General features: G+C 33.9%; 10 protein-coding genes, 1 long non-coding RNA gene and 1 other non-coding gene across 13 annotated transcripts in view; 7 read left to right on the forward strand and 5 right to left on the reverse strand.

The window, feature by feature from the left end:
* Nucleotides 1–2,499: 2,499 nt before the first annotated feature.
* LOC133181767 (protein dispatched homolog 1-like) lies at nucleotides 2,500–33,912 on the reverse strand. 2 transcript variants are annotated; one of them, XM_061316355.1, is made up of 6 exons: nucleotides 33,887–33,912; nucleotides 17,680–17,799; nucleotides 17,168–17,314; nucleotides 8,476–8,599; nucleotides 6,349–6,619; nucleotides 2,500–6,259 (listed from the first exon to the last, which is right to left on the reverse strand). In XM_061316355.1, the coding sequence occupies exons 3-6, from the start codon at nucleotides 17,170–17,172 to the stop codon at nucleotides 3,297–3,299; spliced, it is 3,363 nt and encodes a 1,120-aa protein (XP_061172339.1). In that variant the 5' UTR covers nucleotides 17,173–17,314; nucleotides 17,680–17,799; nucleotides 33,887–33,912; the 3' UTR covers nucleotides 2,500–3,296. The 2 variants fall into 2 exon arrangements, with proteins under 2 accessions (XP_061172339.1, XP_061172338.1); XM_061316354.1 differs by lacking the exons at nucleotides 17,168–17,314; nucleotides 17,680–17,799; nucleotides 33,887–33,912 and adding an exon at nucleotides 13,839–14,219.
* Nucleotides 33,913–34,164: 252 nt separating this feature from the next.
* On the forward strand, nucleotides 34,165–34,246 carry Trnas-gcu (transfer RNA serine (anticodon GCU)). Its single transcript has one exon. It is a non-coding gene; the product is annotated as a tRNA-Ser (tRNA).
* Nucleotides 34,247–36,526: 2,280 nt separating this feature from the next.
* LOC133183299 (protein cornichon homolog 1-like) lies at nucleotides 36,527–52,283 on the forward strand. Its single transcript, XM_061318260.1, has 5 exons — nucleotides 36,527–36,629; nucleotides 36,946–37,014; nucleotides 37,249–37,361; nucleotides 48,471–48,614; nucleotides 50,612–52,283. The coding sequence occupies exons 1-5, from the start codon at nucleotides 36,549–36,551 to the stop codon at nucleotides 50,637–50,639; spliced, it is 435 nt and encodes a 144-aa protein (XP_061174244.1). The 5' UTR covers nucleotides 36,527–36,548; the 3' UTR covers nucleotides 50,640–52,283.
* LOC133183300 (uncharacterized) lies at nucleotides 40,962–41,522 on the reverse strand. Its single transcript, XR_009720621.1, has 2 exons — nucleotides 41,423–41,522; nucleotides 40,962–41,279 (listed from the first exon to the last, which is right to left on the reverse strand). It is a non-coding gene; the product is annotated as an uncharacterized LOC133183300 (long non-coding RNA).
* Nucleotides 51,220–61,098, forward strand: LOC133182430 (toll-like receptor 4). The gene is made up of 4 exons (XM_061317278.1): nucleotides 51,220–51,305; nucleotides 58,165–58,216; nucleotides 58,579–60,248; nucleotides 60,378–61,098. The coding sequence occupies exons 1-4, from the start codon at nucleotides 51,220–51,222 to the stop codon at nucleotides 61,096–61,098; spliced, it is 2,529 nt and encodes an 842-aa protein (XP_061173262.1).
* Nucleotides 61,099–69,623: 8,525 nt separating this feature from the next.
* On the reverse strand, nucleotides 69,624–78,616 carry LOC133183301 (flap endonuclease GEN homolog 1-like). Its single transcript, XM_061318261.1, is given in 11 exon segments — nucleotides 69,624–70,558; nucleotides 71,317–71,466; nucleotides 71,660–71,721; nucleotides 71,818–72,011; nucleotides 72,282–72,460; nucleotides 74,936–75,027; nucleotides 75,183–75,373; nucleotides 75,574–75,660; nucleotides 77,090–77,179; nucleotides 77,481–77,649; nucleotides 78,456–78,616. Coding segments are annotated over 11 exon segments (1,482 nt in total). The 5' UTR covers nucleotides 78,608–78,616; the 3' UTR covers nucleotides 69,624–70,442.
* A 2,118-nt stretch (nucleotides 78,617–80,734) lies between these two features.
* Nucleotides 80,735–95,352, forward strand: LOC133181769 (mediator of RNA polymerase II transcription subunit 27-like). Its single transcript, XM_061316357.1, has 8 exons — nucleotides 80,735–80,947; nucleotides 82,856–83,006; nucleotides 83,113–83,246; nucleotides 84,633–84,726; nucleotides 89,538–89,645; nucleotides 90,093–90,134; nucleotides 91,416–91,493; nucleotides 94,708–95,352. Exons 1-8 carry the CDS (start codon nucleotides 80,757–80,759, stop codon nucleotides 94,840–94,842), a joined length of 933 nt encoding a protein of 310 aa, XP_061172341.1. The 5' UTR covers nucleotides 80,735–80,756; the 3' UTR covers nucleotides 94,843–95,352.
* Nucleotides 95,353–105,473: 10,121 nt separating this feature from the next.
* Nucleotides 105,474–108,711, forward strand: LOC133183302 (uncharacterized). Its single transcript, XM_061318262.1, has one exon. The coding sequence runs from the start codon at nucleotides 105,503–105,505 to the stop codon at nucleotides 106,712–106,714; it is 1,212 nt and encodes a 403-aa protein (XP_061174246.1). The 5' UTR covers nucleotides 105,474–105,502; the 3' UTR covers nucleotides 106,715–108,711.
* A 1,905-nt stretch (nucleotides 108,712–110,616) lies between these two features.
* LOC133183303 (uncharacterized) lies at nucleotides 110,617–112,277 on the reverse strand. The gene has a single exon (XM_061318263.1). The coding sequence runs from the start codon at nucleotides 112,270–112,272 to the stop codon at nucleotides 110,617–110,619; it is 1,656 nt and encodes a 551-aa protein (XP_061174247.1). The 5' UTR covers nucleotides 112,273–112,277.
* Nucleotides 112,278–118,457: 6,180 nt separating this feature from the next.
* Nucleotides 118,458–125,158, reverse strand: LOC133181774 (uncharacterized). The gene is made up of 4 exons (XM_061316362.1): nucleotides 124,291–125,158; nucleotides 122,347–122,557; nucleotides 121,357–121,530; nucleotides 118,458–119,412 (listed from the first exon to the last, which is right to left on the reverse strand). Exons 1-4 carry the CDS (start codon nucleotides 125,152–125,154, stop codon nucleotides 119,012–119,014), a joined length of 1,650 nt encoding a protein of 549 aa, XP_061172346.1. The 5' UTR covers nucleotides 125,155–125,158; the 3' UTR covers nucleotides 118,458–119,011.
* Nucleotides 125,159–125,375: 217 nt separating this feature from the next.
* On the forward strand, nucleotides 125,376–137,490 carry LOC133183304 (N-acetylgalactosamine kinase-like). Its single transcript, XM_061318264.1, has 9 exons — nucleotides 125,376–125,437; nucleotides 128,834–128,922; nucleotides 129,486–129,612; nucleotides 132,080–132,320; nucleotides 132,648–132,746; nucleotides 134,414–134,566; nucleotides 134,977–135,187; nucleotides 136,405–136,606; nucleotides 136,996–137,490. The coding sequence occupies exons 1-9, from the start codon at nucleotides 125,376–125,378 to the stop codon at nucleotides 137,210–137,212; spliced, it is 1,401 nt and encodes a 466-aa protein (XP_061174248.1). The 3' UTR covers nucleotides 137,213–137,490.
* Nucleotides 137,491–140,108: 2,618 nt separating this feature from the next.
* Nucleotides 140,109–144,179, forward strand: part of LOC133182431 (long-chain fatty acid transport protein 2-like) — a 26,798-nt gene continuing 22,727 nt past the window's right edge. Inside the window, exons 1-5 of the mRNA XM_061317279.1 lie at nucleotides 140,109–140,384; nucleotides 141,762–141,955; nucleotides 142,311–142,434; nucleotides 142,592–142,660; nucleotides 144,065–144,179. The exon at nucleotides 144,065–144,179 is cut by the window's right edge and continues 126 nt beyond it. Of these exons, the coding sequence (XP_061173263.1) occupies nucleotides 140,159–140,384; nucleotides 141,762–141,955; nucleotides 142,311–142,434; nucleotides 142,592–142,660; nucleotides 144,065–144,179 (728 nt within the window). The 5' untranslated portion in view covers nucleotides 140,109–140,158. The remainder of the gene's footprint in view (nucleotides 140,385–141,761; nucleotides 141,956–142,310; nucleotides 142,435–142,591; nucleotides 142,661–144,064) is intronic.

The raw sequence follows: 144,179 nt of genomic DNA on the forward strand, positions 1-144,179 counted from the left end.
AGACACGTAGCTAGATTTTTGGATAAGTTGAACCATTTTTGCCATCTCCAGTGATTTTTTTGAAAATGTCGGGTGAAAATTGATCAGATTTTGACTCTAAAAGATGCCACAACTTACTGAAATTCTATAAGATCTAGTTATTGCCTTGTTAATACAAAGATACCATCAGAATAAAATTGCAGAGCAATTTAATGTGTCCCAATCCACTGTATCACGACTAGAAGGAAGCCTAATGTTAACAGGAAGCGTTAAAGACCGTCCAAGAAACGGACGTCTTCAGGGGCAACGGGACTTCCGGTCAGAGAGACTGTTATAAATCTACCGACGGAACAGATTTCCAACTGCAGGTGAAACTGTAAGTAACATCTCTGAACACCACAATGCCAGAATTTGAGGGAAAAAAATACGGAAAAGTCTCGTAGAGGCAGGCCTCAAATCATGCTGGCCATCCTTTTATACAACCACATGTTTCCATATGAAAAGTTCCTACCGAGATTTCCTTACAACGTACGGGCGACTCAGAATGGTCTTTATTTAGTCCCAAACCAGAAGTCTCTGAGGAGACTGTAGCTCTACTGGTTTGTACTTAAAACAAAGGAAAAGTAGCAGCTTGAAACTATGTGACAGCAATAAATAGAGTATTGATCCTTGGTTTAGTTATTTTTTGTAACGGGATTTATTGCAATCAGCCTAAATTTGTAGGGGGGGGGGGTAGCCTTTTGCAAGAATTTTTTCAGAAATTTCTATTTTTTAATAACAATGACAACACTGTTCATCAAAGTAAAAAAAACATAAAGAGAATTATGTATCTCAGTATAGTTTACTTGTGTGCCAAGTTATATTGCAATCAGACTAAAACTGTAGAAGTAGCCTTTTGTACGAATTTTACAGAAATTTCTATTTTTTGTAACCATGGCTACATCGTATAGTGAAATCAAAAAAATGACAAACAGGATTATGTATCTCAGTGAAGTCTACTTGTCTGCAAAGTTATACTGAAATCATGCAAAAACTATAGGAGGAGTAACATTTTAAAACTATTTCACAGAAATTTCTATTTTAGTAACCATGGCAACATCCTTCATCGAAATCAAAAAAAAATTGATAAACAGAATCATGTACTTTAGTGTAGTTTACTTGTGTGCAAAGTTATATTGAAATCAGACCAAAACTGTATGAGGAGTAGCAGTTTGAAAAAATAGTTTACAGACAGACGGACGACGGACACCTTACTATTTCATAAGCTCTTCTTGTCACTGACCAGTAGAGCTAAAAAGCAATAATGGGACGACGTGGATCGACAAATTTGATTTCGAAATCCGATTTCAAACACCACCAATGAGCTCCAGCAAGCTCTTATCGCGGAGTGAAATCTCATCCCTATTTGAAGAATCAACCATCTGATCAATTCTATGCTCAAATGATACCAGCTGCTGTAAATACGGGATTACGACATATTCGATACCGACTTTCAAAATTTTGAATTTTAAAAAGTCAGACCCCTGCTCCCTGCAGTCAATAACTACGGTGCTAATGTCGTTTGACTGGATATTATGCCTTTATTTAAGACAAATATAAATAAAATTGTATTTCGCTTTCATTGTATCGCATAGTAATAAAAGCGAACCTTATATATTTAGGTACGCATTTCTTTTTCCTTTCAGCATGTTTTTTTTTTATTTTTATGCCCCGTATTCGTAGACCTAGGGTATATAATTTTTGGTCTGTTTGTCCGCAAAAACTTAAACCGTGTCCATCACTATACTATTGATTGATATGAGCTAGGGCTTCCATATCTCACTTGTGTAATACTAGTGAAAAGACATTTTTTGGGTACCAACATGCTTGACATTGTCCTGAAGAGTTTGGCCAACTTCTGCAAAATTTTACCAAACTTTTACCTTGCCTATAATTTTGAAACAGATGGTGCAAGAGCGTTAATGTTTCAAATATGCTTTCCTTGTGACAAAGACTTTCCTTGGATTCCAACATTTGTGACTTTTGGCCTTGGAGTTGACCTTCTTTCGAAAACCTTTAACCTTAGCCATAACTTTTGAATGGTTTGTGCTATGGTTTTCATATTTGATATAAGTATTCCTTGAGACAAGATCTTCTATTAGATACCCACATCTGTGACCTCTTGACTTTCACCTTCTAAGAATTTTTAGGCATCAGTGTTCCGCAAGCAAGTCTTCTTTCCAAAAGAAATGAGAAGGTAAAGAAAACACTTTGAGGAAAATGAAAACTAGGAACGATATGGACCATATTGCCGTAAACAAGAAAACACTCAGGATGATACGAAATGACCAGACTGTTGGGCATTCATCATTTATCTGCTTTTTAAAGCAGTAAGATAAATATGCCGTCACTAACCCAGTTTTCAAAACTTCTCCATGTGCACATATTGTGTTTGTGTATGAGGATATAATAGTAATTTTATGAGGTAGAAACTTTATTTTTGTTTCAGTTTCTTAAAAATCTATAAATGAAACAATCAATCACTTTGTATATAACTAGAACTAGACTGATGGCGCTAAACAAATTTCCCGGCAAGATAGGACAACAAAACAAAATAATGATTTTATAAAACGGTAAACAATAACAAATAATATAACATGTGTAATCTTGCGTTATAAAATAAACATATTTTAAGTTAGCATTACAATGCAGAAACTGTTTAATGAATTAGTAAAGCTAATCAATGCGCGATATTAATGACAGGATAAAAATAAATAAGTATCTAAACATATCGTTTTTCTGACATACTTTCTACTTTAAAGTAGTCATAATGCAGATTTTTATTGATAAATAGAAAATATGTCAGAAAGACAATGTACAGACTCAGTATCCACTTACGTATTCAACAAACAAAAAAACAACTAAAAGTACCTGTTTTAAACCTACAATCCGTATAAAAATACTAAAAGGTCAATCAAGTATTCTAGGGTCTGTATACTTCAGTAATAAAAATATTACGTCAGATCTCCAAAAGAGTAACAAAAACCTCCAGTACATAAAAATAAATCCAAAGGCATCAATCCCACTCTGTAATGTTACCAATCAGCTATTTCAACCTCATGGGTATTTTGGAAATGTAGAGAATTTTAATATCCATACTAAATTAATAATTAATTATAGCATTGGCTAAATTCTATTCAACAGTGTCATTCAAGTAACATACTGCAGTTTGAATAAAGAAAAAAAACTAACTAAAATTTAGGCTAATGTAAAAGGAATGTACAACTCTTTGTAACCAGAGTAATTATAATGGTAATATCACATCTATATCGCGAACATCAAGTCAAACTTTCTCTGAAATGAATTTCGATCGGAATCGGTTTGAAAGACTGGCTACAACCTTCTACCTCGTTATCCGCTCTCGATTCCTTAAACACAGAATCATCAGTCCGTGACGTTCTTTTGTCATCTATTATCTCAGGAGAAGAATTTGCTATTTCACAGCTTTCTGAGAATTTAACCTGACTCTCCTTTCTTTCTGAATTATTGGACTCAGGACTGTCACTTCGTGTGTGCGCTTTCATATAATGCCCCCGGGAGCGGGACCGTCGGTGTTGGAACAATGAAGGTTTCGGAGTGTTCGAAATGATTTCTATGTCTTGCGACGGCTCGCTGAAGCTGCTCGACGGTGGGTAACAACCAGACGAGGACTCGGTAGTCAAATACACTGTCTTGTCTACATGTTTTCTGTCGGTTCTGTGGCAGAATTTTGCCGAGGGCCAGTGGAATTGTCCAAACCCTCCATGAGGTCCTAATACACATAAGAGAGACTGGAAGAAAAACACTGCGTAGGTCCAGCTGATAGAAATAATGATCATCAAAAAGGTGCCAAATTTTTGGTATGCCAAAACGGTTGACGGCATCATCAGCGCCCCCGCTAGGAATGTAGTTGTAGCTGCCATTGTAACGACTCCACCGAGTTTACTAGTAGTGGACGCTACACGGAGTTCGCTACTGAGATCAGGCGAGTTTCGAAAAGATACTCCAACGTGTAATGTCAAGTCTATGGAAAGTCCCACTGCTACTGTGATTACAACAGACTCCAGAATGTTCAGCTCCCAGCCCAACAATGTCAGCGCTGCAATGGTGACAAACATTACAAAAGCGATGCTCACAATGGCAAAAACACTAATCAGAACATTTAGTGTTGTCAGAAAAGTCACAACAGTAACGATGAAGAGAGAGATTCCCAAAGCCACAGGAGTCTCTTCACTAAGACTTTTCTGGAGACTGAAAAAGTCAAGTTCACTTACAAACCAGCCATGTTTGACCTCGGGTGGGGCTGATTTTAATTTCTCTTGAAAGAACTGTTCCACTTTGTTGTAAAAATTAGACATATCGTGAAAGGATGTAGTAAAATGAAAGTTGCTGTAGAACTCAATGATCAAGGCACTGAATCTGCCATTTGTAAATCTTGGACCAGAAGTAAAAGAGTTATAGATAACACTTGGAGAGTTTATCAAAGACGGAATGTAAACTGGAACACACTGCATTATGTCATGGGGCTTTATTAGACTTGTAGTGTAATTACAACAGGGTCTCTGATTGTGAAAGTCTAGGGAACATGGCTGCTGCATAAAAAGACTAAAGAATTCGAAGAAACAATTTGTCTGCTCAAAACCACCGACGTTTTGATAGAAATCTGTTTGACGCAAATCCTGACAAAAATTGAGCATCCATAATTGAGCCTCCTGGGTCGTAGGATCAAAATGCTCATCAAAGACGATGTCTCCTTTATCAGTGGGGTCCAGACAAGACCCGGTATCAGTCGCTTTGACCCCCCACACGAACCGTAACGGAAGAATCTCTTGCTTTCGTTGTTGTCTTTCAAACCAGAACTGATCATTCAAAACGAAGTCATATTTCTCCATTAAGTGATTTGAAGAAAATACTTGGAATTTCTCTGAAGTGGGAAGTTTTAGTTTAGGGTAAAAAAATATAACAACTATACCGAGAATTCCTAACAAACTAAAAATCACTAACCATATAAATCTAGCGCGAATTACAAGAAACGGAAGGAGTTTTTCAAACAGGATCCTGCTGCACTCTGAGAATTTATGATATGCTTGCTGTGGTAGTTTACAAATATAAAAGCACACATTTTTTCTTGAAGATAGTTCGGGATTATAAAGTTTTTCACAGTTGCACCATTTTTCATAAATAACAATGGACGCCGGCATCCACGTAACAACAAGAATAAAGTTACACAAAACAGCAGTTCCCGCATAGATACTGAAACATTTAATGGAAGTAATGGAACTGAATGCATTACAATACAGGGCAGCGGCTGTGGTCAGGCTCGTCACAAACATCGATACACTTCCGTTACGTAAAGTGTCCGATACAATTTTTTCAAGGTTACCATTATTACGCACAGACTTGGCCAGTCTCCACACCCTGCAATAAATAAAGACGTCGTCTGCTCCAATGGCAAGAATTATAATAACAGCAACGAGATTCATATACGGAAAGAAACCAATACGAAAGACCAGCATGTATAAAATATAGGCTATCTCCAGAGACCAAAACATCATAAAGAAAGTCATAACTGTAATGAAAATAGATAAACTATACAACCATATCACCAAAAAAATAATAATGCCAGATACCAGCAGCCACATGCTATCTGCAATCAAATGCTGACTAAATAATGTACCCTTAATTCCAAAATTAGCACCAGTGACACGAACTTCATTGCCAAAGTCTTTTGGCCATGATTCGATGTGTTGAAATAGCTTTACTGAGTCAACTCCGCCCACCAGGGGCAAGTACATTATAGCATATGTTAAAAACAATTTTTGGTTTTCTTTGTCTGGATGGATAAAGTTCACATCTGCTATATGGTGAAGAATATTGTATACTGACTGGAATTCTACACACTCCTTGGGAATACCTGAGCAATAATAGCGGGATCCTTGGTCTGTGTCACAAGTGGGATTCAGAGTCTTGTTGTAGTAGTGTCCAGCACAAAATCTCAACAATTCTTCAACTTTTCTAACATCCTGGTCAGTGATGGAAGAACAGTTACTCTTGCCTGACAACATAGCAACATAGTTACCGAGAGACCAGCTTAGGCAACATTGTTTATTACTCTGTGTCTGACAATTTGCTGTGAAAGTGGAATGTGTTCGAATATGGTGGTCTTCAATATGGCACATCTCTTTCAGCTTGGAAGCAGTAAACAAGTTACTGCCATCAGCACTACTGAAGACAATCCGTGCAAAGAATGAAAAGTAGCTGGCTGAAAAAAAAAAAATTGATGAAACAAAAATATTGTAATTATTTTTTCTTTCTCAAAGAAAAGCAAATCAGGCTAATAAGTTGATATACCTTCAATATTGCAGAAATAAGACTGTTTTTGGTGATGAGTACTTCTGTCCTCAATATCATGCCTATCTGCTTGCTCTGTTAGCCTCCTTTCTGACCTTGTGATTCTCTGTCTAGTCTGGTTTTTTGTGATATAATGTATGGTATCAGGTTCACTCCTATGATGGCCCCACTTAGGTCCTGGTTTGATTGAAATCTTTCCATTTCGATTTTCCACCAGGTTGTTATATGCAATAATTCTGTTTGCAATATCAGTTCCTCTTGGTTCAAATCCCTGTTATAATGGTAAATTCCACAAATGAAAGATTGAAAAAAAATTCTTTACTACTTTAAGCTCTATGGAATTGACATGTAGAACAATTTTATAACAACTCCCCTCCCTAAACCTGACTTATCCTCACTCTGACATTAAGATCATAATTTGAATGAACCTGACTTTATTCTCTACATGTACGTAAAAGCATATTAATTTGATGCTTTATGGCTATGTAATTCAAAAGAAGACTTTTTAGCTCACCTGAGCCAAAGGCTCAAGTGAGCTTTTTTGATCAAAATTTGTCTGTTGTCTGTCATCATTAAATTTTCATAATTTCATCATTTTCTCGTGAACATTGGGTCAATTACAACCAAACTTAGTTCACAGCATCCTTCAGGGCAGGATATTCAAATTTTCAATTTTTTTTTTTCAAATGAATGGTCACACCCTTTTTCAAGGGGAGATAATTAAGAATTAGTGAAAATTTAATGGTATCTTCAAAAAATCTTCACCTCCAGAATCATTAGGCCACAAAAGATAAAACTTAAAAAGCTTAAAAGCTTCACTACATAGTGTAGATTAAGTTTGTACAAATCATGTACCTTCGGGTTACAGTGGGGCCACAACAGGGGATCAAAATTACACATAAGAATATATAAGGAAAAAATCTTTCAAAATCTTCTCAAGAACAGCAATGCCCTGATTAGTAATATGAATGCAGAAGCATCCATAGGTAGTGTACATTCAAATTTGTTCAAATCATGACCCCCCAGGGTAGGTTGAGGCCACATTAAGCAATCAAAGTTTTACATGGGAATATACAGGAAAACATCTTCAGAAATTATAAATACATGTGAATATGGATGCATCCTCGTGTAATGAGGATCAAGTTTGTTCACATCATGGTCCCTGGGGGAGAGTGGAGCCATAACAGGGGATCAAAGTTTTACATGGGAATTTATAGGAAAAAATCTTTACAAATCTTCTCTTTAGAATATGAGCATACAGAGCCATGATTAGTCATATTTATTGAGGCATGCTCAGGTAGTGTAGATTTAAGTTTATTCAAATCATGGTCCCTGGGGAGAGGGCAAGGTCACAATAAGAGATCAAAGTTATTTTTAGTCCCATCCTAAAGTAATTAGATTCAAGTTTGTTCAGATTACGGCCCTCTGGAGTAGGTTGAGGCTTCAATACTAGGGGATCACAGTTTTAAATGAGAGTATTTGTGGCAAGATCACACTATATTATATTATAAAAGCAAAAATACCCAAGTTAAATGTGGATAATTTTATTTTTAAATTATGAGTCAATATGGGGTTAGGGTTGGATGAAATCAACAATCCAAATTTTAATCAATGCATTATACAGGAAAAAATCTTCAATGAAACAGCAGAGCTATATTGATCATATTCAGATACTGAGTCATCCAAATGTTGTTTGGATTCAACTTCCATTAAATCAAAGCTCTCTTTGGGTTAAATTTTGGTCCACAATACAGAGTCAAAATTAAGGAGGGATTTTTTTTTTAAATCTGCTGATTTCAAGAACAGCCGGGCCAAAGTGGCTTGGGTGAGCATTGTGGCCCATGGGCCTCTTTTTTTTATCTTCTATATTATTCCTATATCCATTGTTGGAGCCATTCTGGGCCCCTTTGGTCCTCAACTGCAACTGAATTTAGGAACATTTTGAGTCTGAACTACAGTTTCTAATAAAAAATTCTATTTAACGTGTTTAAAGCAAGTTGAGAATGGTTTATGGGTCTTGAGGGGAGAGCTCGTGTAGGTTTTTAACATATTATTCATACATGTTGATGCTGAAAAACAAACATGGATGATAATGGTTACTTGCAGTGAGCAAATGTTGGCACTTACTGCTCTAGGATCCTGGAAGTTTGGTAGTTCCACCACTGTCACACACAGCACCAGGCAAACAACAGCCAAACAAAGGATGCTCACAATGATCACATAGGGGTAGTGGGCAATTAACCGAGCATATCTGTAATATAATTACAGTTATTAGGGGTAATGGGCAATTAACCGAGCATATCTGTAATATAATTACAGTTATTAGGGGTAGTGTGCAGTAAGCTAGGCATACCTGTAAAATAATAACAATTACATGAGGATATATTAAGGGATGCACATTAAGCAGAGCATATCTGTGAAGTAATTTCAATGATTACATAGAGGTACATGTACACGTATATACTTGTATAAACTCGTACATAATGACAAAAAAATTGTCCCAAAGAAGCATCTGCAAATGTATATTAATATCATAATAATTATTTTTTCCTAATTTTTTTTAACCAAATGAATATAACTCAGTATGGACATTAAGTATACAAAATAATCTTTAAAACTTGCTATCCATCAAGTTCTGTTTCTCAGAACTGACAGAGTAATTGTTTAATTTAAGAAATACATCCATAGGACATTAATGTTCTGCCAAATTGTACTCTTGTTTTCTTCAGTCTGAGCTATGGTAAAATATGGTTCAATTAAGAAAAAATGATTTTCCATATACATAGTGTACAACCCTGATAGCTTTAGTAGAGTTGTCTCTTATAGCATGGTATGTAATAAGTGTTGATTTGTCATATCTATATAATAGCTAAATGATGTCTCAATAATTCATGGTTCATTCTCTCTAAATGTACCGGTAGTATATGTTTTGTTTGTTTGTTTATTGTTTAACGTCCCTCTTGATAATTTTTCACTCATATGGAAATGCCACCATTTCCCAGTAAAGGGCTGCAAACTTTGACCTATACTCGGCACTCAGGGCCATTGAATATGAGGGATCTTTTTCGTGCCAGCACCTACTGCGACACAGAACCTTGGTTTCTTTGGTCTTATCCAAAGGACCGGTCTTCACGTTCCACAGTGGATTCCAACCCGCGATGTAAGGACTAACTCCTTACACCGCAACTCAAGAGGAAACACTCTAACCAATGCGCTATGCGGGAAAAAAATAAAGTATTTGAAATATGAATATAACGAACAGTAATCAAGCTCAAAAGTCCATTGGAACAAAATATATTGGAAGAGCAAACATAGGCCTCTAAAAACATCAGAAGTGGGATCAGGTGCCATGGAGGAGTAAACATTCCCTGTTGACCAGTCACAGCCACTGTGTGCTCCTATTCATGATCAGGAAAACCAAAATATCTATAGACAATTCAGTGAAAATGATGGCCTAACAATTTGTATGAAAAACGTCAGTTTACATTCAATTTGAAGACAAATTGTATTTGCTGACAAGGTCACTGTATCAACCATAGAACTTGTGAAATGTTGATTTTAAACGAGACAGTTGTTATCCTTGTACTATCAGCTTTTTTCTCAATAGCTTACCTCATTTTAGAAATTGTTTATACATAAGAGTATGTTCTTGCATATCGAATCAAATGGGAGACTTTAACTCTATATGCAGGTGATAATGGTATATTGCTAAAATAAGGGAAGTTGACGATTGAAAAGTTGAAGACACCATGATTGTTAGGGATACATGGAATCAACGTTGGAATGATAATCAATATTGTTAATTGACAAAACATTACCGGTATATAAATGTTGAATTGAAGGCCACAGCAAGAGACTTCTTCTTTTCATGTAGAAGTTTTTGAATTCTGCTTTGTATGAATACAAAAATAAGTCTGCTAATAACTGGGCACAATTAGCATCCATGAGAATTCCAACAGCTTACATAGATATTGTCAATCAGAAACTCAAGCATCTTTTTAATATCAACTTTGGAGTACTTGTGTGTACAATCAGAATGTTTTTTAACAAAATAATTTTGTAAATGACCAATAACAAGGTACTGAGTAAATTAATGAGTTCCTTACTGAAAAAGCAGCTGTCTATGATGTCAAAATGCCTCGACTTTATTTTTATCATGAGGAAAGGTTGAATTAAGTGTTGAAAAGTCATACATTTTGATGTTACATTTGTATTGATTTGGTAAAATTTCGTGATACATGTATCAATTTTTCTAAAAGTTCCTGGAGTTTTTAAGCATCCATATCTGATTAACATCACTTCTCATATTGTTGTGTACAGTACTCCTGAAGTTCCTCCTTCACCATGTTCACTGATGATAATATTTTAGTGAGGAGTAAAGAAAGAGTCTTGGTAAAACATTTACTGGAACCTGCTTTGTATCTTTCTTTATAAGAATTTTTATGTAGTTTAGGAATCTATATTTAACCTCTTAAGTAGGTATGGTTGAAATACTTGTAGGTCAAAGTCTTAGGGATGGGCAAAGTCAGAAAATAAGATACAGATTAGAAATTGCTTTCACCAATATATATCTTTGTACACTAAAAATATTTTTAAAAGTATCTTTGAGACTAAGCTAAATCAAAAGTAAGATGGACAGATAGAAGAATGTGCAAGTGATTTAAGGCTAGGTATAGGCGTTTCTATGCAAATGAGCTAATAAAAATGCAAATAAGGTATATTTATTATACAGGGAAAGCTAAAATTCATTTTCTTATACATACTTAGTTCCCAAGGCATGTTATAGCTAATGCACATTATGACGTCATATTATGACGTCATTGTTCTTTAGAACTCAACTTAATAAAACACATCAACAAACGGCTTTGGCGCAAGGGCATACCCTATTTAATTTTAAGTAAATAATGTATAATACAGCGAAGAATATTCTAAAGATTAATAAAAGTGCTGCACAAATCCTATGCACTTTCTTGTTAGATAAAAATTTGAGGAAACTTACGCTGGACTGTGAATTTTTATCCCGTTTCAACTCAAAACTTTACAAATAGTAACTAAACTATTGATCTGTCGACATTTGTGCAGCAATATCACAAATCCTTGGAATATTCTGCTTCTAATTAGAGCCTGTTTCTGTAAAAATAAATAGGGTATGCCCTTGCGCCGAAGCTTTTTTGATGATGTTCTTTATAACTTTGTGTAGTAGAGAGCAATGACGTCATAATATGACGTCATAATATGTACTGGCTATCACTTGTCGCAGGTACCAAGTTTGCATTAGAAAATAAGTTTTAACCTTTTCTGTATAATAAGTATAGCCCTTATGCGTTTTAATTAGTTCAGTTTCATAGAAACGTCTATACTTAGCCTTAACTCGCTTGCGTGGAAGACTGGTATGACAAATACTATAGCCCTATACAAGTTCCTATAAAAGCTAGACTCTTGTTTGCAGACCTAAGTGACCAAAATGGTTATTGTGGTTATAGATACTTATATTTAATCTTAAGAAGTATTGTTTTAAAATTAAGATCATAGCTCATAGATAGATCACAGATTATGTTTTTTACACTTCTGAGTTAATCCCTTTATTTTTTCATGATAAGCTTCAAATAGGAATGAGTCAGATGTTCATGTTCAGATCATCTCTCTATTTATAGTTCACCTTCTGCACATTACCCTATTGTTTATATGTAAATTACTGACACCAAACCTTTAAACATTTTCAGTTCACAAGCCCCTCAAAAACTTTATATAACTCACACAACAATATAACAATTTAAGTCCTTCCAAAAGCTCAAACTAGATCATAATCATAATCCCTTCAAAAACCTCATTCAACTCATACTGCCACGGTAACCTCAAATTAATAGCCCTTAAAACCTTATACAACCCTGACAATTTAAAACTTAATATTAACTAACTAGCCACTGAAACCCAAGATCAATACTGAACTGTCAAGAGTTGAGATCTTTTCTTGCGAAGATCAATGTGGCTTAGTTGTCCTCTACCTTTCTAAATCACATCAAATGATGAAACTCCTTTCCTTTCTTTCAATATCTAAATTCAGCTTGAGTGTTTCTATTCTGGGGAAAAGATGAGGTCATTTAAGTTTGATCTTGTGATAAACACTACACTACATAAATAGATACATGTATCATGTGTGAAAGCTACAAAGCTGCAATATATTTCATAAACATGATTATGAATACAGTCATCAAAATACAGTTTTTAAAATTATATGTTTTTTGGAAATTCCAAAGCAAGGTATTTTTTACCGTAATAGTAAAGAATTTGCAGTACATGAAATTTGCATGCATTAACTCCTTAATTTTACTAATTTCTGTATTTATTTTTGTGTCCATATTGATTGTTAATGATTGTAATGTAAAAGTTGAAGATAACAAACAGTGATGAATCTCACACATCCAGTAAACAAAACAAATAATGGAAACACCAGAGGTGGGATCAGGTGCCTAGGAGGAGTAAGCATCCCCTGTTGACTTGTCACATCCATCGTGAGCCCTATGCATTGATCAGTTAGAAGAAGTACTCTGTATATCAAATTTAGTATAAAAGCAATGACCTAACAATTAATAATATGGAATGTGTCAGACAAAAAACCACCCAATGACGGTTGCATTTACAAACAAGGACATTATCGTGACTGTTAAATTTGCTAAATGGGGTATTTGATTAATCTTTAAAATAATGACTTATATGTCAGTAGCTTGCCTCAATTAAATGAGAAATTAATTGCAAAATCATTTTTTCCTATGTAACTCTCATTCATAAACTCCAAACTAACATATTAATCATATTATGAGATAAATTAGATTGAATATCATTTATCTTACCAAGGATAAACAGACCTGTACATGTAAACTAAATTTTAGTTCTCTTTTTGTGACCAACCAAAAAAAGAACGAAAAAGATAAGATTGTCCCTACTATGAAAAAAATAATCTTGTTGCTTTTGTACAAAACATTTTTTTTACATTTTTTCTTCATCTTAACTCTGGCAGCAAAATAAAATTATTTACCAAGAGTATGTCTTCAAACATATTTAAAGTAAGCAGTTACTTCAATAACCTACCACCTTAATGATTTACTTGTATATAAAACAAGTGTTCAATTGCTTTGAATCAAGGGAAACCAAAAAGGTATTATGCTCTTCTCTTAATTAAATTAAATGAAGTAACAAATTCTTTTATAATTAATCAATTAATTTTGAAGTAAATAAAGATTTAGAGTATTCCAATGACAAAAAGAATTTGTTTATGTGAATCACATTCCATAAACTTATATGAATAATACAATGTAACTATATATATTAATTTATTCTTAATAAAAATTAGACAAGTGCTTGTTAACTTGATGATGGAGTCCCTCTGTTGCCAGTAACCACAAGTCGAGGATTACTCATAGGCCAGCTATAAAGATAATAAAGTTCACTTGAACTTTTTTCCAATATAAAAATCTATAGCATTGTCCTACCTTGTCATTCTGAAGTAAAAATCCAGAGTAAACTCAAAGAGACATGTCTACTGCAATAAACCCATGAGAAACAAAGTCCTTGAATGTTAGCATGATATTTAAATGTTTCACGACCCCTGGCCCGGACAGGAAACTGCCAGCACTTTATGGTTTACATTTAACATATCCTTCCAAATTTTTAAGTATTTGTCAACACTTACAAGGAAAAGTTTTCACCTTGGTATGCAATGGGGAAAAAAGCAGTGTAATGCTAGTACATGTGGATTTCATCAGTCTTAATACTATTCATCTCTGTTCTGCAGAAAATCATAAAGTAATCCGAATTAATGGAGGAGAAAACCATCAATGAATCTGCCATTGTTAATCACTTTACAGTAAGCAATTCATAACTCATATACAAATACTGGAGAGTATAAACCACCGACCATAATTGTCAATAGACAAATGCATCATATAAAGTCAGCTCCACATGAAAAAAAGATAGAATTGGGAATAAATTCCAGAGCATAATCACCTACAAACTTCTGATCTGTCTGAAAGGAATAATCTGATCCAAATTTGCTCCATCCCATAAGGAAGGTGGTCACAGGTAATTGCTGATACTTATAGCTAATTCTATCTCCCCAGGAATCAGAAGGAAGCTGACGTGCTAATTCCCTTAAAGCTGCAAACCTTTCCTCATCACAGAAGCAATGAGCCTGAGTTAAAACCAGGATTAATCATTAACTCTACTCAGCTGCGAGGTTATTCCTGGTAACCATTTCAACCAGCTCACAAGGTGTACAAAATATATCAAAGGGATTCTTTGCCAACACTTCAACAATAGCAAAGGAGTGTTCTTTAAATAGGATACAAAATACATGGAAAGTTTTGATAATATACTATATTTCCAATTGTACTTCAAGTAATGACACCAATTGTGTTGTAATAATAATAATAAAAAAAAAACAAGCAAACACGCACACACATGCACATACACAGGGCTATTAATATAAAATATTAGAAACATGTGGAACTTTTACAAAAATTATAATTTTTTCCATCGAATATTTTGGCCAGTACAATTATGATTTCAGTCGGAAAAATGCACATACACAGGGCTATCAAAATTAAATATTAGAAACATGTGGAACTTTTACAAAAAATATAATTTTTTCCATCAAATATTTTGGCCAGTGCAATTATGATTTCAGTCGGATATTGAAAGGCCGACACACACAAACATGCATGCACAAAGCAAATAGAATCTGAAAAACTAATGTTCCAAGGAAAGCATGTGTCACCTGCTTTTAGCTTCATTAAATATGTAAATAAATCTAAGAGTGGTCAGCTATATAACTACTAACATGATTGTTCCTGTATGCCTTCAGAAAAAAAAGGCTCCGAGACTGCGTTAGAATCTGACAATAAAAGAAAATATGGTTCCCTAACCCTCAAATGAATAATTAAAAAATCAAAATTATTAGAAATAATTATTTATCATTTTATTAATATATTTCCAACAATCCTCCAAAAGTAATTTCAGTCTCTCTTTATTGCAATTGTCAGTCTACACAATCCTTTATGGAATACCGATTCAGATGTATTTTCATAGTATTTAAATATAAGTTTGTGTGGTAACTGAATATCATACAGTTTCAAAGTACAGTATCATGAGCTCATAAGCATGTATAAATGCTAATTATCAAAACCATGCCTCTAAAAAATTCAATAGTCACAAGTTAAATTAAACTGCCCAGAGTATTTTTGGCAAAGTAGGTAAAAGGCCAAGGTCAAGTGGATTGTAATGCTCTTTTTTTTCACAATGTTAAATGACAAATCGTGCACATGCTTAACAGCATAGACTTACCTCTTAAATGTCAAAAATATGCTGTATATCACACAATGAACTATTTTGAAAAGTAAGTCAAAGGTCAAGGTCAAGGGTCACAAGTTCAGTAAAAATGGTAATTTACAAAAACCATAGTGCCAAGCAATATCTGTGTAAAATATCAAATAGTTCTCCAGATATAAGGTATGACAGATGGACAGACAGACAGATGCCGGGTAAAGTGATCCCTATTAAAGTGTCGCTCTGCTCTACAGGTGACACAAAAACAGCATCAACAATGTTGCATGAAACACAAGCATCAAATTTAACACTATCCAGTTAAGACAAGGTATAAGATATAAAAATGATTTAGCCATTTTATGTCATGCTAACACTGACAGGTGACCCCCATTGAGTGGCAATGAAAAAAAAATTACACAGGATTATATTTAGAATCAATTTGTGGCAGTAATTGCTGATTGTCTCTGAGGAGTGCAAATTATCAACTGTGTCTACTATAGACTAATAAACCAACTCACAATCCCTACATAATGGCCAGGCAATATTTACAGTCTACAAATAATGGTCTGGCTTAGAATATACTCCATAGAACAATGGTCAGTTTATTTAGCCCACAAAACAATGGTCAGACTTTATAGCCTACAGAATTCAACAGTAAGGCTATAAAGACCCAACAGAATTTGACAATCATGCTAAAGAGCCCAGAGAATTCAATAGATAGGCTTTATAGCCTACAGAATTCAATGGTCATGCTATAAAGCATAATGATTTTAATGGTCAGGGATAGAGCCCACAAAACTTAAAGGACAGGCTCGAAAGCCCATAGAACTCGATGGGCATGCTATAAAGCCCATAGAACTCAATGGTCATGCTACATGCTACATAGCCCATATTACGTTACAATCAGTCTGTATAGCCTACAGAATTGCATGGTCAAGTAACAATGTCATTGTACTGTATCAAAATTTTTTAAAAATTACTGGCAAAGAATTTACTGTATCGTATACTGGAAAATAAGTGCTTTTGCCCACTTTATATTAATAACAAAATAACATGTTTAAAATGCATTTTATTGTTTTCTTTGAATTTTATTTTGTGAATTATGCAATTAATTTTTCCTGAGCATTAATTAAGCTACCTTTGTTTATGTAGTCAGCTCTCATAAACAACGACAAATTCACAATTTCCTAATATCAACAATATCATTACTTGATAAGGGGTCTAACCCTCCCCCCTTTAGACTCTTTGCGAGTCTTACTTATTGTAAAATGTGTACTAATTATAGGTTATTATTGTATACTGATGGGCTGTATTTCCCAAAGTTATATTCTGAATAAACTATATTAATGAATTGATGAATTTAACCATTTTAATTAAAAGATAATACATGTATATATATGATGTTACAATTAAAACTATGTTGCTTCAGAGACAACTGAAAACCAAGCATTAGGATGTGTTCAATATTAAAAAAGTTCAACAATAAAGTTAATTTTACCTCATGTTGCTCTATGTATAGCAGATGTTTGGTAGATAACTTCAGGCTGGCTGAAGAAATCATCCACATAACGAACCACTCTCAATCTTTTGAAGAGTTCTCTCCAAGGCGTGACATTAAAGATGCACGATTACATGTCAAATTTGTCTATAAAAATAAATTTTTATAATTAAATTACTCAATTTAACAAACAGTATTATCACTCTTGGTATAAATACATGTTCTATAATCTTTTGACGTTCTGTCCACCGCAGGCATTTGCAGATTCTTTGTAAAATCAATTGTAAAGATACAAAAATACCAAGGACACTCTTGATACATACATCAAATTTATGTATTGAACAAGGCCTAGCATTAAACAAAATACATCTTTATCCACTCAAACCTGACCTAGTATGACCTTTAATCACATGTTGAGGTTTCAGAGAGGTATCAAATTTATATCAAAAATGTTTTAATATACATGTATCAGTCTGTACGTTGCTTATCCGAAGCATTAAATCTCTATTTACCTGAAGTTGCTGGTGGGCACAGGAAGTGAATCATCATTTATCCATGAGCGCTATGTGGTTATAACTGATTGTCACCCTTTCATACAGTAATCTGTGAGAGTATGCAACATCAACAGAGCTCTGCAACAGAAATCATATTTGGAACTTTCAATGGCTAAATAAATTCCAGTGACAAAACCAATATTTGCAACATAAGCTTAATAATTAAAAATGTTAAGTCAACTCCAGAAGGCCTGCAACATGCTACTTCAGCTAAATACAGTAAATCAACCAAAACTTTGCTTTCTTGTGATTCTCAATTTATTATTATAACTTGATGAACATTATTGGCCACACGCAAAATAATGTTCTTCTGTTATCACAGAAATAATGACACAAATAATATAAAACTGTGTCCTAATGACACATAAAAAATTATGATCTGCAGGTGCTTCATTATTATCAAGCCTCAATATTGTTAAATGAATCATTCATCTATTGTAATTTTCAGGAGGATTACAAAGACAGAACATCTTCCAAATATTTAAAATAATCACTGTGCTAATTCTTATTCCCCCACCCCACAAAAGAAAAAAACTCACACATAGAACAACTACTGTCACTTACTGCATGTCAAAAACATAACGACTATCATTAGTACGCCAGAATTTGTAGCAAAGTATAATTACAGATAGAGAAAACTGCAGCCTACACTTCAATTTTGATGAGAGCCTTTTGGCGGATTCCTGTCAAAAGTGATTATTAATCTGGATTATCTGCCTTAAAATGATGGGTAATCTGAGTTTAATCATGATAAGTACTTCCCGACCATATCACCTCTAGCTTCGTAAGATGAAGTTTTTCAATAGGATCCAACATCCTGAAAAGATGCACATTATTTTTCCTTAGCCTATCTTTGACAATTCTGAAAATAGGATATCCTCTTTTTACTTGCTCAAAATATCATGCATAATCAACAACTAATGTTTATGTCACTTAGTTCATTCATAACTGCTTTATGGACGTACATGCATATGTATATCTTTGAAATTCTTGATTAACTATATCAATAAATGACAGGCATCATAAATAAGTATTAATTCCCTTCCTGAAAGATAATCTTTGATGTTTACAGTCTAAACATCACAAAATTATGGTGCCCATTTAAAGCTGCTCTTAGCAGGACTTTCATTATAAATATGGCTATAAATCAGTGTATATACCAGTACTTATATACAACTTTATTTATACAAATAACTGCAGAATTAGTACTTAATTGCCGCGATTGTTCAACCTGAATTGATTTGGTTATTCCCTGTGGGTTTCTGTCGGGTATGTGTGGGTGTGTGGAGGCAATTACAATCTGCACTGTGCTGCAGAATAACTGGTCTATGCAAGTTGTAAAACTAACTTCAGGCAAGTCAAGCCTGTGTACTAGACACACCATGAGAATTTATGACAAAGACAGAATTAAAGGTCTGACATATCACTCAATTCCATTTTATAAGACCATTAAATGAAAAAAACAAAGTAAAGTCAGCTCAGTCTCTTCACTCTCTCTGTCACTAACTGTTCATTTAAAAGCCAACTTCTTATTTCTATGCATCCATCAAAACCATAAAAACCAAGCTGCAGAAAAATATTGCCATTGTTTACCATTCTATTTCTCCCTCCTGGCTTTGTGTCTCCCATTTTTCACACAACTAGCTAGCAAAAACAGGTGAATACAGAATTTTTATTAAATTATCTACGAATATTTTATGGTTTGATCGTTGTCTACCGTCTTCAATGAACTTTACGACCTTCTTATTAAAATATATATTTGCATAAAAACTATTCCTAGTTTTTATCATGTGTAAAATTTTAACTTGGGGGGTGGGGGGGGGGGGGGGGGGCTAGGAATAACAACATTTGTAAATGTAAAGACATTTAAATCCTAAACAGTGCAAGCATGCCCCATTCCAGCATGTATACTATCTTTCCAAAGTTCAATGATATATAGCCATTGTTGAAGGGTATACAGTTTTGATGTCTTTTTAGAAGAAAAGAGCACTCCAAGTCCTCTGTCATAACTGTATCATTGTTCATCCTTACATGTCTATATGATACTGAGTCAGCCAGCCATATTTACCCCAGAAGTGCACTCCATGAGAGAATAATTAAATGTAAAGGTTTAAAATATGTAAAATGTAAATAATAAAATGTAAAGGTTTAAATGTAATTGTTAATCACTTACATACTTAAATATCTCTCCAATTTATCAAAATTTAAGTTAAACAAATTTAAGTTATTTAAATTTAAGTTATTTTATCAAAATTTAAGTTAAAGTACTTTTTATTCTAAATGTTTGCTTTTATCTTCTAATTACTAGTATATGTATTACAAAATATATCATAAAAACAGTTTCTTGATCTATTTACTTTTGACTCAAACTTAGTACAAATTATATAAATTCACAGTAAATAATTTCATTAAATGGTGAAAACAATAAAAAAAGAAATATTTTAAATATGCTATAAAATGTAGACCTGACATTGCTCATGGTTTTTAATACACTCTATGCACAGCCAGAATATCTGTACTGTTCTGAAGCACAGCTGCACTGTACATCTTCCAAGCAATTAACCTAAGCATAAAACAGAGAAATAAAAAACAAACTGTCACTGTAAAAAAAATGTTAATACAACTCCCACAGCTTGAAATAAAAGACAAATTATAATCATAAAAGTGAATTGTCTCAAAGATAGGTTTGAGTGACAAAATTGTGAAAGAAAGTAGGAGAGATGGTTTATGGTGCACTTATATACATGTACTATTAAACAAAAATTGTGAATTTGAAATTACAGATGTCAGATCCTTTTTGGTAATATAGGACATACAATTAATCTATCATGCATATTTGGATTTAAATGAGAAACTAAAAAACTATGCACTATTGACTAAGAATATGATAAATACTCAAATTATACATGTCTCAAACTATTATTAAAACTAACAAAACATGATGAGAAAGACTTAAACCACTTGAGATGCACATAATTCCTAAATACCTGCCAGTATCAGAAAAAAAGTATCAAGGTTTTAGCATGGGATGATTGACAGTGGATTTAATAAAGTATGTAATGCATCCTGTATGAAACTGACAAAGGAGAGAACTTAAAACCGGACAATCTGGAATGTTCTTTTCAGACAGGTGGAATTTCTCTGCTTAGCCAACCAAGAGAAATCCCAAGACTCTAATTATAATTAATGATGCAAACAGCTGAATGATTGGAATATATACACCTTTTTCTATTATTCTATTTAGAAAAAAAAAATAAATAAATAAGGCACCTGCATGTACCTTTCAAGTGAATACCTGTGAATCAAGTTAGATGTCAAAAATAGACATTTATAATAAAAGAAAACATTTCTGTGAGACATTTGTTTCTGTGCTGTTTTATGGGGGGCCCTCCATCATTACCCCCACACATAGTGAGACTGGGTTAAATCTAACAGATCACCTGTTAATGTTTGATCTACCAGCTCTTAAATTTCACCTTGTACAGGTGCAAAACACATATCTTAATTATAGACAGATAATTAAATCAGAATGCACTAGAGAGTGTCACAAAAAATAATGATGATCAATTAATTAACATTACCTGCTAATGAATAAAAGTTTATAGTTGGCAGTCCAGGAAAAAAAAATTATGTTCACACAGAAATTCACACAATCAGAGAGAAATTCAGCCACAGACAACTGTAAATTTAATGATGAGAAAAAGCTGTTATGTTACGTTTAAATATTCCCTTAAACCGACATGAATGAGTAGGCGTTGGAAATCAATAGGCAGACTCTAGTTAAATGAGTTGTTTTATAACCACTTGGTAAACCTTCACTATCTTGTCAAGGCTACTTAAATTTCACACTTTTTCACAGCAAGACCAGTGGCCGCAGGCTAAGAAAGCTTAAATCTGATCCAGCATTAACCTTTAGGGGAGAGACACTTTTTAAGAGTAACTAGTTCACTGTAGGGTATGCTTATTCATGTGTGCAATATACAGTGTGACACATGATATACTGATCCCTTGTTTAATCTGATGAGCCATTTGACTTAAAGAATAAATATGATTGAAACTAAAAACTGTGGTCACACCTTGCAAAAGAAGTATCATTCATTATAGATAAGAATCCACAGGAGTAAGTTTGGTAAATGACTTAAGAATATTATATCCCAGTAAGTGCATTATCCCAAGGAAATTATAAGTATTCTTATTGATGTCCTCCATGCACAATTGGTCATTGTAAAACTGGTACTTAGGAATGGAGCTAAATCTTTTTCATTCATCCAGAAATGATGGAAAACTTGCACCAATTGTTTGGTAATATGCATTCCCAAATGCAACTGTAATGGTTTGGGTCGTGGATATCGGCCTGGGTAGCTCAGTGACAGTTGACTAGTGATGCAGGGGTCCTAGGTTCAATTCCCAGTCCAGCCATACATTTTCTCCTTTCCTGTTATAGATTTGGTGCTATTGACCACCCCTGGACTTGCAGGTGAGAGAATAAGAACTTGGGTTGTGTCTTCGAGGAGGAAGACAATTAAAGGAGAGAGGAATGTAATGGTAATAGTGATGCAGGGGTCCCAGGTTCCATTCGCAGTCCATGCAGCCATACATTTTCTCCTTTCCTGTTCCACAACATTTATTACCTGATGTTTAACATAGGTGGCGACTGCTCCTTTGTCATTACAAGTGAAAGTCACTGGCCATTTGGTCCTGTGTCAGAGTAGGCGCTGGCACAATAAAAGCCCCTCTGTTACAGCCTAAACTGCCATGCGTTGGTCAAAATTTGTAGAATTCACCTAAAGATTGGGATGATATCTCCAAATGTACGGAAGCCCATTAGTGCCAAACTGTATATATAAAGGAAAAGCAATATATAAAAGTAAACCTCGATATATAAAGGAAATGCGAAATATATAAACAAAAGCTCGATATATATAAAGGAAATGCGAAATATATAAACAAAACCTCGATATATATATAAAGGAAATGCGAAATATATAAACAGAACCTCGATATATATAAAGGAAAAGCGAAATATATAAACAGAACCTCGATATATATTAAGAGAAATGCGATATATATAAAGAGAAAATTTTTCACTGCGTGACCTGTGTCGCTCAGCTGTCCATCAAGATTATATACAGATTAACTCCTGGCAGGGGAAAATCAGTTTTACAGTACTCTTGTATTACTTTGCCAGAATCACCAGAATGGTGCTATTTAATAGTGTTTGTTTATTTATACATGTATATATTGATGAACTGTAATTGTAGCATTACTTAATATAATGCATTTAATTGAGTAGATGAGCATTTAATTATGTATTCATGAAATAAGTATGTTTATCGTATTTTCTGTGTATTTATTGGCTTTACATGTATTTTTATCAACTTCCTTTTTACAACTACTGTACCTTGTTTACTGTTTTACAAAAAATTAGCCCTATATTACCTTAAGTTTGGTTTCACAACCGAGAATTTATGAAAATAATGTTAAACATGGACTCTTAACAAGTTAAGTTTTTTAAATACCCTAATTCAAATTAATTTAAATCTATTAAAAAAATAATATACTTAGTCTTGTATATCCCCATTGGTTTCAAAGAAAGTGGCTCCCATCAGCAACGTACCTCAAATCACTTGACCTGATGGGAGCAACTTTCTTTGAAACAAATACTGGCACATTCTTAGTAAAGATAAAAACTGCATTTCTCTGAATTGCCTATTGTGTCATATAAACGCAAAAAAAATTTGGGTGATATGATCACCTCCTCACTAATTAAATAATCTGTATAACAGATGTGCAAATAGGCTCCTGATGATGGCGGATTTGCAGCTAAGTACATAAACTGTAAGAAATTAAAAATCATAAACCTCGTATCACACCGCCGAAACACTAAATTAGTGTCGAGTCAAGTGATTTAAGGTACGTGGCTAATGGGAGCCACTTTCTTTGAAACTAATTTCAGTATTAACAACCAAAGAAAGCATTTTATTGTTTAAATAATGATACCACAGACATGCATTTTGCACTGAATTATATTTCAATTGAAAATACCCCAAATTTTTATTGCCATGAAATGAACATATCGAGCAAAAAAGTTTTGATTTTATTCTGCCCCATTTGAAATGTAAGAATAAAGCAGTCTTATTTATAAACTTTAAGCTAATTTAAATCATCATATTAAGACACATAAAGAAATGCAATACACTGAAAACCATCCTGAAACTGAGCCATATCTACCGTTTTCACTCAAACACTAGCTCAGGGAGCCGTTTATCAGATGATGGCGAATCCCTGGTGTAACGAAGGTCAGGCGAAGGAAATTTTTCTTTATATATATTGCATTACCCTTTATATATACCGATGTTTGTTTATATATTTCGCATTTCTCTTTTTATATATCGAGGTTCTGTTTATATATTTTGCATTTCCTTTATATATATCGAGGTTTTGTTTATATATTTCGCATTTCCTTTATATATATCGAGGTTTTGTTTATATATTTCGCATTTCCTTTACATATATCGAGGTTTGTTTATATATATCGCATTTCCTTTGTATATTGAGGTTTGCTTTCATATATTGCGTTTCCTTTATATATACAAGTTGGCACTAATGGGCTTCCGTACAAATGAGTGAAAAATCCTTCAAACAACATGAACAAACAAACAAAACTGTTTTAACTCAGAACACAACTGATATCACCCCAAAAATTTATTTAAATTATGAAGTATATTGGTATACCAATCCTGATTCAAGCCATATATGGCATATTTTTTGTTAAGTTCAGATAACCAAAATTAAAAAGATCTTTCTATTTGTTTTATTACTTTATATAAAGATAGGACTTTTCTGTAAATTACACAATTTAAATCTATCGCATTTCAAAGATATCAAAAATTTAAAACAACAACCGATTTATTTGCAGACTCCACTTTTAAATAACAAATTTAAACTCAGTTTAACCATAGAAACATGAGATTATTCAAGTTCAAAATCAGTGAAAATTTGAATGTAAATAACATATATATCATGTACATCTACACTTAATCTCAAATTAATATTTTTTAGCTCAGATAAGCCATATATAGCTTTAATTTAATGCATTTTTGAAAATTTCAGCTTGAGTAGTAATATACAATTATTGCTGTTTTTTGATGTCAATACGATGATTTAGACACCTGAAGAGTACAATATTCACCGAGCCCGAAGGGCGAGGTGAATATTGTACTTTGAAGGTGTCTAAATCATCGTATTAACATAAAAAAATAACAGCAATAACTGTTTTATTATATGATTATCTATTTTTGGTCCAATGTAGAATAAATAATTCCCTATATTGACCTGGAAATAATTCCTTATATTGACCTGGAAGGTCACATGCAGGTCAATATAACATATTATTTTTTCTAACATTGTTGGATCTCAGCCAATCAGAGAGATGGGAATTGTTCAATCATATAATAAATGTGTATTATACAGTTTGAAGGAACAATGTCATGAGGTCATAAACACGATGCATGAATATGCTCACTTAAGTCTTTGGTTCAGGTGGGTTTAAAACACTTATTAAATGCAATCCTTTTTACCAAAATTAAAGAAGAAATAATATTTTTTTTTTTTTACTTTACACCGGGAGAGGCTTTTTTTCTGAGTATTGAAATGCACTTATTTGGTAGATTGGTTCCTTATTAAGCTTTGAGAGAATTTTAGCCCCTCCTTTTATTCTTCTATCAGATAGGTATAACAAACCAAAAAGCTGATCCCATCCTTACTTTAATCACAGAGCTGAACTTTTATGTCCTTGGATGTATTGCTATTTCCTTCACCCTTTGGTCTTCTCCTCTTACCAATTTCAGCTGATCTTCTACCAGGGGATTCATTGGCAATCTTTCCTTAGATTTGTCACAGGAGAGGAAACTTTAATTAATTCTAATTATTATCCATTGAACACATTACAAGTACAAGGTTCTCATTAGCAACACAAGCCACAAGGAAGAGAAGGATTTCTATACACATCTTCTCAATGGCTCTAAGACATTCTGCCAAGTTCTTTTGTTGCTGATTCTGGTATTTTATTTTTAATACATGTACTGCATTCACAGACACGCTTGACCATCTTCTGGTCTTAAGAGAATTGGAGAAAGCTCAATCTCTGTGCAAAAATCAATAGGATCTCTTGTCCTCGGAAATTAAAATCTGCACTTGATTGCTTCATACATTTCTCCATATTCTAGCTTCTTCAAATGCCTTTAAAAAAATGCAAGAAAAGGCTTTTCTATGATTAAAATGAGATAATAGGATCAGAAAACTAACACCTTATGACTTCTCTAAGTGTGCAGTTAGCAAAGGATGATTTACTGGGAATAACTCTAGATACTATTACTTTTCAGGTTTGTTAGTGACTGTCTACAGAAATATATCAGGTTGACTATCTCATACACATTGATCAATCCGATATATTTCTGTAGACGATCACTTACAAACCTAATCATAAGTGTTGTGTTTTGACATTAGGACCAATAACAGTGTACAATTGAAAAGGAGTGCTACAAATTCAAAATCTACATAAATTCAATTGCAGCATTGACAAATACTTAATGATGTGAATGAGTAACCTTTCTTTTAAAAGTGAAAACTAATGCTAGCATATTTTGTTTTCTCTAAACATGGATAATATAACATCATTTTGTCTGCCACATTCATGATATTGCCATTTATATTTTGTTACTAGCCATCTACAGAAATATAGACAGCAGGCATGTGACAGTCGTTATCCAATGAAAGGGAGTCATTTTAGTTCATTTAGGCACAGCAAACTGAGGGACTAATAAACCGGGATTATAATTCTGAAGTTACTGTCTTAAAAACACTTTTAGGAACTGATAACCAGGAAAAATTTTGAAAAAAAATTGCCATAAACCAGGAATAATTCTCAAGACAGATCAAAAGTATATACACAGAGACTGATAATCCCAGGGAAAGTTCTGAATACACCATCCTAAGTTCAGAAATGGGCACTGAAAAACCAAAAATTATTCTGAATTCACCATTCAAAAAACACATACATGTACATGGACTGATTAACCAGAAATAACTCTGAATTACACAGTCCAAAGTACACATACATAGACTGATAAACCTGGATATTATCAACACACACAAAGGAACACAATTAGTGACAGTTGGCATCTTGAATACAAAGAAGATGGATTGACACTCATAGTTTACCAAAAAAGCTATGAGGGTTCTTAAAGTAAAAATTATGAGTATGGTGTAATGTTTACGAGTGCCCATCAGGTACATTTGCATTAATCAAATAAAGGGTCAGGATACACAAAATAGGCTCACTAATTAGATAGAATGAAGAGTGTTGTGGTACAAACACTGAAAACTAAAAAAGCTACACTTTAAATTGTATGAGTTTGGGGAATTTATTAAATCTTTTGTACCCTAGGGCTTTTTCACCTTTTCTTCCCTATTTAGTATTCTTATATCACATGTTCATCAACTGTATTTCATCTGAAATCCTGTCTCATGAGGAAGATAAATTTTATAATTTATATCCAACAATTAAACAATGAATTTTCTGTATTGGACATCTTTGGGCCATTTTGTCTGTTTTCCCTTTCCTGACCCTGACTGACTATAAGTGACCAGACTCAAGAATTTGTTTAAACCTCCAGGAAATATTATTGTTTTCCATCTTTTTAAAACTCATTCCAGATTTTTTTGATCCCATCAGCAACTGTTATAACTTTATTTATATTCACAAGTGATTGATCAATAATGCTAATCTATACAAGCCCATATTTAAAAAAATCCCCAACCACATCTTTTTTATCCTGAATCAGGAGAGGGTAACGAAGCATTTTTTTTATTGATGGTCTTGCTATATTTTCTTTGGTTCTTCCTTTCTGCCCCTGCCATCTAGCTGTTAACTGTTTTTTGAAACATGGTGGCATGGACTGTAAGAAAATTATTTTAATTCATATGGATACATTCTAAATTTATGTTACAGGAGATTTATTTGTAGACAAAAAAGCCTTGAGGTGCTAGGAGTTTTCACTGGTGTGGGGTAGGAAGTATTAATGGACACTAGCTGTTGAAAAAGCCCTGGATTAAAGTAGGAAGCTTTGAGAAGGATTTTTAAAGATTTTTCCTAATACATGTATCTCAATGCAAACATTCACTCCATATTGCAGCCCTATCCAAACCCCATGAATTGGCAGTCAGACAGGTTCCACCACTGGTGGCTAGATAGCTCAGTTGGTAGAGCACCTGACTGGAGATTCAGGGGACTCGAGTTCAAATCCTGGTCTGGTCCATCATATTTTCTCCTCTCCTGTTACATTTGGTGCTGTGACCATGCCCTGGAAGTGACAGGTGAAAGATCTGCCAGGGAAGAGCCTGGGTTGGTGTCTTTGGGGGCTGAAGACCTTTAAGGAGGACGGGTTTGATCGCCGGTAGCCAGATAGCTCAGTTGGTAGAGCACCTGACTGGAGAATTCAGGGGCCCAGGTTCGAATCTCATTCTGGTCCGTCACATTTTTCTCCTCTCCCATTACATTTGGTGCAAAGACCAGGATTCAAACCTGTAACCATGTTAGTCACCTTCTGGTGAATTTTGGTTTTTCCTGGAAAAAATAGTTGTTGAGAAGAGGAATTTTATATACATGTAACACTTCCCTTTTTCCAGTATATAACACCTTCCTATTTCCAGTTTATAACACCTTCCTATTTCCAGTGTATAACACCTTCCTATTTCCAGTAATGAGTTTATAACGCCTTCCTATTTCCAGTTTATAACACCTTCCTATTTCCAGTTTATAACACCTTCCTATTTCCAGTGTATAACACTTCCTATTTCCAGTACATAACACCTTCCTATTTCCAGTTTATAACACCTTCCTATTTCCAGTATAACACCTTCCTATTTCCAGTGTATAACACCTTCCTATTTCCAGCATAACACCTTCCTATTTCCAGTATATAACACCTTCCTATTTCCAGTGTATAACACCTTCCTATTTCCAGTAATGAGTTTATAACGCCTTCCTATTTCCAGTTTATAACACCTTCCTATTTCCAGTTTATAACACCTTCCTATTTCCAGTGTATAACACTTTCCGATTTCCAGTATATAACACCTTCCTATTTCCAGTTTATAACACCTTCCTATTTCCAGTATATAACACTTCCTATTTCCAGTACATAACACCTTCCTATTTCCAGTTTATAACACCTTCCTATTTCCAGTATAACACCTTCCTATTTCCAGTGTATAACACCTTCCTATTTCCAGCATAACACCTTCCTATTTCCAGTATATAACACCTTCCTATTTCCAGTATATAACACTTTCCTATTTCCAGTTTATAACACCTTCCTATTTCCAGTATAACACCTTCCTATTTCCAGTATATAACACCTTCCTATTTCCAGTATATAACACTTTCCTATTTCCAGTTTATAACACCTTCCTATTTCCAGTATAACACCTTCCTATTTCCAGTATATAACACCTTCCTATTTCCAGTACATAACACCTTCCTATTTCCAGTTTATAACACCTTCCTATTTATAACACCTTCCTATTTCCAGTATAACACCTTCCTATTTCCAGTATATAACACCTTCCTATTTCCAGTGTATAACACCTTCCTATTTCCAGTACATAACACCTTCCTATTTCCAGTGTATAACACCTTCCTATTTCCAGTGTATAACACCTTCCTATTTCCAGTATATAACACCTTCCTATTTCCAGTACATAACACCTTCCTATTACCAGTACATAACACCTTCCTATTTCCAGTATATAACACCTTCCAGTTTCCAGTATGTCTCATCTATTTTTTTTTAATGAAATTAAAATTCCTGTCCTTAATACTCCATTATAATGATTTGTCTGGTTGAAATTGAGTAATAGAGGATCTGAAGAAGATGAAAACATGAAATACACACAGACAAACATACATCACTAAAAGACATTTACCAGATAAATATGTATCTATATAGAAGTTTTATTGGTGGAGTTTGATGGTTCCTCAATTCACAAACATGTACATATTCTTCGACTGGTTAATATTGTGCTTTAGTAGAAATTTATTTGTGAATAATTACGCTATTTTCTAAATTATAACAATCATGTTAGGTTTGGTACAGGCTACGATATTATCTGGTACAAAAATCAATTTTCCTCCTCATAAACTGCTCTAAACAATAGTCCAAGCTGCCCCTTTCTGCTGCCTCATGATAAATGTTGTATGGCTTTAATCCATGACCTATTTTGTCATAATCATCTACCAACAGACAATAGCATGAGCATATCAACATATTTAAAGCTATACACAATCATCACTGATTGACTGGCCTACAATACTGGCTGAGGACAGAGGTCAATTTTAAAAATCTACAACTTCATACACACATGAACAAGGCAAATGATCAATGTAATGTCTTGCTTCAACACTGGAATTGGTCTATCTGCTTTAACCTGATCTTGCCTTCTTACTAGGCCTTCTGTTTCATATGTTATATCATAAAAGATAGCTAAGGAGAAAGAAAGAGAGAGAACTATTTAAATACTCCAGAATAAATACTCCAAAACTTTCTTTGAACTCAAACAACTTTGCAATATTTTTAACCAACAATAGTCTCTGAATATTATCTCATTGAAGAGAGGCACTGCGTCAAAAGAAGTTCCAAACAGAAGACTTGTAAAGAATGACATACATGACCACTCCACATAATAAATAGGTGCTAAAACAGACATACTCTAAAAAGGTGCTAGAACAGACATACTCTAAAAAGGTGCTAGAACAGACATACTCAAAATTTCATTTATCCAGAAAACATAAGTAGCATGCTCCATCAACATCAAATAATAGTATGCAACTTTAAAAACAAATAATCTCCAATTTTTGTCCATCATAAGGATTATAGTTAGGGTTGTCAATGAATAGTCGACTATTTGACTATCAGTCGAATGGACCGACAATCGAATAATGATATGACAATCGAATAAAGAAATGCAATAGAAGAGTGCATGAAAACGAGATGGAATTATCTCAAAATTGAGAAATCTTTTTTTCCTCAAACACAGTCGATAAGATAAGATAATATTTCCTTCACAAAACTGTTGACTTTCCATGTACATGTAGAAAGTACAGTAATTACAGTGTATATAAATGCTTGAGTACCGTGATAATTATTTGTCAAATTACTAATCTGTATTCTTTTTGTGATAAATTATCCAGTCCTTTTCTGGACTATTTTTTTTTAAATTTATTCATTAGACTTAACTGATCTCATACCATTTACCAATTATATTTTGTTATTCTAAGAATATGTTCAAATGCAGGGAACACACTGTAGCCGTGACACACGTTTTGACACTTCAATAATTACAAATTAATACTAAAACAGCTCGCTTACATTGTAAGGACATTTTGGCCGGGACAATCAACAATTGAACAGTGGTTCATTGTTTAACAATATCACTGGCATCTGATGTGTTGATAGTGTGTGTTAACCCCCCTAACCCCCTCCCTGATTTATTTTATAAGCTTTTAAAAAATATTGTGCAGGCAATTTTTTTAATGCTTATTAAAATAAAAACTGATTTATGAATGTGATTGACAGGGAAATCATATGTTTTGGAGAAATTTACGGTCTAAATTTATTTCGCAACGTCATAAGCATTTGATGTTACTTTATGTGTAAATACAGGTACATAGGTTTTTGTTATAAATACTTGAAGTACCCCGAATATTTGACTATCATTTGAACAATGCTATGGAATAGTCGATTAAGAAAAATAACTATTTTGACATTCCTAATTATAGTGCATCTTGACCTGATGAACCTAGTAAACTTATCTTTGATCACTCATCAGGAAAATTCTGGTATATGTTCAAAGGGTTCCACCCTCCACCCATCAAAAACTTTATTGCATATGAATGACCTAAGGAGAACATTTCTACAACAAAATTCTTAAATTTTAGTCCATTGATTTGAAATGAGGATTCTGCTTCTTACAAGGGTTAATAAATTTTAGTCCTGAAACAAGAGGCCTAATTAAATAAAATTAGTTTTGACTTTAAATAGCTTCAATCCAGGGATTGTCACATTGCCACAGGCTTGGCTGTATTTATGCTGCAGCTTTCATACAATAGAGAAATCAAGAAATTGCCAAAAAACCAGGACAGACTTGTAGAAAAGCACATAACAAAATCATGGCTGTGCTTACCACAGCATTCACACTATGGCTTAAAATACATCCTTTATCAACTTAGCTGGAAAAAAGATCGTTAGGCTTTCAAATTTTGTCGGAATAAATTCTTACAGTTACATAGTATAAGCCAGTCTAGTTGAATTCCGAAAACAGAGTAAATGGAAGTATCAAAATCATACCCCCCAAATGGAGTATGAGTGTACAAGGACGCATAAAAATGTGTTTATTTCACACAAAAAGTAAAGGTTTACAAAAAAGGGGTTGGTGCAGAGTACAAGGATTATTTTGCAAATGTTAATAAACCAATAGATCATAGAATAGGGGTGTTTCAGGAGATTGTGTTTTACAAAAATGTAAGTTTATTGTACAAATTCATGATTTTTTCACGAAGTTGGCCATTTTTTCTTCTTTTTTTTCCCTTTTTTTTTTTTTTTTTTTTGATCTTTGACACCCAGGTATTTTAGATAATTATTCTGATTAACAAACAAAATACAATGATGAATATTTAAGAGAAATTATCATTATGGAGTTACCTCACTAGCTAGTGCTAGTCGGAGTGTGGCCTTACTATATACAACACAGCCACTCCAAATTCCTTTTTACTTTTATTGAAATTGATGACAGTTTTAAAAGAAACATTTTTTGTTAAAAATTTGCCCTTTTTAGGCTTTATAAAATGATCCATGTGGAATCACAGTCAAGAACTTCCTAATGTCTTGTTGGATTTGAAGATGGAAGTTAAAAGTGGTATCCAACAATAATTATACGCAACTGTACTCACCCAAACAGTTACACTGTCAATATCTTAGCAGAATTTAAACTTAAGGACAATAATAGCGAGCGCAGCGAGCGGCGCAAAGCGCCGCTCGTCACTGCGAGCTCTAACGACAACGCCTGGGCGAAGAGAAAATTCGGACTACTGCACATTCATTCAATAGAATTTTTTTCCGCAGTAATTCTGACCCACAATGCATCGCTTCTTGTTCTCGCTGCTAACTTCGTTCACGCGGTGACAACAACTAAAATTTCACAAAAAATAAACTCACCTTAATTAATGGCTATTGCATGCAGATAGTAGATGAAACGTTCTTTGTTAAAATATTTGCACTTTTTAAACTTTGTTTATGGAAATGCAGCTAACATACGACGTCATGTGACGTCACAGTGTAGACGTTCCAAATGTCTCGTGCGGTTTGAAGAGGCGGATCTTAAAATGAAGTAAACAATGCGCTCACCCCAACGGTCGCACCGTCAACATATTATTTTTGTTCTTTTTTGTTAAGGGAGATAATATGTAGATGGTTTTGACTGTGATCCGGTTTGACGGTTTGATATGATCCAATTTTATAATAGTAATAGCGGAGGAAGCAATGCAAAGCACCGTTTGCACTACAAGCTCTAACAAGTCTGGGCAAAGAGAAAATTCAAACAATATGATCCAAATGAATTTTTTTCCACAGTAATTAACCTCTGGGCCCAAAATCCGAATTGCATCTCGACGCAAATTACACTCTCACAGTAACAACAAAAGTACACTTTGATTTAATGTATATTGTAGATATAAATGGTAGATTAGTCTAAACGTTCTTTATAATAATTAGCACTGTGTAGGCTTCAGTTTGGATCTAAATTAAAACTGAATAGGTATCTGCGCTCGCCCTAACGGTGGCTTCGTCACATATTATTATTATTTTTACTATATATATATATATATATATATATATATATATATATATATATATATATATATATATAAGTCTGTACTTATATAGATTTTGTCGGGTTTGATGAACCTGAATTAAATGCTTATATTATAAGATTCTGTCTAGACTGTTCTTATGACATGATTATATATAATTATATTCGCAATATCTCTACACTTCATTTTTTAGTTTAAGCTATTTCTTTTTAGATTTCTTATTGCGTCACTACTTACACTAAGAAAGAAGAAACAAAATATACCACTCTACTTTCGTCTTCTCGGTCTTGTCAACAACATTGCAACATGGTTAATGAACAACTTTTACAGAATATTGATCCCGATCGGTTTGCAAATAACCACATTGTCTTTGTTGTTGATTAGCAATTTGCAATAGAAAACATTATCACTATCATTCTTTTCAAAAACAAATAGTTTTGCATGAAAAAATAAACCGTGTTTTACTACGAAATTTTGCTAATTAATTGTTGAACATTTACCATTTGGTTAAACATGACGAGGTGGCCGAGTGGTTAAGGCGATGGACTGCTAATCCATTGGGGTCTCCCCGCGTGGGTTCGAATCCCATCCTCGTCGGAACAAAGTTTTTTTCCGTTTTATCAGGGAGTAGTGTACGTAGTTCCCTGACTATATGGAAAAATATTATTGTTCAAAGCATTAACATGGAAAACGAAAGTTCGGGACGGTATATAGTTATCAGGATAGATCCGTCCGTCCGTTTGTCATGCTTCTTCCCCAAACTACTCTTTTATCTTAAGCAGTAACTAATTTATCTTTTGTAATATGATAAGATGTGCAATAATGTTTCAGAGTTTCCATGTTCCTCCTGGGGATCAATGGGGGTCAAAAACGATGTTTTTCTACAAAAACCTGGTTCCCTCTTACATTTTGCAAAGTAGCCAAATCATCTTTGGGAAGGTGATTACAGAAACCCGGTATTCTATGCATTGTGTTATGAGCATTGAAAATATATTTGGCTAATGGGTAGGGATCTCAATCATTTTAAAGCTATTTACACAATTATAAAATGGTGGGGGTTGGGATGACCCCTGGGCTCTTACCCAAGAGAATATTTCTATACATGTATATGGTTTAGGGGTGGGTATCTTACTGTTTTTGAACTAGAAAAGTTGAAACTTATGCGAAAGTTTTATTATATAGTGTAGATTTAAGTTTATTCAAATTATGACCCCGGCATGGGATGTATGTATGCCATCAAAGCTTTTATAGCGAAATATGTAAGAAAAAAATCCTTAAACGTTTTATTCCTAAGAACCAATAGCTTAGAAAAATTGAAACTTAATTCTGTGAAAGGTCCATTACATAGTATAGATTCAATTTTGTTCAAATCACGACTCCCGGGAGTAGGGTGGGGCCACAATGGGCGATCATGTTTTTACATAGGAATATGTACGGAAGATTAAACCTTTAATTTTTTCTTTATAATAGCAAAGAGTAGACATATAGGGAAGAATCCTCTGATCAGGAAGTGAAGAATCTGGTTTGTTCAAATTACTCAGAACTTTTTTTTTTTTTTTTTTTTTTTTTTTGCACATTTACCAGTATACATATGTATAAGGAACAAGGTCTTTGTAGAAAAACGTCCTTTTCCGAACTCTATTTGGCCCCTAGGTGAAAATCAAAATTTTAAAATGTCAATGCTAGAATTCTCAAATCAGACAATTTTTAAATACTGGTATAAATAAATAAATAAACAACTGCACTACATAGTACTTTATTTACAATCTCTTCTAAATACATTTTTGATCTTGCATTCACTCAATTTTTTTTTCAGCAATATATACCCGTCCGTATAATGGTTGGTTGTTTTGCATTTGTCAATTCTAGTTGACTTTAATTACAAGAAAACTCTATAGGGCTTAGATATTGAACATCTGAAACATAATCCCCCAACGTGATCATGTTCTTCTTCACACTACAACTTTAGTCCTTCTGGTGATGTAAATATAGTTAATAAATGAGGACCTTAAATCACTTATTTTAAAAGGGCCAAAATTTAGGGAACCCCGATCTTTCAACTGGCATCATTATGAATTCTGTGGAAGATTACGCCAGGCGATGGGCCAAACATGAAAAAAGAAAACCTAGACACTTTGTCAGCATGAATTAAATGTATCAGATGGATGTTAAAATCTCGCATTAAGCGATTGAGGGGCAATATGAAAATAATCTATCCTTCTGTCTTCAATAATTCAGAAGTGAAAAAAAGAACTTGATTAGACAGATTTTACTGGTCCCAGCAGACAAAGCACAGGCCCGTAGGAAGCAATTTCAGATGGGGGGGGGGGCGCACAGCCATACATTTTCAGTTTTCAGTTTTCAGTTGGAGGGGCACTATCAACTATCAAAAGTTCCTTGACAAGAAAAGAAGAAAAAAAAGGTCATCAGACGTTTTATTGAGGGGGCACAGGCATGTAGTAGCTATGTCTATATCTCGGCAAAATTATTTGGGAGCATCCCTCCCCGTGCCCCCCCCCGGTTCCTACGGCCATGAATCAGGTAACAACATTGTCCTTGTTTGTAAGACTCATAATTTAATTGTATTTCAGAGAAACAGGGATTTAGTTCTGCAAGTGGTAATCCAATTTATACCTATAGCTCCCTTGCTATGGAGGAAATTCTTCAAAATCATGTCAGTTTAAAATATTTTTTATATTCCCAACAACCAAAATGAATTACCATATTTAACATATACTAAATTGATAAACTTCATAAAAATCCCTACAAACAAGAAAAGAAGGGGATGACCCTCTTTTCCATTTCGGAATTCTTACGGTATTTAATTTAGAAATTACTTTGCGATAGACTTCCGGGTAAACGAACGAGAAGTTGCGGTTGCCGTTTCACGGTTTGGAAAATGGCTTTCACATTTGCTGCATTTTGCTATATTTTAGCTCTTATTTTAACAGCAGTATTGATCTTCTTTGCAATTTTCCACGTAAGATTTGGTTATACTACTCATGAAAAAATATATCTTGTGTAACAATTGCATATTTTAGAGGTCCGTTCGAATTTCCTTCATAATTATTTTGTTGTTTTTTTATTTACATAATTACAAAATACAAGATCAAAATAAAAAAATCCAAATTCTCGAATTTTAACTTTCATACCAAACAATTAAAAACAAGTCTGGTATTTTATTATTTTTATTATAGTTTTTTCATGGTCAAGTTTAATGTCTGTTGTTGCAAAAGTTTTTGTATCTGATTATGTCACACTTATAATAATTGTTTTCTAATTTACCACTTTAACAGATCATTGCATTTGACGAACTTAAAACAGACTACAAAAATCCAATAGATCAATGTGGAAGTTTAAACCCCGTGAGTAATCTTAAGGAGGGGACAAGTTTGTTCTTCATATGTTTCAGTACTTTCATAGATCTTCAAATTGTTTGATTTATCAAAATCTTTCTGTACATTAAAATCTTAAATAACTTTTTTAATTATCTGTACATGAAGTATATAACTTTTAAACAAGTCTTTAATATTATTTGGCAGCTGTACTAATCTATATAATTGTACTGATGTACTGGTTCCTTTGTTCATTATTTTCAGCTTGTGTTGCCTGAGTATTTCATCCACATACTGTTCACATTCCTATTTATCACAGCCATGGAATGGTTTACTGTCATCATCAATATTCCTCTTATCGTCTACCATATAAGAAGGTAACATAGTTTCTATCAATTAATATGTTGAACATAATTTGGTATTATATAGTGATGAAATGATTGTCGCTGACCATAGATTGTGGATCGCTTGGAGCTCTTCGATGCTACTAATCGATTATGAAAGTGAAGTCTCAGACATCGCTGATAAAAATATTAGGGATTAATTTGGGTGTAAACTTCAAATTTTATTACCAAAAAAACATTTGCAGAAAGTAAAAAAAGTTATCCTGAATGTTTAAAAGGTAAAAACCTTCTTCACTTCACTTCAAAGTTTAATCATGGTTGTTGTTGACAATTTTTACCGCCATGATTGAATGTAAGGTCAGGCTATAAAGAGGAATTGGCCAGCGTTATGGGTTCTACTATAATCAGAAATACACAAACAGTACAAACGTTCTATAAATTTAATTAATAACAATTTTTTAAGTCAGAATTGAAATTACACAAAGTAATTCCAAGAAAATGAATACTGGTAATAGAAGGTGTAACTAATATCAGTAATGTTCCCATTTGTATACATGTATTTTTTTAATATATACATTTGTGGTATTTCTCTCTTATATAAACATACAGAGAGCAAATATCTTCATACCTGTATGAAGTTTTTCGAAGGTCATAGGTCATTACGTGACCTAATCACACGGCGCAGTAATATCTACATAAAAAGACTTACTCTACTTAGCAATATAGCATGTTTTTCATGTATAAAAATGTACAAAATACGCAAGTAATATAATAATCATTTTATTAACATTGTAAACGAGTATTTAACACAGTTCTTGATCGATTTTACAAAGAGAATAGAAAACTACCTGTTATAAGTTTCATGTCTGAGCTGCATAATCTCAACGTTTATCCTTATTTTTCTTGTAGACCTCTGAATGCTATAATTTTTTTTCATTAAACTTTACTCACAATAAATTTGAAAATCTGTTGGAAAATATCAATGTAATAGAATCACGCCACAAAAGCTGACAAACACTGCACTTCGGAAGTTCGGTAGACACACCTTCATCATCGAGATCGTTGTCTTTACAATGTAAGCTGTCACCAGTGTCTCCGTGTCAACATCATAATAAATATGCCTTACTGAAATCGTAGATATTATGTTTCTGATCCAATTTTATACTTGATTTCAAGTAAACTAGTCCGGAGAAGTGTCTCCATCCATCCCTTTCCGACCGAAATTCCTCCAACATTTAATTATCAAACATTGGACGTTTTTCTTGTATTTTTTTAACATCGAATATGGGTTCTCATGAATACAAAAATTCCCAGACACAAATATGCTCACTATAATTGATCACAAGTAGCCTTTCTTAGAATAGTCCCTTCAAAACAGAATCCTTTGCCAGATGAATTTGAAGCGTAACCACTTTTCAAGCCGATTTACACCTTGCGTAATTTGTCAAATCTACGACGAACAGTTAGTGCAATATTTATATTCGATTGTCGTCTCAAATGTATATATAAGTAATAAATAACAAGTTTAAAAACTTCACTGGGAAATGAAGTGGGTCGGTACGAGATCAAATCTTCTGAGAAGGCCTTCGGCCTTCACAGGATTTGATCACGTGGCCGACCCACTTCATTTCCCAGAGAAGTTTTTAAACTTGTTATTTATTTGTTAAATGAAGCTTCCTACAGGAATTAAACTCTTATTTTCAATTTTACTGAGAGAAAATAAATAATTAGAATACCTTCTCATAAAACAAATTTACTGAAAAATTATTTTGTTTATTTAAATAAACTGACTTTATTTATACTTGTTAAACTCTGAATAGAACAAAGATACAAATGTTGTTTTTATGATAATTATGATTTAACATGTTAAGGCAGGGTTCTCCACATTTGAAAATTTAACCACGGAGGAAGCTGCGCGAAGGCGCAATGCGACCAAAAACACGAATGCATGTTAGACTTCCTAACCTTCATTAATCGATTGGTTAATTCACAAAACTTAACCACTGCAGCACAAAAAGTTGAAATAACCAATAATTTTTTAGCTAAAAAATTAAAAATAAAAAGGATTATGTATCTTAATTACTCTACAAATGTACCAAAATTGGTCCAAAACTGTAGGAACATTTTGAAGGAATTTCAAAATAATATTTTGAAAGAGTAACCATGGCAACAGTATCCAAAAACTGATATACAGAATTGACGTTGCCTGTTATATAAAAAGTTTTATTTAAATATGACAATAACTGATGAATTGGTAGTACTTTAAAAAAAAGTTAACAGACACACAAACAAACGAAAGCCGACATCCTACTAATGCCTAAGCTTTTTTTAACTGCATGATCTATGAAAACTTACTGGTGGTATACATGGTAAAAGTAACTTAGTACAACCAGGGGCATTAATTTGCATTAATGTAATTTTGCTTTCTCTATTCTGTCTTTCTCTAAACGTTATTTTTTCTACATATTGCATTTTCGCTGAGTTTCCTCCATTGTTTATTCCTCCACGTGCCCGTGCTAAAAATAGTGCCACGCCAAAGTTTCATAAAAACGGGAGGTAACTCTAAAACTAAGACGAGGATTGGCACTTACGTACATTTTATCAGAAAGATAATAAAGTTAATACTTAAAAACAAAGCATGAGGAATTGATTATATACAAAGAATAGGAAATTTTGAAAGGGCTCATTTTTTTTTGGGCATACCTACTGCTCGTTATGATCTTTTATCAAATAGTGAACACGTTGGAATTTCCCGAAATTACATGTTTGTAATTTCTGAGTACTGGCATAATTGCCATACTTTCCAAAACCTTGCATGGACAGTTTTTGTAGACCCATCATTTTTGGCGAAAAATCGCCATATTTTGTGTGTGTGCGCATGCGCGGACTCTATTTTCGGAGTCTTTTTCAGTCTCAATTTCTTACTTCCGGAAACGCTGTTTTTGGAGTTCGTCTAGACTGGTACTACAGGATAATTAATTCTCAAGATATTGATCTTCAGCTGATTGACCCTCCATTGTCACGCTTCCCAGCATAGTCGCCGATCAGCGACCGTGTTTGTTTAGCACACTCCGCTTTCCCTCGAGGCATGCCAGATGCATGGCAGTCGTAGTATAAACACAATTAACTACTCAAGTCATTAAAAAGTAGGTGTAAATACTAAAATGCAACAAAAATTTAACCATGGCGGCCGCCGATTTTAACCATGGCGCAGCTCGTTTAACCATGGCGCTCATAAATTTAACCATGGCGGGCCGCCATGGTAAAACCCCTTATGGAGAACCCTGGTTAAGGAATCTCTTATTTTATTTGAAAGGTAAAAAAATCTTATTATTATACAAATATGGACTCAATGTAGGTCACTATGCATTTATAATGACCCAGGATGACAGATATTGACTGAAGATACATGTAGTATATCGATGGAGGGCGCTAGCCCGAGGTCGATATTCTCCATGTATCCGAGGTCAATATCTGTCATCCTGGGTCATTATAAATGCATATTGACTGTGCATTGAGTCCATATTTATTATATTATATAATTTCCCAAATTTATTAGTTCATAAATATCTTCCTAATGTTTACAGAGATAGTGATATGCTGTTGTTGTAAACCATAAATAAGTTGAATGAAAATGTTTCAGAATTTATTGAATTTTACTTCCAAAACTAACAACCAGAGTTTCCTTTCATTGAGCAACAGTCCTCATAATGTATAACAGAAATCATATTAATAATTAACAATAACAATAATTGTAAATCTATCACAACATGAATAACAAATAAATATATTAAAAATTGATATCACAAATGCTGCAACACCTGAGCCGAGTCAGAGCTTGAAAGGTAGTCATACATTTTTATTAAGTCAGCATCAGATATTGGAGGGTGGTGGTCTATTATTCTAACTATATGGTAGCCTGCCCCTGCCTCTTCAATTTCATTGTCATCCCTATTTCTTGTTAAAAAATAAATAAAATTTTCAATCCTCTAAATATATCTCATAAACAAATACCAAAATGAGTATGCTCAATGACTAGATAATTCATGAAATGAATATAAGCTGAAAATATTTCTGAAAATCGGGAGTCCTACCTTTAAAAAAAACTTGTTTTACTCTCGGAATAGTGGTCCCTTGATAATGTCAACGTCTGGTGGAATACATTGCAAAAATCTCTGTATACCCTGACGATATGGTAAGAGAGTGTTTTGTTTTTTTTTTTGTTTTTTTTTTTTGTACTTTTCCCCTTTGTTATTCCGAAGTTCAACATAAAATCTCAGCAGCAGATGATCAAGTTGTTCACATGTTAGGGAGTGTTGGTAAAATGGGTAGGCAAACCCGGGCCGGGGCAAATTAAAAACCGGGGCTGTTCCATATTTTTCGATTTTCTGTCTTAATACTTCATCAATCAAGTTGAATTTTTCAGAATATGTTTGATATAGGTTTATTTGTATTCGCTGTAAAAATTGCCTTGAAACACTCAGTAGTATAGATTTTATCGGCAGTTGCTGATTTCCAAGTTGGTAAAATGGGTAGGCAGTATCAAGTCAATATTTTAGAGTAATTTGACAAATGTGACAATGAACAAGTAATCTTTTGAATTATTCCGATGTTTAATAATGTGTATTAACTAGAAATAGTTATTTCTTTACTGGGAAATGCTTTTTTTTATGCTTAAATACACATTTTCATAAAAACCGGGTCATTGAAACTGGATCCGATCAACCGGGACAAACCTGAAAATTCCGGAATAATGATATCGCCGTTCCTTGTTTCATAGGGGGCTCTGAGGTTGTAAGCCAACACCTTTGTGGTATTGTCTAGCTCTTGACTCGTTGGTAGTATTTAAGTACATCAACATAATTTCTTTATATCTTCCTCTCCCCAATGAACATAACAAGCCACTTTTATTATCCCAAGCAGCTTAAATTATGTTTGATTAACATGATTAAAGTTTGGCACAAGACTTTGTATTAATATCCATATAATATTTAGGAGTGAAACGGTTCACCGCGGTATCGATTCACCGCGGTATTTTTTCTCGGTTTGATACACGGTGCAAAATCTCTAATTTTCGGTTCGGTTCATTTTTCGGTCGGGATCGTTATTCAGTCGGGTTTGGCATAAGGTAAAACACATTACTCAGTAAAATAAGTATAGAAAACGTAAATTTTTTATGACTGATAGCTTGTAAAATAATTTTTGACCGTCAAATAATTTTAATCAATTTCTTCTAGTCAATTTGCAAATAAAACTCGTAAAATATGTTACTAGATTTAGAAAAAGAAAGCATAAAACAACGTTGAATTTGTTTTCTTCTATCAAAATGTATCGTATCGAAAATAACCGAACCGAGACAAAATTATACAATACGTATCGAACCGTGAAGGAGGTGTATCGTTTCACCCCTAATAATATTATATGTCAAGATTCTTAAAATATTTTCAATATCAATAAAATTTAAATACAAACATCCAACAAATAACTTGAATAGAGTTTTTTTTTTTTCAGGTGACAATAGTAAAAAGTAATAAACAAGTATTTCGGATTTTTCGTAGTTGTCCCGGGTGATCGGATCCAGTTTTAATGACCCGGTTTTTCTAAAAACGTGTTAGTTTACTCAACAGAAACACATTTCAAGGAAGAAATAATTAAAAATAGTTTAGATATACTGTTAAACATTAGAATAATTCATAAGTTTATTAGCTTTTTGTCAAATATGTCCAAAAAATCGTAAAATGTCGGCTTACTGCTGCCTACCCATTTTACCAACTTGGAAATCAACAATCGCCGATAAAATCTGAAATACCGAGTATTTCAAGGTAAATTTTACAACGAATAAAAATAAACATATAACAAACATAATCTGAAAATTTCAGCTTGATTGATAAAGTATTAAGACGGAAAACTGAAAAATCCTGAACAGCCCCGGTTTTTAATTTGCCCCGGCCCGGGTTTGCCTACCCATTTTACCAACACTCCATGTTAGGCCTTCAAATTCTGCACTGATTTGTTTAGAAAGTAAGTATGCCCGAAAAATGAAAATGTTAACAGATATTCTTGTTAATCGTTTCGTATTCTCAGCCTCAGAGTTCTTCACTATATCTTTTAAATCTTCCTCACTACAACTCACAAACTTGCGAGCTTTCGTATCTCTCGACGCCATATTTGATCGAAGCGAAAGTGAAAACGAGACAGCTCGTGCGAGTCAATATTCGCTTTCAGCGGTCATTATCAAAAAATTATGACTTCATATTGACCAATCAGATTACCGGATTTCACAAAGTTATATAATTATGATATAGCCGATTATCAATTGATTATGTGTTTCCGATTGCAACCGATTATCGATTATGATTTTTCTCCGATTATTCATCACTAGTATTATATTACAATGAAACAAGAGGCATTGATTGACTAACAGTGACTAACTCTGTGAAGACAGTAGACACTTTCAAGGGTAGACAAATAGAATTTTGTAGCACTTGCCCTCGGACAGGTTACCATCAAATAATTACTTATAACACAAAATTAAATCATTATCATTAACAATAAATTATTTCTCAACTGAGACTCTATGCAAGAACCAATCTAAACCATATCAAATAGAGGTGGGACAAATATACAGATACACCAATACATACCAATATTTCCTGCTAAGATACAGTTTACGATACAGTAAAACTCGGTTATAGCGAAGTTCTGGGGGCCTGAGAATTTACTTCGCTATATCCATAATTTTATATCCGCATAACAAATTCCTTGAAGTATACATAGCGACTTTGCAATATAGATTTTTTTTCCTTGAAGTAAGACTACCAAATGTATTTAGGGAAGTATAAAATATAAAATTTACCTTGGAGTTCAAAAATTTTCAGATGAATAGTGTTCTAAATATATATACTTACAAAGTTAATGTCAGGTCAATATTTTAAAAACTAGATTCTTTAAAAATTCGCTATAAAAGATGTAAATTTCACTATTTTTAACTTATAGGGGACACAGAATCAGTTCGCTATAACCATAAATTCATCATATTAGAGTTCGTTATATCCATAATATTTTACAAGGAATTGTTAAGAATTTCACCAGGGATTGCAAAAAAACTTCGTGATATCCATAAATTCGTTATAGCCGTGTTCGTACTAAATGAGTTTTACTGTAGAAGCATTGATATATCAGTACAAAATGATGCACATACAACCTATCAAAAAATTGAAAATGAAAGTAGTCTTGGAAAATGGCGACGTGTAATCGAACTTTACAAAGTGAAGAGATGATATTGATATTGAAAATGTGCTTTAGCTCTAATAAGTTGTAGATATGGGGGAACATTTTCACCTTTTAGCATCCTTGGGAGATGAGATTAGAAAAGTTCAGTCTGTAATGCACGTTATATACAGAAAGTATCTTTTCCACAACAGGTGATACACATCTGACCCAAGAACCAAACTGTTTGAATGAGGCCATTAGGCAAACAGTTTAGATCAAGGGGTCGACAAAATGCATTTTGCCCGAGAACATAGTCAATAAATGTTTTGTTATACCTTTTATTTTTATATACCGGTATTCAATTTTTTTTTAAATACATGTATCTTGTGCTGGCTTCCATGATGTAAATTTCCTTTACCCGCACTGCAGTAAAACTTGGTCAATTCTGTCACTGTTGAAAACCATCGAATGCAAATAAGATTTAGCTGATCCCACCCACAGTGTGACGTAAGCAGTCCAATATCTCACCAACAGGTCCAGTATCTTATTCTGGGATCAAACATCGATTTATTTATGACCGCTCAGTAAAACATTGGAAATGTTAGATTTTTTTTAGTATAGATTTATATAGGAACCAATTAAAGGTATAGCAATGTTATTTATTAGTGTCCACTGTGGCACTAAGAGCTTGGAACAAAGTATGGATTCCCTTATTTTCATTAAAAAGAATTAAAAATTTTTCAACAAATTGTGGATTAATTATTTTGTAAACTTAACATGGTTATTGAAATGTACATTTGACGTTTCTGATGAATTTTTAGTCAATAATATTGATGAACTACATACATATATGTATTAGAAAATTCAACTTGTTTATAGACATTTGGCAATACATACATGTAAAATTGTTTTTGTGAATTTTTAGTCAATGATGAAATATAAGTATTGATTCAAAACCACAATCATGTGATTTCAATTGATATAAAATATTTTGTTGGTTTTTGTCAAGACAAATAAAATACTAAGTTTATTATAGTTTTCTAATTTTATCATACTATCGAGATACATGTATCGTATCTTACTATATGTATTGAGATACATATCATATACTAGCATAACTTTTGTATCTTTCCACCCCTAAAATATCTACATTTATAATTTTACTATGAAAAACACTACTGCATGCCAATTGAGCAACTCCATGCAGTTTTCACAAACTGTGTTTGTTCACCATTTAATACCTCCAGTTTTAATATCAATAACACATTTGTATTCATGGCAAGAATTTTTAATTTGACAATAGAAAGGTCTAAAATCCTCTTCAACTTTTTAGGTCACCTGAGTCACTCAGGTGACCTATTGCTATCTCGTCGTGCGGGTGTGCGTCGTGCGTAAACTTTTCACATTTTCGACTTCTTCTCAAGAACCACTGGGCCAATTTTCACCAAACTTGCCACAAACTATCCTTGGGTAAAGATGATTCAAGTTTGTTGAAATGAAGGGCCACGCCTTCTTCCAAGGGGAGATAATTAAGAATTAGTGAAAAATTAATGGTATCTTTTAAAAATCTTCTCCTCAAGAACCACTGGACAAGGTAAGATGAAATTTGTATGGAAACATCCTCAGGTAGTGTAGATTCAAATTTGTTCAAATCATAACCCCCGGGGGTAGGGTGGGGCCACAATAGAGGATCAAAGTTTTACATAGAAATATATAGGAAAAATCTTTAAAAATCTTCTTCTCAAGAACAGCTAAGCCCTGATTGCTCATATTTATGTGGAAGCATCTTCAGGTAGTGTAGATTCGATTTTGTTCAAATCATGACCCCCGGGGGTAGGGTGGGGCCACAATGGATGATGAAAGTTTACATAGAAATATATAGGAAAAATCTTTTAAAATCTTCTTCTCAAGAACAGCAAAGCCATGATGAGTCATATTTATATGGAAGCATTCTCAGGTAGTGTAGATTCAAGTTTGTTCAAATCATGACCCCCGGGGGTAGGGCGGGGCCACAATGGATGATCAAAATTTACATAAAAATATATAGGAAAAATCTTGAAAAATCTTCTTCTCAAAAACAGCAAAGCCCTAATTGGTCATATTTATATGGAAGCATCCTCAGGTAGTGTAGATTCAAGTTTGTTCAAATCATGACCCTCGGGGGTAGGGCGGGGCCACAATGGAGGATCTAAGTTCAACATAGAAATATATAGGAAAAACCTTTAAAAATCTTCTTCTCAAGAACAGCAAAGCCATGATGAGTCATATTTATTTGGAAGCATCCTCAGGTGGTGTAGTTTCAAGTTTGTTCAAATCATGACCTCGGGGGATAGGGAGGGTCCACAATGGAGGATCAAAGTTTTACATAGAAATATATAGGAAAAATCTTTAAAAATCTTCTCAGGAACAGCAAAGCCCTGATTGATCATATTTATGTGGAAGTATCCTCAGGTAGTATAGATTTAAGTTTGTTCAAATCATGACCCCCTGGGGTAGGGCGGGCCACAATGGAGGATCAATTTCTGAAATAGAAATATATAGGAAGGTATCTTCTGATGAAGAACTGCAAAGCCATGATTAGTCATTTTGATATGGAAGCATCTTCAGGTAGTGTAGATTCAAGTTTCACCCCCGGGGATAGGGATGGGCCACAATGGGGGATCAAATTTTTTTTACATAGGAACATATTGGAAAATATCTTCTTCTCAAGAAGTGAAAATCATGTTTAGTCATTTTGATATGGAAGCATCCTCAGGTAGTGTAAATTCATTTTTTTTTTTCAAATGATAACCCCCAGGGGTAGTTTGGGGCCCAATGGGGATCGAAAGTTTTACATAAGAACACATAGAAAAAATATTTCTTCTCAAAAACAGAAAAGCTATGTTTAGTCATATTGATATGGAAGCATCCTCGGGTAGTGTAGATTCAAGTTTGTTCAAATGATGACCTCTGGGATAGGGAGGAGCCACAATGGGGGATCAAAATTTTACAAAGGAATATATGGGAAAAATTTTTTAAAATCTTCTCAAGTACAACAAAGCCATTTTGTTATATTGACATGGAAGCATCATCAGGTAGTTTAAAATTCAACCCCCACCCCCAACCCCCAGTAATCTTTTCAATACTGAACTGATTTGTGTCTAGCTAATGTGCTCAGGTGAGCAATGTGGCACATGGACCTCTTGTTTTTTATATGTCATCAATAGCCCTCATGTTTTACTTCTTGTGTATATTTTAACAACACATGAATGGGTAAATTCTAGAGGAGTATTTGAGGTAGTGATCAACAGCAGTGAAACAGGTGCTCTGCTCTGATTCATCGTAAGTTATTTTAATGGCAGTAACACAAATGATTTTTTTTTTCGGAAAAGCAACTGTCCGAGGGCAGGCACCACTTATCAAAAACTTGTCCGTCAAACAAAATTGGTTGTCCTGGACATTGGGTAACCTATTTGTCTAGCCCTGTTTTTGTTTTGTGTATTGGTCCCCTTTTTCAAGTTATATTAATTCTGTGTGGAAGAGGATGGGTGTTGTAAAAAGCCTCAAATTTTAGCTGTTTTTGCCCCTCGGTTTAAATTGCTTGACACTGTTGGTCATTCCAATTGTTCTTCTTTCTGTCTATAAGCCAATCTGCATTTTAAATGGCTAATTTACTAAGGAAATGTTAAATTTATATATGTTATTTGGCATGAGCCAAATTTATGGACCTTTTTGTTTTGATGCAAAGTAAGTGAGAATGTTTATGAGTAACGGTATTTTTTTGTAAGGAGTCTGATGCTCCTTGTAAACTGCTTTTTCCAAGACAATTTAAATCTCATTAGTTTTGGTACTCAGAACTTTAGAGTTTCTTTTTTTTTAATGTTGATTTACAAATAAATAGTCCTATCTTTAGTGAAGGAAAGAAATAATAACTTGTTGAAAAACTTTCAGGTATATAAACCGACCAGTTATGAGTGGGCCAGGTTTATATGACCCTACTACAATCATGAATGCTGATGAACTGAATAGAGCCCAGAAGGAAGGGTGGATCAAGCTAGCGTTCTATCTCATCTCATTTTTCTATTACCTGTACAGGTAAGAAACATAGTAGGGGGAGGGGTAAGGGTTACAGCTTATAAACCAGTAGCTGTTAGAGTGTTTATCTTAAGGTAACAGAGTAGAGAATGGTAGTTCTTGTTGGGGTGTCAGATTCAGAAATTAACATATTTTGATAGATATTCTTTAATAATGAAGGAGGTATGCTACACCAAATTTTTATTTATTGGATGTTTAAAGCATCTCTTTTTGAAATATGATTTTTTTCACTGAAAATCTGAAATAAGCTATTAATAATAAGCACTTGAAAAATGAGACGGGTTTGTTGTGGGAGGTATATACTGAGGGGGTGTCCATTTGTCCACTACACTTGGGGGCAGTCATCCCTTATCCGCAACACCTACTATACCATTGAGTAAAATTTAATGAAATTTTCCAGAATCTTCATTACGTAGTGCCTTTATGCACCTCCTGTATTTCTTATTTCAATCAGAAATATATTTAGGGTTTCCCAAAACATGCACACTGCATTATTTCTATAATATTGGGGTACCAACCTCCTTTACCACTGATTATGTAATGAGACTTTAAAAGAATCTTTATCACATGGTGCCATCATGCATATCTATTCTGTAATTTGATAAAAGGATATTTGGGGTTTCCAATAGCAAAACTCTAACTTGCTATTCTTTATTTAACACTGAGGGTATCCATCTTTTATCTGCAACTCCTTCTGTACCACTGTATAACATTTAATGAGATTTTCACAGAATCTTTATTCATTGTGCCATTGTGTACCTCCCATGTTATGTTTTGTTCAGACAGATATTTGGGGTTTCCCATAGCAAAACATGGACTTTGCCATTATACTGCATAAAGGGAATCATACCCATTTTGTTGATGTAACTCCTACTTTAACCACTGAATGAAATTCAATGGAACTTTCACAAAATCTTATAATTTATATGTATCTAGTAAGATATGTCAAGAAGACAGTTAACACATTTTACCTATTTCATTAAAAAAAAATATTTATGAATATGAAAGTCATAATTTATTAATATTTTTGAAATTATGTGTAAAATTTTCAGGAAAGATTTTACATTTATAAGGGGATCTTTAAAAAAAATTGTTTATTTGCCCTCTCCTAACTGACTGGCTTGAAATGGCTCAACTCAAAACTTTTTTTTTACCTCCAGGAAACGGTTATTTTTTCTTTTCATTCTGGAATTTTTTCATCCTGTCAACGAGTTTGTTTAATATATTTTGAAAATTCAATATTGATGTTGAAATTTTCTAGGGAAAAAATTTCCCCACCTACCTACTGACCCAGTTTTATCACTATGAGTTGGGAGAGGGCAAAGAAACATTATTTTAAAGAACGTCTAGAAAAATTATGTAATATACAATCATAATTTAAATTGAAACAAAATTGCAAAATTTAAGGAAAATCAATTATTTTCAAATTTGAGCCTATTCTAATCTAAATTAAATTAATCCCGATGGGAATTATACAATTTTGAAATATTTAACAAATTCAAAAAATACCTGATTGCTTGGCTGAATTTGGTTTCAAAATAATTGAACTTTTACTAAATCAAATTGATTCCTCCATGGTAACTGCATCAGTAATTTGTAGAATTTTTATTTTGTGGGATCAGTTTTATTTAGTTTGGGTTAGTGCAAATTGAAAATAAGCAACTTTTCTTAAATTTTTTAAATATCATTTCAATTTCTTTTTAAACATGACTGTCTGATATTTCTTTCTAAGTGTAAATTGTTTCCTGAGGAGTTCATCCATAGATTTAAAAGACATTAAAAAATGAATAAAATCAAATAAAATAAAGAGCTTTAATTGATCTTTCAATTATGAATTCATATTTCAAAAGAGATACTTTAAACATCCATAAATTAAAATTTTGGTGTGGCACACCACCTTAAAAGAAGCTTTATCATTTTTGCTTTAATCCCAGAAAAAATGTATGATAAACTGTTTAACCTGGTTACATTAAAAATAAATTGTTGAATATTTTTAGCATGATCTACACCCTGGTGTCAGGGTAGAGAGGAGCTGATAGCTAAGAAGATAAATACTTTGGAGTTTTGCATGTGTGCATTCAGAACAAGACAAACAGTACAGTAATGTGATTCAAAGAGGATGAAACACACATTGTTTGCCATACTTTTAACCTTGAAATCAAATTTATTGTCCAAAGTTTCTTTTTTTTTATTTGATGTTTCTTGGTGCAATATTGTCTTGTATTTCTCACAGTTTGTGTAACCGTATTTTTTTAACCTTTGTTTAATTTTACCTAATGTATCCAGTCTCCTCACTAAAGTAGGGTATTTAAAAGTACAAAAAGAGCATGTCATCAATTTAGGACAGGGGGAGAAGGGTGTTAAAGTTGCACAAACTTACTTGTGTGCCAATTATGATATGCTTCTATAATAGTCAAATAAGTATCGTTTCAAAATGAATGTATTTTTTTTAAAATAAAAAAATGTATTTTTTTTCATTCTAAATGTTTACATACTAGTATTTGTTAGTTGCTTTTAGGTGAAAAGCAATGTTTAAATTTATTTTTCTTTTTAATACACTATATTGTTTAAACAGTGCAAACGAGTCAAACATAAGTCATAAATGATGAAATATCTAAGTTCCAAGCCACCCCCAAAAAATTGTGTAGGATCAGGGATCGACATTGACGGCTGTCCGATTGCCCGGGACAAGTAAATCCTCATTTCGGGCATGTGAAACTGTCAATGTACTTGTCTGATCGGGCAAGTGAATTTTTCTTATAGAAATGTACATATTTAGTCAGTTTACATTAATTTATGAATAAAACAATAAACTGAATACTTGATTTCCGCCAGATACCTGACTGACATTGATTTACATTAGGAAATCCTTGGTAGCGTTTCTAGAATATACGGACCATTTAAAAATCGGGTTCATTATTCTGTTTTCTTTCGTGATAAATACGCTCTACTTATAACAAATTTGTTAACTTCTAATTGGGAAATTCATTCACAGAATATAAGTAACACGATGTATCCCAATCCAGATATGTATGTTTCATACCAATTGTCTTCCTTTACTGTTGCTTGTTATCTCTGAAAATCACGATTCACAAAAGGATTCTACGGAAATTAATTTTTAAAGATATGAAGTTTATTAAAAGAAAACGGAGGGATAATGCTGAATTGCAGTGTGTTAACATATTAAATTGACAAGGACAGTGATACACATGTACAAACGAAGCATCGAAATTACTTTTTTATGTAGCTCAACTTGCCAAGTTGACAGTAGTGTATTTAGTCACATTTTTTCTTCTCAGTTTACAGTTATAAATAATATTTTTCTTCCCTAATTTTGGGCAACCAAGTTTTGCATTCGGACAAGTCCAAGTCTGAGATCACTTGCCCGAAGGACAAGTGAATCTAAAAGTTAATGTCTATCCCTGAGGATGCCCTGCATCTGAGGCTCCATCTTCTCAATTTTAGTATTTTATCTCATGTATTAAATAAAAAAGTAATCCTCTTTTCAGTATTGAGGGCTAATATGTTACATGTGTCATTGATATATTTTTCTCTTCTTGAATTTGTACTCAGTGTGTACTTAAATCAGGAACAAATATTTTTATGTTTTATAGATGTGTAAAAAGCATATTTACATCAATTTTTTTTTCTATGCTTTAATATGCTCTGTGTTGCATTTGAACAATTTTAATTGAAATAAATGTGATTTTAGTACATGAAATTTTATTGCCTCTTTCGGTTGTAGAGGGTTTGTACACTTAGCTTTGACTTTCTGTATGTTTGTCAATCTACACATAAATCAAGCTGTATTGTATGAATTTCAGTGAAGTTTCCTACAAAAAAAAATCCCCCAAAGAAATATTTTGTAGAAGATTCTATAATGTTAGAAGTATGAATGATTGGATCCCCCTTACCTTTCCTCTCCCTTGTAATTTTGTGGGAAAGGGGGAGGGGGTAATCATCTTGAGACACATTTCAACATGTATATGAAAAAATGATCCAATTTAATCCTGCCCTGAATATGATTTACTTTCATCCTTGTATTACTATTCTCAGGACTCTGCTTATTACTTGAAGACCTAGATGTGTTCCCTGCAGCTGGTATCTGTCTGTTACTTTTTTGTTTTTGTTGTTGTAAGCCTAGATCTAGATGTAGTATATGGTGTCTGTCTCACTCTGTCTGTTTCTTGTAGGCCTAGATGTGATTTATGGTCTCTTGATTATTACTTATAGGCCTATGTGTTGTCCGGTGTTGGATGTCTATTAATTGTAGGCCTGTGTGTTCTCTTGTGTCTATGTGTCTATTAAATGTAGGCCTGTGTGTTCTCTTGTGTCTGTTAATTGTAGGCCTGTGTGTTCTCTTGTGTCTATTAATTATAGGCCTGTGTGTTCTTTTGTGTCTATTAATTGTAGGCCTATGTGTTCTCTGGTGTCTATTAATTGTAGGCCAGTGTGACTGTCTATTAATCGTAGGCCTGTGTGTTCTCTGGTGTCTGTTATAGACGTTCGTGTTCTATGGACTCTGTTAATACTTAGCCGACTTGTAAGGCAGTTACGTTTTCAATAACTTTTGCCTGTTTGGATGATATGATAAAAAGTTGGGGGGGGGGGATAAGAAAAAAAGTTGACGGAAAAAAACTAGATTATTTTCACAATGGCATGCAAAATGCGTGTATACTAATTACCTTTTGTATCTGCATGAACTTGACACCAGTCATGACATGACATATGGTTGTTGTCTAATTGTCAACACCATCCTTCAGTTTTTGTAATGGAAATTTTAATCATACCCGCACTTTCTAAAGGAGGTTCGGGTATATTGTTATCCTGGTTCGTCTGTCACACTTTCTTCTTCCTCAAACTACCGTTACATTTTAAGCAGTAGCCAACTCAACTTTTCAAATGTACTTAGTTGGAGGTGCCTTGAACATTTGCAAAGCAGTTTCTGAAATTTTCATTTTCACCCTGGGGCCAAAAGGGGGTAATAAAAGGTTTTTGATGATAAAAGGTTTTTTCTTCAAAAACCTGGTTCCCTGAATTCCTCTTGAATTTTTTGCAGTAGCCTAGTCATCTTTTGGAATATGGTTAGGATTGTCCTGTAGATGTGCAATATTTCGATTTTTCACCCTGGAGGTGACTGGGGGGCAAAACGACTTTCTTTTACAGAAACCTTTTTCTCTGGACTCCTCTTATATTTTTTTGCAGTAACCAACTCATCTTTTTGAATATGAATGGGAGTGTCCTGAAGATGTGCGATATGTGGCCCCCAGGGTGAAAATGAAATTTCCGAAATCTTAATGCACATATACAGGACGCCATCATTCTAAAGATCATTTGACTACTGTATAAATTGTAAGAGGAGTTTGGGAACCAGGGTTTTTAAAAGAATAAATGTCGTTTTTTCGACCCACGTTTGGCCCCCAGTGTGAAAATGAAAATTCCAAAACCTTATTGCACATATAAAGGACACCAGGAATCATCTTCAAAGGATTATTTAGCTACTGCGTTAAATGAAAGAGAGTTTAGGGACACCCCCCCCCCCCCGAAAAATGTAATTTTCAACTTCTATGTCGCCCCTAGGGTGAAAATGAAAATACTGAAACCTTGTTGCATATCTAAAGGACCCCACAAAACATCTTCTAAAAGATGATTAGGCAACTGCATAAATATAAGAGGAGTTCTGGAAACCAGGTTCTTGTACAAAAAACGTCATTTTTTTTAATCTCCGTTTGGCCAGAAGGGTAAAATTAAAAATTCTTAAACTTTCTTGCACATCTACATGCTGGACACCACTTATCATATTCCAAAAGATTAACTGGTTACTGCTTAAAATAAAAGAGGAGTTCGAGGAAGAAGAAAGTGTGACAGACGGACGGACCAGAGTAACAACAATATACCTTAATTTTCTTTAGAAAGTGTGGGTATAACTAGTGTTGCAGTAAGCAGCATGTCAAATTCTCCTATATACATGTAGATTTTTAAAAACTGTTATTTATATTCCGTTGTAAATAATCACAATATTTAGATAGCGATTAAAGGAGCGACAAGTATCATGAAAACGTCACTGATATCTATATATGGAAAGCTAACGGGTTCAAAATTCCAACTCTGTCATTTTTAAAGCTCTATATGCTGTATTAGTTGGATTTTTTTTTTAAAGAAACGAATGTCTACTTTCTGCAAATAAGTCATTTCCACTTAATCACTTTTAAAAATAATCGATATCAAATTATTTATCCTCCATGTCGGATAATAAACGCCTCTTTTTGAATTATTCAAGATCACGTGACCCTGCAAGCTGAATTTAAAAAGTAGACTAAATAGCTACGCGAAAGCGAAAGCGTGAACGGCCTATTGATGGAAGTTTACGCATTCAATGATTAAAGAAAGAAAAGACAGGGAGACAGGGGACGGAATAGAGAAACATCTTTATTGGCAACCATTTTGAGTGACGGAATTATGTGAAGGGGGAGTTAAACTTCATATTTAACTATGAGCTTGCAGGGTAGTTGGTTGACAGGTCACACACATCAAGCCTTTATAAATATGCATAATAAAATCGTCTTTTTCCCAGACCAGTACTTTATTACTACCGATTAATAACTCGTCGAATTCGCATGAAAGCTCCTTTTTTCAGGTTATCATGCTATAAAATGGGCTTGGTTTCCAGCTGTACAAAAAATTGTGTTTGATACGGCATGTATAACTTTAAAATGTACACATGTAATTTCAAGATTTTAAATCATACATGTAAGTTAAGTTATCAATTGTTCTATCACAGTTTGTTAATTGTAACTATCCAACATAACTTGTCTTGTGTAAAATGTACAAGTTTTGTCAATGCTAATGTAAAATTCTTAGACTTGCTATTTTTTTTAAACTTGTGAAATGTTCATTGTACTTTATAAAGCGAAGTATGACACTTACTTACAAGGTGTCCATATTTCCTAGAGAGGGGGGGGGGGGTCCAAGGTCATTTCTTAGTTGTTGGGTACACAAGTTATTAGAAACAACAAAAATTGTAGGTCTTAGTCGTAAGTTGTTTTTTTTTTAAACGTGACCCTGACCGCTCTTACCCCCTCCCAGGACTGGTATTTAGTGATGTCAACGAATATTCAAGTACACGACTATCGCTCGGTCATACCGAATATCAACTAAATAGTTTTTTTTACTCTGTTACTCGTTAAAAAATATGCAATTGAATGGTAATAATCATTCTAAATTCAAGTTAAAAGGTTTAGAGAATTTTTTCTCTAGCTTGACGATTGATGTAAAAGATTAGACATCCCTCTGATGAGGATCAAGTTATTACATACTTAAGCAAACATATACATATAACTGGAGAAATATGAGTGTGCGTAATTTTATATTTCTCTTGATGTCTATCCACTAGTATATCCATTATAAATCAATGAAATATGGAAATAACGAACAGTAATCAAGCTCAAAAGTTCATTAAAATAATACAAATCGGGAGCAGAGTAAACAATGACCCCTAAATAACAACAGAGTTGGATCAGGTGCCATGGAAGAGTGGGCATCCCCTGTCGACCGGTCACACCCGCCGTGTGTTCATTGTCATGATTCGGCAAACGGAAAAATCCGTAGACAATTCAGTGTTTAAATAATGGCGTAACAATTTGAAAAAAAAAAACGTTAGTCAGCATTCGACTTAATAATAGATTGCATTTATTAACAAGGTCATTGTTTCGACCATAGAACTTGCGAAACGATGGCTTTACACGAGACTGTTGATATTTTGTTTCATAAACTTATTTGTCAGTAGCTTGCCTCGTTTTAGAAATTGTTTGTACCGGAGAATGCTCTTGTTTATTGAATCAACTGGGAGATATAAACCCCATATGCAGGTAATAAGGGTTTATTGCTACATAAGTAAGGGAAGTTGACCATAGAAATGTTGAAGTCATCACGGTTATCATAAAGTTTCGTTGGAGGTATGCCATTAATGTATTTCTCAAGTAAATTATCCAAATGTAACATGGACTGATGTGTCAAAATCTGTAGTGTTTTTATTTAGAATTTAATGGAAGATATTGAATCGATCTAGGAATCGATCTAGGAATGAAAATCAATGTTATTAATTGATGGAACTTCATAGATATATCTAAATTTCGAATTGAAGGCCAAGGCAAGCTACTTCTTTTTTCATGTAGAAGTTTTTGAATAAATTCTGCTTCATATGAGTACAAAAATAGGCCTGCTTATAACGGAGCACAATTAGTACCAAAGATTGCTGGAAAACTTGATCTCTAAAAACTACATAGATATTGTCAATCAGAATTTTAATATTAACGGAGTACTTGTGTGTAAAATCCTTACAGTCAGTAAACCCATATTATTATTTAAACGTCCAATTTTTTTTTTTTCATTTGATGAAAGAAATTTCACTTAAATTTGGCCATGAAATCTGTTTACTTTCTAAAGATGAAATTCCTCAAATCATATTTCAGTATTTAAAACTTTTAACATTTCAGTCAACCAAGGTGAGTTCGATCTACCCTACACATATTGGATTCCTAAACTTCATAAAAATAGAGATACATTGCAGAGTCAAGCAAATGATCTACTAAGCCCCTATCCTTACCTTACAAAAATATGAACTGCTGAATAAACTTAGACGTACTGTGTTACAGCATATTCCTGAAGTGATGTAAATCAGATGTGGATTCTCAAAAACTAAAAAGAAGTTTTAGAAAACTTAAAATCCAAAAAATTTTCAAAAGTCAGTAAAATCAAAACGTATAATCTTTCTACACTTTATACAACCATTCCTCTCGATAAAATTAAAAAAAAAACTAGGCTCTTTGATATCACAGACGACCGCTTCTTCAGTAAAAATGGAGCTTTTCGTATCTTAAAATTGATTATCAACAAAATTACTTTGTGAAAAATCACTCTGATTCTACACACAAGTACTCTAAAGTTGATGTTAAAAGGATGCTGGGGTTCCTTATTGACAACATTTATGTTGTCTTCGGAGACCAAGTCTTCCATCTAACTGTTGGAATTCTGATGGATGCTTCCTGTTTTTTTTAATTCTATGGTCGTTATAATTTTCAGGGGTCCGTGTTCCCTGCCCTCTTTACAAAATTGTTTTGTTTAAAGATTTTTTGAGATCGATTACTGTTCGTTATCTTCAATTTTTTTCATTATAACTTGTTGCAATTAATTGCAATTAAGTAAGTCCAATGGTAATAACTTTACCTTGTAATTACACATGCTGTATTATGTACTATGGCGGAAGCTATATAATATGGATCTAATACCAGTACATGTGAATGGTGAGCCCCTTAAAAAAAGAAACGAATTGATTCTGTACAATGAGGAAGTGATAAAGAAAAAAAATGATTCTCTGAGGAAAGGATAAGGAAGTGATACTTGTCAACTTTTTTCCTCTCAGAGTGAGGAACAGGTAAATATGTAGTGATATTTTGTAAACTTGTGATATCTCCAGAGAATATATTGCATAACGTCAAAAAGTAATTGGTTAACTTTACAATATTAACCATGACTTTTTTTTCTTTTTCAGAACATTATCACAGAATATACTGTTTGCCAGTGAAATGGAATATTACAGCTGGGTGAGTTTCTTTACATATTTAATCCCATCAACTAAGATTCTAAATACGCAACATTATTGCTGTACTGAAAAGATTTTGTATTGTAAACGTATGGTGCACGGAATATTTGTCTCTAATCATTCTCATTTGCTGAATTTGTAGTGAAAATTTTTCATCTAAGCCGACCTTTATGATAAATACTGGTATAAAAGGCATTTTAACGAATATTCTTTATTATATTTTTAAATGAATGCATATAAATGTAAAATTCACTAACAGGAAAACATGAAATCAATGTAATATAACAGTACTTATTTAAATACAATAATTTTCCACCACAAAGAGTATAACGCTAAATATTGAATGACATAATCTCTTGGCAGATGTCCACGCTGTTGTTTGCTACTTTTGTAGCCGTTTTGAGGACTGGAGTTTCCAGTCATTGTACATCCAACCCTAGATGCGACTGTATCCCAACAAGAAACATGACTATTTTAGCAAACTGTTCTCACCTGGGAATCACAGAGGTACCAAAAACCGGACCGGATGTCGTTAGTCTAAATTTAGATCATAATTGTATCACTTTCCTGATGGCACCCTTTAGTCCCACACTTGTCCGTTTGGATCTCTCTTACAACCGAATTCAAAACTTTACAGACGATGTATTCGCAAACTTAACAAAATTAAAAACACTGAGCCTAGAAGGAAATAGATTACAACTGGACGAAAACGTTTACAGGCCACGAATCTTCCGAGACTTAAAGGCATTACAAGTTTTTAACATTAAGAATAATTCAATCCAGGTACAAAATTGCCGATTTCCGTACGGAATGTGGGGATTTCTCTACTCACTGAAGACCCTAAAAATTGATGTTATATCAACTGTAGAATTTGGACCACAGTTCCGCTCATTGACTCAGCTTACGGAATTGGATATATCAGGCCTGACTGGATTTTGCTCAATAGAAGTAATTAGCGACAGTTACTTTGAAAATATGCCTCACTTAGAAATAATGAACATGTCCGCTTGCAAATTGAAACATTTTGAAGCAGGTGCTCTGATAATGCTTAGAAACTTGACAATTTTTGATATTTCAAACAATGAAAGACTTACGTTTGCAAGTTTTCCAAATATATCACGTGATTTACAATTTTCTAATATAAAAGTTTTCAAAGCCATCAAAATTCACTGTACATTTGGAATAGGTACAGTATTACAAATCCGTGACATATTGCATTTTCAAAATACATCTCTTGAAGAAATTTATCTGGACGAAAATAGGTTAGCTCTGATAGAAAGACATGCTTTAAAATACACACCGCCTACCCTTAAACTTGTATCGATTGCCAATAATAAATTAACAATTGGGCCTTATGTACTGGATGTCATCTATTTGACTGGCATGGAAAAGCTGGATTTGTCTTTCCAGTTGGCTTCCAATCCAATGCACGAAATATTTGAGGCTTTTTATTGTGAGAATCCAATACGATCTCATGAAAACACAGAAGAAAGGTTTACCATTGGCCACAAAAATATTTCGTTGTTATGGCGAGTACATGTGCCAAGAAACCTACAGACTCTTATAATGAGAACGAGCAGTATACGTATAGGACTTTTTGGCGTTAATGTGAATCCCGAGAATAAGCTTTTACATATTGACTTGTCGCAAAACGTAATGAAAAGCTTCAATGGCCCACTAAGGGGTTTTAACGTGTTGAAATCTTTGGATTTGTCAGAATGTCTCTGTTCTTATATTTCAAAATTCTTCTTTGATTCTCTTACGCAACTGGAAGTTTTAAAGCTTAACAATAATCTTTTAGGATTTAGTTTGAGAGATGATGAGAATGGAGTAACGTTTAAAAGCCTAGTGAATCTTAAAGAGATGGACCTATCTGACAATCGAATACAGTTCTTGCCTGACAAAATATTCAAAAATCTACGAAATCTGCAGAAACTGAGATTACGATCCAACTATCTAACGGAATGGACAGTTAGAATCAGCCACATACGGAATCTTAGTGTAATTGACCTTTCTGTTAACCAAATAAAACAGCTAAACCACGATGCAACGAAATCACTTTCACAAATTTTAAAAAGGAATAAAGATTTGAAAATTTTATTGGCCAATAATCCCTTTGCGTGTAAATGCAGTTCCAAACATTTCCTACATTGGTCTCTCAGAAATCGCATGTACATTTCGGATTATCGACACATGGAATGCAAGTTAGATAATGGAACAAGTTTCAGTTTCCAGGACATTGAGTCGGTTTTACGAATCCTTGAGGTTCAATGTAAAGATTACCAATTAGTTATATTATCAGTTTCTTCTGCCATTGTGTTTTTCCTTACTATTATAGTTACTGGTTTGGTTTATAGATACCGATGGAAACTACGTTACTTGTTTTACATGACAAAAAACAAATACCGATTATCTAGCCCCATATGTCAAGACACATTTACCTTTGATGCCTTTATATCCCACGCTGATGAAGACAGTGACTTTGCAATATACGAGTCAATTTCCCAGTTAGAGGAAGAAAGAGGACTGCGCCTGTGCCTAAGTAAGAGGGACTTCCTTCCTGGTACAGAGATTGCAGCAAACATTACAGACGCCATTTGCAAGAGCCGCAAAACAATCATAATTCTATCCAACCATTTCCTGAACTCTTACTGGTGTATGTTTGAATTCAATATGGCAAGGATGGAGAGTATTTATACCCGGAATGGAAAAAATGTTCTTTTCATGATTATGTATCGACACGTGTCTGCTAAAACATTACCTTTGTCCCTATTAACCTTGGTAGAAAGTCAGTCCTACATTGAGTATCCTCATGACCCCCAAGGAAACATCGTATTTTGGGACAAAATAGCTGAGACATGTTCTAAGTCACATTCTTCTTGAATGCATGCATCATTTTCCTTATCTAAGCTACACTGCGAGAAAATTTATTCAACATAACAATAACAGTCCTTGTACATATAGGACAAAGGTGAAGATAACAAACAGTGATCGATCTAAAAAAAAAAAACTAAAACAATACAAATCTGTAAACAGGACATAAAACACGGACCCCGGAAATTCCAGAGGTGGAATCAGATACATCCCTCACTGACACCGGTCACTTCCGCCATGAGTCCTTTGTAATGATCAGCATATACATGTATACTGAACTGCTATCAAGAAGATTTGGGGGCAAAATTGAAGGCTGCCAGGGAGAAAACAAGAAATTGATCATTTACAAAGAACTTGGAATCCTTCATGAAAGGTAGGGGAGGGAAAAAAATTATTGGTAAAACAGAACTCTTATCAGAAGGGATGGTGTACATTTGACTGAGGAATGAAATTATATTTTGTCAGACTTCATAGATATTTTGCAAATGTTGTGTTAATTATTTATGTGGTGTAAACATTTTAAAAATTGCATATAATTGTACAGAATATTTTTGGAAGGCAAGATACATTCCATCCTCGACAATTACAAAAAGACCCGCATTCTACAGGAAACTCCAAATGAATAAACAACCCTATTCCATGGACATAGGGCTTTAAACCAAGTCCAATTCAGGAGGAAAGTGTAATGTATGGAGATAACGAACAGTATTCAAGCTCAAAAGTCCATTAAACAATACAAATTTTGGTGCAGAGCAAACACGGACCTCTAAAACATCACAGGTGGGATTAGTTGCCATGGAGAAGTGAGCATCCCCTGCCGAACGGTCACACCCGCCGTGTGCTCCTTGTCATGATCGGGTAATAACGGAAAATCCGTCGACAATTCAGTGGGTAAATAATGGCCTAACAATTAGTGTGAAAAACGTCAGTCAGCATTTGACTTTAGGATAAATTGTATTTGCTGACAAGGTCATTGTATTGACCATAGAACTTACGAAATGGCGACTTTAAACGAGACTGCTAATATTCTTGTTTCATATGTGGCAAACTTGGACTTAAACCCTTTGACTGTGTTCATCAAACGTTTTCTTTTAACAGGCCTTGGGTAATAGCTAGTGCTACAGAGAAACAAGAGACTGCCCCCAAACAATATCAGTTCCGTGATCGAGGACACATTTTTGGATACTCTGGATGTGGTAGAGAATGTCAAGATGGGATGGATTCTGGAAGCACATATGTAACTGTTCTAGGACCAGTGATGATTCCTAAGGAGAGATTCCCGATGAAATGGTCAAAATTACATAATCAGTATGTCTTAGATCTGATTGAAATATTTTTTTTTTAAAGTATTACTACAGTGAATAAGAAACTAGTATTTGGAAATTAGTTCAACTTCTATTAGAGACAAAATGTACAGGGACTCTGTTATCTCGGAAAATATTTTCAAGTCTCCATTAGGAGAATGCAGTATTAGTTTTAAGTTTCATTATTACGAATTACTGATAACACGTTCTATTTTTTTTTCATTTATGCTCACTATCATAATTTTATACCTTGCGATATCTTTGTATGTATCATGTATTCTGAAGTGTCGTATGGCACAATGAAATAAAGAAACTGAACTTGGTTTTACATTGATTATTTAATTAAAAGTCATTTTTCCTCTACTCATTAACGTATTCTGTAATATATTTACATTCATTTATCAAATTTCAATCGCTTGTTCATAATGAATATAAATAGGAGGTTATACATCAATATTTTAATAGTTAATCAAGCATGAAAGATTGTTCAAAACCATAATGTGAAGTGAAACAAGCTAATTCAAGGAATTTATGTCATCTGCTTAAACAAGATAATAACCCTAACTTTGGTCCTTTCTCATCAGAAATAACGGGGGCCATGTTTGAATGGATCCGGACACCATTTTATATCATATATGAACCTTGACCTTTAAACAAGAATTTACTATATGAAATTTCATTGCAAAAGCTTAATATAATCGGGCTTTATGGGATTTGATCACATGACCAACCCGTATTTACATCCTTATAAAAGCTTAAAATGATACTTTATTTCTTATACATGTATTTACATTTGTGACTGATTTATTACGAATAGTTGGGTCCTATTGTTTTAAACCGATAAACTGATTTATTTTTTCACCCCCAACGGTATAAATTGAATGCGTTGAACACGTCGATCACTTATGACGTCACTATGATATTACGTAGATCGATTATGACTAAACAATCAATGTCTGGTCACATGACGAACCTGTTTTTACACAGGTGTAAAAACGCCTTGTTCAAATAGTGTTATATAAGGGAAAACATTTGCAAATGTAAATATATTCATTTATCAAATTTCAATCACTTGTTCATAATAAATGTAAGTAAGAGATTATACAATATTTTAATAGTTAAACAAGCATGGAAGATTGTTCAAAACCATAATGTGAAGTGAAACAAGTTCATTCAAGGAATTCATGTCACTTGCTTAAACAAAATAACCTTAACCTTGGTCCTTTCTCATCAGAAATAACTGGGACCATGTTTGAATGAATCCAGAGACTATTTTATATCATATATGAACATTGACCTTTAACCAAACATTTCATTACAAAGGCTTAATATAATCCCGAAACTACAGTGTGTTATTTCATATATGAATTTGTGGTCTTGATCTCAAAAACAATAGGGATTTTTTAAAGTTATTATATGAAATTTCCTCGCAAAACTTAAGTACTTTCATATATATCACCTTGAAACAAAAGTATTACAGACAGCATGACGAACAGAGAGACAGACAGACAAACAGTTTGGCGAACAAACAGATTGACAATGACGTTTTAATTTAGATAATTAATGTAAAATCAAGTTCAACAGATTGACAGACATGCCCTTTATGAAAATCCCTAGCCTTATGTAAAAGCGGAGGGCAATAAAATACTGTGAAGTATGTGTTTTTAAATAAGATTCGAGAGAACATTGTATACATGTTTTCTGACGAAAGATCTGTATACATCGTACTGCTAAAAAAAAACAACATCAACTGCTGCTACTGGATCTGTATAACACGTCCAGCTTTTGTGTTTTGTCTATATAAAATATCAAATGTAAACTGTGAAGACAAGTTAAATTGATATAAAGCATCAAGTCGGCCTTAAAAATATATTTAGCATTTTAAAGTATTTCCACAAGAAAGAGTCCAAAAAAATTCCAAGTAGAAGAGTACATGTCTATGATATATTTTTAGAGTTGCTTTACTTTCCCGTGTATTTTTTAAGACTTTAATTTACGGTGTTAATATATTATTTCATTCAAAGACAAATGCAACAAATATATAGGACGTACAAAGTTCACGTGCTGCATGATACCCTGGATCTTTGTCACGTGATAATGCTGATCAGTGCTGTGATACATGTAGATATATATCACATTTAATGTGAACTGCAGAAAAAAACAAAAACAAAACATTTTATTGTGTCATTTGCAATTCAATTCTTCTTAAACTTTTTACAATTTTTAATCATTCATATCTGGAAACTCAATACGTTTGTTTTTATGTCTTACGCATGCCCATGCTGAGGAGCAGTTCATGCAACTTTTTATAAAATCATCAATCAATAAATATCTTGTAATGAAATATATGGAGATAACGAACAGTATTCATGCTCAAAAGTCCATTAAACATTACAAAATAGGTGCAGAGCAAACACGGACCTCCAAAACATCAGAGGTGGGATCGGTGCCATGGAGGAGTGAGCATCCCCTGCCGACCGTTCACTCTCGCCGTGTGCTCCTTGTCATGATCGGGAAATAACGGGAAAATCCGTCGACAATTCAGAGTGTAAATAACGGCCTAACAATAAGTATGAAAAACGTCAGTCAGCATTTGACTCAATGATAAATTGTATTTGCTGAACTTACGAAATGATGACTTTAAACGAGACTGCTGATATTCTTGTTTCATCAACTTGTTTGTCAGTAATTTACCTCGTTTTAGAAATTGTACATACGTAGAGCATGCTATTGCGTATCGAATCAACTGAGATATATAAACCCCGTATGCAGGTGATGAAGGTATATTGCTGCATAAGTAAGGGAAGTTGACGATTGAAAAGTTAAAGTCATCACGTTTATCATAAAGCTTGGTTGTTAGATTACCATTAACGTCTTTTTCAAGTAATATATCCAAATATGAAACAGATGTTTCAGACTCTGTAGTATCTTTTATCTCAAGCTCACCGGGATATATCGTATCGACATAAGAATGGAAATAATCATTGTTAATTGACAGTACGTCGTCGATATATCTAAATGTTGAGTTGAAGGCCAAAGCAAGTGTTTTCTTCTTTTCACGTATAAGATTTTGGACAAATTCTGCTTCGTATGAATACAAAAAAAGGTCTGCTAATAACGGGGCGCAATTGGTACCCATGGGAATTCCAATAGATTGTTGGAAGACCTGGTCTCCAAAAACCACATAGATATTGTCAATCAGAAACTCAAGCATCTTTTTAATGTCAACTTTCAACTTCAACTTTAATGTAAGAAATGAAGAACAAATTGAAAGTCAAAATACGCAATAAAAGGTTATATTTTCTATTAACACCATTATAAAGACCATACAATTTACGAAATGCTGACTCTAAAAAAATGCAGTTGAAATCTCTGTAGCATCAACTTATTTGTCAGCAACCTATATTGGTTCAAGAGCCGAAGGGCCTTATCAGTTACCTGAGTTTTAGATAACGCTGTAAAGGATCAACTGAAGTAAGAAATGAAACAAAATTAACAGAGAGATGAAGATGTGTTGTCCCAAAGGAAGAGAAATAGGATAATCAGGGTTCAACAAGATACATGTAGTTAGTGTAGTACTCAATAATAAATCATAAAGTAGATATATTTACTTGCCAGTACCAATATACTCTCATCTGCCACTATCATTATGCAGACTAAACATTTGTAATAGTGCTTGAGATCAATTCTACACATTCATTCACAATTCGGTCTCTCTTGATCTTTGAAAAAAAAAATGTAATGTATAAAGATAACGTATTTTTATCTCATTTTTATTCATTATTTACAAACCTGTCCGACCATTAAAACTATGAAATCTGGTAAAAACACCCTTGGGTATAACAACTTTGTATTCTGTTGGCTTTCTAGATGCCCAAGAGCAGAGAAGATTTTCAAATAATTAATGTTTTTCACTATATAATCAATAGAGCCCGGTCCTAACATCAGAACCCCTAACCCAGGGGCCATGAATTTTATAATTTTGAAAGAGACATCGTCACCATGCATTTAGTTTACCTACCGAAAAGCAGAGAAGATTTTCAAAGAAATAATGCATTTTTACAATATTATCGATAGAGCACCTCCACCCCCCAACATGAGAACCCTTGATCCTGGAGCCATGAATTTCACAATTTCGGAAGAAGCATTTTTGCTCAACGTAACCATGCAATTAGTTTGTTTGCTAAATACCCTGGGGCAGAGAAGTTCTTTTAAAAAAATTATGCACTTTTACTATTTGATCAACAGAGCCCCGCCCTTACACCAAATCCCTTGGCCATGAATTTAACAAATTTAGAAGAGGTATCCTTGCTTATCATAACTATGTACTTAGTGTATCTGCTAAATTCCGAGGAGGAGAGAAGACTTTCAAAGAAATACTACATTTTCACTATATTAACAATAGAGCCTCCCCCTAATCCATGACCCAGAGGCCATGAATTTCAAAATTTTGGAAGAGGCGTCCTTGTTTATCATAACATGCACTTGGTTTTAGCTAAATACCCATGGAAAAAGGAAAAGATTTTTTTTTAAATTTATGCATTTTTACCATATGGTCAACAGAGTCCCAACCTTACACCAGTACCCCTAACTCTGGGGCGATGAACTTCACAATTTTGAAGGAAAAAAAAAGCATCCTTGCTCATCATAACCAAGACACTTAGTTTGTTTGCAAAGCTTTTAAAGAATGCATACATTTTCACTATTATATGATTAGGAGAGCCCCACCCTAACTCAAAACCCCTGACACAGTGGCCATGAATTTCACAGTTTTGTAAAGGGCTCAATATTAATTTAAATCATGCTAACAGCTTAATGTCCAGGAGATGTCCAGAAGAAAAGAAGATTTTTAGGTCACCTGAGTGACTATTGCAATATGTTTTCGTCCGTCGTCGTGTGCACAACGTCCGTCGTTCGTAAACTTTTGAACATTTTCAGCTTCTTCTGAACCAATTTAAACATTTTAATCTAGAGTATTATGGGCAAAGGGGGTAAAAAATGTGAATGTCATGGCCCCTGCCCCTGGGGCCCGAGGGATGGGACCACAATAATCAAAATTGATGTAATTTTCAAAAATCTTCTTCTCTACTCCAAGATCGCATCAAGCAGTCAAAGTGTTGGCATGATTATAACAAACAATGAGTCCTTTTCTTTAATTGTGAAATTCATGGCCCCAGGGTCAGGGGTTCTGGAGTTAGAGTAGGGCTCTATTGATCATATAGTGAAATTGCATAAATTCTTTAAAAAGCTTTTTCTCTCCTCCTGTATATTAAGCAAAGAAACTAAGTACATGGTTATGATGATCAAAGGCGCCTCTTCCAAAATTGTGAATATCATGGCCCCTGGGTCAGGGCTTCTGGAGTTAGAGTGGGGCTTTATTGATCATATAGTAAAATTGCAAAAATGGAAAATCTTCTTCTTTGCATCTGGGTATTTAGCAAACATAATAAATACTAAATGCATGGTTATTATAAGCAAGGGTGCCCCTTCCAAAATTATAAAATTCATGGCCCCAGGGTTAGGAATTCTGGTGTTATCGCTCTATTGATTATAAAGTGAAAATGCATTATTTCTTTGAAAATCTTCTTCTTTGCTCCTGGATATTTAGCAAACAAATTAAACTAAGAGCATGATTAAGAAGAGCAAGAGTGCCTCTTCCACATTTGTGAATTTCACCGCCCCTCGATCAGGTGTTCTGGTGTTACGGTAGGGCTCTACTGATTATATAGTGAAAATGCATTTTCTTTGAAAATCTTCTTTCATGCTCCTGGGTATTTAGCAAACACACTAAGTGCATATTTATGATCAGCAAAGGTGCCTCTTCAAAAATTGTGAAATTCATGGCCCCAGGGTCAGGATCTCAGGTGTTAGGGTGGGGCTTTATTGATTATAGTGAAAATACATCCATTTCTTTGAAAATCTTCTTTGCTCCTGAGTATTTAGCAGATGACTGTGTGGTTATGATCAGTAAGGATGACATCCAAACTGTGATATTCATGGCCCCTGGGTCAGGGTTTCTGGTGTTAGGGGAGTCTTGATTATATAGTGAAAATGCATAATTTTTTTGAAAATCTAGGAGACAAACAGAGTACAAATTAAGTTGTTATGAGCAAAGGTAATTTTACCAGATTTGTGAAATTCTGGATTACTCAGGGTCAAGTGTTCTTTGGCTGGTCAGGGCTCTGTTGATCTTGTTAGTTGTAAAGGACAACTGCACTTAAGGAGACAAGCATTTTTCTTTTAATTGCAGGAATGGTCAACATCTAATCTACAACTTTACTTGATTACATTAAATAAAAGTATGTATTTATGAAGTAAGAAGCTGTTTTCAAAGACGGGGGTCATCACAATTTCTTGAATCTCCATACACTAATGACGATGCCCACTTTTTCACTGACTTTATATATAGTCAGAACATGTTTGTCTATTGTTCTCCATTTAACAGTATTTATATATTTGCATTAATTATGTTGTATCAAAAGGAGATTAATAGACAAACAACAATATACAAACAAAATACATTTTATGACTAACAATCTTAATGTCACTGTTAGCTATTTATGGAGTTTTTATAGAATTTTTTTTCTCTTCCACATGTCTTTTTTAAGCCATCAGTAGCATGGTTTTACCAAAATCTTTTTCCTCTTTAAATGTTAGAGATTCAATCAGGATTGTTCCCATCTACATTAGTCTAGAAAATGTATTGCGTATAAAAACTTGCTTGATGTTCATAGCCTGTATGCTTGTTTTATTTCCCTGAAAATGATTTGTAACTATGAAGTATTTAGCAGTAGAACTCATAAAGCACAAAATGTTTTTCAGAGTATAGTTTCTACACTTCTGTTGCATCGAACGGTCTAGACTCAAACCAAAATCAAAATACGTATTTGGGGTCAAGTAAGAAAGATAGGACCTGACTCAAAATATGCCAACTTATCAATATAAAGATATGTGCAAAGCACAATAGTGAGTGCTTAATTCCAATAGAAACTTGGTCGGTAGCATGCCTAATTACCATAAGGCTGTTATTTGTGCAGGGGAGCAAATAAGTACTACATAATTAATTATCAATTGTGAAACTAAAAATTATCATAAAATTGCGAAATTCAACATATCTTTTGTTTGCACTTTGTTAAGTAGCAACATTTATTTCCAAAATATGTATTTAATTAGTTTACAAAAGCAAGTTAGGTTTAATTTTTTTTGAGCTGTATAGGTAAGAATCCGATTGTGTTCTAGTAAGGGAAGCAAGTATTATTTATTTTTCTTATAAGAATACATAATTTTGTTGAAAAAAAGCGCATTTTTTTAAGATACTGAATATAAAAATTTTATAATAAATGAAAAAAAAAATGTTTCCCTTTTTTTGCAGACTGTAACAGCTATTATAATAAATTATACAATTGTACATGTAATTAATGAAATTCATCAATTTCTTGTGAGTAACATTTCTGGTGAATTTGAATGGTTTAATATTCTCAGTTCTTTGTGAAAATGTATATACATGTAGAAGTTTGCCAGATGACTGCAAAGGAAAATAACATGTATATAGTCACATTTTACAGTCAAATATAATCACATCATTATGAATAACAATCGACTTTATGTCAAATATTAAAGTTGAGTTTATATATAACAAGTTTTAATTATTGTGTTGGTTCATAGTTGATGATCCATTTCAATGTGACAAATTCTGAGGTGTGGTGATGATTTTTATTTCTTAAATCAATGTGTAGTTTCATGGTTGACTTAGTTATTATTTCTGGTGAAGGTGATTCTGTTTATTTCTTTCTCGCTCATGGTTGACTTGATCCAATATAGTGTGACAACTTCTGGTTGGTGTGGTGAGGATTTATTCTTTAATTGTTGTGTAGTTTCATAGTTGACTTAAGTATTACCATGTGACAACCTCTGATAGAGTTGGTGATGTTATTTCTTAAATCATTGCGTAGGAGTAGGTTCATGGTTGACCTCTTCAATTACAATTTCTTCTATAATTTTTATGTAGGTTCATGTTGACCTCTTCAATTACAATTTCTTCTTGAATTTTTATGTACGTTCATGGTTGACTTCTTCTGGTGGGGGTGGTGATGATTTTTTCTTCACTTTAAAGAAATCTGTCATTAATGAGGATTTTCCACTCGTGGTATCCTTTCTTTTCTTGCCTGTAATCAACATTGAATTTTTTGGTTCTTGAATAAGTTAGAAACAAAGAAACATGTAGTATAAAACAAAATCATCAATTCAATTTAATAATGCTATTTTTTTAGAAACAATGGCAAGACCATTTGTTAAAATCAGAAACCAGCAAACAATTATGTATCTTATGTACTTTCTACCAAGTCTTATTGAAATTGGATCAAAACTGTAGGAAGAGTATTGTTTTGAAAGAATGTAAGGCCATTCCAAGTTTTTTCTCTGTTTAGCATCCACCCATCTTTCAAAAACCTACCTATGTATTCGCAAAAAACACACAAACCAAAAAATAAAACACAGACTTTATAGTCATAAAAATGATGTCATTCAAAGGATTTGATTTCATTAATTATAGTAGAAAAGAAACCATTCTTCAGCAAAATCAAGGTATTCAATGCTTACTATATTCCTAATAGACAATACTTTGAGAAATTGACAGAATTCAGTGATTTTGACCAGAAAAACAAGGCGCATGCGGACGCTAAACATAGAAAAAACTTGGAATGGCCTAATCATGGCAACATATTTTGTCAAAATCAAAAATCGATAAACAGAACAATGTATCTTAGTATTGTGTACTTGTGTACCAAGTAATATTGAAACTGTAGGAGGAGTAGCTTTTGAAAAATTATATACAAACAGACAGGCATATGGACAGATTACCGACATCTTACTATCGTATAATCTTTTCTGGTCTCTGACCAGTAGAGCTAAAAAGATGGAATACCTCTTCTAATCTGTTTTTCTTTCTCTTTACTTTTGCTTTCTTCTTCTATTTCTGCCTGATACTTCAATACTTCACTTTTGTACAACTTCTTAAAGGGTTCTTGATCAACAATAAATATATAACAATCATCTGATGACTTGCTGTCAACATCTGAAGGAAAAATGTAGATTTTCGTTTAAAATGTAACAGTTTATATTTTATTCAAATTTCATTATTTTGCAGCTGTAAAGAAATTTGCTCAATTTAAATGTTCAATATATGGTAGAGTACTGCTGCATTAGTGAGAGAGAGAGAAACCTATGTAGGTTCTCCAACACATTATGGTAAATTTGTTTTCACTCACCAAGTTTGGTCCACTGGACTTTAAAACACTTCACAAAATTCTGTTGGCATTCCTTTAATACTCTGAAAATACATGCATTTAATAATTACAAAACACTTTAAATCTGTACTTTTTAAAATTTCTATCTCTTCTTTTAACAACTAAAAATAAAATCTTACCTCAGAGGCCGAATCATTGATTCTGCATCCATGAAGCTGGATAAACCTATCATTTTCAGCTGCACAAGAAGTTCTGCTATATTTTCATAAGCCACCCAAGGAACTTGAATTTTCAATTTGGTAATATTTATTCTTTTCCATTCAAAGCTAGTCTCTCTCAAATCATCATTGGCATGAAGAAACTCATTAACCACCTGTGTAAAAAAAAATCATCTCAACAACAGAGCTTTATCTGAGGTAAATGGAATGGTTAGTGCTGATTCATAGTAATTATTTCCAGGGTGTAGACTGATTAAAACTTTCAAAATATAACAACAACAACACCCCCCCCCCCTCCCCTTCTCAATGATAGAAGTGTAAACTTTATATCAAAACAATGATTGTTTTAAAGACTTTAGCAACAAATAAATTGGATTAACTTAACATTTATTTAAAAAAAAAAAGAAAAGAATATTAAGTTGTACCTTTATGTTTGGAAAAGATTGATTCTTCCTGCTTTTTTTATAATATCTCAGTTCCAGTCTATATTTTTCTTTCTCATGAAATACACCTCCACAGGAACATTTGACTTTTGAACTTTGATCACATGGTATGTTTGAACTACAATCAATGCATCCCTCTTTCTCATGTTGGATCTTTGTCCCTTCAACAGAAATATACTTTTTGAATTTTTAAAATAAATTATCTATAATGTGAATCTTTAAATTTGTATTTTAATAAAATCCTTCAGTTGTTAGAAAACGTTGCACAGTAGTTTGCATAAAAAACAAATTGCTTCTATTTGAAATGAAAGCTACTTAAACAATAAAATGCTTTCTTTGTGTGCTAATGCAGGGATAATGCAGGTTATGTAATTTTTTTCTGCAATGATTGCAACCTTTATCCATGCATTTCCAAGTACAAAAAAAAGAAAGAAAAACATTCTATTGTTTATATATATAACATCCGTACTTAGGCCCAGGTCATTTTAAAAAAATTGGTCATAAGACCACTTGGCCATTTAGTGAAAAATATTCCATGTGTAGTGCATATTATTATACAGATTATCTTTAGGACTTGTTTTTAATTGAGTCATGTGTAGGACTTGTCTTTAATTGAGTCATAAGTAAGACTTATCTTTAATTGAGTTATGTGTAAGAATTGTCTTTAATTTAGTATTGTGTAGGACTTGTCTTTAATTGAGTCGTGTGTAAGACTTATCTTTAATTGAGTCAGAAGTAGGACTTATCTTTAATTGAGTCATATGTAGGATTTGACTTTAATTTAGTCGTGTGTAGGACTTGTTTTTAATTGAGTCATATGTAGGACTTGTCTTTAATTGAGTCTTGTGCAGGAATTGTCTGTACTTGATTAGTGTGTTTGACTTGTCTTTAACTGAGTCATGTGTAGGACTTGTCTTTAAGGTATGTCACTCGTGAAATTTGTTATATCAAGGATTTTTTGAGAAGTATATTTTGGATAAGTACTCATATAGTATGACTCAAAATCGCAGAGAAAACAGGGGGTCAGTGTGCATCTGACTGAGCTACGGTACAATTAAGTTGACCTTTTTGCACTTAAATTTTAACTCTTTGGTTAATCACTTTAACCCTTATCATATTTTATCAGATGTAACCATGGCAATAAATATAATCTTATTTTGCGTAAAATAGTTTGAATAATATTTATCATTGAACAAATCTTGCAAATTAATGCACGTAAATTATTGTGTGACCTTTTTGCACTAAAAAAGTAACATATTTGGGGTATTAAAAATCTAAATGGGCAATAAAATATTTTCTTGTATCAAACTTTTTACGACTTGAGTGCTGATCAGTCACAAGTATCGAGTAGTTTTAAATAATGAAAGAAAAAGCTGGGGTCAGTGATGTAAATTTTGAAATATTGGTCAAAATATGCGATTTTCAGGTCAAAAACTGTGTAAATTTTATCTTGACTTCTTTAATATATCTTCATTTCTCGGCAAAGTTTGTTGAGGGAAGGTGTAAAATTTGCTATAAAAATATAAATTAAGACCTATATTTAATATTCCTAGCATATCATAACGGAAAATATTCTCTGAGTAAAAGTATGTGAGGCTAAAAATCCAAGATATTAAATTTAATAAATGTGCTGGTTTGCAGAATTTTCTGCTAAATATCCTTCCACCACAAGAAATAGTCCCTCATAAATTTTGCTTCTTCATGAATTTTTTAGCAGTTTTTTTATTGAATGTTGAACAATTTACATTGTTTCATTTAAATATGTTATGAAAATGGAATTTTAATAAATAGTTTTGAAGTAAGAGGTTCTGCCTGAACTTTTCTAAAAAGCTGACGAGTGACATACCTTAACTGAGTCATGTGTAGGACTTGTCTTTAATTGAGTCATGTGTAGGACTTGTCTTTAACTGAGTCATGTGTAGGACTTGTCTTTAATTGAGTCATGTGTAGGACTTATCTTTAACTGAGTCATATGTAGGACTTGTCTTTAATTGAGTCATGTTCAGGACTTATCTTTAACTGAGTCATGTGTAGGACTTGTCTTTAATTGAGTCATGTGTAGGACTTGTCTTTAACTGAGTCATGTGTAGGACTTGTCTTTAACTGAGTCATGTGTAGGACTTGTCTTTAATTGAGTCATGTGTAGGACTTATCTTTAACTGAGTCATGTGTAGGACTTGTCTTTAACTGAGTCATATGTAGGACTTGTCTTTAACTGAGTCATGTGTAGGACTTGTTTTTCATTGAGTCATGTGTAGGACTTATATTTAATTGAGTATTGTGTTCTTTAAAGCAGAGCAAGTCAAAAACTTTTTAACAGAATCTTTTTGTACGATGTAAGTCACATGCAGAACCATAATGCCAAAATTCATCCAGAATCATTAAGAATTGTCACAGACATCCTAATCTATACAACATGTATATATATTTGCAAATTTGGTAAATGTAGAATTTCAGATAAGTCAGAAATTAGTTTAAATAATTCACAGAAGCCAAACAAAGGAGAACATTCTCATATATCATCAGTGCAAGGTTTGTCAGAGTTAAATCAGAATGATTATTGCAGAAAAAAGTTTACTTATCAACAAAAAATCATAACTTTTAGCTATCCATTAAACACTGTGGTGACATATTACCTTTGTGCTGACATTGTTTACAGTGAGCCTCTCTTTTTTCTGTTGATGTTGACAACCTCTCCAGTTCATTATTTGTTCTCCAACCTGTTACCCTGAAGGAGGAATGTTTAAATCTTTGACTTATATGCAGTCATTTTCTCCACATCACACATTAAGAAGGAATCTCTTCTTGACATTTTCATATTAAATCAAAATACAGCCATCACATTTTTCTTCACACAACATTGAATCAGTGTCTTGCATTTACCTTGTTAATGGATCTAGCTGATTGCGGTTGATTTCTCTAAACAATTCCTGAGCTTTCTCTGTTCCAATATCTCGCACTCCTTTGTCATAATCACAGCCAACCAGCATTGCCATAGCAACCAACGTCTCCCTTGTCAGCTCAAGTTTATTTTCAATATCTCTCATGTCATAGATATCAACTACATATTCATGCTATAAAAAGAGACAATAATTGAAATAGAAAGTTTTACAAGTTGTACATGTATATCTGCACTTTCTGATAGAAATGTTTTTGGACCAATAGTTTTTTTTTCTTTTTTTTGATTAATTCTGAGAACAATTACTCAAAAACAGTGAACGTAAGTTTGTGAGTTCATGTTGTTCTTTACCACAAAGAATGCTCTAAATCTTGCCTTGTTTAATACATCTAAATTTTTGTATATAACTTGGCCTCCATAAAGAAATGCATCTGCATCTTCAGTGAGGACACCATCAACTTTCTGAAATATTAAATTTACTCATGATCTCTTTGATACACTGCATTGAATACTTATAGATCTATAAGCTAGATTTTGAGACCCATAAGTTATAAATCATATATATGCATCACCTTGACGTTACATTTACATATAAATATTTCTATTATGACATCTCTTCAATTATTAGTTCATTTGAATGAACTAATAATTGAAGAGATATCAATTCACTAATTCAGCCTTTTTTTTTCTTTCTTTTTTTTTTTTTAGAAAATCATTATTATAACTGAAATGAAACAAAAGAGCAAGTGTACATTTAAACCTGCAACTAAATCTAAGGAAACACAAGTTGTTAAAGATTGTTTTTGAAAACTATTTGTTAAATTTATTGTATATCATGATGAATTATGAGAATGAGATAGGTAAAAGTTTGAACTATTACTAAAATCATAAGTACGAGGGGTGATAAAAAAAATAGTGAACTACCTCTATATTTACAAAACAACAATTCAGATGAGAATGAAATTTAGTACACACATAGTCATAAACATGTTCTATAAATAGCAGATGTTAAGTGATGGTTTGTTCCATGTTTATGACGTCACAATGTGGTATTGACATCAACATGTAGATGACTTGTGACAAAAAATGGTTGACTCAGTCACACTCGAGCAAGGAACGGCTGTAAAGTTCAATGTATATCTTGGAAATTCTTTTGCAGAAGCAATTAATAATTTGAACAAGGCTTATGAAGGCAAAAGACTTGTCAAAAGTTCAATCATTATTGGATTGATTTTTTTAGTGAAGGAAGGGAGATGGTTAAAAATGATGTTTGTTCTGGTGCCCAGTGAAAGTAAGCTGGGAAGGAGATGTGTCCTTAGTTGAGCAATTTGCCAAGTTACAGTTACCGGTAGATAAATAGTTGAATATCTTAACAATCAAATAATTATTAAATCCTAAAATATCGTTTATTTTAGACTTTAAACATATCAGATATGACATAGAGAAGGCACCCATACTAAATCCACATTGGATAAATGACCCACACAAGACAGAGGAGTCAAGCTGTGATGGTCACCATGCTCATTCTGGGAAAGAATATCCTTATCCACCCATCCTATTGCCTAGATTTGGCCTTTTGTTACAAATAGACTATTCTTATTATAAAAAATAACCTGCAAGGTAAGAAATATAAGACTGGGAAAAATCTTTAAGCTTCTGTAAACAGAACACTACGGTGGAGCATGAAACGTGACTGTCTAAAGTACGTGATTCGCGCATGGGTAGAACTTTGTGCAGATGTGCATTTTAACCAGAGGGGACTACTTTAAAAATAATAAACGTTAAAACCTAATTTTATTTCTTTTATGGAAGAAATTCAATTAGTTCACAAACTTTTTGATCACCCCTTGTAATGAAGAAATTACAAAATGAACAATTTTGTCAAGCTTACTCCATTGTTGTTTAACCAGGCACAGTATGCCTCAGCTTCCCCAGGTGCCTGAATGCAAGGCATCCCAAGGCATTCTAACACACCAAAACACTGTAAATATAATGTACATATAACACTGAGATTTAGATAAAGGTGAATTTATAGATTTTTTTTTCAATCCTCTCTTGCATACTTTAAAATATTCTAAACATAAGAGCATTCAGAGACCATTACCTCAACCAAGATTCGACCCTCCCCGCTTCCCACACACACATAAACATGACTTCCTAGCAGAAGGTATGTGTTTAATGCACAAGACAGAATTAGAGTTATGATCTTACAGTTACTGATATTTGGGGATTATTAACATTTAATTCCCCTTTTTCCTAAATAAGACTTAATATTCTTATACCTTTTCAGCAATTGAATTAAAACCCTGTCTGTGTATCTTGCTGGATCCAAGTCCATCTTTATTGCGAGCTAATATTGTCTCTCTCTTACATTCGGGAGCTACCCCATCAGCAATAAAGACCAACTTAACTCAAGCCTTCATCAGCCGAGTTGTTCTCTGGTATAACGTCCTAAAAATAGAGGTAAAAACAGTCTTTGATTTGATGTGACATACCTGAGATAGGTGACAGAGATCTTTGATTAGATCTGACATATCTGAGATAGAGTAGATATCTTTGATTAGATCTGATTACAGGTGACAGAGATCTTTGATTAGGTCTGACATACCTGAGATAGGTGACAGATATCTTTGATTAGGTCTGACATACCTGAGATAGGTGACAGAGATCTTTGATTAGGTCTGACATACCTGAGATAGGTGACAGAGATCTTTGATTAGGTCTGACATACCTGAGATAGGTGACAGAGATCTTTGATTAGGTCTGACATACCTGAGATAGGTGACAGATATCTTTGATTAGATCTGACATATCTGAGATAGGTGACAGAGATCTTTGATTAGATCTGACATACCTGAGATAGAGTAGATATCTTTGATTAGATCTGATTACAGGTGACGGATATCTTTGATTAGATCTGACATATCTGAGATAGGTGACAGAGATCTTTGGTTAGATTTGACATACCTGAGATAGAGTAGATATCTTTGATTAGATCTGATTACAGGTGACAGATATCTTTGATTAGATCTGACATATCTGAGATAGAGTAGATATCTTTGATTAGATCTGATAACAGGTGACAGATATCTTTGATTAGATCTGACATATCTGAGATAGGTGACAGAGATCTTTGATTAGATCTGATTACAGGTGACAGATATCTTTGATTAGATCTGACATATCTGAGATAGAGTAGATATCTTTGATTAGATCTGATTACAGGTGACAGATATCTTTGATTAGATCTGACATACCTGAGATACAGGTGTGGAACAGTCTGATTACTTCTAAATTCCACAATCCATCCACTGAGGTCTACTGCCAGGGTTTTTCCTGCCAAAGATTTCACAGGGACAGACTTCTGTGCCACAGGGCACAAGACCTTCCATAGATCCTTCACACCCATCTCAATCCAGCAGCTGAAAGTCATACCATATTTACAGCAATTTTATATAAGTCTGCATCTCTTTACCATACAAAGACAAATTAAGCAATTCATATATAGCCTTGATGTATATTAAAAGAAAACTGCAATTTCAGTAGAAAAGATATAGCAACATTAGTCAATTTTGTCTGCTTTATTTGACAAAGTGTATTATTAGCAGTTTACAAGTCTATTTTAATAAGCTTGTTTAGAAATACATGAAAAATGCTTAAAGGTTTATGTGACATAAGATTATTTTTTTGCAATACTTAATAGTGTATTCCACACTATACATCAATTTATTGATACTCCATCGAATGAACAGTCTCTAATGATAAAGAGTACACATAGTACGTATTGATCTGATAACACTATACAATTATGATACATTTATCAATTATTCTGATACAATTATGGACTTCAGTGTAGGTTGATATGTGGTTATAAGGACCAATTTGAAATATCAACAGGATCAATGGTGAGAAGTGATCTTGATCAAAGATACTGAAAGTGATAGCGACAGGAGCGTGGGTGACCACTATCATTTTCTGTGTCTGAGGTTAATATCACTTGACATGGATTCCCTTATGACCACATATTGACCATTCACTGTCATCCATAATAGTTATATCATATAATCACTCAAAGTGAATAAACTGACTCAGTCTGAACTGAATAGACTTATTTGGCTATCATGATGTCACACTAGTAAAAACATGCTTCTAATATTATAATGTCAAGTTCTACATAACTTTGGCATGACAGTTTTTGCTTATTACTGTATAGAAAAAGTGAGTCATATATCATATTCTGCAGATGCTCTATTGCTTAAATATCAGAAAAGGATGAATATCAAGTGATGCCCTTTCAGCAAATGAAAATTATGAAAATAATCTTCATATATACCGGTAATGTAGTGGCATGCTAATAGCTAAATATAACATAATAACAATGGTCGATTCAGATTTGCTAATGGACAACACTGACATGAATTTATCAGCTGATCCACAGTGGGTTATACATAAAATTATCAGATTATGATGTACATGCATCAACTCAGATGTGCTTTCTGTCATTAGCTAGTTGACAGTGTCAGAAATGTTCATACCATGTCTCATTGTTCTCAAAAACTGCATGGGCTTCACAACTCCTGAGTCCTTCTTGTTAAATATACTTCTGGATATTGATAGGATTAAGGTTTAGAATGGCCTGTTAGAAAATATCTTCTAAATGTATGCACTGCTTAAATATCTACCCAATATTCCATGTCTTGAAATATCAACAGGATCAATGATGAGAAATGAGTATATACTTTTATAGATCTACAATGATGTATACACATGACTGCATAAATATACATATATGCACCTGGGTAATGCTCTTTGCCTGAAGATGAACCAGGGGTAATATAACTCTGGTATTACTGGTGAGTATTGTGGACAGAAACTTCATCTAAAGTATGATATCCCCAGATCATATACAGCAGTATGGCTATCGGTAATTGTTCATGGCTCGATCACTTTATTTTGGCTATGTTGCAATATGTACAAATTAAGCTTAAAAACATTATGTCCTTAGCAAATTTTAGTTGCTGCATTAGTAGGGCTTGGTGTGAATCCTATTACATTGTTTAACAGTATCATCAGTATTGTAAGTTTCTTGGAATATTGGTGAAGACATATATTAAAGATGATACAACATTCATAATGCACCATTTATAGTGAGCAAATCACTGTGACTAATAAAAAAGGGAAAATTAAAATTTTACACTACAATTCTTCTTCAGTATCTATATGTGTATGATAACCAATATGCAATATACATGAATATGTACAAACATGCACATATATATTATGTAAACATGTAAAGGCCTACATGAGAATTAAGACTATACATCGAATTTAAACTATGGCTTCTTTTGACCATAAGCATAAATGTCTTCACCCCCCCCCCCCCCAAAAAAAAAACTTATTAAAAATTTGTGATCTGGGTTACATTTGATCTACCCTGGCTAGTCTGCTAACATACCGAATATTCTCCAAGTTCGGGAAAAATTGTTTACTTCTTTTCGGAATACATCATAGACATGTCAGGAGAGGTAGAATTTAGATGTACTCCGAGTGCATTAAAAATGGCGGACAACAGATTGGACACACAAATCGAGAAGTTGACACAGGCGATTAAATTAACACAAAAACTCAGGGCTAGCGTCTCTAAAGTTTTTACAGACCTTTCCGATGGCTTTCAAGCACCGAAAGGAGACGAGAAGGCACTCCTGAATAAGCTTCAGAAGTCTCTCACAGCAGTAAACGACAATCTGGGGTAATAGGCCAATTGTTTATATTTCGAATTTCCTCGCCATTATTGTCCAGAACAGGTCCAGCACAATACCCTGATAAAGGCATATAGCTTGATAAAGCTATATAGCTTTATCAAGGTATTACAAATACCTTGATCAAGGTATTTTATGCAATGAAAATACAAAAAAAAATCTTAAAAAATTAAATTTAAAAGTCGAATTATGAGTTATGGTCAGTGTGTTCACTTGTGCATGAAAAGTACTCAGGTATCAAAAAGACAGCATAAAAGAACGTCTCCTCACACGACATGCTTTTATACTGATTTCTTTGTGTTTGAGTACTTTACATGCATGCGTGAATTTACTGACAACAACTCAGAATTCGACTTTCAGTATTTATTTTTGGAACACTTCTAGTATACCGGTCCCTATAAATATGGCACTAAAATAGGTGCCGCCGAAGGTGGCGTACATTATAATACGATCGCATGAGCGATCGACAAAAATCGATAAATAGGCCACAAATCGCAAAATTGAGCCAAAATTCGTATTCCTTGTGAAAAATTGGGTTTAAAAAAACTGGTTTTTAAACACAGTTTTTTTAAATGAGAAAAGATTTCGTAAAATAACGTACTTGTTTAGTAGGTAAAACTTCATCTTGCGTTGTTTAGGAATATGATCACATGATCAATTTTTGACATAATCTCATAAATATTCATGACGTGCTTCACTTGTGTTTTGACGTAATGAAGAAATAGTTGATAGGACTCAAAGTGAAATGCTACTAAAATTGCAAGATTTTTGTGAGAAATGCAGGGATTTAACAAATTGTAACAAGTTACTAGTATTTGGTTGATTGGATTGTGCATCACCATCGAATTGAAAGGAAAAATATTCTGAATATGAACATTCGGAGGTTGGGATATCTAGCTCAAGTAAATGGTAAGTCGCTTTTACCAATAATTAACCTTCCTAAACTTAGCGCACAATATCGGGCATGTTTCGATATTAAACCAAGGCTAATTCATCAAAGTTTCGGTCACAAAACTTTCTGTTTTTGTAAGCAAAAATTGTATGTGTAAGCCCAGAGTGATGGAGATGCGAGCATGGGTGCATATAAAACAGTCACAATATCCAAGCTATATATACTCTAACCCTAATCCTTAGATCGCAGACAGCGCACAGATATTTAATTAATGGTTTGCTCAAGTTTTACATGTTCCATGCTTTACTCCTGTAAGATAATATAGCGGCACAGTTCGACATTAGGCTGATTCATGCAAGTATATGGTCACAAAAGGCACTTGGCAGTGCCTTCTGTAAGCAAAAATTACATGAATTAGCCCAAAGTCAGGAAGATTTAAGACTGGATTGATAAAACAGTTCCAGTCTTAAAACTATACACTCTAACCCTAATCACTCGATCGAATGTGTTTTGTTGAAGCGAGGGGAAAATGGCAGTTTGTTTACATTCTGCATAGCAACGGCAAGGGAAATAACCGCTCTTGCGCAGTCGCGTGATTCTGGGGACCGGCATACTAGAAACTTCCCTTATTTTTTCAGCATTTTTTTTGTATTTTCATTACATAAAATACCTTGATCAAGGTATTTGTAATACCTTGATAAAGCTACATAGCTTTATCAAGCTATATACCTTTATCAGGGTATTGTACTGGACCTGCAGAAAAAACTTAATGATGAAGATTTCTCAAACATTTCTTGTTTTAATAGAGTTGAGCTTTGTTATTTTAAATATTTGTGTTCCCGAGCAAATCATACAGATTAATGAACAGAAGTGTGTGAAACTAAGGATTAATATTGTTTCTTTACTGAAACGGTTGTTTTATATTTGGCTAATATATTAAATGTAAATTTTGTTCCATGCATATTCCAACTTTGGTTAAAAAATCATTTATTATTGTTGTTCACAGAGATTTGGAAAAGTTGGCCCCGAATATTCACAGCACAACAAACATTCCCCCTCTGTTACTGAACAGCACTGGCCTCCTTGGACTGGACCCAGCCACAGATAAATCAGGCATTGCTACCCAACTACATCACACACACAAATGGACCAATAAGGTTAGACTAAGAGTTGTGTTTTACAACTTTTTTTGTTTCTTGAATTATGATGTGCATGTATTAGTTTCTTAGATCTTCATCATTTCTATTTTTCTATATATATTAGGTACACAAACTTGGAGATTACTCAGCACAATTTTTAGGAACCAATCAGCTAAAGAGAACAAATCAGGGTCCTGTGGGTCAATCCAAGCGCATGAGACGACCAGAGCCCACCATACACAGAGTACCAGAAAACATGTAAGCACAATAACCAGGACTATTAGAGGGGTTTAGTTATTAATAGTATAATATTGCCTATTAAAGGAATAAATAACACAAACAATTTTTTTATTACAAAATTTAAATATATTTGCTTATTGATAGAAGCCATTCTCACTAAAGAAGTGATACCTGTTAGCTAACTTTATGTTTGGCCAAGTCACATCATTAGGTGAGAATGGGAAAATATAACTTTGTTTACAGTTCAGTACAATTTTTGAAAAGTTTCAGAAATATTATGAAGTTTTGTTACTTTTAAGTTTCTGAGAACATTTTCAAGAGTCTATTTTCACATTTTACAGGATTAAAAAATTCCTAATCAGATTTTCAATGAAAGAAATATTGAAAAATTAGCAATGTAAGTCTTTTGTATGGGAGATAAGAAAATTTGTTTGTGGTGTCTCTTTACAACTTTACAGGAATAAATTTCTAGTGCCAGTGAATTAAATTTGTGCTATGGTTTTAGCTCATTTTTTTAGCTCACCTCAATTAAGTTTGGGGAGCTTATGTAATACCCTCGGCATTGGTGTGGGCGTCCCAGGTTAAAGTTTTTGGAGCAGATTTCTTTTCAAGTACTTCTATGCCCTATATTAATCAAAGATACATGGAGGATGCTTCTAGTGTGTTTCATTGTACCAATCAAGGTTTCAGATGCTGCAATTTTAGTTAAAGAATGACCAGGTTAATGTTTTTGGAGCAGGTTAAAATTTTTGAGCAGGTCTCATTCCCAAGTAACTATAAGCCCTATGCTAACCAAACTTGCATGGGTGATACACCTAAGGATGCACACTACCAGGCTTGCTTCGGATGCTTGATCTGACCTACATTTTCCGGATGAGTGACCAGGTTAAAGTTTTTGGAGCAGATCTTATTTGCAAGTAACTATAAGACTAATATTGACCAAGCTTGCATGGATAATACATCTAAGGATGCACACTACTGGACATGCTGGATGCTGGATCTGACTTATATTTTCAGAATGAGTGACCAGGTTAAAGTTTTTGGAGCAGGTCCATTGCCAAGAAACTATAATGACTATCTGAACCAAACTTGCATGGATGGTGTATCAAGGGATAAACACTCTCAAACTTGCTTCAGATGTTGGATTTGACTTACATTTTCTGCTTGAGTGACTAGTTTAAAGTTTTTGCTAAGTCTATTCCCAAGTAACTGCAAGGCCTTTCAGACCAAAATTGCATAAATGTTGCATCTAGGGATGCACACTACTAGATTATTAGTTTAGTGTAGGACTTTGCCCTACTTTAAAACAACATTCATTGAGGTGAGCTCTGTAATCTCTGATTACCTATGTTTGTTAGAGCTAGAAAAATTATGATAATGTTTATGGGAATGAATTGATTGCAGAAATATCCAGCAACTGGTTACAACAGTGGACAGGAGCTCCCCTGACATGTCTGTCTCTCTGATTAGACCCATGGGAAATAGTACAGTGCTTCAGGTGAGTTATATAGATGTCATGTCTGTATCACTGATTAGACCCATGGGAAATAGTACAGTGCTTCAGGTGAGTTATATAGATGTCATGTCTGTCTCTCTGATTAGACCCATGGGAAATAGTACAGTGCTTCAGGTGAGTTATATAGATGTCATGTCTGTATCACTGATAAGACCCATGGGAAATAGAACAGTGCTTCAGGTCAGTTATATAGATGTCATGTCTGTCTCACTGATTAGACCCATGGGAAATAGAACAGTGCTTCAGGTGAGTTATATAGATGTCATGTCTGTCTCTCTGATTAGATCCATGGGAAATAGAACAGTGCTTCAGGTGAGTTATATAGATGCCATGTCTGTCTCACTAATTAGACCCATGGGAATTAGTACAGTGCTTCAGGTGAGTTACATAGATGTCATGTCTGTATCACTAATTAGATCCAGGGGACCCAGTACAATCTTTCAAATGAGTTATACAGATGCCTTTTTAGGTCACCTGAGTCACTCAGGTGACCTATTGCTATCCGTTTTCGTCCGTCGGCGTGCGTCGTGCGTTAACATTTGAACATTTTCAGCTTCTTCTCTGAAACCGCTCAACCAATTTCAACCAAATTTGGCATATAACATCTATGGGTGAAGGGGGACAAAATTTGTGAATTTCATGGTCCCTGCCCCCCTGGGGCCTGAGGGGTGGGGCAAAAACCACTAAAATTAATGCAATCTTTAAAAATCTTCTTCTTTACTCCTGGACATCAAGCAGTCAAACTGTTAGCATGATTGTAATAAGCATTGAGCCCTCTACCAAAATTGTGAAATTCATGGCCCCAGGGTAAGGGGTTCTGGGGCTAGGGTGGGGCTATATAGATCATATAGTAAAAGTGCATTATTTCTTCAAAAATCTTCTTCTCTGCTCCTGGGTATAAAATAAACTAACTAAGTACACAGTTATGATAAGCAAGAATGCCCCTTCCAAAATTGTGAATTTCATGGCCCCTGGGTCAGGGGTTCTGGTGAAAGGGGGGGGGGCTCTATTGATTATATAGTGAAAATGCATTATTTCTTTGAAAATCTTCTTCTCTGCTTATGGGTATGAAATAAACTAACTAAGTACATAGTTATGATGAGCAAGAGTGCCTCTTCAGAAATTTTGAATTTCATTGCCCCTGGGTCAGGGGTTTTGGTGAAGGGGGGGGGGGGTTATTGATTATATAGTGAAAATGCATTATTTCTTTGAATATCTTCTTCTCTGCTTATGGGTATTAAAGAAATTAACTAAAAACATAGTTATGATGAGCAAGAGTGCCTCTTCAGAAATTGTGAATTTCATGGCCCCTGAATCAGGGGTTCTGCTGTTAGGGTGGGGCTCTATTGATTATATAGTGAAAATGCATTAATTCATTGAAAATCTTCTTCTCTGCTCCTGGATATTAAATAAACTAACTAAGTACATAGTTAGGATGAGCAAGAGTGCCTCTTCCAAAATTGTGAATTTCATGGCCCCTGGGTCAGGGGTTCTGGTGTTAGGGCGGGACTCTATTGATTATATAGTGAAAATGCATTAATCCTTTGAAAATCTTCTTCTCTGCTCCTGGGTATTAAGTTCAGTAACTAAATACATAGTTATGATGAGCAAGAGTGCCTCTTTCAAAATTGTGAATTTCATGGCCCCTGGGTCAGGGGTTCTGGTGTTAGGGTGGGGCTCTATTGATTATATAGTGAAAATGCATTAATTCTTTGAAAATCTTCTTCTCTACTCCTGGGTATTATTGAAACACATTAAATACATAGTTATGATAATCAAGGATGCCTCTTTCAAAATTGTGAAATTCGTGGCCCCTGGATCAGGGGTTCTGGTGTTAGGACGGGGCTCTATTGATTATGAAGTGAAAATGTTTTAATTCTTTAAAAATCTTTTTCTCAGCACCTGGGTATTATTTAAACAAACTAAGTACATTGTTATGATAAGCAAGGATGCCTCTTCCAAAATTGTGAAATTCATGGCCCCGGGGACAGGAGTTTTGGTGCTAGGGCGGGGCTATATAGATCCTATAGTGAAGGTGAATTATTTCTTTGAAAATCTTCTTCTCTGCCCCTGGGTATTGCTTAAACAGACTAAAGTACATTGTTATGATACACAAGGATGCCTCTTCCAAAATTGTGAATTTTATGACCCCGGGTTTAAGGGTTCTGGTGAGGGGGAAGGGGGGGGGGGGGGGCTTCTATTGATTATAAAGTGAAAAAGCAAATTTTCTTTGAAAATATTCTTTTCTTCTTCTGGTTAAAAAAGCAAAGAAGCTAAGTGTATAGTTATGATGAGCAAGTGTGCTTCTTCCAGAGTAGTGAATTTCATGACCCCTGGGTCAGATGTGCTGGTGTGAGGGTGGGGCTCTTGATAATTTAGTGAAAATGCATTAATTCTATTAAATAATCCTGTTTGCTCCTTAGTGTTAAGCAGATAAACAAAGTGATGATGAGCAAACATATGGTCCCAGGGTCAGAAGCTCTGGTGTTTTGGGGGTGGGGGGTTGGGGGTTGGGGCTCTATTGATAATATAGTGAATCTGTAGTAAAAATGCATTATTTATTTAAAAATCTTCTCCGCACCTGGGCATATCTGAGGCAAACAGAGTAAAAGTTTTTATAAGGAAGGGAATTTTTACCAGATTTTTGAACATCTGGACCATTTGGTCAAGTGTTCTGGTCCTGGCCAGGGCTCTATTAGTTTGTAGTCTACTGAGAGGAGTTATTCCCCTTTGCCATTTACTTTTGATAATTTATCACTGTAAATAATGTACTTGAAAGGTAAATAGAACAAGAGAATTATGCAAAAACTTTTATTGTATAATACAAAAAGTACTCTCATAGTTTTAATGATCAGATAGACTTGTAAGTAGTAGATAAATAAAAATGAGACAAAAATTACTTGTCTTATTAAATATTCATCAAAGACCAAGAGATGCCAATGTAAGAGATTTCAACAAAGGATTAAAATAGTACAGAAGCATTGATAATTTGTTAATATACTGTATAGTGATAGTGATAAAATGGGGAACAGATTAGAACCTAATTTATGAACTGTTAATGAATATTAAGACCAATTATTTTGTTGATCATGATCACCCTATTTTTCTTGCTTTTGGGCAACAAAGCTTCACCTTTCAGTTCATTTAATACTCTATGCATCCTTGAAATTGTTGTATCATACTCAGGTGACCGTTAAGGCCCTTGGGCCTCTTGTTTATATATCACTTCGGCTCATGGCTGATGGTATTATCCTACAGGTATATGTAGATAGATATATGACCCATGGGTAACACTCCTGTCCTACATTAGTTACACATCATGTCTGTATCACCGTTTTGACCCTTAGTACCATCCTACAGGTGAGTGACATAGATATCATGTCTGTATCACTGATTACACCAGGGATAACAGTACTGTCCTACAGTAAGTGACACAGATATCATGTCTGTATCACTGATTACACCCAGGGGTAACAGTACTGTCCTACAGTAAGTGACACAGATATCATGTCTGTATCACTGATTACACCCAGGGGTAACAGTACTGTCCCACAGTAAGTGACACAGATATCATGGCTTAAACACTGATTAGACCCAGGAATAACAGTACTGTCCTACAGTAAGTGACACAGATATCATGTCTGTATCACTGATTAGACCCAGGGGTAACAGTACTGTCCTACAGTAAGTGACACAGATATCATGTCTGTATCACTGATTACACCCAGGTGTAACAGTACTGTCCTACAGTAAGTGACACAGATATCATATCTGTATCACTGATTAGACCCAGGGGTAACAGTACTGTCCTACAATAAGTGACACAGATATCATATCTGTATCACTGATTAGACCCAGGGGTAACAGTACTGTCCTACAGTAAGTGACACAGATATCATGTCTGTATCACTGATTAGACCCAGGGGTAACAGTACTGTCCTACAGTAAGTGACACAGATATCATGTCTGTATCACTGATTACACCAGGGATAACAGTACTGTCCTACAGTAAGTGACACAGATATCATGTCTGTATCACTGATTAGACCCAGGGGTAACAGTACTGTCCTACAGTAAGTGACACAGATATCATGTCTGTATCACTGATTACACCAGGGATAACAGTACTGTCCTACAGTAAGTGACACAGATATCATGTCTGTATCACTGATTACACCCAGGGGTAACAGTACTGTCCTACAGTAAGTGACACAGATATCATGTCTGTATCACTGATTAGACCCAGGGGTAACGGTACTGTCCTACAGTAAGTGACACAGATATCATGTCTGTATCACTGATTACACCAGGGATAACAGTACTGTCCTACAGTAAGTGACACAGATATCATGTCTGTATCACTGATTAGACCCAGGGGTAACAGTACTGTCCTACAGTAAGTGACACAGACATCATATCTGTATCACTGATTAGACCCAGGGGTAACAGTACTGTCCTACAGGTGAGTGAAACAGATATGTACTGTATCACTTAAAGACCCATGGGTAACAATACTGTTCTACATTGACACATTTTCCTTAGATACTAGTTTAATTCAGTGATTGATTTTATTTGTCCATAGATGAACATTATTTTAGTAATTAAGAAGATGCAGAGTGTGTTGCTTCATTAAAAATGAAATATAATGAATTTACATGTGTCTAATTAACCTCTGGTGTATCCTTGATTTAAAAGTTTAATTTAAAGGTTTCAGAAGAAAGAGTTGAATTCATTTTATTTTAAATCAAAACAACATAGCAAAAACCAGTAGGTGATTATTAAAATGTTTGTAGATAACCCTGGCCAAGACATTGAAGGCAGTGATTGTGTTGAGAGGACTTCTCATTGAGTATGTATCTATCAAGGCTTATAATGAGGACTTCTTAACGGATGATGGACGAGTGAGTATGGGACTGTATTATGTAATAAAATGGGTTGATAATGTAAGGCATTTCATTCAAAGTTGGTATAAGTCATTCATTCAGATACATTAGTGTAAAATAACAAATTTATAAAAATGAGAGGAAAAAAAAACAAACCTATTGTGCTTGAAATGCCACTGGAATATTGAAGCGTCCTTGGCAAAATCATATCAGGAAAGTCGGACATTTAATAAATGCTGAACAAAATGGAGAATGATTGCCAAAGATTTATAATATATGGTAAAATAATGAGTTTTAATCATAAAAAAGGGGAGAAAAGCAACTGAGGAGGTACAATATGCCTAGTTAAAACATAAATTGAGGGATTATACAGTAGATTAATAACTTCTGATTTTAGATATTGTAAAGATGTGTGATTTCTATGATAACATTTATTATAATATATTTGATTTTTATCCCCTTCAGCCTGATATATGGTCCAAATCCAGATATCAAGTTTTCAATAGGGTAAGTTTGTGTTAAACTTTGGTATAAAGTTCAATATTGAAGTTCGTGTACTTCATTCATGCATCATTTTTGTAGAGATACAATAATGTTCTGTATATAAATATAATGTGTATGATTTATAATAGATTTTAAGTGTTTTCTGAAAAAATTTAGTTAAATCATTCTTAGTACATGTACATTTCGGTGTTTATGTACAAAAAATGAAAGATTGCATAATGGCAGGCACCATACCTTTCTGCGTTTTATATAGAGAATATTACATACTAAAATCCATATCATATGTCATATCAGCCCGAGTGGCCCCATATCAGCCCAAGGGCTGATATGACATATGATATGGATTTCAGTATGTAGTATTCTATTTATCATATATTTAAAATACTTAATATGTGAGTTCACATAAAATTATTGAAGAATGTTTCGTGCATGTTTATGACCTTTTTTTCTTTAAAATCTAATAAAGCAAATTTTAGGTCTTTGAAAACAAATTAAGTCCACAGATGTTAGTAAAGAATTCTTTTACATGTATATTTAAATTAAATCAAGTTAATTGACTTTTAAACTTTAAACAAACATTACTTCCGGTTTGATATGGATTTTTGCCCGCCATTCCGATACGTGATATAGATTTTCCGACTGGTCCTTGATATGGGGTATTGTGACGTCACACGTATTGCACAGTGCAGAATCGGTGTATTTACTACAAAGTATATGATAAATACAAATAACAGGTGACAGATTTAGTAGCGACAGCCACATTACATTTTATTGATTTATATAACAGGTGACAGATTTAGCAACCACAGCCACCATGCATTTCATTGTTTTATATGCCAGGTGACAGATTTAGTAGCAACAGCCACCATACATTTCATTGTTTTACCTACCGTATAAGCAGAATTTTTAGCGAGGATTTAATTTTGGCATTATTAGCTAGAGTGCTGAGATCGCTAAAATTGAATATCACTAAAAATTAATTGCGTTTTATTTGTAGTAGCTTCTTTAGATAGCATTTTAAAATTGCTAAAATTACTTCTCGCTAAAAATAAAATATCAATTTTTAAGGACAAATCGCTAAATTTGCATCTCGCTAAAATTTACACTTAAATGGTAACAGGTGACAGATTTAGTAACCACAGCCACCGTATATTTCATTGTTTTATATAACAGGTGACAGATTCAGTAATTGTAGCCACTGTACAGTTCTGTGTTTTTATACATATAAAAGGCAACAGATTCAGTAGCAGCAGCCACCATACATTTCGTTGTTTTATATAACAGGTGACAGATTTAGTAACAGCAGCCACCATACATTTCTGCCATCCCCAGCTTCCAGATGTCAGCCTTCGTTCATTCCTTGTAAGTACATGTAAACTCTTGGACACTCTTTAACTTGGTTGAAATAAAAACATGAAAAAGGTCTGTTTCATTCATTTTAATTCTAAAATTCCAAAGTCTGTCACAGCTGTTTTTACCCACTATATACATGTTAAATTTTAAATATCAAGCCTATGGACATATGCAACATAGTTTTGAACTTTATTTGCTTATTCCCTGTGTTATTTAAGAGTTGAATAATTGAAAGATCTTTGCACCTAATGATGCTATACACCTCGTCTAAGTATCAACTTACAAGGTTTGATGATTCTAAACCTTTAAGTATTCAAAGTAATGACCTTAATTTTTTTTTTAATGATGAGCCATAAAATTCAGAAAGTAGGTCATGGTGACCTTTTTATTGGTTGACACACTTCAAGACCCCTTGATGCATAAACTGACAAATTTGATGATCATGGGCTTCAAATTGTCCAAGGTATCAAAACCAAATTGAAAAGAATACATTTAAAATTCAGAAAGTAGGTCTTTGTGACCTACTTTTGAGTCAGTATGACATGAGGTCCTAAGATGCATCAACTGACAAGATTTGATGATTGTAGTCCTTAAAGTGGGAAAAATATCAAAGTTTTAACAAAACATCATTTTAGATCAACTTTGAAGTAACCTTGAGACCACACACTTTGCTCCAGGGTGATGTCTTAAATAATTTTTATTCTACAACATATGCCCATCCTTATGCATGAGTTTGATGATAATTTGCCCTGTGGTTCTTGAGAAGATTTTTTTAGCAACCACTACTTTTGTTTTTATTTCCCAAGTGACCTCCCTTTGTTTAAGAGACACATTCCTATTTTTAGCATATATGAAAGCCCTTAGGCCAAGGATACTCTGTGATAATATGGCCCATATTCCAAAAAGTTTACATGCACCTCGAATCACACAAATGGCCATACCATAAGCTCTTTGAACCTTTAGCTCAGAAAAGCTAAAAAGGCAAGCCTGACAAAATATACTAAGTATGTTAACCAAAAAGTCACAGTGACCTAATTTGATATTTCATAGCTATATCTTAAGATTTCAAATAATTGGTCCTAGAAGTGGTTTGACCAAACAGTAGTCATCTTTAGCAATTTTTGGAATTTTACACTTTTACCATGATAACCTTAAATAATAAGATGCTCAAAATCATTTTTTCAGTTGATGCATCCTGAGTCCTTTGGGTGTTTCAACTAAAAAGTAGGTCACTGTGACCTGTTTTTGGAATTTCACTCTTTTAACTCAATATTTTATATACTAAGCGGCTTAGAATCATCAAACTTTGTCAGTTTACTCATTTGGGCCCTCAGATTGTGTCAACCAAAAAGTAGGTCATAATGTCCTACTTTTGGAATAAAGTTATCTTTTAATATTTCAAATAATAATGAGCTCGGAATCGTCGATCTTGGTCAGTTGATGCATCTTTGGTTCTTAGGGTGTGTTAATCAAAAAGTAGGTCATAGTGACCTACTTAGGAATTTCAAGACTTTATCTAAATATTTATGATGCATAGAGGCATAGAGTTGAGGTGATAAAGTCGTACAATTGATCAGAAAAGCGATTCTAGGCTTCTTGTTTTGTTTAACCTCCTACTTAGCTGAAATTGCTTAGTTATTTTCGAAATCTATAATTCTTTATTTTATTTAAATAAAAAATAAAATAAGTCGATACTCTTTATAATTACCCGGTAACATGTTCACGCATAAACACTTTTTATTGTATGGCCCTGAAATACATTGTCATTTAAAGTTATGTACAGTAAAACACGGTTACAACGAATATGCTTGACGTAATGAATTTATGCTTATGGTGAAGTGATTTTCATCCAGGTGGATTTAAAACATAATGTGAACTTAGCCTTTATAATGAATTAGAATTAGTCATCCCTGCGCTTCGCTATTGGCGTGTTTTAAGAGGGTTGTCCGAAAATGCGAACATTCAATATTTTTTTTTTGTTTTATTAATATTACAAAGTTTAGAATTGGTATGCATCATTTTCAACATTTTTTAAATAGTACAAAGAAATTTCAACAAAATATCTCTATAAATAACATTTTCCTCTTAGTTAAATGACTCCAAGTCTTACAAAATAAGCTGTCGGCGCAACACCGATGTCGTCAGAACATAGTTTTTAGTTTGTGGCGTTTGTTAAGGATTTGTACCTCTTTTCTTTAGAATTTTTTAAGTTTTTTTTCTTTTAACCCAGAAATTTGACACTACATTTCATTTTTATTTGGTAAGCAAATTACCCATTTGGACATACTAAAGGCATCGAAAGATCGCGGAATTAATTCTTTTGAATAGACAATTTTCCAACCTCGATCCACGGGCACTGGAAGTCAATGCAAATATTGAGTATGTGCATGTATAAAAAAGGATATGCACATACTCAATATTTACATTAACGTCCAGTGCCTGTGCCTCGATCATGAAGAAATGGCGCTCTCCATGTATGACGTTAAGCTCCTTAGTTTGTCGTCGTTTTGGGGGCTACCTAGCGCCTCTACCATCAGATAACTAGTCTAATCACGCTTGCACCTTTTTTGCCAGGTTTATCCTCGTGTCCGAAACATTTCTTTATGTCATTCCATCATTTCCAACTCTTTTCTTGTATGGACAGGAGTCATACTCCACTCAATACAGTACTGAATGATAAGTTGATGCGCCACATTATCGACCGATGTCGCCAGTTTTGACAATATCTAACGGAAAATGTTTGTACATATAACGTTATGTTGTTGCCATTTATGATGCTGTATTAATGAATTTTCACACTAGATCACAGATTTTACGCTATGTTGTTGCCATTTATGATGCTATATTAATGAATTTTCACATATTGGTACACTAGATCACAGAGTTTTTATCGGTGTATATTTTGCCATATTTTATTTTTTGTACAATGTAATAGTATCAAACAAAACATCGATGGCATTGTTGTTTCTACATGTAAAATTGAAAAATTTGCGGTGCACAGACCACCGAAAATTAACACCCTTGAAATGCATATGATATTACAACCTCTTATTAACGAAAAAAATAACAACATAATTCCCAACAATGTTTAAAAAATGACTAATTTTGGTGGGGTAGTTTATTAAATATATGAAAAGTTTCTGCTTTTTGAGACAACATTTTGTATATACTTGTATAACACTTAGCTTTCATATTAGATAAGTTTTGATTCCTTTACTTTCAGATTTGGTTGAATAATTACAAGACTTTATTCTCAGCGCCATGTTCCAAATGTGGTAAATATCTACAGGGGTTTCTACCTCCCATATGGAGGGACACTCGCTCCTCCCAGCCTTTACATGATGGATGTCGTCAGTGATATAAGGACCCAAAAGCTGGGGGATATCTTGAGATATCTGCAGGACTCCATAGCTCTGGGATATCTGGAGATATCTACATCATTCCTTGTAAGGGAACCTTAAGTTTATTTTGATAAGATCCTAAAGGAGTCTATTGTGCTGCAGAAAACTGTAGGATGTGAGTTTGCAGTCAGTTGCTGGACAGTGTTAAGAGGAAATGTTATATTTGGTTCTACTGAGAAACTACTTATGGCATTATGACAACTTTTAGTGCTAGAGCAAATGTTGCAATCTGCAGTGTACCTGTGTTATGTCAGGGACGTATATACTTAGTATATATATATATCTGGTTATGTGTATTTGTAATGATGAAGTGTCCCCAAAAAGATTTTTTTCAGGAATAAGTACCGTATTTTTTCTATACTACATCAGTATTGACAACTCGATTTGATCCTACTGATCCATGTATCATTCCATCTGATAAATTGTGACATTGTGAAGATGCAGGAATGATAAAATTCTTTTCGCTACATCTTATGAAAGGATGACTGCACTTAACGCCTGTTTTTGGGTCTTTTTCGGTTGCTTCTGTTGCTTTTATTTCTAAACCTTATCTCACTTTTGTATGTTTATGAAAGAATACTGTCAATTTGGAACCACATTTAAATCTTAAAATGATTTTAGACTGTGATACAATAAAATGATTCAATGTTTTTTGTCCTTACTGCTTTCCAAATATAGTGAATTTACACTTACCTGCCCTTGATTGAACATTAGGTATGCATGAGAGGTGGAGCTAATATTGTAAGAATGAGTCTAAAATTAGACTTGATAGATAACAATGACATGTTTGGAAAAAAGAACGTGACCACTCTTTCAAATCTCCTTCTCCATTCTGTATGGCACAAATACACTTCTGACAAAGGTTTCAAAACGAAATTAACAATATGAGCACGTCAATGTAATTAAAGCAGATTTTATATCAATGCCAGATGACTAAACGTGTTCGATCACAATGTCCTAGTTAGCACATGCTACCTTACAAGTCACGCGACGGAAGTAAGTATTCACAAAGTTACCTGAGGTAAGAAATCACGTGGTGAATTATAATATTCAACATGTCACAATCCTTGGTTACAACACAGAGAACGAATGTAAGAAGAAGCAGTTTTTTCTCTTTTTAACCATGAGCGCATGTTTGTCTATTAATCTCCTTTTGACACATTATTATTTATGCAAATATACAACTATTGTTAAACGTAGAACAATAGACAAACATGCGCTGACTATGTATAAAGTCAGTGAAAAAGTGGGCGTCCTCATTATCGAACGGAGATTTAAGAAATTGTGATGACCCCTGCCTTTGAAAACAGATTCGAACTTCGTAAATATACACTTTTATTAAACGTAATTAGATAAAGTTGTAGATTGGATGTTGACCATTCTTGCAATGAAAAGAAAAATGTTTGTTTTGAAAGTTTATTTTGTCGCAAATTCCGCATGTCCTTAAGTGCAGTCATCCTTTTCTTGAAATTTTATGTTGGTTATTTTCCAAGAGTTACCTCTCTTTATGGTAGAGAACCGTTGAGGACTTGTGGTATACACTTCGTCCCCCCGTCGTTATTGTCACATTGCAGCAGAGACATATTTATGCCTCTGATTATAGTAATGTGGTGCAAATGGAAATAAAAAGTACTATTGTATAACCTTGTAGCCAGCTATTATGGACCTTCCATCAATGTAAAGTAAGGATCGATACAATGATATTTTACATACTTTCGCCCACCATAAATAATTGATTTAAAGACAATAAAAATATAAACAATGAAACTTCTTTTTTTTTTCTTTCTTATACCGGGTATAACAGTACGGTATAATGGTTACAATCTTTTCACAGAAAATCGCTTACGTGGGATATGGTTTTTTTCTGCAATGTTGCAACCGTTATCTCTCATATTTTAAAACAACTAAAGCCAAAAAGAATTTTATTCTTCATTTTTTCTTAAAAGTCAAAGGTTGAAAAGGAAGTTTACGCTATGGGTATTTATCTCTACGGGGGTGGTGTTGAAAAATCCTAGCATAACTACCAAGTGGTGTCACAAAAACCGCTACATGTCACAGTGTCGGTTTTACAAGGGGCAACGACTTCGTGGGACAACCGCTAAATAATAAATTATTATACATAAAGCGTAGCTAAAATAATTTGCAAAATTATTCTTTGATAAGAATAATTAAAACTTAGAAGCATTGGAGCCCCCCCCCCCCCCTTGGGTCCTGCTCTGGACCCATCAAAAATATCCAAAAAAAGGAGACTTAAGGTGGCCCCCAAACTTGAGGATTATTTCACCCTTTTTTCCTGGATCCGCCACTGGTAAAGGTTGTTTGTATAAAAATATGATGACAATGTCAAAATTAAATAGAATTGCCAAATTCAACTGGTATATAGAAGCATCCTTGTTTCTAATGAAAGTCCTGCTGTTTACAAAACCAGGGACGTATATGTACTAACTATACGTCCCTGACAAAACATAAATAAAATCTGATTTGAACTGCTTCATGTACACACACTCCTTAGAGAATGTCTAATTAACAGTGTCGTAATCTGAACGTGACACCGCGCCCTGGAATCAAATCACTTTCTAAAGACATTTCATTTGTCTTGATTCATCCCATTTACAGATTTGTTCCTGTTTTTAAATACCTTACCGGTCATAAAGTAAGAAATGTCAAAATAATCGCCCGAGTTGTGGATGTTTTCATTTAAATTCGGTGCAGGTTTGTTCATGACGGGTGAATTAAAACCAGAGGGGGTATCAACCATGTAAAAATTATCTTGCAATCTTCCCGTAAAGGAAGATTGTCAATTTATACCTTTAACAATAAATTACACTGTCTCTAGACACTCTTCAATTGTTGCAATTTAAAACGCATAGATAATTGGATTTGAATTTTAAACCACTGATTAAAAAAACTCGAGAAGTAAGCCACAAAGTAACTAAGTTACAGCCCTAAGACGAGAAATTGTCCAAGATTAATTTTTTTTCTTATCGAGATATTGATCTCTTGTAAATAGGGCGATGTTTAACTTTTAAGGGGGTTTCCTCACCCCCGTGTGTCTTTAAGTGGCGAGACGAGTGTCATATTGTTGCCTAGAAACTTAATTGCTTCTAAATTGTCTAAGACCCTGAGCGATCGAAATACCGTAACATAAAAACGTTTTTAATAATTTTAAAATCGCTGAAGGACTACGAAAACATTAACATACCTTCAACACAAAGGAAAAAGATACACAACTCATTAGAAATATATTTTTGTTGTTTGTATAAATCTCATTGATCACGTGTACCCTTGGTCAAGTGTCTTCAAACAAAACGAAGAGGGCACGTTACTAAATCGGACGTAATAACAGGACTGTTTCGGCACCCTGTACTGTTTGCAAAGGTGTAAAATAGAGTAATCCCTTATGTCAATTTGTATATGAAGGAATAGACAGGATTTCTCAACAGTCAGACAACAATACGGTAGCCATAACGTTCACTAAGCCCAAAGACAACTTTTTGACGTCTGGTATTAACGAGGAAAAGAGATGTCGGATATAAGCGTGTGACAACGGAGTCATTATAGGTAATCCATCTTTAATTTTTTTTTTTAAATTGAAATACACTGTAAATTACTGATTTAATTACAAGTAACAATGGAAGTTTTACAGTATTTGTAGCTTGCTTCTATGCTTATTTAGTTTCCTAGATACATACATATAAAGAGAACTAAATAGAGACTGATTTTAACACCCCCCCCCCTTAATATGCTTATTCTTTGTAGTATATGTTTTAATTACTGTATATATATACGAAGTTCGTAGAGGAAAAGTCTTGTATTCGTTCTTCTATGTTACATATAGAATGAGCTTGGGTATAACCTGTATGATCCGCATTAATTTCCAATTCTCTTCATAACTCCGTAAACATCAAGAAAATCTGGATCTGCTTGACGGGTGTCATCTGAAAATTGAGAAATGGTAATGCTCTTAACAGGGTTTTCTTTTATTGAATCAAAGATATTTTTAGCTTCATATCATTATGACACAAGCGTCAAGTTTTGCCAGGTTAAATAATGGAACAGAGAAACTCTTAGACTAATCATTGGGTGTCAGCTGTGGGTGCACCTTAGGGGATCTATCATAGGGATTAAGGCGTTGATCCCAACTCTGTTAGCGAGGGGATCCTAGATAGCGATCAACGAACACGTGAATCATTTCGTTTACAGTATATAGTGTGCTACTTCCAACATATATAAACGTGATTTTTTTTTTTAATAAAAATCATGCATATATTTACTTTTATTTGTTGTTTTGTTTGTTTCTTTACTTCTATTTGAGTTAAATACTTATAAGTATATAACTTTTTGTATAGTGCTTGCTTTATTGTTTTAAAAAGTTTATCTTTATATGTACAATTAATATCCTGACAACAGAATCGATCGGCACTATTTTTATTGAATCCTAAAATTAACTCTGTATAATATCACATTTTTACTGTGCATCAGGGGATCTTAAAATCGAAAGAAAAAAAATTAAAAGGTACGTAATTGAATCCTCGGCATTATTAAGAAAGGTGATGCATGAAAATAGCAAGAGTGCCGGATCAAGATCATGTGTACATGTGTGCGTATTGAAAATGAAAGAATATATATTGGACATAACGTCAATGAATTGTTCTTGCAGAGAGAATATTAATTTTGATTCATCGTATATCCGAAAATATTTTCAGTGATTACGTGAGCCGGATATTGAAACTTGAAATTTATGTCGCACCTCAATCGTAGTGTAATAAATAAGATATTTATTTGTATGAAACCAAAACGCTAATCTCCGATGTATGGCTTTCTACTTTATGAAAAAGTTCAAGATTCAATTGAAAAGCGAATATATCAACACAGAGAGGGTATCACGCTTCTTGACATAAAAACAAACAAATGTCCATTTGACATATTGATAGTGAAGGAGACACATTGTGGCCTTAAGCATTTGTTCTAAATTCTTTTACTCTGATTTACAATAGCATAAACAATTATACCACGGTACAAAATAAACACAATGTAACTTGTTCCACGAAATAATACTCGAAACACTCTCCGATCGTCTTGGGATGTTGTTGTTACATTTTAGAGTAAAATGAAATGAATACTGGGTTTGAAATAAGGAAAAATATTATTCCAGTCCAATCTTGGTTTACGACACCATTGAATAACGTCACTGCTGGCCTAAGCTGCTCTACGAGGGTCAATATTTTGGTTGGGCTTTCAGGAGTCACACATCACGACGCCCAATCAAATTAGGGATTTAAAATTTGTCATTTCGAAAGTTCAATATAAAAGTCTTGATGTTTTCCAATATATATATATTTTTGGAAAGTGTCGCTTGTTGGGTAAGTGTCTATATTGTGCTTCGTAATAATGAAATGGGCCAGACACTTAAAACGTAATAATGAAATGGGCCAGACACTTAAAACGTGCAAGGAACATCATTAATTGAGTCTGCACTATATATGTCATTTCTATTTGCTGCCTAACTCAGTTTCTTTTTTTTTCTGCTCCAAGATTGGTTGTATTATTACTTTGCTGGCAGTAATTTTGTGTGTAAGGTAGCGATTTTGTTGTTGTTGTTGATGATGATGATTGTGTAATCTTCATACAGTATTTTTTTTTGAAAATGTTTTCACCATCTTTATTTCCCTTTCTTTTAAAACAACGATACAAATTACAGGCAAACAACAGTATGTATTTTTTGTTCGAAATCTAATTTTGAATATTTAGATTTATTTGAAGATTTCTAATACCAAAACATGTTTACAATTTATTGACATTTTTTTTAAAAAAAAAAAAGAAAGAAGAATTGACTGTAACTTTCTGAGCTGTGTGACTGTAACTTTCTGAATTGTTGGAATGTAACTTTCCGAGTTGTAAGACTTTAACTTTCTGAGTTGTGAAAGAAGTTCAATAAGATATTATATGCTGCAGAAGACGGAATGTTAAAAAATATAATCCATTTTCAACAGTGAACTGCTGTAATTTATCAGTCGAATAAAACTGATATTGTGTGAGAATAAAAACCGGAAATGCAGAGTACCTCGTAGCAGCACAAGATCGCTATCTGTGATTAGTTTACAAGAAATGTTCGATTAAGTCTTTCAAATTGTAATATCAAAATTCCCACTGCATTGTTCAATTAAAGTTCTTTAAGTATTTATTTAAGCTCATTATTCTTTATTTATTTATTTTAGAGGGCATCATTTTTATGCACCTGTATTTACTGCAAAATTGTTTTGAGTTTCGCACTTTTGAAAAAAAAAAAATCTGTCTCACGATAAAAAAATTCTATCTCCATATTAGTACATATCATTGAATATTTTCTATATTCATCTAATATAGATCTATATTTTTTACAACTGCCTTGTTAGAAAGTGTTTGGTTTTCACACTGATTTGAGTTAGATTTCAAAAAATGAACAGATGTAAACATTTCGAGTAGCCTTTTTAAATAAAGGAATCTAAGTATTGTGCACAAAGGAGGATTGATTTTTTTTTCGTTTTCGGACCTGTTCTCTGCAAAAAAAAGTGGGCCTCAATACGTCAACACTTGGAAACTCTGGAGATAATTACTTCTAATTAATTTTGTCTTGCCAAAGCGTGCAATAAAGGAAGACGGGATAAATTATGAGCAGGAATAACGGACTCAGTTATTGACAGTGGCTAAGCACCTCATATCCCTGCTATATCTGATCCTGGGGGTCAATATCTGCTCAGAGTACCCTAAGTGGCCTATATGGTGTTCTCATTGTCTTGAAAGTAAATACTTTCTGTGGTGAGCCCCTTGCCATTTTGTTTGGTAAAACAAATAAAGTTTTGGATTTGAAACGGAGCTTAAAAGTATTGTAATTAGCATAGCGAAAATGAAATTTTTCCTCTTTCCATTTGGGCAACTTTTTTTCTTAATAGAACATAAATACATTTAAAAGGACAAAGCAAACCAAATGCAAAACAATATATTAAGGAACTTTTCAATGTTTGGAGTCTATCCTTCACTTCGTATGCACTTTGATATAAATCCCAAACTTTATCGTATAATGTAAAAATAAAAAATAGATTTTGATTCTTCAATAAATATACATACATACATACATACATACATATATATATACATACATACATATATATATATATATATATATATATATATATATATATATATATATATATATATATATATATATATATATATATATATATATATATATAATGCACTCACAATTCACTCCCTGATTTTAAAGAACAGAGATGGGGGATATAATTATTGAGTTTACGTTGCACATACTTACCGGTGTGACACATGTCGCTAATAAATAACAAAAGGTAATGTGATATACTTCTAATTGATTTTCTACTCGTTTTTAATTTTCATACACTGATCCGGTAGCACTAGTAGTATACATAACAGTGTTTGTTGAAGCAAGTAGAATGTTTTTTTTTTTTTTTTAAATTACGGTTTTTAAAATGAGTACGTATAATTGCCAACATTTTGCTTTCAAGTCAGGATCCAGTTTCCCTTAGTACATGTATATTAAATGGACAGCTGTACAGGAAAAAATGACTTACTTTAATGTAACTTTGACTACCTATATTTTATTCACGAGGAGGGTTTTTAATTTTTAGAGATATTCTGAATATAACGATTACATTGAGAAAGAAATTTAATTGATTTAAATACGCAAAGTTGAAATTTAATAGGACTGGTATCAAGTGTATGTTTCGGAATAGATTAATTGTCTACGTGTGTTTCTGTGCATAAATTCAGTATGTATTGAAGGTACATGTAGCCATTCTGTACTAAAAATGTTAGCTATCTGCTAATTACGGGTAAGCAGATCTTATGTTTATATTTGATTTTAATTCTCAAATAAATAAATCTTATATCTATAAAGTTCCACTTGCCCTCCAGACGAGGGAGTGTCTATATCTTTGTTCCTTGAGATTTTTTTCTTTTAACACCTGTATGTAAGGTATGTCTGTAGAATTAATTTAAAGTTACAAAAGTAACTGGAAACCTCACGAAACAAAATTTATCAATAGACTTCTCTCCTGGCTTATTGCTTTTCTGTTTTCGATACAACATTACAAGTATGAAGTTTGCAAGCATGTCTATCGTATATCTATCTGAGTATGTTGATCTCGAAGTCTTTTGAAGTGTTCTCGTAATATCAGCATGATAAAAGAATGTGTGGGAATTTTTTGTTTGTCATGAAATGTGCAAACAAAACGGAGGTCTAACTCTGACAAAAACAGTTGACAAATAATCTTCTAATCTTTTTCAAAACAAAAAAGAAGTCATGATAAGGTGTCAGATATTAAACAGATTGTATAGTATAACCATACTTAAGGAATGCAATAGTGTAATACATATTTATTTGCTTCAGCAGAAAATTGATAATTTCTTGGCCTTATCGGAGAAACGAAAATGCTGTATCAAGTTTCACAAAATTACAATTGATTTTTTTTTATCTTAAAATTAATAAGTGAGTGGATGAAATCAAAATCCAGAGAACACTAATTAAAAAGACATGCCGTAAATTGTACACCGATGGCCGTTTTCTATCCTTCAAACAGTTCATGTTACTAGATGGTCGATAACAGACATTTAGATTTAATTTTTTTAATATTTAAAATCTTTATTTTATTATGGTGAATTACAAGCCGTGAAACATCGCCTTCTTTGTCAAAGGGTGTTCAGCTTCGATCAGCCAGAAACTTGATTTAGTTACGTTATAGTAGCTAGAGAGGGTGTTTTGTCACAGCCTTTCACGCTTCCCGTAAGAAGAAAAAGACCTAGGCGGCTTTTAACCCCGATTTCCCATTAAAACGATTTGTTTAGTGGAAACGCACGTTTATATAAAAGCAAATTGTCCGTTAATTAGGTAATATTGACCAATTCTTAAGGGAAGTTAATAGCAGCATTGTTCTGGGGTCCGGGATTAGCGGTGAATCGCACACTGTGTTCTTCGTTGACTTATTGATTTGTCCAGTAAACAAGAAAATACCTTTTTAAAAAATGATTCACAATGGAGGATATTTTACTTATTTCGAATATATATTTGGATAAATTGAAAGCAGAAACGGTAAGGATTTTTTATATGTGTACATTTCTATAAAGGCTTGGTTCATGTCTCTGTGTTAGCTTCCGATTTTCTTTAATTTTTCTTGAAAATGGCCAAGGAATCTTGAGAACTAATAAATGGATATCATTATAGTGGTATTATAATAAATTGTTAGTTTATTCATTTTGTGTTATCGAAAATTACTACTCTTTTTTTTTACCTGTATTGTACATGTATATTGCAACGTATACTTTTCTAAGTATATATACATGAAGTTTGTGCACCAAGTAAGTGGTACATTCATATTGTGCAAAAATTCATTTCATTTTGCAAAGATGCATTTTATTGTAAAGAAACAATTTGAAGGAAGAAGTATGTTGTAAAATATATTCACTGCAAATATTTTGCTGTGTACATATATAATTATATTTTAACTTTTTAAACAAAATTGTACAGAAACGTATAAAGGCATTGATGTATTTTTTTCTTTGATAAGTATTATAAAACCCCCAATACCAATCGACAATATAATAAGCTCTCATTGATTAGTCGACATAGGACCAGCGACCCATCTCTATCTAGTTGTGCACATCACTGCTTTCTCCAGTGTTGGTTTTTGTCAAGTCCTTCAAAATCAATTCCCTGACGTATTTCATCTCAATGACCATTGTCTTTAGAAAGTGAAATGACAAACTTTACGGACGGCTATAGAGAACTCAGTCCAGAGTGCCTTGTACTTTAATTATTGATAATTATTTACACTGGATTCTGGTCCTTGTCTTTGAATTCTTTGGTTTCTAATTCTGTACATTTTAGATCGATTCTTACAAAGTATAAGTCAATATATAGATGTAAATGGACATAGATACTAGGATCTCAGATAAAAAGAGCGCATTACTGATCTTTGTTTTTATTTAAATACTTCGGCGCGTTAACTACGGTTAAGCAAATACTTATAGACAGAAATGGTTCAGTGCTTCATGTACGTAACTTTATCCCCCTTTTTCCCAAAAATAACCAACTACAAGTACTGTCGTTTTTCAGCTTATTGAAAATAGTACATCGATTGATTTCAAATTGTTAAAGTGAATGAATGTTAGATTAATTCTGGCAACAAAAATCGAGTCCCGGCCATTCTCCGATTCTCCAGCAGATAAACCGTCTTGTTATCGACTGAAGGAGAAGTGATTGTTGGAATAAAGATGTTGGCTGGGGTTAACTTTCCAGTCTAATAGTACTAATTTCTTGTGCATTCAGACCTCATTATTGTAAATAGTCTGGAAAACAGCAAAGCCTGTTCATTTCTTAAATTCCTATTAAGGTAACAAAAGATATCTATAAGGAAACAAAAAGTGACATTTCTAGCTGATTAAGTAATAACTGTTAGTCCAACTTTTTCAATTTGTTTCTCTGTGAGTTTTTGTTTGCTTATCCTTTAATGTGCCTTTCCCCACAAAAATGACTTTCTTTAATGTAATCCTTTTCTTTTCTTTTTTCAGGACCATTAGTTGATCCTTACTACAACACACAACATGCCGGGAGGAACGCGAAAGATGAGACGAGACAAGGAGATGGCGGCGGTGACATACAACATGAAAGAGGACCGGTGCCTGGAGAAAAGCATGCAGACCCTGAATCTGGAGCGATCCTATTCCATGAAACTACTGCAGTTAGATCACAGAATCGTCAAGGTTAATTATAAAAGGCTCAAGGACAAAGTCTCCAGGATACGTTCCTACCTCTCTGTGGACGAAATAAACGAGATGAAGCAATTGGAGGCTGAGGGAAAAATTAAACCGCTGAATACTGTAAATCTTGGAAGTGCAATAAAAATCGCTGGTGCCGCAAAAAGACTTAAGATTCAAGGGCCAACGCGGGCAAATACCTCTATAACACTGTCATCTCACAAAGGCAGCAATGAAACTATAAACAGACCAATGACCGCAAACAATAATCTCAGACGCAGCAATTCTGTGACAGGTGTGTTCATTGATGCCCCCGAACCAAATACGACCAAGAGAAGGAATTCCGCCGACTTTGGAATGACGACAATCAGGCCACTCAGTGCCTTTGTGGAGAGTGGCTCTAACACTAAACCTCAGAAAACAAAACGCCCAGCTACTTCTCAGTTAGTGCTTGGTCCTCAGTCACATACTCCGCGGATCAATCCCAATCCAACTCACTCTCCTTACTCATCTCATACCGCGGTAGAAAAAGAGTTCCTACCTCCACCTAGGACACAAGAGCGAACATCCGGTCTCACGGATGACATAGATAGTAATCTAGGGGATGACCTCATGGAGGAAAGGCGACAGGAAATGATAATGGAGGAACACGAAAGATTCAGTGAATTGGAAGAGAGAAAGAAAGACTTCATGATGAGGCTAGATGCCTACTTCAAGGAAAACCCCGTCCCTGACTGGTCAAATCCTCCACCTATTGTTAAGCTTCCACCATCAGAGGAAGATAAAGAAGATAGCATCAGTACGACCGGAAGTGTGAAGAAAAGCATGAAATATAGACTGTTACCCAACAGAATCACACTGGACAAGACCTTCAGGAGTGAGGAGGAATATAAAGCAAAGATCTGGGAACTATGGAAGGACTTGAACAAGTGTCGATATCTGCGGATCCCTGATGAAATGTTGGACCTTTCGGGGGTTAACACTCTAGCCAAGGACCAACTGAAACTATTCCAGATGCTCAAAAGACAGGACACGAGGCCGAATCTCATTAATACATAAAAACAATTGACTTATGACAATACGGTATGAGAGTGATATTAGATCGTAATCTTGAGATGTGAATGTACGGTATATAAGGTACTATATGGACACAGCACGATTCACAGATTTATATTTGATGTCGCATGGAAACAGGAAACAATGTTTGTGCTTAGGGATCACAGGCACTTATTTCTGAAACAAATTTTCTTACCCGATAGTATAACTTACAAGGGGTACCCCCTCCCAAGAGTTGCAGCTTAGAAATTTTATATCACAACCTCGTATGGTCTAAAGAAGACTCCCTATTTATTTTAAGGTCAAGATCAGAAATTCATACATTCTGTGTGTGTGGAATTCTATCGTTTCCGGACGATATCTCAAAAAGCCTTTGCGCTTTTATAATGAAGTTTTATACCACAACTCCCTATGACCTACAGAAGACTTCTATTGATCTTCAGATCAAAAGATCAATGGTCAAGGTCAGAAATTCAAACATTGCGGCAAAATGATCCAGATGATACTAGTAAATTTAGATGTTTTTTATTCAATGAATTTTGTATCATAATCCTCAATGTCTTAAAGAATACTTCTTTTGATTTAAGGGGTCAAAATGCCAAACGTCAGGGTAAAAATTCATACATTCTGTGTGTAACACCTTCATTTCCGGTCCATATATCCACCTTTTCGGTTTTGCAATGATATTTTGTATAACTTCTTGTGGCATAAAGAAGATCCCTACTGATTTTGAGGTCTAAGGTCGAGGTCAGAAATTCATACATTGCAAAAACAAAAATGTTTTCCTGATGATAACTTCAGTTTTCTTAGAGTTTACGCAATAAAATGTCATGTTGTAACTTCCAATAACTTAAAGAAGACCCCTATTGATTTTGAGGTGAAAAAGTCAAGGTAAAAACTTTAATTTCCATAAAATGATTTCCCGGTGATGAATTTGGTTCTCTTTAAGGGCTTGCTATGAAATTTTATACCGTTTTTCTATCTATAATAACTTCTTTTTTTGTAAAAAAAAAAAAACAAAAAAAAAACTATTGATTTTGAGGTCAAGAGGGCAAAGACCAAGGTCAGACACTCATGTATTGCATTCAGTTTTCAGATGATAACTTTAGTCCTTTGTTAGCTTTTGCCATGAAACTAAAGGTCATGAATTTCTTCAACTTAAAAAAGACCCCTAATGCTGAAAGGTCAAGGCCGCCCTCACCTTTTTATTTTCTCCATCTACATTTCTTTTTGGTGTTCCACCTTTTTCTTTTTTTCCTTAAGTGGTGGACACAAATTCCCTGACTTAGCTTGATTTTCTTTTCTTTTTTTTTCTTGCTCGCTGACTGGAAATTTCGTTTCACACCACAAAGAGCTATGTCCTAGTCTCTGTCAGAATATCTATTTGAATTTTGATTGGATGAAACCTGTTTCTAAAATTACATACATGGAAAATATTCCAGATTAGATGTGGAAAATTAAAAAAATATATATAATATCATTGTATTCATTAATTGCAATATTGAAACATTGAGAGTTGAATTTTTAAGTCCTTTTGCTCTTAGCCCGAGACTAGAACATAGCACTTTGTGGCGTGAAACTAGATTTTCAGTCAGCCAGCAAATTTTGGATGTTGTTTATGCCGAGACAAGAAGCAAATATGCCACACATGATTTTGTAGATGATTTTAAATTATCGTAGAAGAGAATGGTTATATGAACAGTTTCCTACTGCGTTTTGTTTAAAAACTAAATGACTGTGGAAGAGGGTACCCCGTGTTGTTTGGAGTTGGATCCCATGTTTTATTATTATACTAGGGTGTATAAACTTTATTTCAGAAACAAGTATCGGTGCTGGGAGGTAAACAGATACACAGGGAGTTACGGAGAACTGAGGATGGATGCATGAGGATTTTTTTTTTATTATTATTTTCCATAGTATTTATATATATAGCAAAACAAGTGGCAATAAGTAATGAGATGTTTATTGATAAATTTGTAAATAGATACGCAATGCATTTATTAAACACGCATATATTATATTTAAGCAATTTTGTTGATTGCTATGCTAATAAATCTTTATTCTAGTACAGTTCATTTGATATGTAAGCCACATTCCTCAACCCAGTGTTGAGGAATCAGTCTGGGTTTAATTATCACCAGTGATATCCATGATTCTACAACACAAAAAATGATTCAATTGGCATAGATGTTAATTGTATATACTTACAATGAACGAAGATGTTTAATGTGTCCGTGTCACTTCTGAACTCAAATGACATAGTCTTAAAAAGTCTTAAAGGTGTTTTATATTTCACTTCTGAAATATGATGTAAAGAGTAAAATCTACTTATTCATAATCAATTCAATGTAAATGTCATAGGAATAATTAATTATAAGTTTTCAAAACATATAAAGATGGAAAAACCTTGGTTATCTTGCCCGTAGAGCATTTTTATTATCAAATGTTATTATATGTTTTCTATTAAGAACATTAATCATTATCAAACAACCTTCAGAGAAACACCAAAAGAAGTCTGAAAATGATGTCTTAGTAAAGTGCTATAGTGCTTTTAAAGGGCTCGAGATAGTATTTATAGTTGCGTGATTTGAAAGCAATTCGTATAGCCAATACTCTGATTCACTATCATCGTCTCCAGCCACTGTCCGGAGTCTGAATATAGCTCTCTCCTTGGAGAGGATCGTACATTTTGGCCGTGGTTTGCGACGATGGTTCACTATCAACATTTCCAAAATTACAGAATAATAATTTTACTCCGAATCAGGATTTGTGAAGCGAATCACTACACTATTTTGATTGATATTTTTATCTATTAGTGACGCAAAGAAACGTCCGTTGTAAAAAAAAATTTTGATTACGTATTCAACACTGGACGAAGGCTCAACATAGTTAACTAAACTAAGTATTGGCCCATTACTTCAAATTTCACTTATTAAGCACGTTATTTATTGACAAAATCTTAATAATGGAATTTTTTTAAAAATATATCTGTATTTACAAAGCACTTGTCAGGATCCACCTGTCTTTGGAATATTAAATCTTGAAATTCAATACATCACGTTAGGACAGAACCATTTCTATCGGCTTTGCAAAGGTCAAGGATCTGAAAAGGATCATAAATCGAAAAAGTCACTGTTACAAATTATATATGCACATCGGATTTCATGATTATAAGCTCTAAACCACCACCTTTCCAAAAGCTACTATTTGTGTAGAAAACAATTCACATGCAATCTGACGTAGTCAAGGACCACTGAATGAGCACAGTCTTTTTTATCACACTCCTATGTAACGAGAGAAAGATCATCATTAACTTGAGATATCTAAGTTAAAAATTAGTAACACTTTGGTCTGAACGCCTTACTCCGAAGTTAGTCGAACGACAACCTTTATCATCTCGTAATTTATATATTTTTTTCTTTATTGAACCTTCTATTCTGCAACGAATATCTTTTACATCTACCAAAGGACCTCTGTGTCGAGGCTAAAGTTGTTAACTTTGGATTTTTTTCAGTGACTGACATCACTGAAAAGTGAGTAGTATCATCTAAATGATAATTCAAAGGTTATGTCAAAATCAAATCATAATCACAATAAGAATTTCCTCATCCAAGAAAAAAATTACAGTCAGAGGAATATTCACTATAAATTGTTTTCATCATTGACAAAGCAGTCGGGGGAATATTCACTATAAACTGTTTTCATCATTGACAAGGATATGGTGAAGATATTCAAACACATGATCAAGTATCTGGGCATGTCTTTCCTTGGGAAGACCGCCATGATTAATGGCACACGTTTGTATTCCTGTTTTATAAAAACCGGAAAATCTAAATGAAGCACTTTCAATATGTAAGTAAAATACAAATTCCAGTGTTCTTAGGTAAAACTTCATTTTAAACATATTATTTTTTGTCTAAAAACTTTCCAAGTCGATTAAGGTAATTAGACACTTTTTTGTCCATAATGCTTCGCACTTCGTGTTCTTTCACCAGCAGATCATGTCGTATTTCGGCCTGTAGATTATTCCCCAAGTCGTCACCAATTTCATTGGATAGGAATGTTGTGCGGCCTCCGGGAAGGCGACGTGATCTTGTTCCATCTTTGGGGGCATGCGATGAAAACATCGCCTTTGTAGGATTAATACAACCACTCAATGAAGATTTAGATCTTTGTATGGTTGGTTTTGGAGAATTTAAGGGCATAGTCCTGGTTCTTGATACGTTAGCTGTTTGTGATCTGGGGGTGGTGTTCTTAAATTTTTCTTTCTCGGGATATGATGAGAATGAAGCCGTGGGTCTGACGTGTTTACGCGGCGTGATTTGGCTATTCTCTAAAATCTGAATGGTTGGTGTTGAAGACCGAGAAACATCTATATGTTTCGTCGTTCTTGAAGAACTACATTCGTAAAAACTCTGCGAGGATATATCGGATTGTGATCTTCGCTTATTGAGTTCCTTCACCTCCTCTGCTGTAAAAGTCTTTGTTGCCATCAGTTTCATTTTTCCTTTAGTGGGCTCCACCATGTCCAGATCTAAGGCAGACCCACTGTCCAGACTCAGAATAGATGGGGTAGTACTGTCAATCAAATTGTCACGCACAACGTCCATTCTAGATTCTGGACGTGTGAAAGGACGTTTTTGTTCTATTGTTTTAATCTTGCATTCATTTTCTTCATTTTTTCCAACTGCTTCTTGTAAAGAATTGGAAACGTTTTCGTTTCCCTCCACGTGTATTCCATTAGGTTTACCATTCTCACCATTTACCTCCTCGTTTTGTATTAAATTGTTGTCCTCCTTTACAATGCTTAATCTGTGATCGTCCAAAAACCTCTTCCGAACATGTGCAGAAGCACTGATTGTTTTTCGTTCCGAAGAATGTCTTTTGAGCGGACTTCTAAGGGAAGGATAATCGCCTCTGGGTGGGAGCTTTGTTTTTCTCTCGCTATTGTTTGAAGTCTCATTTTGATTGGAAATTGTATAATTATTCACTTGAACCTTAGAAGGCACAGAACTTTCACTTGATTTTCCTATAGCACCTTTAATTGAGTCTTTTGTTTCTTCTTTTTCATACTTGGAAGTTTCAGACAACCCGTTTTTCAGTGACTCCCTTCGTGGAAGTTGTCTTTTTTCTGACGACGGTCTAGGGGGTTGTCGCGGTGTGTTTGTAGAATAAGATCGTCTAAGAGGAATTGCCGTCCTTGGCCTCATGGGTAGATCAAGGTTTAACCTTTTGGCTTCTGCAGTGATCCGCCCTTGAAGATTAGGCGTCACGGATGGGTAAATCCCTTTTAATTTCCCCGCTTCATCTAACTTTTGAAATTCTGTGATTTCAGTTGGAGTCAGGTTACTTTTAATTTTGGAGACTTTATCCTTGAGTTTTTTCTGATACAATTTGACTCCTCTGTTATCGAGGTTAACCAAGGTCAAAGAGTAGTCCTCTTCTACCCCTAAAAGCTGAAGATTCTTTTTCAGACATCTTTCTTCCTTTAAGTTAAATTTCATGGCAGAAATTTCGGCGTATGTAGTTTTGCCCTCCCTGTCAGTTTTCATGGAAGGCATGTTGACTTTTTATCAAAACTGGATGATAACTTGAAAAATTACTGAAAAGGAAAGTGGCTATGAGATATCATCAACACATGGGGTGATGTAAATGTAGATGAGCATTTTAAAAAAAAAAATCTTTGAATTTTGCAGCTTGAAGATTAAAACGTCAACTAGTCTCGGTATGTCTGTAAAAAAATTTTACAAGGAGTGAGAAAACGGTGAAAACTAAGGCTACCCCCTTCTCTCCCCTTAATTAATCATAACATTCTTCTAGTGTTTTTATGTCTAGGGTTCCAAGAATTCGGGCTGGTAAATAAAATAAATGTTATAGAGTTAAAATACCAAGTCTGAAACTTTATACCATTGACCCGATACTTATCAGGGTTGATCCGGTAAGCCACAGATTCTTAGCCAAAGCCTCGTATATATGCATTTATTCGGATTTATCATGCCCTTAAGAGGATAAAATGCATGTTTCAAAAAGGTGTGTTCAGTTACAAGGCCATGCTAAACTAATTCTACGAGGGTTTGTTCAAATCATTTACAGGCTAATTTTTCGTTTCTAAACTCTCTCTCTCTCTCTCTGCGAAACATTGATTTTTTAAAAACATGATAAAAATATACCATATATTTATATATTTTGTAAAGAGAATTTTGGAATTGTTTTGTTATTTGCGAGATTAAAAAACAGGAGACATTAAAACGATTAATTGGCAATACTACTTTTAGTAATTTTACAATTGTAACTTTTTCGTTTTTTATTTTTTGAGCATTCTGTATCAAACAACAGAAAAATGGCTACGGTAAGTAGGGCGTCCACAAAGACTACGTATGGTTGTATGTGCCCGGAGGATCGACTGGTTTGTATGTTCCCGGCGGAAATCTCATTCAGGATCAGGAACCCCCTTTTTTCAGAATTCATTGCTAAGTAGTAAAATAAACTAGGGTACCCACGTATGTTATTACGGAACGCCTTCAATGTAACTAAACCTAGAATATTTATTTTCTATAAAGAATATATAAGGGAGACCTAGTGTTTTTGTTTTACTCAATTATTTTCAATACTGTACATTACTACATGTAGTTGTAGATTTAATTCTGTTTATATCAAACACTGGTAACGGCTGGAGGAACTCGAGATTTAGAAGAGGGAGGGGGGTAATCTGAATAAGCTGATAGGATCACATTTACCAACCTTGATTACAGTTACAACTTTATCATTGATAAATCGTTTTGTAGGAAGAGACCACAGGCACTAGGGGACTGGACCCCCCCTTTTCTATTTTTTTCTTTCTTAAATCTGGGGTCGACACACCTTTTTCCTATTTTTGTATTCTAATATGCACTACCTGATATCGATAATGTAACCCTTTTGTCTCAATAAGCTGTTTTTAAATATATCATTTTCGACCAATATACTCTCTTTTTATGAATCAGTCGAAAACGATATATTTAAAAACAGCTTATTGAGACAAAAGGGTTACATTATCGATATCAGGTAGTGCATATTAGAATACAAAAATAGGAAAAAGGTGTGTCGACACCAGATTTAAGAAAAAAAAATGGAAAAGGGGGGGGGGCAGCTCCCAAAATTAAGTGCCTGTAGAAGAGACCATAGTATTTAAACTTTTGTGCTGTTATTTAACACGTTTCTGGTGTACTGTACCTTAGTTCAACTTGAACAGTCCTCTCTTCTATACAACTGGACTCGTAGGCTTGACATTACTGTGTAAATGAATTAAACCGATGTTCAGTACATTAAGAAATATATAACTGATTTTTTTAATTTACAAGTCTACTCTTCAACTGACAGGACACGTTCATGCTGAAAATTTGGAAACATGAAACAAAATACCTTCTATACCGCTTCCAAACATGATTAAATTGTCCGACACCCTGGTCTTCATTTTCACCTATACACATGGCGACGTACATTTCGAATGAAGATTAATATTCCAAAGGTAGATGGATTACAAAAGATTAAGTTGTATATGATATGTATATACCTCTCATGTGCTGGGGGATTAACCAGTGAATTAATACAATGTGATCCGTATAATCTCACCTAATCAAGGTTTAACAGCAGCCGGATTTCAGCTTATTACAAAGGAATCTGTACTGTCCAATACATACAGATTCATGTAGAATCAGAGAACTGAAAGATCTGACCTGTGGTGGATCCAGGAATGTAACAACAAAAGGGGGCATGTGCACATTGTTTTACATCAAATTCTGTTGACAGGCAGAAAAAAGGGTCTAATGCTTTCGTGGGCTGATAGTAAACAAAGTAAAAAGTTAGAGATCAATGGGAAAAGTTATCATTCTGTTCCGAGATTTCTCATCCCACTATATTTTCATGAATACATTTAAAATATAGCTTCAGCAAAGAACAGACAGCCCCTTTCAAACCGTCACTGACAAGACCCAAATTTTTAGTGAAGCGAAGGGACTGGGGTCCGTCATGACCCCATTAAGTCCAGGACAGTGCCCTTGTTTGGGGTCGAGGCCCATCGGAAACCCCTTGGTTTTTGCAAATTAAAGACTTTAAAAATTTAGAGTTTTGATATTAAAATTTTGTCATGAAAACAACAAACATGTCTGACTGATATGGGGAATAGATCAGCTTTAGCAAGTAGTATCATTATAAAAAGAAAATGGTTGAAAATTCGAATTTAATTTCAAAATACATGTACTTGAATTGTCTGTGCGCTTGAGAGGACAACTTAGAATTATGGAATATCCAAGGCTCAACATCACTTAAGAAAGATACGAAATCTTTTTATCTAAGTTCTAACGACTTGAACTGAATTATACACAATGCAATATACCAGTACATGTATTTTAAACCTTTTCTGCCATGTTGTCAAAAACTAAACATGAACATGAAAAGATATACTTGTACATGTAAAATATGTATCATGACAAATTCATATCCGATTTTAAATGATTTGTGTTTTGAAATGAATTAATTGTAACCTCCACCCAATTTACAATCAAAGAATATATCAATCTAATAAATACGTATACCGCAATTCAAGCCCCACCCCATCAAAATGCAAAAATTATAACAATTATTTTTTTAATTATTGATTGAGTACAATTACACAAATAATTTGTTCAAAGTAGTTCATTTGTTTTAGTTAAAAAAAAATGGTGACACATGTGCTTCACTTGCCTCAATGTTTTTAAATTGTGTCTTGACTGGTGATAGAATGTAATACATCTGCAAAGCTTTACAAATTGGAGGAGAATTTATTACGTTTTCTTTTTAATGTTCATACTTATCAAACAAGAGGCCCATGGGCCACAACGCTCACCTGCGTAACGTTCTTCACCAGATTTCCCCCCTTGTAATACTTATTGTGACCCCAACCTACTTCCGGGGGTCAGGATTTGAAGAATTTAAAATCTACAATACCTTTGGAAGCTTCCACATAAGTTTCAGCCTTTCTGGTCCAGTGGTTCTAGAGAAGAAGATTTTTAAAGAGTTTTCCTATATACTTCAATGTAAAACTTTGATTCTCTAATGTGGCCCCACCCTGCCCCCGGGGGCCATGACTTGAACAATTTAGAATCTAACTACTCAAGGATGCTTTCACGTAAGTTTGAGCTTTTCTGACCCAATGGTTCTTGAGAAGAAGATTTTTAAAAGGTTTTCCTTTATACATGTGTTTCAATGTAAAACTTTGATTCCCTGTTGTGGCCACACCCTACACCGGGGGTCATGATTTGAACAATTTAGAGTCTACACTACCCAATCCAATTAATAAGCAAATCTCTGATATATGTACAATTGATCTGCAAAACAAAAAAGTTTCTATCTTGAGAACTGTAGGAGATATCAACAATTGTGAACAATTGAAAATCTAAACAACCTTAAGAAGCTGTCAAGTACATTTCACTTTTTTCTGGCCTAGTGGTTATTGAGATGATGTTTTAATGACACAACCTTTTTTTTATGTCCCCGCCATAAAATGGCCGGGCATATAGTGTTACCCTGTTCCGTCATCATTCACTTTCCGTTCATTGTCTCTGCAAAAGTTGCACACATTCAACTCAAATATGACATATGGATACGTCATAGGAATATGCAGGTCAAGTTTGAATTTGGTCATGGTCCGATGATTTTTAACAGAGTTATCCCTCTTGAATTTAGAAAAAAAAAAGAAATTTTCAGTTTCCACTCTCTAACTTTTGTGGGGATGTATGTATAAGGTTGAAATTGAATATGCAGGTATTTTACCAGAAAATACAGGTCAATTTCGAATTTGGTCATGGTCCGATGATTTTTGACAGTTATCACTCTTGTAGCATACTTGATTGTGATAGAATTCGGCTGAGCCGAACCAAGCCGGCTAAACCCCGGTACGCTCTTAGAATCAAGCGAACAGGCTCATGTAAAGTAATAGAAATATTGTATTTCTATCGTAAAACATTATCTAGCATAGAAAAGGACTACACTTTTTGCAAATATGTTCATTTCACAAGCGTACCTCGATCAAAAGCTTCACGTCTTAAAACAAACAACTTTCAACACTACTATCCCCAAGGACGCCATGTTGAAGCCGCCCGAGCCTATCAAATTTTTCCGGCTCAATCGGCTCACCCGGCTTGATGCGTGCGCAATACCGGCTCAGAATCAAGCGTGTCGCCGGTCGCCGCCGGTTTACCCGGGCGCGCCGGAATGGTCAGAATCAAGTATGCTATTGAACTTAGGAAAAAATAAGAAATTTTCAGTTTCCACTCTCTAACTTTTGTAGAGCTGTATGTATAAGGTTGAAATTGCATATGCATGCAGGAATGTTACCAGAAAATACAGGTCAAGTTCGAATTTGGTCATGGTCCGATTATTTTGACAGAGTTATCCATCTTGAACTTAGATAAAAAAAAAAAAAAAAAAAGAAAGAAATTTTCAGTTTCCAGTCTCTAACTTCTGTAGGGATGTATGTAAATGTATGTAAAGGTATTTTACCAGAAAGTATGGTTCATGTTTGAATACAAATTTAAAACTAAATATTGCATTTGAAATTTTGGCTGCTTGCGGGGGCATTCGTGACTTTATCGACACATGTAGTTTCTTCTTTTTATATATATATATATATATATTTCCTACTGGAAGGGGTTTGGCCTTTCATATGAACAATTTAGAATCCCCTACTCCTAAGGTTGCTTTGTGCCAACTTTGGTTAAAATTGGCTCTGCGATTCTTGAGAAGTCAAAAAATTTGAATTTTTTTACAGATGAACGGACACACAGACAGTTAGATGGATGCCGTACAACAGGTGATCAGAAAGCTCACTTGAGCTTTCAGCTCAGATGAGCTAATATCAGCAAAAGGTCCTTACACAAATATAAATACATTTGTATCATCTTTTGAGATCAACAAGTCCTTACCAAAACCAGAAATGGTAGATTATACTTGTTATCAAACAGTCCTTAACAAATATGGGATTGAAAATGATAAATATTTTCTAAGTTATCAACTACTGGTAATCCTTATTCAAAACTGTCAATATTATCATTGACATTAAACAGTCTTTACTCTAAGCCGGATGGTAAACGTCATCTTTTACATCAGTCCTTACTCAAACCAAAAGTGCAAAAGATCATCTTTTTCTCATTTTCTCAGCTTAAAAACAACTCATCTTTAAAATGATGTATGGTATTTTTTCCTTCAATTTTACATTACAGAACCCAATTTACAATTAAGGGCATTGAAACTTGGGGATTGCTAGTTTATGTTGTAAAAAATTGCTTCCAATTTGTTTCTCCTAAGCTGAAGCTCCACCCACTAGTCTCACAAGCAAATTCTCTCCCATGTGGCCCTATCTCGCTCATACTTCACCCACAGAGTGCTTGTTAGTTAAGGTTGTGCAGTGTCCTTGAACCAAATTTCCATGTCAGAGGTCAAGATCAGAATCAATATATTATGTCACTTTGAATGATGCAAACTAGCAATCAAAGCTTCATCACACTTCATTGTACCACTTAGAATTTCCAAAAAACATTGAACATAAGTACTTCCCTAATCTTTTATTAATAAATATATTACATGCATATTTATTTTATAATAAACAGTCCAAATTATTCAGTTTATTTATGTATGTCAGAACTGTCAAGTTTCAAGGACTGCATTATGGTGAGTACGGTCAAACATGTTATAATTTCAGAATAAAATTCTCCGGTGAGGTAGAAAGACATTCTTGTTTCTAATTTATTCATACTCTCATAAGATTGTACTGGGTAAACTTAGTTATTACATGTTCTAGCACTAGAGTCACGTTAGCCCTCCCCTATTCATATTGACATCAAACAGTTCTAACCCAAACTAGAAATTGTAAAGATTATCTTTTACATCAAACAGTCCCTAGACTCCCTACTCAAATCAGAAACAGTAAAGATCATACATGTAGCAGTACTGTATATTAAACAGGACTTGCCCAAATTTCATAAAAAAATTTCTGACTGATCAAAGAAATTTAAATTCATAATTTATTTTTCTCCATATCTTGAAGAAATTTATACACACTCATTCCAATCATATGAGTTTCAATCACCCAACATTCCATACTATATGTTTCAATGACTGATGAAAAATGTCACTATTCCTCCTGTATCCTCCATCATTGTTAAACATCTGGAAATTGTTTATAAATGCTCATTATAAAGAAGTAAAATAGCAGTCCCTCTGTTATTCAGTTAATCATCCAAGATAGGATATGTCAGTTATTTGATCAGTTGTTCCAGTAGTTATTCAGTGAATCAGTAGTTGTGACTCATCATAAACCACCTCCTCCTCTTCCTTTTTAGTTTTGATTTTGAGGTTGATCCACTGCTCTACTTTCACTTTGTCTGGAGAATCTGCAGGAAGTGTTGGTTTTATATCATACTCTCTTTCTTGTGGTTGACATAACAAGAAATTGATTAAATGTTCCAGAACTGTTTGATCAAAACCCATAATTTTGTTGTCTTCAAAGGTTTCATACAGAGCCATTTCTGGTGTGTACCAACACATATTGTGGATGGGGTTAGCCTCCGTATTTTTCCAAAGCTGCAAAGTGTTGAGCTGATTGGCAAAAAATTGAAATTTTCTTCCATCCGTCAAAATTCCAAAATTGGTAAAAGGATAAGTTATATCTATGAAGCTGTTGAATCCTACAAAAGGGAAATCTTGTTATCAAAAAAATTAAATATTATTACAGATCAGTAGCCCTTTTCACAAAAAGAAAGTTTTTGTGTGCACGATTTCTAGTTCTACAACAAATCTAAAGTGCTTTTCTTCATAAACACATTTGTAAATTAAAGGAAAAAAATAAATGAAAATAAAAAGAAAGTTTAGATTTCAACACTTGTCAGCGAAACAAACATTTATGACAATAAATATTGAATGCAATAGATTGTGAAGCAAGGAAGTTTGGATCTGACATCACAATCACAAATCTGACGTAAAACTAGGTCATACGAATATCTTAAGTGAAACTGCCATTATGAATATTTTGTAGTATGTTTCATTGAATGTTTTTGAAATAATTGTGAAAAAATATAAAATGCTAGAGTAGATTGCTTTAAAAAGTTCAGTTAAACAAGTATTTTGGTTTTCATGGTTATTTTCTTACAATAAAATTGGTTCTAAAATACTTGCGAGAGGGTTAGGGCTCTCCTAAAGTCATGACAAGTTTTACACATAAGAATTTCGTAAGAATTTTTGTGAAAAGGAAAAAACTTACAAGATTCCTCATTTCATGGAAATTTATTGCAATATTTTTTTGTTAAAAGGTCTACAGGTAAAACACTCAAGCAACATACAGTACTTTGAAACAATACTACTGAATTATACAATCCAGCCTTTATATAAAAGTCTCAAGATAAGCGTATACTGTGTTCCCCTAGCCAGGGATTTGTCTCTCCTACTAGTCTCCCTATCTGTTAGTTTCAATCTGAGCAATACTAGGGATTATCAGAATCTTTGTTTCAATCTGAGCAATACTAGGGATTATCAGAATCTTTGTTTCAATCTGAGCAATACTAGGGATTATCAGAATCTTTGTTTCAATCTGAGCAATACTAGGGATTATCAGAATCTTTGTTTCAATCTGAGCAATACTAGGGATTATCAAAATCTTTGTTTCAATCTGAGCAATACTAGGGATTATCAAAATCTTTGCAAACTATCTGTGTACCTATACAACCATGGTTCAGATTGGAATGGCACACATATAGTTATAAACATGTGCCAGATGCAGCATATGTTACATAACAATTTGCATCAAATTCATGGTGTAAAAATGCTGTCATTTTGTTGATGACTGTGACAAAAATGGATGAGTCCATCATACTGGAGCAAAAAAATGATTACAAAGGTTTACTTAATATTTGGAAAACCCTATACAGAAATGTAAAATGAACTACATATCATTTACAGCAATAAAGGTGTTCCCAAAAATTTAATACCGGTAATTAAGTGTTGAGGGAATGTGATCCACTGCTTGGTGTGTGTGTGTGTTTGTGTATGCAATACCAAAACCATTATTTACTACCCCCCTCCACTCTCATCATCCCAGATTTACTATCCCCCATAGCTTTTTAACAACCAATTTACCATTTTAACATTTATTAAAAAAGAAGTATGGATAAGTGTCCATGACAGTATTTGAAACTCATCGTAAAATTAGCTAGAGATGCAGGGCTGACTGCTAATCAAAGCTGTCAGCCCTGAAGATCTACTATTTATGCATCTCAGGCCGTGGAGTGCACGGTTATTTCAAAGCACTGAGCCATGATCAACTTTTGGTTGCCACATTTTAAGGCCCAAAAATGTTTCAACTAACAGTCTAACAAGGTTTATTGTTCCTTGGACTCACAGTGCTTTAGACATATATATATATACAATCATATAGCTGTGAAATTCAAAACATGGGTCAATGCAGCATTTTAGGTTGTTACACTTAGAGGTGATTTGATATGTAGCCAAAATTCAAAAAGTTTGCACACATGCACTGCACCAATGGCCATGGGATTATCTTAATGAGTCAGTGGCAGAGGTAAGATAAAAATAATTTCATGGTGATCATATTGCTATCAAATATATGCATGATTTACCTTGGTAATGTGCTTGGGCAACATTCCAGACAAAGCCTGTACTCATCCCCCAACCTATCCTGGCTTCTGCTGCATATCTCTCTCCATAATCTTGTTCCATCTTGTGAAGTTTCCTCTTGTTGGTATTTTGTATGAACATGTAACCAAACTGTGCAGGATCACCTAAGTTAAATCCTGCAAAAAATCCCCTAGATTAAGTTTATAGCTAAAAATATAAACTTTAGAGATTTTGAGGTTACATTTATTTTGACTGAAGTATAATTGACATAATTAACTCTTGAATTACAATTACAGGAATTGTAAAAAAAAAAATCTTGTAAAACAATGGCACCCTTGCATCCGAACACGCTTTATTGATACATGTATACCTTCCCCCATATACAGTGGCCCCACCCTACCCCGGGGGTCATGATTTGGACAAACTTGAATCTACACTACCTGAGGATGCTTCCACATGAGTTTCATCTTTCCTGGCCCAGTGGCTCTTGAGAAGAACATTTCTAAAAGATGCTATTAATTTTTCACTAATTTGTAATTATCTCCGCCTTGGAAGAGGGCATGGCCCTTCATTTGAATAAACTTGAATCCCATTAACCCAAGGATACTTTGGGGCTATTTTGGTTGAAATTGGCCCAGTGGTTTGTGAGAAGTCGAAAATGTGAAAAAGTTTATAGACAGACGGATGCCAGACACAATGTGATCAGAAAAGCTCACTTGAGCCGAGCTAAAAATGTAATGATATTATCGTGGTATTTTGGGGAAAATCATGATAAATTTTTGGCGAAACACATTCCTATCATAGGTAAAAAGGAAACCTGGCAGTATTTTTTTTTGTATAGCCTATTCCAGTAACTTGACTGTTGACTTGACTGATAACTTGGCAGTTTAGTTTGTATAGCCTATTTCACCAGTAACTTTACTGTTGACACGACCGATAACTTGGCTGTTCACTATAGAGTCCTCTGACCAGTTACCTAAGATTGAATCTACCTGGATTAACAGTGATGAGATCATCCCCAAAACAAGCTCCATAAGACTTTGGATACAGGTGCCTGCTTGGTGGTGCTGAGTTGCCTCCCTTTATATCTGTCCCTGATGTCTGAGCTTTCTTTTCCTCTTCCATTTTTTTGTTCTCATAATAAATCAGTCTGTCCTCCTTCAGCTTATCATTGTCAAACTCACATTCCTGTACATCTGCAAACTACAAAAAAAGTAACTTTATGTACATGTAAGTATGACACAAACATTTACTGCAAATTATGGGGGGGGGGGGGGGGGGTATCAGGTTTGTATAATAATTTTTTTTTCAATTACTTGTCCTGCATTGATTTGATTGTTGCTTGAAGAAATGTATATTTCAGATGAAAAATATATAATATTAATTAATATACAGTAAAACTTGGTTATAGCGAAGTCCTGGGGACCTGTGAAATGACTTCCCTATATCCGTAATTTGTTATATCCATATAAGGAATTCTTTAAATTTATATAGCTGGGGATCCAAGAAAACTTCGTTATATCATCCATGTTCATACTAAATGAGTTTTACTGTATAAATTATAGTAAAAGGACTAAATATATAATATTGAAGGAAGTATTCATTCTTGCCACTGATAATATTTATATTAATATATGGAATGTTCATTCAATTTTGATACAAAAACTATTGATTTGGTATTGTATAATATCAATTCACAATTTATATTCCTCATGTTATCACAATTACTGATAGGTATAAAACCATTTTGATTTGGTATCTTTTCTTTGTTCTGTTGGGATACACATTGCCGGTCACAGCAGAATAGAAATATATACCAGAACTTTGGTATTCATCACATTGTCTAAAACATTTGTTTCAAAATAAAATCCTTGCTCTTAGCAGTGTTCATAAAGACTTCTCCCAGGCATAGTTAGCCAGTAGGGCTATTTAATTTGACATATTTACTATAGAATTACAATAGTATTGTACCTAAATATCTACAAAGGAAGCAATGCAGTTGTAATAGCAATATAGTAACTTTTACATTGGAATATTAAACATATTTGAAGTGAAAGGCAATGTACCCTAGGTGTCTAAAACTGACTGAAGTTGAGTGTGAATTTCCAGACATGAATTATGACTTTTAAATCACTGTCTCAAGATTCAACAGGATCTAGCCAAGTCAAATCAAGTGACAGTTTCATACAATAGGGGTATCGCCTATTTTCTCTAAAAGTTTGAAGTAAACTAGATAGACATGTACTTTACTCATTCCAATTAAACCCAAATACTCTGTCTTGGTTCTGATTACTTAACGTTAATGTTTGCTGTCCACTGGTTACATAGTTACCTGATGATCAAATTACAGTTATTTGTTGGAGATCAACATGTTTATATGTAATTTTTGCAAAAACTGTAGACAGGTTCTTAATTTCTTTATAATATCTGTGTGAAGATTATTTCACATGCGTATCTCAGATTTTCTTTTATCTTTTTTAATGTGTACTCCAACATAGGACTCAGAATTTAAGCATCACAATTCAAAAGACTGTTCCACCATTTTGATAAACAAAAGCACGAAATTGTAAATTGTTTAGAGTAAGTATTAGTAAGTAAAAAAAATAATAAAATTGTTTTTTTAATTAAATTTACAATGTTATCCTCGTAATATATTAATCCTTCTTTAATTCATTGTTAATTTTTTAAAAACTTGTAGCAATCCAGTATAAAAAAAAACAACAACAACAACTTTGTAAAGTAGCCGAGTTACTGAGTTTTGAATTCAGATACACCATATTTAGCGTTTATGTAATACTTCCAGTTAGCATATCGTCATTACCGGTATTTTAAAACAATTGCGATATATTATCGTTGGGTTCAATATTGCAATATGCCGATATATATTGATAATATTGCACACCCCTATCATACAACATGTAACTCCATCAACTTACTTCTGGAAGAGGGTTTTCACTCCTGACCGTAAAGCTAACCTTTCCATTAGCATACACCCTTGAATTCAACTGAAGTTCAAATGGGGTGCGCTTCCTATGAAGTGTCTTCATTTCAAATTGATTATGGATATGGTGCCGTTTCCTTATAATATTAGGTGGATTAATTCTTTTTATTCCATACTTTTCCCAGTGGGCTGCCAATTCTACATTTTCTGTTATCTGCATGTCAGAAAGCTGAGGATACTGATTCCCTAAAACAGTTGATATAACATACAGTAGTCTTTTTATAATAATGTCTGGATGTTTATCTTCTGTGACTCTTTCGTTGTTATATCCTAAAACTGGCTTCGCATGTCTGCGATCCAGCTGTGTATGTTCTTCGGTAAGAATATCCATCACAATTGGGCATAAAATGTGTTTTACTTTGGTCAATTCTTCAACGTTTATCTTATCCAAACTGTGAATTCTGTCTTTCAAATTTGGAACTTCTTCCAAAACAGTTTTTGTCATGATTTGTTGGTATTTTAAATTTCCTGGGGTTCTGTTTAATAAGGAATAATTCCAGTACTTATGACAGTATTTGTCTTTGCAGTATTTTGTATCCATAAGTTGTATCCTTTCTTCTGCTGTTGGCAACATCATAAATTCTTGCCTAGAATCATACCATTCCCAAGCCACTCTCGGCTCCATGTCACCCCATTTCCCCGGAGGAAAGCGAGGTTTGATGAGCGGATAAGTTGCCTTTTCATCTTCAGTGTTATATTCATCTAAAGATGCTATGGAAACACCCCTGAGAGCAATTCTGCGAAAGCAAGTCTGAGCTTTTTGTAACCTTGATAGCTTTCTTGACCACATGGCGGCCATGATACAGAAAATATTGAGCCCGATAATAATAGATTATAAACTTCGATTTTGAATCAATTTATCCCCCTTTGAAAAACCTTATAAAATTACTATTTTTTCTATAATTGAAATGTTTTTTTTTTTTTATTTTTTACAAATTAACAAGAAAGAAATTTTAAAAACTATAACGAAGATGCAGAATCGGGATCGCAAAAGTCCATTTTTGGTCACATGACACAATTATGGCGGACAAAGTACCTGTAGTTGGTTTTCCAACTGTTCAGACAGATCAAGGATTTGAAAGGTATAATTTGACATGAATAAATAATAAGCTATTGATAATCTATGGTTTTAAAGTAAATTAAATATCATCAAAGAATACTTCTGCATGCTTTTAAAATTCAACAGAGATTTAATATTTTTACTGTGGATTACCAGCTGATTTAATTAGGATGTCTTTAATTCCTCTCATACATGAAATTAGATTGAAACTCGCCTCCATGAGCTGTCCACATTGGATTATATATAGAAACACTTCCTATTTGATGATGCGACTGTTGGGACTAGTGCAGCTGTGTATTTATTTGTACTAGATACGGTCAGACACTAACTTTTTAGGCTTAATTTAGTCCAGCCGGAATAGTGCTTTTTTACTTTTTCTAGCTCACACATGATTTTATGAGTCCATAAAAAACAAAATGAAAATCAATGTTTTGTAAAAATTAATTAATGAATAAATATTACAATGTAGTTTTTATACTTTTTTGAAATAAACAAAGCATTTATGTGAAGTGTTTAATTGCATAGATTCGTTGAAATCTCGCAATCAGGAAGTGCAATTGTATTCCTGATCTCGTTCTTTTTCTTTATTTTTATACAACCAAAACTTCTGACATTTCATACTAAATCATGATCATTAAAACATTTAACCACGTGTTTGTAGTAAAAATATAAACATGTAGTAGACCATCATGCTTTTCGGATCGGACCATTGTTCACTGTAAGCATCGCTGTGTGCAATGACAACAATATCCATTTAAGGTCAAGATCTAGTAAATGAAAGGTGCCTACAGATTTCTCAAATTTGAGAATCAAGTTCTTTTAATGATCCTTTACAAATATAGCTTGATAAAATAAGGTGTATCGGGACATCATTTTTTGGTAAACTCAACAAAAAACATTTTTTAACTGACATTTTCTATGAAAAATGAAGGAAATCAGGTATAAATTTCAGAGTTTTTTCCAACTCTGAGAAAGGAAATATATCCAGATTGCCTACAGTCTCCCAGAAAATGGTTTTTCATATCTTTTTGACCTCTGCTTTAAAATAATATTAAATTTGATATAGGTATCGGGGTTACTTTTATCATGATTTCAAATTGAATTTCATGAAAATGCTTCATTTTCTATACATGTATTATAATTCTATTACAGACATAAAGTACGGGAAAAATTAAGTTTAATTCTATTATGACGTCATAATGGATCTAGCACTACTCCAGCATGCTAGAGGTTAACGGCGAGATACTTTTGACTTGGAGCCGCGAGGTATATAAGGAGCGTAGGGACGTTAACCGAGGCTCTTACTTGTAGGAGTAGATCTAGCACCATAAAAAAAGTCTAAACTCATTTATTAGATCTTGAACTTGAGGTAGATTCCTCGACCTGTGTAAGAAACATTTAGAATGTGAAAGGTCAATGCACTCAGTCTAGACTGTGATGATACACCATCCCTATGTTAGTTGCATTTCCATAACCAAATCCAAAAATTACACATTTTATCTAATAACATGTATTTCATTCTTCTCTGGAACCGCTGAACCAGTTGAAAAGCTATTTTGGTGTAAAGCATCTATGAGTGAAGGGGAACAAAAATTGTGAATTTCATGGTTTTTTTAATTCTTGAAAATCTTCTTCTCTGCTCCTGGTTAATAAGCAAAGAAACTAAATGCATAGTTACGATGAGCAAGGGAACTTTTTCGGACATTGTGAACTTCATGGCCCCTGGGTCAGGGGTTTTAGTGTTAGGGTGAGGCTATATTGATTATATAGTGAAATTACATAAATTGTTTTGAAATCTTCTCTACTTCTGCTGAATATTTAGCAGATAAACTACAAGCATAGTTATGGTTATAATGACAAGTGTGCCTCTTTCAAAATTGTGAAATTTGTGGCCCCAGGGTCAGGAGTTCTGTTGTTGGGGGGGGGGAGGGGGGGCTGTATTGATTATATAGTGAAAATGCACTAATTCTTTGAAAATCTTCTTCTCTGCTCCTGGGTATTTAACAAACAAATGTAGTGTATAGTTATGATGAACATGGGTGCCTCTTCCAAAATTGTAAAATTTGATGGCCCCTGGGTCAGGGATTCTAGCGTTAGGCGTAGGCTTTATTGATTAATGATTATATAGTGAAAATGCATAAATTCTTTAAATATCTTCTCTGTTCTTGGATACTTAGCAGATAAACTAAGTGCATGGTTATGATGAGTAAAAGTGCCTCTTGCAAAATTGTGAATTTAATGGGTCAGTAGTTCTGTTGTTGTTGAAGGGGTGGGTTTCTATTTATTATACTGGGAAAAATGAAATGCATTATTTCTTTCAAAATCTCCTTTTCTGCTCCTGAGTATTAGGCAAACAAACTACAGTTGAACTTCGGTATCTCGAACACGGATATCTCGAATACCATGGATATGTCGAAGTGATTGAGAAGTCCTAAACCACATATTTCTTAAGTATTTTACCCTTGATATCTCGAACCCTGGGATATCTCGAAGTTTTATCTTGGCCCATCGAGTTCGAGATAACGAGGTTTGACTGTAAATGCATGGTTATGATGAGCAAAGGTGCCTCTTCCAGAATTATAAAATTCATGGCCCCTGGGTCAGGGGTTGCACTGTTAGGGTGGGGCCCTATTGATCATGTTGATTATATAGCGAAAATACATTATTCCTTTGAAAATCTTCTTTTCTCCTGGGTATTTAGCAAACAAACATAGTGCATTGTCATGATGAGCAAGGATGCCTCTTGTCAAAGTGTGAATTTGATGGCCCCTGGGTCAGGGGTGCTGGTGTTAGAATGGGGCTCTATTGATAATATAATGAAAATGTATTAATTCATTGAAAATTTTCTCCTCTGCTCCTGGATATTAGGATGACCACTTGGTCAAGTGTTCTTTTGTTGGGCAGGGCTCTATTAATTTGTATTCTACTAAGAGAAGTTATTCCCCTTTGCTATTCACTTATGATAATTTATCACTATAAATAATGCAATGGAAAGGTTAATAGAATAAAATAATTGAAAGGTTAATAGAATAAGAGAATTGTGCAAGGAATTTAATTGTATAATACAAAATGTACTGTCATAGTTTTAATGATTAGGTAGACTTTTAAAATAATAGATAAATAAAAATGAGAGAAAAATAACTTATCTTATTTAAAAATGTTCTTCAAAGACCAAGAGAAGCCAATGTCAGAGGTTATAATATGGATCCTCTAAATTGTTGTATTATACTCAGGTGACCTTTAAAGCCCTTGGGCCTCTTGTATGTATTATTCTCTTTAGAAATTTTATAAGACCATTTGAATCATCTTTGTACAAACCATCATTTAGATGAATTGTCTGGTCACAGATATAAGGAAAATAGAACTGCTCAATGTGGTATTTCATTTGAATGAATAATTTTTATAATTGTCTCTGCAGGTTAAAGAAGTTAGCTGAAAAGTTTAAGGAAAAGTTTGGTTGTGAACCAAACTTCTATGGAAGAGCCCCAGGAAGGGTCAATTTAATTGGTAAATCTTTTAATAAGACATTGTTTGCCTAAGTTAGCTGCCATTCTATAGTTCAAGTGTTGCCTCAGGTTCATTAACCTTTGTATTTTAATTTGCCTTACTTTTCCTAGCTACAATAGTGAATAGTTTTTATGTTACATCACTCACTTGAAAGTCATTTTATTTTCTTGTGATGAACTCTGCATGTAGCACTAATACCAGTATACATCTTCTAAATGGAATTTTTGATTTATTTGCTGTTAGATAATTGCAAACTGTACATACAAATTTTGTGTTTGAAATAAATGATTTGCAGGCATATTGTACTATTTCAGTTGTCCAAAATATGTAAGTTCAGTGTTAAATCTTATTCCTACAAATCATTCAATAACACTGGCATTTTCACTGATTTTTTTTTTTGAGGTGAAAACAATGATTGATTTCAGGTGAACACATTGATTGATTTCAGCTGAACACATTGAATGATTTCAGGTGAACACATTGATTTATTTCAGGTGAACACATTGTGTGATTTCAGGTGAACACATTGATTGATTTCAGGTGAACACATTGATTGATTTCAGGTGAACACATTGATTACTGTGGTTACTCGGTGTTGCCTATGGCAATAGAACAAGATGTTGTTATAGCTGTAGCTACCACGGAATCTCAAGATGTATTATTATCAAATGTCAAGAGTGAACTGTATAGGTATGTAAATGTGATGTTCTGTTACTTTTCTATGCATTTTATCAGTGCTTATTTACACTTCATCAGGAGAAAATATCATTTTTCTTTGTATGTCATTCTGTCCACAACTTTAATCTTGGTCACAAGTTTTGAAATTTACTTTTAATGTACACTCAATTCTTTTTTAACAAGCACATTCTTATTAGGTCACCTGAGTCACTCAGATGACCTATTGCTATCCGTTTTTGTCCGTCGTCGTCCGTTGTGCATTAACATTTAAACATTTTCAGCTTCTTCTCTGAAACTGCTCAACCAATTTCAACCAAATTTGGCATATAGCATCTATGGGTGAAGGGGGACAAAAATTTTGAATTTCATGGTCCCTGCCCCCCTGGGGCCTGAGGGGTGGGGCTAAAACCACCAAAATCTTTAAAAATCTTCTTCTTTACTCCTGGATATCAAGCAGTCAAATTGTTGGCATGATTGTAATGAGCACTGAGCCCTCTACCAAAATTGTGAAATTCATGGCCCCAGGGTCAGGGGTTCTGGTGCTAGGGCGGGGCTATATAGATCATATAGTGAAAGTGCATTATTTCTTTCAAAATCTTCTTCTCTGCTGCTGGGTATTAGATAAACTAACTAAGTACACTGTACATAGTTATGTAGAGCAAGACTGCCTCTTCCAAAGTTGTGAATTTCATGGCCCCTGGGTCAGGGGTTCTGGTGTTAGGGCAGGGCTCTATTGATTATATAGTGAAAATGCATTAATTCTTTGAAAATCTTCTTCTCTGCTCCTGGGTATTAAATAAATTAACTAAGTACATAGTTATGATGAGCATGGCTGCCTCTTCCAAAATTGTGAATTTCATGGCCCCTGGGTCAGGGGTTCTGGTGTTAGGGAGGGGCTCTATTGATTATATAGTGAACATGCATTAAATCTTTGAAAATCTTCTCCTCTGCTCCTGGGTATTAAATAAAGTAACTAAGTACAAAGTTATAATGAGCATGGCTGCCTCTTCCAAAATTGTGAATTCCATGGCCCCTGGGTCAGGGGTCTTAGTGTTAGGGTGGGGCTCTATTGATTATATAGTGAAAATGCATTATATCTTTGATAATCTTCTTCTCTGCTCATGAGTATTAAAGAAATTAACCAAGTACATTGTTATGATGAATATAGCTGCTTCTTCCAAAATTGTTAATTTCATGGCCCCTGGGTCAGGGGTTCTGGTGTTAGGGTGGAGCTCTATTGATTATATAGTGAAAATGCATTAAATCTTTGAAAATCTTCTCCTGTGCTCCTGGGTATGAAATAAAGTAACTAAGTACAGAGTTATAATGAGCATGGCTGCCTCTTCCAAAATTGTGAATTTCATGGCCCCTGGGTCAGGGGTTCTAATGTTAGGGTGGGGCTCTATTGATTTTATAGTGAAAATGCATTATATCTTTGATAATCTTCTTCTCTGCTCATGGGTATGAAATAAACTAACTAAGTACATTGTTATGATGAGCATGGCTGCCTCTTCCAAAATTGTTAATTTCATGGCCCCTGGGTCAGGGGTTCTGGTGAAGGGGGGGGGGACTCTATTGATTATATAGTGAAAATTCATAATTTCTTTCAAAATATTTTTTTCTACTCCTGGTTATAAAGCAAAGAAACAAGTGTATAGTTATGATGAGTAAGGATGCTTTTACAAAATTTTTAAAACTTGTGGTCCCAGGGGTTCTGTTGTTTCTCTGAGGGGAGGGGGGGGGCTCTATTTGATAATATAGTGAAAATGTGTGAATTCTTTGAAAATCTTCAACTAATTGCATAGTTATAATGATGAGGGTACCTCTTCCAAATTTGTAAATTTTCAACATCTGGACCATTTAGTCAAGTGTTCTGGTCCTGGTCAGGGCTCTATTAATTTGTATTCTATTGAGTGAAGTTATTCCCCTTTGCCATTCACATTTGATAATTAATCACTGTAGATAATGTATTTGAAAGGTTAATAGAATAAGAGATTTATGCAAGAACATTTATTGTATAATATAAAAAGTACTTTCATAGTTCATACTTGGAAATAATAGATGAATAAAAATGAAACAAAAGTAACTTCTCTTCTTAAATGTTCTTCAAAGGCCAAGTGAGGCCAATGTGAGAGGTAATAATATAGACATTTTGTTAAAAGTCTGCATGGTAATAGTGATAAATGGGGGACAGATAGAAAGATACTAGACCAATTATTTTGTTGATCTTAATCGTACTAATTTTCTTGCTACTGGGCAACAATTAAAGCTTCATTTATCAGTTTATGGATCCTCTAAATTGTTGTACTCAGGTGACCGTTAAGGCCCTTGGGCCTCTTGTTTTTAGTACCTCAACAAAAATTCATTTTAAATTACCATTATCAATTTAAACTTTGAAGATTACATTATGGTATCTTTATAATGCATGCATATGAGAAAAAAATAGTTTTCCATCACTTTTTTTCTGATTAAATTGTAGCGACTTTGTATTTCCTGTCAACAATGTGAACATCAACAAAGACAGCCCTCAATGGCAGGATTACTTTCAGTGTGGATTTCTAGGAATGACGGAACACCTTAAACTTTCATCCCCAGTCCGTGGAATGAAGTGCATGGTGGACGGAACTGTTCCTCCGAGTTCTGGCCTATCCAGTTCTAGTGCTCTTGTTTGTTGTGCTGCTCTGGTTACAATGTATGCTAATGGAAAAAGCCTTCCAAAGGTATCTCACAATTCCAAAGGTATCTCACAAGTATTTGTCATAAACTTTGACCAAAGACCACTAGAAAGTAAAGTGATAAACATGCCAGTTTCAAGTATATTTATTTTTGTGTTTTGATGCCTGGATTAAAGAATTTTTGCAAATTACAGCTAAAGAAATACATGTAATTAAAATGAATTTTGTTAGTGGGTAGAAAATATTGTACCTTCTTTGCCCCCTGTCATATATTTAACCCTCTGTGATCATCACTTATATTTTTTTAAGTAACATCTATTTTTATACACATATACATGAAGTGTAATGATACTACTCTTTGATTATTTTCAGAATGAGTTGGCAGATATGTGTGCTAAATGTGAGCGTTACATTGGAACACAGGGAGGTGGTATGGACCAGGCAATATCATTCATGGCCCACAAAGGAACAGTAAGAAATCAAATCCTGTAGAACATTGCTTTGTACGAATGCAGTTTATGCTTTCCACACAAAATGTGATGGCTATTACATAACGTTTTGGCATCTGAGTCTCTCGGGTGACCTATTTCTTCTTTTTTCTTGTCCTCACCTATTGTGCATGAAATTGTGAATGAAATTCACCATAAAGTTAGATAGACACTTGAGGCTGACTGCCAATAAAAGTTGTTAGCCCTGCTATAGATCTAATAGACGGAAAAAAGTTTATATATCTTAATTAGCTCACCTGAGCCAAAGGCTCAAGTAAGCTTTACTGGTCAAAGGGTGTCGGTCTGTTGTTTGTTAACTTTTCACATTTTCGACTTCTTCTCAAGAACCAATAGGCCAATTTCAACCAAACTTGCCACAAAGAATTCTTGGGAAAAAGGGATTCAAATTTGTTCAAATGAAGGACCATGTCCTCTTTCAAGGGGAGATAATACAGAATGAGAGAAAATTAAATGGCATCTTTTGAAAATCTTTTTCTCAAGAATCACAGTGCAAGAAAAGATGAAAACATAAGTGAAAGCTTCATTACTTAGTGTAGATTCAATTTAACCCCCGGGTTAGGACAGGACCACAATACGGAATCAAAGAGATATATAGAAATATATAGGAAATATATCTTTAAAAATCTTCTTCTCAAGAACAGCAAAGCCATTATTAGTCATATTAATATGGAAGCATTTTCAGGCAGTGTATGTATTTTGTCCAAATCATGACTCCTGTGTATAGGATGGGTCACAACAAGGGATCAAAGTTATACATAGGGAATGTATAGGAAATTTCTATAAAGTCCTTTAAAAAGCCATGATAATTGAAGTAATATTTAGAAAAAAGTCTTTCAAAATTTTCTGAAGAACAGCAAAGCCATTATAAGTCATATTTATATGGAAGCATATATTTGTTCAAATCATGACCCACCCCCTCCTGCCCCTCAGGCTAGGGTGGGGTCACAATGGGAGATAATTTTTTTTTACATAGAAATATATATAGGAAAAAATCTTTGAAAATCTTCTTAAGCCCTGATTAGTCAAAGAAATATGGAAACATCCTCAGTTAATGTAGATTCAAGTTGGTATAAATTGTGACCCCCTGGGGGTAGTTTTGGACCACTTATATATTTAAACTTTTCAATAATGAACTGATTTCTGCTCAGGTGAGCATTGTTGCCCATGGGCCTCTTGTTATTAAATTATTAAATTATTTTTATTACATGTGTAAAACTATATGAATTGTTACATCATCTTCCTTGAAAGCAATTGGCAAGTTGCATTCCTTAAAAAAAGTTTCAAAATATGTTTTGGCTCTTCTGTGACTAGAGGACTGAGTCAGTATAACATATATAGACTGAAAAGCTCTGCCACTTGGTTTATTATGCTTCGCTTCTGATACAGCTAGTCAATTTGAGACAGATTTATCTAGGTAAAGTTTTAATTACTTAAAATTTCAACATGTCCAGCCGAGCATTGATAAAAGCAAATTTAATCATCCAAAGCGGAATTTATGCGTCTCGGGTGGTTGGGGGCACAGTTATTTCAAATACTGATTAGTCATTAGCTCTTATAATTTTCCACTTCAATTTTGATCAATTTCAGTCTTGGACTAATCACTTATAACATAATATGTTCAATTTACAGGCAAAGTTGATTGATTTTAACCCACTGAAGGCAACAGATGTCTACCTGCCTGATGGAATTTCATTTGTGATTTCAAACAGCTGTGTTGAGAAAAATAAAGCAGCATCATCAGAATTCAACACCAGGGTGGTAGAGTGCAGAATCGCTACGCAGGTAGGAAGAAAATGAGATTGTAAATACCTCCATTGTCCAAAATAATAGCCAAATGGAATTGTTATTCAATGGACCAACAGCACTAGCTTGTAGGGATAGGGGGAAAAAATAAAATAAAGAAACACAAAACTTGCTGACCTTGTGGATAAAATATTACATTAAGTCAATGAGATGTTAAGAAAAAATTCAGATTTTTGCAATATCATATTTTTAAAATTTAATGAAACTCGAAAATATTTTCATATAAAAATGAGACAAAGAAATTTTTGACACTTACTGGAATCAATGGAATCAACTGTTTTATTGAAATTTTGTGTTAAATGAAATCTTACACATGAGTATGAATTACATGTTAACATGCCAACTATATGCTCTCTCGCTCTCTCTCCCTCTGAAATTGTATTTATCAGATTCTAGCCAAACAGAAAGGTCTTCAGTGGGCTAGTTTTCAGCATTTAGGAGATGTACAGAAAGCCCTGAATTTAAGCCTCCCTCAAGCAGTCAAACTTGTCAAGGAGATCCTCCACAAGGAACCATACACTCGTTCAGAAATCTGTCAAATCTTGGACATGAAGGAGGAGGATTTTGTCAGCAATGTCCTTAGTTCTAGGACTGCTCAAGGCATGATTATCTTTTACTGTCATAACAAGGCAATTAATCTGCAACTTTTGGAAGGGGTCATTCCTTCTACATAAAAGCATTTCAAAAAATACATGTGTATTAAATCTTTAAATAAATTCTGGTTAAGAAGGATAGGTGCAATGAGTTTGTGAGTAATTATCAGGTCTTTCCACCTTTCTGTGGAAAGACCTCTTGATACTCTTCTGTTTCTTATTATTTTTTATTATTTTTCCGCTGTGTGATTTTGAGTTTTAAGATTTATCGAAAAGATTTATAGTCCATAAGAATGTACTGCTAAAAAAGTTTTTTTGCAGTTGACACTGCATATATGAATTTTGACCCCTCAAGGAGTTATTTCCTCTTTTGCAATAAAAGCTTGTTATCGCTACTCATTCAATAGAACCATAGAGATATGAAACCTTCATTAATGTCTTCAAATAATTTAGTAGACTCTTCAATCTATTCAGTGCGAAAGAATTCATCAACCCCTTCAGTTTTCGATTTTTAAGAATAATTAAAAATTTTCAAAACAACAAGTAGACATGGGACCAACTGCATTAGATTCTTTGACCTTAGATCATGAAAATTAGGTCAAGTTCAAATGTCAAGGTCATTAAATATATGAGAAATTAATCTCTTTTTGTATCTCTTTTGTCTTTAAATATATAATATATATTTTTCACCTTTAAACAATTTTAAAGATTTCATTCTTGTCCCTAAGATTGACGTATTTAAAAGTTATTGCCCCTTTCACTATAAACATTGTGATTGCTAATCCTCTGAAACCGTAAACTATAGAGAGACACCAAACCTTCACCAATGTCTTAGGTTTCTAAAGTCAAACTTCAATCTATTCAGTGCCAAAGAATCCCAGGACCCCTTATGTGAGTTATTGCCCTTTTATGTTTTTGCACTTATCGTTAAACCCTAATACTTTTAAACGAATAGTCGTAGAAACATGGGACCAACTGCAATATTATCCTTGGCCTTTGACCTTGAATATATTGTCAAGGCCAAAGGTAAAAAAATTTCTTAAATTTCTTGAAAATTTTAATTTTTGTAAACTGTTTAGCCATTTCTGGTCTCTTCTGTAGGACTTTTAACTTCAGAGAGTTAAATATGAAAAATAAATGAAATTTAAAGAAGGTGGAAAGACCTCTAATTGTTTGAGTACAATTAGTCTACTAGTACTTATATTGGTTTTCTTCTATTTGCAGTGCAATCTTTCAAGCTGTTTCAGCGAGCTACTCATGTCTTCTCTGAGGCAGGGCGGGTCTTGTCCTTTAAACATATCTGTGATGAGGCAGACCCTCAGGCTTCACAGAAACTCGGGAAACTGATGAATGAAAGTCACACCAGCTGTAGGGATATGTATGAGTGCAGCTGCACTGACCTGGACAACCTTGTCAGTGTTTGCTTGTAAGTTAATAATAAATGTAACATGTATTTTTTTTTTAATTGTTGCTGTCATACATGTTCATTACCATCAACAGAGGCCAAAAAATTGAAAAATGAAATCTCATCAGGTAGGGAGGTTGGTGCTCTAGGATCTCATCTGACATTGTTATTTATCTTAATTTTTATAGCGAGGCTGGTGCTCTAGGATCTCTTCTGACAGTGTTATTTTTAATTTTTACAGGGAGGCTGGTGCTATAGGATCTCTTCTGACATTGTTATTTATCTCAATTTTTACAGGGAGGCTGGTGCTCTAGGATCACATGTGACATTTGTTATTTATCTCAATTTTTACCGGGAGGCTGGTGCTCTAGGATCACATCTGACATTGTTATTTATCTCAATTTTTACAGGGAGGCTGGAGCTCTAGGATCTCGACTGACAGGTGCTGGCTGGGGAGGCTGTGCCGTTTCTATGGTGCCAACCAATCATGTGATGGACTTTTTGGTCAAAGTCAAGAAAAATTATTATGACAAAAATTCAACAAAAGCAGCAATGGTGGGAAAATCTTTATTTGCCACACAGCCAGGAACTGGAGCCCAGATATACTTACCTAATATTGCTTCATAAAGTTAATTAATATTAGATTATAATTAGTAGTTATATGGAATATGGTGCCATAGATTAATTGCCATATACATATGTACACATTTACATGTAATTTGTAAAAATGGGTCTCTGTTATTATATTTAAGTTTTTTTATAGTATAAACCTTTATATAATACTGCATTACTATGTGTTCTACACAAATTGTACATGAAACTATAGGTTAACATGTTACACTACCAATGGATATAGCATCCAAAATATCACTCTATAATATGTCTCAATAAAATGCATTCCATTTGATTGTGTTTAGTATTGTGAAACCAATAACAGTAAATTCTATTATATTTTATATAACAATAAATTTTCTTGGATATCAGAGTTTACTAGGGGATTTAATACAAGTATACAGTTAGCAAGATTCCAGTTCCCGAAGCCAGGACTATTTTCCGAGGCAAAGCCAAGATCTTGTGTACCAAGATCTCATTAAAAAAAATTATTCTTCAGGAGGAGATCCAAGGTTTCAGGTGTGCCAACTTTTCAAAAGAAAATTTCTAACTTAATTTTTTTCGAGACGCAAAAAGGGGGGGGGGGGGTATCATAAGTCCCCGAATAGATAGGTGCTTCAGAAAAGGACATAGGTGCTTCAGAAAAGGACCCCTTTCCCACTATAGACCCCCGGGCCTTTTTAACTTTTTTCTCATAAATTATTTTTCTATGTCATATTTATGATATAATCCATACAATCAATTTGAAAAATTACGTAAAACAAACATTTTATAAAATTTCAATCCCACTCTTTGTATATATAAATCAAAAAAGTTGCCAACTTCGTATGCAAACCGAGAGGAACTGCCGAGGAATTTTTGTTGAATTGTGTATGAAACTACACATAGTCATAAAAATCAACAACTCATATCGTAGGTTTAATATTAATTTCATTAACCATCAACTCTCGATCTTAAAGGTTACTGCACTTCAACAGTCGTAACTGTCAATTTTCCACAATGAAGTTAGCGTTATTGAAGTGATCAAATCTTCAATGGAAGGGGGAGGATTCCTGTCTTCAAGTACTTGTGCTTGATTGCATGGGCTTACACGAAAACCCTCTTTGAGGTGCATTTGACACATTCCTCTTTCCTTCGTCATTACTGTACAGTCGATAATCATACTGAATCTTTCCTGGTCCTTTAGTTCCACATAGAATGTAATCTGTTTATATTTGAGCAATGAAAATTAAAATCATGGCTTTGCTTTATGTCAAAGACAGATATATGTAATTATTATTAAATGTACTTCTTGTTCATACTTTTTTGTGTTTCTCTCCATGTCACAGAGGCATCTTTTCTAAAAAAAAATGTTGGGGTCCTGAAAAGGGCTTTTGTAAATTAAATTATTTTATAAAAAATCATGGATGGTACCCCCCCCCCCCCTTTGAGAATTAAGATTTTTTTTTTTAGACACGATGACATCACTGAAAAAAATAAATAAATAATCATAGCCTATCATCATAGCTGATGTCATTTTCTGTTTTTGATAATTTAAGAAATCATCACTGTGAGATATATAAAATATTTTTTTATATATTGAAGAGGGGCAATATCTAAATCTTAACAAAAACCATCTTCTGTGGCCAAGGGTTTGTGATCCTTGCCCTTAGGGTTTGTAAGGAGAGTGGCGGATCAGAAACCCTTGGTTAACGAAGATAAATGATATCAGATATCGGAATGTTATATAGGTATGATAGACTAGGAACTCGGAATGTTATATAGGTATGATAGACTAGGAACTCGGAATGTTATATCTAGGTATGATAGACTAGGAACTCGGATGACGGGCGACATATAGCAATGACTCGGATGACCTGAAAATAAATGTAGTTATCAGATAATTTCCAGGAAAAAGATGATTTTGACCTTGCCTCAGAATAAGACTGCCAGTTTTTAATTCACTGAAATGATACCATCACTCAGTACCATCACTCAGTGATATTGTTTTCTTGAATCTGTGAAAATTTCAAGAATTTGTCAACGCAGAAAATATAAGAACATTCATTCGATTTATGTCAGACTTGATTAAAAAGGACAGGTTTAATTAAAGTACACCAGATAGGCTGTGTTCTGTATTCTGAAAATGCTTTAATTAGAATATACATGTAGTATACTAGTATATCTTATTAAATAAGGTCGCTTTGCAGTTCTAAGGCCTGGTGCTAACATAAGTATAATTTAATGTTTTATTACGCATCTTTAGATTATAGTTGTCGAAGCACAAGTATAATGATAGGTGTTACTTAGAATATATATATATGACATACATGTACATATAACATGTAACTTAGTCAATTCATTATCTCAGATTACGTTTTGTCAGTGTATTTTTTTTTATCGCAGAACCTAAAATTTAATTACGTTTATCTTGATGTGTAGAAACTACTAATATTTCCCACAAGCTTCAATTTTTTTTTTATTTATTTATTCTATTTTATTTCAGTATACTTATTTATTTGTTTGTTTATCTATTTATAAGGACCCTCTATATATACACTAAAGGAAACTTTTTTTGGACATTGAGAAAATAACAGTGTGTAAAGGTTTAAATACTGAACTTGTCTCTTACATTTTCAACATAAGGTACCTTTCCTGATGAACAGAAATCGCTGTTGTTTAAGTGGGCAAAATTCTTACAAATAAAGTGTTTAATCTATTCATCTTGACCAATTAAAATATTATGAATGTTTTGAGTTTATTACAAATTAAGTAATACATTGTACATTTCAATTAATTTTATTCTAGATCGAAGGGCAGATAATTTGCATAAAAATATCACAAAATCAGAACTCGCTCAAAGTTGACGTTCGGGATCGAAATTTTAAAAATAGTGACGAGAAATTGAGGGAATATTTCGTTAGTTTTGGTTTCGATTTGAGTCTGATTCAAGATTCGGATATTCAACAGTTAAATTTAGGAATGACAGATCAGAATACTTTCATTGGATACGCTGTGATTGTAAACGTTAAGTATTTTAAAGAACACAGTAGCAGAGAGGATGCTATTTCTGATCAAACGAACGCCTCGGCAGCCTTCAGACGACTTGGTTTTGAAACAAAGTTAGTGACAGAGATAGAACCAAAGGATGGTGGTGCAAGGACTGAATACGTTACTAAACGTCGATTCCAGGATGAACTGCAGAAGAGTGAGTTTTTCAGTTTTTACAGGCATCTGATTTTTTATCAACAAGTTGCAAATTATAAAGACCTAAATCAAAAAATCCATTCCCTTCTATATATAAATGCACACGGTGTGTTACACCATTTTGACTGACTCCTCCATTTCAATTAATCATAGAAACCGGATGTGCCTACCTGTTTGCGTTTAGCAGTGAATTTGAGAAATTAAAATTGGTTTGATTTATCTTCAGGTTTGGTACCTATTTTGATGGCTAATATCCTTTAAAAGAGTTGATACATTTATCATTAATGGTTCATGATTGCATACATGTATCATTACTAATAAATGAATTAATGAATACATAACATTAAGTAACATATTTCCAAAGTGGCCTATGGCGCTTCTTATCCCAATGCTTTTTAAGCTTTTATGAAGGGAAAAATGTTTACTAGTTAGAATATAGATGTTCAAAACAACTTCAGATATTTTCTAGATTTATTATGTATTTCTTTCCAACTGCAGTTTGGTCTTGACAGCACAACGGTCCATCTCCAACTGATTAACAAATAACAAGTTTAGGTGAAAACAAATTAGACACAATTGACAAAGAAACAAGTGTCATACAAAGAGATGGGATGAAATGGTGACATCTTATAGATTGACAATTAAATCAACATATCAGATAAACGGCATTGTTAACACAATTACTCGAAAGACCTTGTCATGGTCAAGGTGTGAAGATTTATAATGGGATTAACCCAGTTTTTAATAGGCGAATTGATAATTTGATATATTGAAAAAGGTTCTGATGGAATGTTAGACATTTTGCTAATAAAGGATCAGAAATCTTATGCATTTCAAGAAAATTATCACGAAAGAAAAACTACACATGGCCGTAGGAACCGGGGGGGCACGGGGGGGCCGTGCCCCCCCCCCCCCCCAATAATTTTGCCAATATACAGATTACTATAGTAAACATAGATACTATAAGCATGTGCCCCCTCAATAAAACCGCCTGATGACCTTTTTTTTTTTTTTTTTTGCTTGTCAAGGAATATTTGGTAGTTGACGACCTTTTTTTTTTTTTTTTTTTTTTTTTTTTTTGCTTGTCAGAAAATTTTTGGTAGTGCCCCCTCAACTGTCAACTGAAAAATGTTTGGCTGTGCCCCCCCCCCCCCCAAACTGAAATTGCTTCCTACGGGCCTGCTACACAACATAAAACAGTTATTAAAATGACAGTGAACAGCTCAAAATCTTGATTTTTTTTAATCACAACATGCATGATCAGAGCCTGTTTTTATGTGAATTGTGTATGAAAATTTATTGATGTGTGATCCAAGCCTGTTTTTACATGATGAATATGAAAATTTATTAACAAATTCCCATTTATTCACCACCACAGCCATAAATCATGTGAAGAATAAAGGATACAGACATTTTGCTCTGTTTATTTCCACACATGGAGGGGAGGCAAGAAGAGAAGAACATTACGTACATGAGTTGTCTTTCTATGATGGTGAAGTGTCTACTGAGGAGATACTCTTTAATCCACTGGACAGGGAATTACCACAAGTCAACAAATTTATCCTAGTTTCGGTATGTCAAGTATATTAAAAAAGTTTTCAATATCTGGTGTACATTGGGCTGAAAAATAGGGGAGGCAGGGGTACATTTTTTCTGAAATTTATGTATATTAATAGTATAAGTCAGAAATCATTGTAAGGGACAGCCCCCTCCTTAATGACATTCTTTTTTCCCCCTTAATGCAGTTTGAAGTGGACCTTTTTGTCTCTTCTAAATATAAAAATCTGCTTGCCCTTCCCAGCTTTTTTTCATTTTCTGGATCTGCCATTTTGTCAGATATCTAAAGTTATTAATACACAAGCCACAGAGTTTTAATGTATGCACTGCTGCAGAGTATCCATTGTTGTGTTTGTTTTGGATTCATTAGGCCTGTCGAGTTCGGGATGGTTTTGAGGATGAAGATGAGGACCTAGGTGTACAGATACAAATTGTTAAGGACCAGGATGAGGAATACCAGACTGAAGATGATGGAATTCATCACTCCCTTCCTGGTTAGAGAGTGTGAAAATTAATTCAATTCTGTAACTTGTCTCAGAATTTCAAAACTTTTAGTGATGTCTTTTCTAGATTTATCTGAATTCTATTATTTTCAAAAGAATGTAAGTTTCTCTTAATACATTAATAGTTGTATTTGATTTTTTCCTTCAGAAAACACACTTCTTCACTGCATCACACCATGTATATCAAACTGTGTCACTATGTTTGCCTCACCCTCAGGTCAGTATTCATCAGTCTTCACATGTTCTGGGGAGGGGGGACTCTCAAGCACCTGTGCCCATAATCAAACATCTGGGGCCATATAGTTTTTGGTTTGTCCATCTGTCTGTCTGTCTGGAAAAAATTTAACCTTGCTCATAAATTTTGAATAGTTGGTGCAAGGGCTTTCATATTTCAGGCATGTATTTTTTGTGTTAAGACTTTCTTTGAGTACCAATAAATTTGACCTCTGAGTTTGATCCTGGCACTGTGCAAAATTTTACAAATTTTAACCTTGGCCATAAAATATATATGGTTGCATCCTCACAGTGTCAAGGTTTTGTGATTTCGGAACTCCACACAAACCCTTGACATAAGTTGTTATTTAAAAGTTGGGTTTGTAGTTACACATGACGTAATGGGTAATTATAAACTAACCAATAGGAATGTATTTTTCAAATCTGTCATTTTCAAATGGTCCAACTCCTGCGCATATCTTTTGTTACTGTTAGGAAGACAATCTTCAAAAAATTAATCCCCGATGTTTCATTTATTGTAACTAGTCAAAAATCCTACAATATTGACACTCTCCATTTTAAAGACGAGTCATATTTGTTTACAAAACTTACCTACAGTAAAAGCTGTTTTCTGATTGGTTCCAGTCCTAGACCAGGAACAAATGAAATAGTAGCTTTCTAGCCCAACTTTTAAATAACGACTTATGTCAAGGGTTTGTGTGGAGTTCCGAAATCACAAAACCTTGACATCGTGAGGATGATATGGTTGGTGCTGTGGTTCTCATATTTCACATGTATATTCTTTGTGATAAGGCCTTTCTTTGGATACCAACATTTTCCACATTTTGAACTTGATCTCGGAGTGTAACCTACTTTTTAAATTTTTTTTTACCATACATATAATGTATATTTCTTGTGAAAAGATTTGTCCTTTGATACCCAACATTTCTTACCTTTTGACCTTGACCCTGGAATTTGATATACTTTTGAAAAACTTTTACCTTGGTCAAAGCTTTTGAATGGTTGTGCTAGGGCTTTCAAAATTTATATGTCTATTCCTTGTGACAAAAAAAAAGTTTGACTTTCTTTTGAAATTAAAATTAAAGACTTTGACCATGGCCATAACTTTTAAACGGTTGGTGCTAGGGCTCTCAAATTTCACATGTGTATTCATTTTGACAAGTCCTTTTAAAATGGATACCAATATTTTTGACCTCTTGTCCTTGACCTTGGAGTTTGATATACTTTTGGAAAACTTTAACCCTGGCCATGAGCTGCCATATAGGAGAGCATCAGTGTTTCATAAACAAATCTTATGGATTTTTATTCTTCTGCAAAAATCTTTTGATTTTTAATAAGTAAATACATATTGAATATTTTAATGATTGATAATTTTTCCTTTTTATAGGAAAGTCATCATACCGTTGTCATTTGGCCAACTTATTTTGGGATAGAGTAAAGTTACTGAGTGATGGAACTCGAGTGAATTTATTGGATTTATTAAGAGATATCAACAGACTATT

The sequence above is a fragment of the Saccostrea echinata genome, unplaced genomic scaffold (assembly GCF_033153115.1).
Source record: "Saccostrea echinata isolate AGI-Se365-2 ecotype Australia unplaced genomic scaffold, CSIRO_AGI_Sech_v1 ptg000009l, whole genome shotgun sequence".
Classification (NCBI taxonomy): domain Eukaryota; kingdom Metazoa; phylum Mollusca; class Bivalvia; order Ostreida; family Ostreidae; genus Saccostrea; species Saccostrea echinata.

Coding starts and splice junctions, on each gene's coding strand:
- LOC133181767 (XM_061316354.1), bottom strand. Junction 6,620..8,475: donor ACTTCCAGGATCCTAGAGCA/GTAAGTGCCAAC, acceptor CCATTATAACAG/GGATTTGAACCAAGAGGAAC. Junction 6,260..6,348: donor TTATTTCTGCAATATTGAAG/GTATATCAACTT, acceptor TTTTTTTTTCAG/CCAGCTACTTTTCATTCTTT.
- LOC133183299 (XM_061318260.1), top strand. CDS start 36,549: ATGGCTTTCACATTTGCTGCATTTTGCTATATTTTAGCTCTTATTTTA. Junction 37,015..37,248: donor AATGTGGAAGTTTAAACCCC/GTGAGTAATCTT, acceptor CATTATTTTCAG/CTTGTGTTGCCTGAGTATTT. Junction 48,615..50,611: donor TTTTTCTATTACCTGTACAG/GTAAGAAACATA, acceptor GAATATTTTTAG/CATGATCTACACCCTGGTGT.
- LOC133182430 (XM_061317278.1), top strand. CDS start 51,220: ATGAAATATCTAAGTTCCAAGCCACCCCCAAAAAATTGTGTAGGATCA. Junction 58,217..58,578: donor AAATGGAATATTACAGCTGG/GTGAGTTTCTTT, acceptor ATCTCTTGGCAG/ATGTCCACGCTGTTGTTTGC. Junction 60,249..60,377: donor TCTGTTAACCAAATAAAACA/GCTAAACCACGA, acceptor TTGGTCTCTCAG/AAATCGCATGTACATTTCGG.
- LOC133181769 (XM_061316357.1), top strand. CDS start 80,757: ATGGCGGACAACAGATTGGACACACAAATCGAGAAGTTGACACAGGCG. Junction 80,948..82,855: donor GCAGTAAACGACAATCTGGG/GTAATAGGCCAA, acceptor TGTTGTTCACAG/AGATTTGGAAAAGTTGGCCC. Junction 83,007..83,112: donor CACACAAATGGACCAATAAG/GTTAGACTAAGA, acceptor TATATATATTAG/GTACACAAACTTGGAGATTA.
- LOC133183302 (XM_061318262.1), top strand. CDS start 105,503: ATGCCGGGAGGAACGCGAAAGATGAGACGAGACAAGGAGATGGCGGCG.
- LOC133183303 (XM_061318263.1), bottom strand. CDS start 112,272: ATGCCTTCCATGAAAACTGACAGGGAGGGCAAAACTACATACGCCGAA.
- LOC133181774 (XM_061316362.1), bottom strand. CDS start 125,154: ATGGCCGCCATGTGGTCAAGAAAGCTATCAAGGTTACAAAAAGCTCAG. Junction 122,558..124,290: donor GTGAAAACCCTCTTCCAGAA/GTAAGTTGATGG, acceptor CTTTTTTTGTAG/TTTGCAGATGTACAGGAATG. Junction 121,531..122,346: donor TCTCATCACTGTTAATCCAG/GTAGATTCAATC, acceptor GATTTTTTGCAG/GATTTAACTTAGGTGATCCT.
- LOC133183304 (XM_061318264.1), top strand. CDS start 125,376: ATGGCGGACAAAGTACCTGTAGTTGGTTTTCCAACTGTTCAGACAGAT. Junction 129,613..132,079: donor GTCAAGAGTGAACTGTATAG/GTATGTAAATGT, acceptor ATTAAATTGTAG/CGACTTTGTATTTCCTGTCA. Junction 135,188..136,404: donor TAGTTCTAGGACTGCTCAAG/GCATGATTATCT, acceptor TTCTATTTGCAG/TGCAATCTTTCAAGCTGTTT.